This window comes from Rhinoraja longicauda, chromosome 3 (genome assembly GCF_053455715.1).
Source record: "Rhinoraja longicauda isolate Sanriku21f chromosome 3, sRhiLon1.1, whole genome shotgun sequence".
In the NCBI taxonomy this organism is placed as follows: Eukaryota; Metazoa; Chordata; class Chondrichthyes; order Rajiformes; family Arhynchobatidae; genus Rhinoraja; species Rhinoraja longicauda.
In genome coordinates, this window is record NC_135955.1 from 10,201,668 (window position 1) to 10,345,846 (window position 144,179).

The following is a 144,179-nucleotide window of genomic DNA, read 5'->3' on the forward strand; positions in this document are numbered from 1 at the left end:
TCTGGTAGCTGTGTTCCGATGGCACTCTGAGCTCTATGGACTACCCGCTGTAGAGCTTTCCTTTCTGCCTCCGTGCAGCTGAGGTACCACACAGGGATGCCATGTGTAAGGATGCTCTCTATGGTGCAGCGGTAGAAGGTCGTCAGCAGCTGTTGGGGTAGACCAGACTTTTTCAGTGTTCTTAAGTAGAACAGTCTTTGTTGTGCCTTCTTGACCAGCGCAGCAGTGTTATTGGACCATGTTAGGTCCTCCGAAATGTGAGTGCCCAGAAACTTGAAGCTGGACACTCTCTCCACACTGTCCCCGTTGATAGAGATCGGGGCATATTCCCCGTTATGTGACCTACGGAAGTTGATGATCAGCTCCTTGGTCTATAATAAAGATATATTGTTGAACGTAAAGGACCTGTCCCACTTTAGGCGATTTTAAGGCGACTGCTGGCGACTAGGCTGTCGCGGACAGTTCGCCGGGGTGTCGCGGGCATGATCGTGAGGAGTCTTCAAAGAATTGTAGTGGTTCTCGGCGCATCGCTGAGAAATTACCCGGTTTTTAATTTCTCGGCAACAGCTGGCTTGTCGCCAGGTATCGTTGCTTATTGCGGGCGCTGTCGCATGCTGTCCTCAGGTTTGCTAGGTTGTCGCAGATGTATTTAGAAGCACGTAATATTAAAATAAGTAAAGTCATTTGAAGATACCACAGTGAGGTAGATGGTAGCTCAGGACCGCTCTCTTGTTGTTGATAGGATGGTTCAATAAACATGGGATGAAATTGGACACAGAAATAATTATGAAATTTATGAAACATTTATGAAACCAGTTTTGTCTTTCATTATCTTAAATAATTTTGAAATATATTTATCATGTATGATAAATGTTATGCTTTCATTCACAAGTTAGGGGATTGAGTTCGGACTCAGGAAGTCATGTCGACGTTTTACAGGTTAGCTACGTTTGGAGTATTGTGTGAAGTTCTGGCCGCCATATTACAGGAAGGATGTAGAACCTTGGGAGAAGATATTTACTGGAATGCTGCCTGGATTAGAGGATATTAGTTATCAGGTTAAGTTGGCCAAACTTAGAAACAAAGAACTGGAGATGCTGGTTTTAAAAAAATGACACAAAGTGCCAGAGTAACTCAGCGGGTCAGGCTGCATCCCTGGAGAACATGGGTGATATTTCAGGTGGGAATTCTCTTCAGTCTGGACTTGAAGGATCTGGACTTGAAAATCTGGTCTTCGATCCAAGCTCTCCAGGGATGCTGCCTGACCCACTGAGTTGCTCCAGCACTTTGTATTTTTTTTGGAAGAACTTACACTGATTTCTCCACAGCCTTGGAGGTTGAGGGGTGACCTGATAAAGTATGTCAAATTATGAGAGGCAAAGATAGGCACCTGTCAAAGACTAGAGGGCATAGCTTTAATGTGAGAGCGGCAAAGTTTTAAGGAGATGTGGGAGGAAAGTTTTTACACCCAGAGTGGTGAGTGTCACTGCCAGGTGTGGTGGTGGGGGAAGACAGAAGAGAAGCATTTAAGAAGCTTTTAAATAGGCATATGGATTTGTAGGAATTGGGCAGGTGGGATTAGTGCAGATGGGGCATCTTGGTCAGCATGGGCAAGTGGGCCAAAGAGTGTGTTTCCATGCTGTAAGATTCTACGATGCTTCACTTTAGACTTCAGGCATTAGACTTTAGAGCTACAATGTGTAAACAGGCCCTTCAGCCCATCGAGTTTCCCACCAATCACCCAGTGCACGAGCACTATCCCACACACTAGGAAACATTTTCAGTTTTACCAAAGCCAATTAACCGACAAACCTGCACGTCTTTGGTGTGTGGGTGGAAACCGGAGCGCCCGGAGAAAGCCCACTGGGTCAGAGGAGAATCTACAAATTCCGTACAGACAGCACCCGTGGTCAGGATGGAACCCGGGTCTCTGGCGCTGCAAGGCAGCAACTCTACTGTGCTGCCCCTCCATTGTAGAATGTGTATGGAAGTCACCTCCGCAGTGAGGCTGGATAGTGGGTTGACCTGGCAGCAACTAAGGATGCATCTCCAACTCAGGAGCGTGTGTGTGCCGTCCAAGGCTGGTAGAGTGTCCCATTGCCTTCAGTTCTGATGTAAAAGGCCACAGGTTAGGCAGGTGAGTTGCTGCAGAGTTCAGTTTTCCAGCCGGTGCCAGGTGGTGGAAGCTGGGCGGCGGGATTGAAGATCTTGGATGGATCGAAAGTGCTTGGCCTCGATTAGTTTGTTGGCTCTCCGACGCGTTCGGATCAGCTCTCATCCAGGAGCGGAGGGGATAAAATATTCCTTGCAGATGGCCCTGTGCTCTCATCATACTGTGTACAATTTCATGAGATGCAGCCGAGGCCCGCTGGGATGCACTTGGCTGATGAATGGAAATTATATGTGCTGTATAAATTATACATGTGGCATAAAAATAATGAGGTGTCTACCCTGAATGGCTCCCAGACCAATAGGATGCACTTACAGCATGCAAGGCAAGGTCCTAATAGGCAATCATGCCACACACTGTCAGCAGCGATGCGGGCAACGGAGGGGAGATGCCCAGGCAAGGATCCGGGCCTGTGCAGTCAAGGTTAACACTGTCTAATTCTCCGATCGCTGATTCGATTTTGCTAAAAGCTTTGATGTAAGATGGAATTAATAAATTACAACCTGTTATACCTCAACCTTGTTTGCCTTTAGAGATACGGGATTGAACCAAGCCATTCGGCCCATCAGTTCCGCGACGACCAGCGATCGCTGTGCACCAATACTATCCTACAACAATTTACAAATTTTTAACGACGCCAATTAACCTACAAACCTGGAGTGTGGGAGTAAACCAGAGCACCTGGAGAAAACCCACGTGGTCACAGGGAGAACGTACAAACTCCGTACTGACAGCACCCATAGTCAGGATCGAACCCGGGTCTCTGGCGCTGTAAGGCAGCAACTGTACGCTATTGCCTTTCAGGTAGAAAACCCAACCGCCCATGCCATTCAGGTAGAAAACCCAACCACGGAACTCAGTTGGAAGAAGGGTTCCGTCCAAAAAAGTCACCTGCAACCTTCACACAAGGGGTGGTGAGTGCATGGAACAAGCTGCCAGAGGAGGTAGTTGAGGCTGGGACTATCCCAACATTTAAGAAAAGTTACACAGGTACATGGGTTTGGAGGGATATGGACCAAATGCAGACAGGTGGGACTAGTGCAGCTGGAACATGTTGGCTGGTGTGGGCAAGTTGGGTCGAAGTGCCTGTTTCCACGCTGCATCAATCTATGACTCTATGACTCGAAGTCTGAGAAAGGGCCTCGACCAGAAACATCCCCTGGTGACTGAAGAGGGTCCCGACCCAAAACCTTGTCTGACCCGCTGTTTTCCTCCATTATTGTAGTGCGTTGCTCATCCAAAACACTTGGCAGTTGAAACACAGCCTCCTTCTTGTTCAACTTTCTCAGTGCTCTCTCCACGGTCTTTTCATTTACTGGAAGGGAGGTTGAGTCAGTAGGAAGGGAGGCGGTACTGCTTCGAGTCACGGTAACCGATCCCTTGCACTCAGTTGGCCTTTTTTAAACACATGGCTGCTGTGACCCGCTAGCCAGCTCATCTGGCTGGGTGAACGACACCTACCGAACTATGCGCGTGACATGATGACTGGACCGTGGGATTCACGCGGTGGTGGTCTGTAGTTGACTCGTGGATCAGTCGCTCGGGAAATGACGGGGTAGTTCGATCACAAGTGTGTCAGGCGGGTGGACTGTCTGAAAGAAGGACAGGGGTTGGTGACAGGGCCCTTTCATGCTGCACGCTTCACACCATTCTCAAGATACCTCTTTGCGACCTTGGTGTTCACGGTTGCAGCAGGTCCATGGTCGACATCATTACTGCAATGATTAACAGTGCCAATTTATCATGTCACAAACCTCCAGGGTTGTCACTTGCTGCCATCATTGAAGTTTTTATGCAAAGAAGTACCATCCAGGACACAGTTCGTCTTTGAAATAATAATGTGCCGTCTTTGATGTCTACCTGAGAAAGCAGACAAGGACTCAACTTGATGCTTCACCCAGAAGTTGGCAGTCCACCAAGGCAGCGTCAATAATTTATGTGGCTGTCAACGCCTAGAATTCTAAGTTCATATCTCTGGCTCGGCACTTCCGAATGCTCCAAAGCTTCGTGACTCGAGAGAGAGAGAGGGAGAGACTATCGTGCTACCAACTTGGCCCAAAGCTGACAACTTTTACAGGCATTATGGTGCCTGGGATGAGAGCCTAAGTTAGGGGCGCCAACTATAGCACTCCCAAATACGGGACGAGGTCACCGCCCCGCACCCCATGTGACCTCACCCAGCCAGCGGCCACGTGCTCCCGCTCCACCAATGGCGGCCGCCTGGGCCGGGAGGCGGGTTGTGGCGCAACCTCCGATAGGCGTCGCCCGGGCCTCCGGGCCTACACTGTCCTCACCTACACGGTCCGGAAAGTAGACACAGATTTTAACCAGCAGCTGCGGTTTTTTCCTTCTACACTGTCCGGACCACAGATACTAGAGGAGCAAGATAGACCACTCGACCCTAAAAACCGTAATACGTCATGGTGCCATTTTAGTAGGCAGAAACTTGCAGAAACTTTTTTAAAGAAAAATAACAAAAATCTGTGAATTGATAGATGAGATATATTCTGCATTTCAATGGTATCGTCATACATACTGTTCCCCCAAAACACCGATTGCACTGCGAGAGGCAGAGCGAACGGTGGGTTTTGCTTACTCAAATGGCTCCTTTGCGTATTACACTTCAGTATAGGAGATTTGAACGGAGTGGTTCATCTTGTTCCTCTAGTATCTTTGGTCCGGACCTACACTGTCCGGGCCTACAACGTCTGGGCCTACAGCGCCCCCCGGGCCTAATACGGGACAAGGGCGGCCCTGTACGGGACAAGCCAATTTTGCCTAAAATACGGGATGTCCCGGCTAATACGGGACAGTTGGCAACCATAGCCTGGGTATTAGGCAAGGCTGTCACACAGCTGGAGGCCTCGTGGCTTTGACCCATGGGCTTCTCAGCCCAGCCTTCATCAAAACCATCTCAGGAAATTCAGCAACATTACCCCGGCCATGGTGGCTTTTTTGCAAAGTCCGGGTCACCTGAATTCACAGAGGAATGGGGTGAAAATGGGAGGAGGAGAGGAGAGGAAGATAACAGGATAACATCCGAAAATGGGTCGGTTTCCACACACGCAGCTGATAATCCTCTCATCTCTGCTGATCCCTAAACTCTTTCTGGACCGTAATTTGGTCTTGCTTGTTCAGCGGGAGCTTTGACCGCCCCGTGGCGGATGTTTATGTTAACTTTTATGTACTTGTGTGTCTTGTTGCCTTTTTTAGTATGGCTGTTTGGTAAATCGCTTATACCATACCTTAATTGGTTCATGTGACAATAAACTTACCTTGACCTTAAAACCAACATCTCACAACAACAAACTTAATTGGGATTGATGTCTCTTACATATCATGTTCTAGCAGTGCCTTTTTCATGGAACTGCAAATGGACAATATTGTTTAATACTAACGGCACAGAGCTAACTGAAAATTAAAATGCTCTTGTACAAGATGTCCAGAAACCAGTGGCGTGATGGGGTGTGACGATGGCTCAGCGGTTGAGTTGCTGCCTTGCAGCACCAGAGACCTGGGTTCGATCCTGACTACGGGTGCTGTGTGTTCCGTGTTTTTAAGTTCTCTCCCCGTGACTGCGTGGGTTTTCTCCGGGAGCTCCGGTTTCCTCCCACACTCCAAAGATGTGCAGGTTTGTAGGTTAATTGGCTTCGGTAAAAAAATCGTAAACTGTCCCTAGTGTGTGCAGGTCAGCGTGCTAGATAATCGCTGGTCGGCGCGGACCTGATGGGCGGAAGAGCCTGGTTCCACCCAAGGCTGGAACTCTCTCCTCAGCCCTGGAAGAGCGCCCAACAACATCCTTTATGGCGTTTCTCATCCGATCGGACTATGCCGTACACTGTCCCATGAGACAATCGTAAGCCCGTCCTGCACAACGTTTCTGCCCGACTAGCGCAGGTGTTCCGCCCAACTATTGCAGTGTTTTGCTCAGCAAACCCAGACATTCCCAGGCATTGTTTGGGAACATCGACTCGTTTTTGAAGGGTTTGGAATGCGGTGCTGCTAATTCAGCGGACGACTCCATTTTAGCTGACATCGTCTGTTTAACCCTTGCAGTGCACGCATTACCCAATATCATAGCATAACAATAAATATCCATAAAAGGACAGTAGAAAGCATGGGTATATGGGGAGTCCATAGGTGTGATATCCTAGTGTGTGGAAACTAAAATGAGTACTTGTGCCACCGTAAGTATAAATACCTGCCCGCTAAAATGTCGTAAACTACACTCATTAATTAAGCTGAATATATGACAGGTAGTTTTGATTTGGAGTGTGGTCACTGGAGATGAGTGAACCGTGTCGAGGGAAATACCAGGCACGAGTTTGTAAATGCAAGATAAATGCAAGTTTTCTCTGGGAGCTCCGGTTTCCTCCCACACTCCAACGATGTACAGGTTTGTAGGTTAATTGGCTTCGGTAAAAAAATCGTAAACTGTCCCTAGTGTGTGTAGGTGAGTGTGCTAGATAATCGCTGGTCGGCGCGGACCTGGTGGGCGGAAGAGCCTGGTTCTGCCCTTTACAGGGTAAAATCTAACTGTGACTTGCAAATTAATATTTGTATCAATCCACCATTTACCATGTAAATAGCAGTCCATTCTCACAAAATTATTGCACTTAAATAACTTTAATTATCCAGTCTAACTTTAAAAGGTGTAAATTCATCCTAGAAATTTTTCACGATATCTTTACTATATGTTATTTTTTCATTTTCTAAAGTTCACAACCTCTCTCCCCCGGGGGAGAAATTGACAAAAGATTCTCCAGGAAGACTGCATTACTTGGTGAAGTGATACATTGCTGTTTCATCTAGGAGGGGCAGTTATTATTGCACGAATTAGCACCCGTTAAAAATGTTGCGAAATTAATTTCTATTATCAATGTAAATCACGCAATATTACAACACAAGCTATAGCTTCCCAGTGGTGGGATGGGAGTAAAATTGAGACTCTTTCATCAGAACCATTAGATTCCTGTAGAAACAAAGAACTCCAGATGCTGGTTCATACCAAAGATAGACACAAAGTGCTGGAGTAACTCAGCGGGTCAGGCAGCATCTCTGGAGATAAAGGAAAGGCGACATTATGAGTCGGGACCCTTCTTTAAACTGAAATAAAAGGGTGGGGGGGGGGGGGGGGTGGAGGTGAGGGGGAAAGACCAGAACAAATCAAGGCCAGCAACAGTTGACCACAGGCTGGGTGATTCCCTGATTCCTGGTCACATCCCTTTATAACAAACTAATCAGGACAAATGTCATTAATAGAAGATAGACACAAAATTCTGGAGTAACTCAGTGGGACTGGCAGCATCTTTGGAGAGAAGGAATGGGTGACGTTTCGGATCAAGACCCTTCTTCAGACTCCAGGGCGCAGCGGTAGAGTTGCTGCCTTACAACGCTTGCAGCGCCAGAGGCCCGGGTTCGATCCCGACTGCGGGCGCTGTCTGTACGGAGTTTGTACGTTCTCCCCGTGACCTGCTTGGGTTTTCTCTGAGATCTTCAGTTTCCTCCCACACTCCAAAGACGTGCAGGTATGTAGGTTAATTGGCTTGGTAAATGTAAAAAATGTCCCTAGTGTGCGTAGGATAGTGTTAATTTGCAGGAAAATAACTGCAGATGCTGGTTTAAATCGAAGGTAGACACAAAGGGCTGGAGTAACTCAGCGGGTCAGGCAGCATCTCAGGAGAGAAGGAATGGGTGACGTTTCGGGTCGAGACCCTTCTTTATGGGGGATCGCTGGTCGGCATGGCCTATGTGGGCCTGTTTCCGCGCTGAATCTCTAAAACTAAAAAAACTAAAAGGGTCTCGAACCGCAACGTCATCCATTCCTTCTCTCCTGAGATGCTGCCTGACCTGCTGAGTTACTCCAGTATTTTTGTGAAATAAATACCTTCTCTCCAGAGATGCTGCCTGTCCTTCTGAGTTACTCCAGCGTTTTGTGTCTATCTTCAGTGTAAACCAGCATCTGCAGTCCCTTCCTGCACTCCCTGCCATCAACGTTCATCAGGTTTTTTCAGCAGCTTCTGTCTCCTTAGGTTAGCTGATTGCCCACGTTGCCATGGTTACGCTGACAATCTCTGCCTCTTCCCTCTCGCACAATAGCAGGAAGCACCACAGTCGCCCATGGGTTTGTGCTGCCGTGCAGACCCATTGAAAGCCAGTCACCGTCTTGCCACTTATTTATTTTCACTGCGGTTGAAGTTCCACTCACTTTACACCAATGTATAAAAAAACCTCAAGATCTGCAGGCATGAACTCAGGCACTCAAAGTGTGAACGGGATCAAAGCCGTTCTGTAGCTGGGATAATTTTTAAAATCTTTCTGATATTGGCAATGCTTCCTCTGAGCCCACAATATCAACTGGAGAGAGAGCATCAGAGTGAAGACGGCAACTGAAAAGAAAAGAAAATAAGATTATCATTAGCGTATGGGTCTGACGTCCTTGAAGGAAACTGTACTTTATTCAGTTTTGTGCCACGAGTGAGTAATTTTATTTACCTGGAAATGTCTGAGTCATAACGGTGAAGCTAATCCAGGCTCCCATCTACGACAAATTTGAGAACATGGATTAATTACCGTTGCATTATCATCATATCATATCATATCATATCATATATATACAGCCGGAAACAGGCCTTTTCGGCCCTCCAAGTCCGTGCCGCCCAGCGATCCCCACACATTAACACTATCCTACACCCACTAGGGACAATTTTTTTTTTTTTACATTTACCCAGCCAATTAACCTACATACCTGTACGTCTTTGGAGTGTGGGAGGAAACCGAAGATCTCGGAGAAAACCCACGCAGGTCACGGGGAGAACGTACAAACTCCTTACAGTGCAGCACCCGTAGTCAGGATCGAACCTGAGTCTCCGGCGCTGGCTGTAAAGCAGCAACTCTACCGCTGCGCTACCGCGACAGCATGGTTTGGGGACAGCTCCATCCAAGGCCGCAAGACATTGCAGGTAATTGTGGAAGCGGCCCAGATCGTCATGCAGACCAACCTCCCTTCCATTGACTCCATTTATACCTCACCACTACCTCGGCAACCTCGGTGTTGGCTGCAACCTTCCCCCCCATTGACGAACTGTACACTGCAAGGGCCAGGAAGCGAGCGGGCAAGATCATCTCTGACCCCTCTCACCCTGGCCACAAAATCCTTGAAGCGCTTCCATCTGGAAGGCGACTCCGGACTGTCAAAGCAGCCACAGCCAGACATAAAAACAGCTTTTTTTCCCCACGAGTATTAGTTCTACTCAATAACCAAAGTCTGTAGTCTCTTTTTTTGCTCTGGTTTATTTTCACCCACATGTTTAGACCGTAATGTTGTAGTATCCTTATTGTTTTGATGTGGTTATGCTTTATTCTTAATTGTTAACTGTATGTTTGTGTTGTCATTTGAGGGCGGAGCACCAAGGCACATTCCTTGTATATGCACATACTTGACCAATAAACTTATTCATTCATTCAAGGCCAACAGCATAATCAAGGATCAATCGCACCCTGGCCACTCCCTCTCCCATCAGGCAAGAGGTACAGAAGTGTGAAAACGCACACCTCCAGATTCAGGGACAGTTTATTCCCAGCTGTTATCAGGCAACTGGACCATCCAATATGAAAAAGAGGGCAGCCCTGACCTCCATCTACCTAATTGCAGACCCTGGGATTAACTTTAATTGGACTTTATCTTGCACAAAATGTCACTCCCTTTATCCCATATCTGTACACTGTGGACGGCTTGAATGTAATCATGTGTAGTCTTGTCATGGCTGGATAACATGCAACAAAAAAGCTTTTCAATGTGCCTCGCTCGGTACACGTGACAATAAACTAAATTAAACAAAACTAAATTCTTCTTCTTTTGCGTTCTGCTCATATCATATCATATCATATATATACAGCACGGAAACAGGCCTTTTCGGCCCACCAAGTCCGCACCGCCCAGCGATCCCCGCACATTAACACTATCCTACACCCACTAGGGACAATTTTTACATTTACCCAGCCAATTAACCTATATACCTCTACAAAGTCTACCAGAGTTAGTTAGTGATTTCTGGAAGGCTGGTGGAGTACAAGCCCTGATTTGCACAATTGATGCTGAGGTTGAATTGATTGAGAGCTTTAAGTTGTTGGGCATAGCTATTATCAATGAACTGTCATGGAGTAAACGTATTAATGTAACAGCCAAGAAGGCACACCAATGTCCCCACTTCCTCAGGAGACTTAGGTCATTTGGCACATCTCCAACGAATCTTGCAAATCTCTACAGATGCACCCCAGAGAAAGCAACATCCCGGGGTTGCAACATCCCTTGCTTTGGAAACCATTCTGCGCAAGACTGCAATAAATTGCGGAGAGTTGTGTAGATGTAGCCCACACCATCACACATACCATATTTCCCACCATACTTCTTCATACTTCTTCAGTCTGAAGAAGGGTCTCGACCCGAAATGGCGCCCATTCCTTCTCTCCTGAGATGCTGCCTGACCCACTAAGTTGCTCCAGCACTTTGTGAATAAATACCTTCGATTTGTACCAGCATCTGCAGTTATTTTCTTACACTTCTTATGCTTCCTACCATTGACTCTATCTACAGTTCACGCTGTCTCGAAAAAAACGGCCAGTGTTAACGAAAGCCCTTTCACCCTCTGGTCATTCCTGCTTCTCCACACAATTGTCTGGCGGTACAAATACCTTGGAGTGTGCCTGGACAGTGAACTGGACTGGTCCAAGAACGCTGAGGCCCTGTACAAGAAGGGACAGAGCCGGCTGTACTTTTTGTGAAGGCTCCGCTCCTTCAACATCTGCAGTAAAATGCTGCATATGTTCTACCAATCAGCGGTAGCCAGTGCCATCTTCTTCGCTGCCATGTGTTGGGGCAGCAGGGCAAAGGCCGCGGACGCCAACAGAATAACAAGCTCACCAGGCAGGCTGGCTCTGTCCTGGGGGCGAAGTTGGATTCATGGGAGGCGGTCTTGGAGGGGATGATGTTCCTCAAACTGCAGAGCATCTTGGACAATACAGCTCACCCCCTCCATGACATATTGGTCAACCTGAGGAGCACCTTCAGCAACAGACTGGTCCCACCAAGGCACAGGACAGAACTCCACAGGAGATCCTTCTCCCCTGTGGCGATCAGACTGTACAACTCTTCCCCTTCTGTCGTGGGGTAGACTGACTCCCCTCCCCTTCTTGCCCTCCATTATCAAGCTTCTCAATGGTCCGCCAATAAGCTAGAGTACAGTCTGTTTCACCTCTGCCCCATTGCGGACATTGGACGTTACCATTGGAAGTGGCGCGTAACAATGTTGACAACTACAGCATATCCTGAGCTCCATATCATCCCCTTGAACTTAATGTATTTATGTTTGCCTTGAGTGTGTTTATGTGCAATATCAATAGACAATAGACAATAGGTGCAGGAGGAGGCCATTCGGCCCTTCGAGCCAGCACCGCCATTCAATGTGATCATGGCTGATCATTCTCAATCAGTACCCCGTTCCTGCCTTCTCCCGATACCCCCTGACTCCGCTATCCTTAAGAGCTCTATCCAGCTCTCCCTTGAATGCATTCAGAGAATTGGCCTCCACTGCCTTCTGAGGCAGAGAATTCCACAGATTTACAACTCTCTGACTGAAAAAGTTTTTCCTCATCTCAGTTCTAAATGGCCTACCCCTTATTCTTAAACTGTGGCCCCTTGTTCTGGACTCCCCCAACATTGGGAACATGTTTCTTGCCTCTAACGTGTCCAACCCCTTAATAATCTTATACGTTTCGATAAGATCTCCACTCATCCTTCTAAATTCCAGTGTATCATCCATTTTGATTGGATAGCATGCAAAATAAAGCTTTCCAATGTTCCTCGGTAGATGTGCCAACAATAAACCTAAACCAAAAACATATAACAACATAAATGCAGCTAATTGCAGAGAATTTTAAATGTAGCCCACTCCACCACAAATACCATACTTCCCACCATTGACTCCATTGAAAGGAATCTGGAATTTTATTTTTGAAAAGCCAACATCAGTGGTAATAATAGTTGAGAAATTATTAGTCCTTAAAACTCAACCACTTGCGGAATATATGGTATATGGAACGAGCTGTCGGAGGAGGTAGTTGAGGCGGGTACTATTGTAAAGTTTAAGAGACATTTGGACATGTACATGGATAGAATAGATATAGAAGGTTATGGGCCAAGAGTGGGCATGTGGGACTAGTGTAGATAGGGCAAGTTGGTCGGCGTGGGCAAATTCTACACTGCATGACTCCAAAAATCTATTGCACTTCTGTTCCTATCAGATGAAAATTTGCCATCCTTACCATAGACTGGGCTACATGAGTTTCCTGATGGGTCAGGCAGCATCTCCGGAGAAAAAGGAAGGGTGACGTTTTGGGTCGGGACACTTGAGATGGGCTGATTTTTCTTCACCATCAATTTGGGTCAAAAATATTTATTTTTGCACAATCAATTTCTGTGATTTTTAAAAATTCTCTGATGGCACAGTGGTACAGCGGTAGAGTTGCTGCCTTACAGTGGCAGAGACCAAGGTTCGATCTTGACTACGGGTGCTGTCTGTATGGAGTTTGTACCTTCTGCCTCTACCGGGTTTTCTCCGGGTGCTCTGGTTTCCTCCCATATTCCAAAGATGTGCAGGTTTGTAGGTTAATTGACTTCTGTAAATTGCCCCTGTGTGTGTAGGATAGAACTAGAGTACAGGTGATGGCTGGTTGGCATGGAGTCGGGGGGCCAAAGGGCCTGTTTCCACACTGTATCTCTAAACTAAAAAAACTACACTGAACCATAGTAATAGGATAAAAGATTTCATGCAATAAAATGGTTGAAGAAATTATTACCTCGTATGTATAGTTGGGGCAGGAAACCAATTTGAAAAGCCATGTGAAGGGGTTGTAAGTTGGTCTGACAAAATGATTCTTGGCACCTCAAGAAAAATAAAACGGACTGATTATTGAATTTGGCATTGGAGAGCGTGCATTTAAAGTTTAAATGCGATTGATAACAAAGGCATCTTCATTTTGGTTATAACGTTATACTGCGAGGAGACAGGTCCATTTACAAGACATTTACACGCGACTGATTTACACGGTTTCTGATGTTTCAAAGTGAAGGGGAAAAGATTTAATAGGAATCCGAGGGGTAACCTTTTCCACACAGTGGGTGGTGGGTGTATGGAACAAGCTGACAGGGGTCACAGCTTAAGGATAAGGGGGAAGTCTTTTAGGACCGAGATGAGAAAACATTTCTTCACACAGAGAGTGGTGAGTCTGTGGAATTCTCTGCCACAGAAGGTAGTTGAGGCCAGTTCATTGGCTATATTTAAGAGGGAGTTAGATGTGGCCCTTTTTGCTAAAGGGATCAGGGGGTATGGAGAGAAGGCAGGTACAGGGTACTGAGCTGGATGATCAGCCATGATCATATTGAATGGCGGTGCAGGCTCGAAGGGCCGAATGGCCTACTCCTGCACCTATTTTCTATGTTTCTATGTAGTTGAGGCAGGGACTATCCCAACGTTTAAGAAACAGTTAGACAGGTACATGGATAGTGTGTGTAAGAAGGAACAGCAGATGCTGGTTTAAACCGAAGGTATACACAAAAAGCTGGAGTAACTCAGCAGGACAGGCAGAGTCCAGAAATTCAAAACTCACCCAGAGAGTTGCAAATTTGTGGAATTCTCTGCCACAGAAGGGCAGTGGAGGCCAATTCACTGGATGAATTTAAAAGCTCTAGGGGCTAGTAGAATCAAGGGATATGGGGAGAAGGCAGGCACGGGTTACTGATTGTGAATGATCAGCCATGATCACAATGAATGGCGGTGCTGGCTCGAAGGGCCAAATGGCCTCCTCCTGCACCTATTTTCTATGTTTCTATGTCCTTCAGCCCAACTTGCTCACATTGAATGCCATGTAATATCATTGCGATACACATTTACACAACAATGTTGTATTACTGACTGGAGAGCCTGTACTAGCGATTGATTTTGGCCTGAATAACAGGGAGATTGCCTGTCCTCTCTTGGCATCATGCCAACAAGACCTGTTATGGAATATGGGGAAAAAGCAGGAACGGGGTACTGATTCTGGATAATCAGCCATGATCAGATTGAATGGCATAGCTGACTCGAAGGGCCAAATGGCCTACTCCTGCTGTGTTTCTATGTTATATTTCCAGGAGAGGGCCGAGGGTTTAATGTCGGAACTGGAGATGCTGGTTTACAAATAGGCTCATACATATGAGGAGGGTTTTTATGATCGGCAAATGGTTGGACAAAGGGCAGAGATGAGAAGGTGTGAGACAAAAGGATTGAAGAGTTGCAAACTGTGAAGCTGGAGGAAGGAATGTAGGTGAAAGGGGAGGGGGAGAGGAGTAATAGGTCCGAGATCAGGGGAACAATGAGAAGTAGGGGGGGGGGGGGGGGAAGGAAGTCGGGTGGGGTACATGGGGGAAGGAGAGGAGGAAGGTTATGACGGTTGCTAAAATTGGAGAATTCAATATTCGTACCTCACATCAAAAAGACTTTCAGATCTCGCTTAGAGTTAACATGAACAGAGGGAGAAGTTGTTGTTGCGGGACATCACAGTGGCGCGGCTGGTAGAGCTGCTGCCTCACTGCGCTAGAGACCCGGGTTAAATCCTGACCACGTTTGCTTGTCACTGTGGAGTCTGCACGTTCTCCCTATCACCGCACGGATTAACACCGGATGCTCCAAGTTTCCTCACACATGCGGGTTTGTAGATTAACGGGCCCCGTTTGTAGATTAACGAGCAAATGGCTCCTAATGTGTAGGGAGTGGATGCAAAAGTGGGCTAGCATAGAACTAGAAAGGGCGGGGGTTGAGGTTGGGGTGGAGGGGGGGGGGGGAGGTGGGTCGGGGCCTACATGGGGGTTTGACGGTTAATTGCCCTCTATAAATTGTCCCAAATATGTAGGGAGTGGATGAGAAAGTGGGATAACATAGAACTAGTATGAATGGGCGATCGATGGTCGTTGTGGACTCGGCGGGCCAAAGGCCTTGTTTCCATGCTGCATCTTTCAATTAATCAATGCAACACTGTCGCTAATTAATTGCAAAGAGCCGAAATACAGTGCAATGGCAGATAACAAGTGGAATTAGATGGAAATTATACCTACCTGTTTTATGCACTTGGATTATAACAGCATTTGTGAAATAGTTTCCAGCTCCACAGACCTGAGAGAATGAACAGAACTCATTGTCAGCTGGAATTGCTCATCAGCTAATGAATAAATCTGCATACGGTGCATTAGTGGAATTAACTATCTCCAATATTTGCATAACATTTTAATTAACCTGGTGGATGAATTGGAAAATTTGTCTTGGTTAGGATGAAAGTATGATAAACGTTTTTGTTTAAATAAAGATATTTATTCTTTATTACTGCTGTTTTCGAACAACCAAAGTATTTTCGCCGAAACAATTTTTAGACATTTTCCAAGTTTATATTTTATGCATTTTACATCATGGCAAAAGCAGCTCTTAGTGAAATAAATTGATGATTTAAATATTGCCTTTGACATCGCCCACTCACCTTGATATATCCCTTCTGGAATGTGTGCCAAAAGAAGATGTGTAAATGCCCATTTGTCTCCTTAATTCATCTCACGTATCAATGCCACACAACTGCATATTTTGATAGCAGGTTTATGGATGTATACATAAAAATAATTAATCACTTATTACACAAGGGAGACTTTCACAGAAATTTACAGGACACTCCGCTCTCCTAAGCCATGGCTGAAACTGATTCAAACCTAATCCTTTTGACAGAAGTGGGGCAGAATTGTAACATAAATTCATCCCAGGTTAGCACTCCACTGAAGTCATCTGGTAAATTCATTCATAAAGAAACCAGCAGCATTTGCCTTCCAACGCCTCAGGAAAGAATCAATTGAAGTGGGGGTAGCATTTTGCACAAAAGCGCAAATCAAATTTGGTCTAATTCCACAAAATCTCTTTGATACCCACTATTGATCTGTTTTACAATGAGGAAAGAGGCAAGAGATTATACACCGAGGTTATCAAGTCTTCAAAATTATCATTATTCCAACTTTTGCTGACATTTTTTCATAATTTTACAAGTAAGGATTGTTATACTTTTTACGTACTCCAGCATTTTATCATATCATATCATATCATATATATACAGCGGGAAACAGGCCTGTTCGGCCCTCCAAGTCCGTGCCGCCCAGCGATCCCCGTACATTAACACTATCCTGCACCCACTAGGGACAATTTTTACATTTACCCAGCCAATTAACCTACATACCTGTACGTCTTTGGAGTGTGGGAGGAAACCGAAGATCTCGGAGAAAACCCACGCAGGTCACGGGGAGAACGTACAAACTCCTTAAAGTGCAGCACCCGTAGTCAGGATCAAACCTGAGTCTCCAGCGCTGCATTCGCTGTAAAGCAGCAACTCTACCGCTGCGCTACCGTGCCGATATCAAACAGCATTTACAGTTCTTTTTTTAATTATATTTTTATTTATCTCTTTATTTTACTCAGCATAAAGGAACTATAATTTGCTGATATTGATGCATAATGTCATTGGCCTATTGGAAAAGATCATGTCATTGCTCCATGAAATATGGACTTAAAAAGAAATTGGAAATAGAGTCATAGAGCCATAGAGTGATACAGTGTGGAAATAGGCCCTTCGGCCCAACTTGCTCACACCAGCCAACATGCCCCAGCTACACTAGTCCCACCTGCCCGCGTTTGGCCCATATCCCTCTAAACCTGTTCTATTCATGTACCTGTCTAAATGTTTCTTAAACATTGCGATAGTACCTGCCTCGAACCCGGGTCTCTGGTGATGTGAGGCAGCAACTCTACCGCTGTGCCACTGTTCTGCCCTAATGCCATTGCGATTTACTTAATACACACATTTACTTAATATTTTGCTCTATTTTGGTTTGCAATACATTCCAGCACCATTCTGCTGTTTTGCACTCATGCCTATGTTTCATATTGTATTTATCATTACAGTTCACTCCGTGAGCTTCATGGGAGCAAGGAATTGCATTGCACCCTGGAGTACAGGACCACTAACTAATCTGAGTCGGAATCTGAACTTCGAGAGTCTACTTCTTTCGTATATGTCAACTACACCGCTCCCCTCCCTCAAGGTGTCCCCCAAGGCTCAGTCCTTGGCCCCCTCCTCTTCATCCTCTACCTGTTCTCCCTTGGTCAATTAATCCGCCGTCATGGTCTCAACTTCCACTGCTTCGCCGATGATATCCAGCTCCTCATCTCCACCAAGTCAATCTCCCCCACCACACACTCTACGCTGACAAACTGCATCACTGAAATAAAATCTTGGCTTCAATCAAATTTCCTCAAACTCAATTGCAACAAATCTGAAATCATCATCATTGGTCCAAAAACGCTCACCAAATCCACCCAAAACTTCATCCTCAACATTGATGGTCTCCCAGTATCCACCTCACCTCACATCCGGAATCTTGGAATCATCTTTGATCAAGCCCTCTCCTTCGACAAACACATCAAACACATCACAAAGACAGCCGTCTTCCACCTCAAAAACATTGCCCGTCTCCGTCCATCCCTCTCCTCCACAGCTGCAGAAACCCTCATCCACGCCTTCATCACCTCCCGTCTGGACTATTGCAACAGCCTCCTCTATGGCGCACCCTCAAAAATCATCAGTAAACTTCAATACATTCAAAACTCCGCTGCCCGTCTACTCACCCACACCCCGATCCGTGACCATATCACCCCCGTCCTTTATAAACTCCACTGGCTCCCCATCCCCCAGAGAATCCAGTACAAAATCCTCCTCATAACCTACAAAGCCCTCCATAACCTGGCCCCATCCTACCTGACCGACCTCCTCCACAGGCACACTCCCACCTGCACCCTCCGCTCTGCTGCTGCCAATCTCCTATCCCCCCACATCCGGACCAAACTCAGATCCTGGGGGGACAGGGCTTTCTCCATCGCTGCTCCCACCCTATGGAACTCACTACCCCAAAACGTTAGAGACTCCTCCACACTCACCACATTCGAAACATCGCTGAAGTCTCACCTGTTCAGTACTGCCTTCAACCACTGAAGGTCACCTCACCTTCTGTCTCCTTTCTCTGTTCGTTTATTTATTTACTTATTTATCTATTTATTCATTTCCCTATGTTCTCTAAATCTCTGTAAAGCGTCTTTGAGTATATGAAAAGCGCTATATAAATAAAATACATTATTATTATTATTATTACAACAATCAAAAGTGGCAATTGGTGCTTCAGAGTGCCGTAGTTGACGCTTTGCTGCAAATTTCGCCAGTTCTATAGAACTACCCAGGGTGGACGACAAAGACCTAAAGCAGCTCCCGCCACTTCGAGAGTCTGCACTTGGTAAATCCCTCCACAACACTCGCTATCAGGTTACAGTTTAATGAGGTTCAAACAGCTGCGCTTGAAATCTGTGGAGATTCTTAAAGCATTAACTGCAGGGGATTAGCAGGGTTCAAGTAGTTTATTGAGTGGCTTGCACCTCATCTACTTTGCAGGCAGTCTCCCGACACTTGCGGGTAGCTAGTTACCACTCCATATATATAAGAAAATAACTGCAGATGCTGGTACAAATCGATTTATTCACAAAATGCTGGAGTAACTCAGCAGGTCAGGCAGCATCACGGGAGAGAAGGAATGGGTGACGTTTCGGGTCGAGACCCTTCTTCAGACTGATGTCAGGGGGGCGGGACAAAGGAAGGATATAGGTGGAGACAGGAAGATAGAGGGAGATCTGGGAAGGAGGAGGGGAAGGGAGGGACAGAGGAGCTATCTGAAGTTGGAGAAGTCGACGTTCATACCACCGGGCTGCAAACTGCCCAGGCGAAATATGAGGTGCTGCTCCTCCAATTTCCGGTGGGCCTCACTATGGCACTGGAGGAGGCCCATGACAGAAAGGTCAGACTGGGAATGGGAGGGGGAGTTAAAGTGCTTGGCCACCGGGAGATCAGTTTTGTTAATGCGGACCGAGCGCAGGTGTTCAGCGAAGCGATCGCCGAGACAGCGCTTGGTTTCGCCGATATAAATAAGTTGACATCTAGAGCAGCGGATGCAATAGATGAGGTTGGAGGAGGTGCAGGTGAACCTCTGTCTCACCTGGAAAGACTGTTTGGGTCCTTGGATGGAGTTGAGGGGGGAGGTAAAGGGACAGGTGTTGCATCTCCAGCTTGGTAAGCTCTTGTTGGGACCTATCAACCGGGCCACAAGCGTGGTGGGAGAAGCCCCACTGTGCAGGAAGGGACTGCAGATGCTGGCTTAAACCGAGAACAGGCACAAAAAAAGTCTGAAGAAGGGTCTCGACCCGAAACGTCACCCACTCCTTCTCTCCAGAGATGCTGCCTGACCCGCTGAGTTGCTCCAGCATTTTGTGTCAATCTTGGGAGTAGCCGAAGCCTGTGATTTATTTGTGCTTGGCCTTCATGTGGTCCACTCATAGATGACTGAGCTGCTTAAGACAATAGACAATAGGTGCAGGAGGAGGCCATTCGGCCCTTCGAGCCAGCACCGCCATTCAATGTGATCATGGCTGATCATTCTCAATCAGTACCCTGTTCCTACCTTCTCCCCATACCCCCTGACTCCGCTATCCTTAAGAGCTCCATCCAGCTCTCTCTTGAATGCATTCAGAGAATTGGCCTCCACTGCCTTCTGAGGCAGAGAATTCCACAGATTCACAACTCTCTGACTGAAAATGTTTTTCCTCGTCTCAGTTCTAAATGGCCTACCCTTTATTCTTAAACTGTGGCCCCTGGTTCTGGACTCCCTCAACATTGGGAACATGTTTCCTGCCTCTAACGTGTCCAACCCCTTAATAATCTTATACGTTTCGATAAGATCTCCTCTCATCCTTCTAAATTCCAGTATATACAAGCCTAGTCGCTCCAGTCTTTCAACATATGATAGTCCCACCATTCTGGAAACAGGTCTGAAGAAGGGTCTCGACCCGAAACATCGCCCATTCCTTCTCTCCCGAGATGCTGCCTGACCTGCTGAGTTACTCCAGCATTTTGTGAAATAATTACCTTCGAGCTGCTTAAGGTCCTTCTTTAAGGACATATTTTAAGCGGTATCACAGACTTCAAGCAAACTAGAAGTACAAATTGCCTTGTAAAACGGAAACCGAAACTGAAACCTGGTAACGAAACAAGGAACTGCAGATGCTGGTTTGCAAACAAAAAGTGCTGGAGTAACTCAGTGGATCAGGCAGCACCACTGGAGGACATGGGTAGGTTCTAAATTTCCTTGAAATTAACCTCCAAAATGGCGTTTTATTATTTTTTGGTGGAATGGTTCACATGAAATGACTTTCCCTTCTGGAGATTCTGAAACAGGTATCACCAAAGCAGTTGTCCGTGAACTCTTTGCAGCTGCCTGCTATTTCTGCAAAGGCCCTAGTCTTCCTGGGTCCTTTAAGGCATTACAAAATGAACACCTTGAAGTCTCTACAGCAACGGAGCAACCTCCTGATGGTTCCGCAGAGACCGTTCCCTCCGTAACTCTCTGGTCCACTCGTCCCTTCCTACCCAAACCACCCCATCCCCGGGCACTTTCCCCTGCAACCACACAAGATGCAACACCTGCCCCTTTACCTCCCCCCTCAACTCCATCCAAGGACCCAAACAGTCTTTCCAGGTGAGACAGAGGTTCACCTGCACCTCCTCCAACCTCATCTATTGCATCCGCTGCTCCAGATGTCAACTTATTTACATCGGCGAAACCAAGCGCAGGCTCGGCGATCGCTTCGCTCAACACCTGCGCTCGGTCCGCGTTGGCCAATCTGATCTCCCGGTGGCCGAGCACTTCAATTCCCCCTCCCATTCCCAGTCTGACCTTTCTGTCATGGGCCTCCTCCAGTGCCATAGTGAGGCCCACCGGAAATTGGAGGAACAGTACCTCATATTTCGCCTGAGCAGCTTGCAGCCCGGTGGTATGAACATCGACTTCTCCCACTTTAGATAGTTCCTCCGTCCCTCTCTTCCCCTCCCCTTCCCAGATCTCCCTCTATCTTCTTGTCTCCACCTATATCCTTCCTTTGTCCGCCCCCCCTGACATCAGTCTGAAGAAGGGTCTCGACCCGAAACGTCACCCATTCCTTCTCTCCCGAGATGCTGCCTGACCTGCCGAGTTACTCCAGCATTTTGTGAATAAATACCTTCGATTTGTACCAGCATCTGCAGTTATTGTCTTATATAAACCTCCTGATGGTGGACTGTCTGACCAATAAAGTTTTTGACGTGAGCTTCACTTATGGAGTGGGTTGTCCGGGCAGTTATGGAAGATACTTCACAAAAGTAAAAGACTCGACCCCCAATGTTCATATAGAGAGACTCAACATTGCGTGACAGGCTGAGCTTAATGCATCAGCTGTGGATTAGTTGGATACACCCCTTGCTCCCGAATCAAAATGTGACAGGTTTAAAAGTCCTCTTGCAGTGATAAGCACAAAACCATCGGTGACTGCCCATGCAGTACGAAGTGAGTTCTGCACTGTTGAGGAAGGTGGTGAAATTTGCCACGGGCTGTTCTTCAAAGCAGACCTTAAATATTCCATGACAATTTCTTGAGGAAGAGCTGGAGGTTATTGCCCATGCCCTAATCAGTATACATTCCACCAAATAAAACATAAGAATTAAGTCAATTGTCTGACCATTATCACAATAGACAATAGACAATAGGGGTGCAGGAGGAGGCCATTCGGCCCTTCGAGCCAGCACCGCCATTCAATGTGATCATGGCTGATCATTCTTAATCAGTACCCCGTTCCTGCCTTCTCCCCATACCCCCTGACTCCGCTATCCTTAAGAGCTCTATCTAGCTCTCTCTTGAATGCATTCAGAGAATTGGCCTCCACTGCCTTCTGAGGCAGAGAATTCCACAGATTCGCAAATCACCCTGAGATTCTGCCAGCAAATCAGTCATCATCCTTTCCCAGACTCCGACGGTGACTACACCACAAAAGTATCTGTAGAAACAAGGAACTGTAGGTGACGCTTTACAAAAGAAGACACAAAGCTCTGGAGTAACTCAGCAGGTCAGGCAACACCTCTGGAGACTTTCTTCAGACTCATGTCCCAGAGATGAGCACCAGGCCATCATCTCGCAGACTTGACAGCTTTTGGACACTTCCTCAAAACTACCACTTGACCATGACCCCACAGACGAACACCCAAACCATCATCTCCCACACTGAGTCTGAAGAACCTGAATCGTCACCTATCCATGTTCTCCAGAGATACAGCCTGATCCGCTGAGATACTTTCGCTGAAAGACACTTTGCGTCTCTTTTTCTGCAAAAGTACCTCATTGGCTGGAGACGTGGTTTGGGATGCCTGAGAGACACTTGGAAAGCATGCATGAAGTCTTCTTGTGAGTTCTGCACCCCCATCAGTTCCCCTCCCCTCAAAAAGAAAAAGAGAGAAAGAAAGAGAGAGAGAATGTGTGTGTGTGTGTGTGTGTGTGTGTGAGAGAGAGAGAGAGAGAGACAGGGAGGGAGAGAGGGGAAGAGAGGGGGGGAGAGGGAGAGGGAGAGGGAGAGGGAGAGGGAGAGGGAGAGGGAGAGGGAGAGGGAGAGGGAGAGGGAGAGGGAGAGGGAGAGGGAGAGGGAGAGGGAGAGGGAGAGGGAGAGGGAGAGGGAGAGGGAGAGGGAGAGGGAGAGGGAGAGGGAGAGGGAGAGGGAGAGGGAGAGGGAGAGGGAGAGGGAGAGGGAGAGGGAGAGGGAGAGGGAGAGGGAGAGGGAGAGGGAGAGGGAGAGGGAGAGGGAGAGGGAGAGGGAGAGGGAGAGGGAGAGGGAGAGGGAGAGGGAGAGGGAGAGGGAGAGGGAGAGGGAGAGGGAGAGGGAGAGGGAGAGGGAGAGGGAGAGGGAGAGGGAGAGGGAGAGGGAGAGGGAGAGGGAGAGGGAGAGGGAGGGGGAGAGGGAGAGGGAGAGGGAGAGGGGGAGGGAGAGGGAGAGGGAGAGGGAGGGGGAGAGGGAGAGGGAGAGGGGGAGAGAGGGAGAGAGGGAGAGAGGAAGAGAGGAAGAGAGGAAGAGAGGAAGAGAGGAAGAGAGGAAGAGAGGAAGAGAGGAAGAGAGGAAGAGAGGAAGAGAGGAAGAGAGGGAGGAAGAGAGGGAGGAAGAGAGAAAGAGAGAAAGAGAGAAAGAGAGAAAGAGAGAAAGAGAGAAAGAGAGAAAGAGAGAAAGAGAGAAAGAGAGAAAGAAAGAAGATCAGCCCATCGGATCCACAAAGACCATTGATCATCCCTTCACACTCGTTTTCTTCGCTCTAACTGTTACCCTTGTGTTTAGCTTAATTGTATTCATGTTCATTATTTTTAATTAGACAGGATAGCATGTAAACAAAAGCTTTTCACTGTATCTTGGTGCACGTGACAGTAATAAACCTGAACGTAAGTTTCTTTCTCATGCGTGACACAAGGAAGTGTCCAGTGTTGAGCATTAACGAACATTCTTGCAACAAACTTCCAGGCACGGAACTCCTGCCTTCGCTTGGGCCAGGACAGGAATCCCAAAGTTACTGCCAGTGACAGGAAGCATTGTCCGGAATGTGGCCAACATTCCCCTGCTACATCCAGGCGGCAAGGCAGGATAGCAATTGAGTCATAAATATATATTTATTCAGCAATACATCACTTATTAACAAACATGAAAAATGAGTACTGCAGGGGGACTTTTCTTGTCACACAGATCTGTGTTTACCTTGTGTAAATGTGTTTTTAAAAGAAATATATTTTCCCGAAATTGGTGTCTGAAATGTTTTCCCCGGAAGCAATGCACTAATTTAACAAAAAAGGGAACGGCAGTACCATCTGTCAAAGAATGATTGCCTTTGGGATTCGTCTAAATGCCTGGTTCATAAAAGCAGCAAATCATATTTGAAGAACTGCTGAAGTTAACCTTTCGCTTACCATCAGCAATTTCGATCTGGGTATTGAGCCCGAGTAAGAATGTCATTGTTCCGCCCGGGACATATGACAATAAAACACTCTTGACTATTGACTTGACTCTTGAACGTTAGAACAAAGAATAAGGAGCAGAAATGGGAGGCACGGTGGCACAGCGGGTAGAGCCGCTGCCTTACAGCGCCAGAGACCCGGGTTCCATCCTGACTGTGGGCGCTTGTGCTGTACGGAGTTTGTACGTTCTACCCGTGACCTGCGTGGGTTTTCTCTGAGATCTTCGGTTTCCCCCCCCCCCCCCCCCCACACTCCAAAAACATTCAGGTTTGCAGGTTAATTGGCTTGGTAAAAATGTAAAATTGTCCCTACATGTGTAGGGTGCGGTTAATGTGCGGAGATCACTGGTCGGCGCGGACTCAGTGGGCCGTAAAGGGCCTGTTTCCGCCCTGTATTTCTAAACGAAACTAAATTGTTCTGTCACTCACAACGTCGTACAGCAGGGAAAGAGGCCGTTCGTCCCAACTCATCCATGCCAACCAAAATGCCCCATCTGAGCTGGTCCCATCTGTTCTTTCGACCACACTCTCTGACATCTATGTACTAGAGCTCTCGTTTGTTATCTTGTTTGTGACTGAACTTCAGCCAAAACGGTACACGATAGCGCGACAATTTTAGGCCCACCTTACTCACCATTGTCACTTTAGTGATAATGCAAGTAGTTTTATTGAAATCGGTCTTATATTTTTTAAGTTATTCACATTTTAAAGTTTAAAAGGGGGGAGGGGAGGGGAGGAGGGAGGAGGGAGGGAAGGGTGGAGTGGGGGAGAAGGGAGAGGGGGGTTGAGGAGACAGGGAGGGGGGAAGGACAGGGTGGTGCACCAATGCAGGAGAGGTTTGGGCCCAACGGGTCCACTTGGTCTAGTCCAGTAATAAAAATAGTAAGTGCTACAAACAATCAAATATCAAACAATATATGTTGGGAAAGAAACAAACGTGAACTCTTGTGTCCAGTACTGGGAAAGAGAGATCAAGTTAGTTATGGCACTCACAGTCTTTACAGCATTTCCTCCTATGATTTTTGTTCTCCAGCAACTGCACTGTTTAGATTTTTCATTTACTGTCTTACGGTCAGTCCATTTCCTCCCTCAATTCCACATTCCCACACCATCCCCATCCCTTACTTCCCTAAGGAACCACAATACTCTGACCTACACATCCCAATCACTGGGATTCCACATCCCTCGGGAATAAAGAACTCTGAAAATTCACACCCCTTTGGCTGAAGAAATGTCTCATCTTGGTCTAAAATAACCAACCTCTTGGACTGAGATTGTATTTGCTAGTCCTAGACTTTCCAGCAAGATAAATATCTGACACTTACACTGGCAAGCCTTTAAGGTTATTTCTTACTTTTTGTTTTGTAGGGACACAGCATGGAAACAAGCTCTTTGGCCCATTCAGTCCACGCGACCACTGAACATCCATTCACACTAGTTCTATGTCATCCCACGTTTTCATCCACTCATTGCACACACTAGGGGCAATTTACAGAGGCCAATGAACCTACAATCCCACACGTCTTGGGGATGTGGGAGGAAACTGGAGGACACGCACGTGGACAAAGAGAGTGGCCTCGTGCTGTCCACTTGGACCTACCTGATCTCACGCTTGCTAAACACTTTAATTCTCCTTCCCAATCCCACACTGACCTCTATCCTAGGTCTCCTCTATTGTCAGAGTGAGGCTAAATGCAAATTGGAGGAACAGCAACTCATATTTTGCTTGGGCAGCTTACACCCCAATGGTATGAATCTTGATTTCTCAATAGACAATAGACAACAGACAATAGGTGCAGGAGGAGGCCATTCGGCCCTTCGAGCCAGCACCGCCATTCAATGTGATCATGGCTGATCATTCTCAATCAGTACCCCGTTCCTGCCTTCTCCCCATACCCCCTGACTCCGCTATCTTTAAGAGCTCTATCCAGCTCTCTCTTGAATGCATTCAGAGAATTGGCCTCCACTGCCTTCTGAGGCAGAGAATTCCACAGATTCACAACTCTCTGACTGAAAAAGTTTTTCCTCATCTCAGTTCTAAATGGCCTGCCCCTTATTCTTAAACTTCAGGTAACCCCACCATTCCCTCCCCCACCCAAGTCGCTCCAGCTTCTCGTTTTCACCCAACAAACAGTTAACATTGGCCTGTTTCCTTTATCATCATTACTTTTTTGCGTATCTTTCATCCATTGTCCTTAATCTCTCCACATCATTGTCTACATCTCTCATTTCCCTTTCCCCTGACTAGTCCGAAGAAGGGTCTCGACCTAAATAAATCACCCATTCCTTCTCTTCAGAGATGCTGCCTGTCCCGCTGAGTTACTCCAGCATTTTGTGTCTATCTTTGGTCACAGGGAGAATGTGGGAACTTGGGAAATTCTCTACGGAATGATTGGCCATTGGACCCGTTCTCTTCCAATGACCAATGACCAATGACCAATGACCAATGACCAATGACCAATGACCAATGACCAATGACCAATGACCAATGACCAATGACCAAGCCTCCAGATGAACTTCCTACACTTAGTTATAGATTCATGAAGTTATACAGGAGGTAGACGGAGCATTCCGCCCCACTCGTCCATGGCAACCAGAATGCTTAGCTATGCTGACCCTATTTCCCACATTAGGCCCACATCCCTCTAAACCATTCCCATCCATGTATCTGTCCAAATGTACTCTATAAGTATACCTACCTCCACCATCTTCTCAGGCAGCTTGTGCCATATTTCCACCAGCCACTGTGCAGAGAAAGTTGCCCCTCGAGTCCCCTTCAGTTCTTGCCTTAAACCCGTGCCCTCTAGTTTTAGACCCCCCTACCCTGGGGAAAAAAGAATCTGACTGTCTACTCTATCTATGCCCCTCCAGGTTTGATGCACCTCTGTGAGGTCACCCCTCAACCTTCTTTGCTCCAGGGAAGTCATTCCTAGCCTGTCTAATCTCTTCTTGTGAATTAAACCCTCTAGTCCAGGAAACATTCACGTGAATCTTTCCTCACCTACTCCAGATTAATCACATCCTGAGGCTACAAATGATTTGTATTAATATCTACCACCGGGTGGCGCCACCAGCACTGACTGCCTCACCAACAATCTGTCTGTCCTTTCTATTGTTTTATTATTATTTTAAGTATATATTAAAGTATGTCTTAGTGTTTCTTGGTTTGTTTTATATGGGGGGTGGGGGGAATTGGGGGAAACTTTTTATTTCAATCTCTTACCTTGACAGAGATGCGATTTTTGTATCGTATCTCTGTCCCCACTGCGGCCTAACATCAAGGAGTTGGCGGCCTTTCAGGGAGACCGGCCCGGCGCTTCATGCCGCGGGCGTGGCATGGACTTTAACATCGTGGAGCTGCGATCCTTTGCCGAGGATCGACTGTGGAGAGCTTCAACCACGGGGCCTGTGGACTTTAACACCGTGAAGCCCGCGGTCTCTGGTGAGAAGAGGCCGACTCGGGAGCTCCACGCCGCGGAGAGAGTTTCAACCGTCCCGACGCGAGGAGTTTCGATCATCCCGACGCGAGGGCCTCGGACAGTCGGCAGCGGCGACTGCGGATGGTTCAACAGCCCCGACTGCGGGTGAACAAAGAGGAAGCTGATCGAAGTTTATTACCTTCCATCACAGTGAGGAATGTGGAATCGGCTGTGGTGGATGTTTATGGTAAATTTTATTTTGTGTGGCTGTGTGTCTTGTTGCTTTTTACTTCGTATGGCTGTATGGTAACTCAAATTTTACTGTACCTTAATTGGTACATGTGACAATAAATTGAATCTTGAATCTTGAATCTTGACTCTAAACTTAGTATCTTCACGTGTTAAAGTGGTCCTTAATTCAACCATGCATCGTGGGAACTCAGCTGCCGTATAAATTGTTAATTCTGAAGAGTTGTGGAAGCGATTTGGACTAATCCTTTCCTGTGAAAAAAAAACTTGCGAGCTGAAATCCTTCCAGGTGCAAGACCGGGACTTCTCTTGGGATTCAGTGAGCTGAAGAAGTACATAGCTACTGAGAAATGAAATGGCCTGTCTTTTTGTATGTGATTGTGATTCAGTGGACCATAACCTGCCCTCAGTGCCTTGGGACCATAGACACTATAGAAACAAGATAGACCACTCGACCCTAAGTCATGACGCCATTTTAGTAGGCAGAAACTTGCAGAAACATTTAAAAAGAAAAATAACAAAAATCTGTGAATTGATAGATGAGATATATTCTGCATTTTAATGGTACCATCACACATACTGTTCCCCCAAAACACTGACTACACTGCGAGAGGCATAACGTTTTGCCTACTAAAATGGCCACTGCGAGAGGCATAACGAACGGCGGGTTTTGCCTACTAAAATGGCTCCTTTGCGTACGACACTTCAGTATAGGCGATTTCAACGGAGTGGTCCATCTTGTTCCTCTAGTATCTTTGCTTGCGACCCTAGCTCAGAGAATAGAGAATATAGGAATGTGCACCTAGTCGACGTCAAGCTACGGCAAGCTACCGATAACCCGCGACCCAGTCGTCGCGACTTAGGACGTCCACCTACGACCGCACCTACGACAACCTACGACCACACAGGCGACATCCTACGACAACCGAAGTCAACCTACGTCCATCCGCGACAAGCTACGAACGTGTCAGCGACAACTGAAGACAATTCACGTCGTTTTGGCCTCCGGTTTTGACGCCGGTACCTGTCGCCGGTTGACGGAGGTAGTCCCCAATGGAATTCACCGAAGTCAGCACCGGCGACAACCTACGTCACTTGGTGACAACCTACGACAGCGCCCACGTCAGGAGATGTCAAGCTACGCTCATTGACGTCAAACCAACAGTCGCTGAAAATGTTTAAACATTCCAACGTCGGCCAGAAAAACGTTACGACTCTTTGGAGACGACTCACGACCGTACAGGTGACACCCCGGCGACTGTGTGGCGACAGCCTGGTCACCTGTAGTCACCTAAACAATGGCCTAAGTGGCTATAATAAGACTCTTACTGAAGTCCTGAAGAAATGGATTTATCTGTGAAAACCAACCACAGAATAAAGATGGATTTGATTATGACAGTTCACATAGTCAAAGAGCTCACTGTGGCACATCTGGTCATGGTTTGTACATTAAGAACCTTAAAGTAGATGTGTGGGGCAACGTTCTTTGCACATTGGGTGCTAAATGCCTAGAACGCACTGCCAGGGGTAGTGGTTGAAGCAGATACATTAGTGGCATTTAATAGACGTTTGAATAGGCACATGGATATGCAGGGAACGGAGGGATATGGGTTATATAAGTGATGGCACATAAGTGATGGTCTTCGCATCATGATATTGTGGGCCGAAGGATCAGTCCTTCTGCTGTACTGTTCTATGCTCTGGTCTAATAATCAATGTATGGCCTCAGCAAAGGTGGTCAATTGTCCTACTGAACCTTTACCTTAAGACAAGAGGAACGAAGGAGAAAAAACAAAATGAAGGTGCATAGGGCAAGGAGGGGTCGTTTAGATTAGTTTAGTTTAGTTTAGAGATACAGCGCGGAAACAGGCCCCTCGGCCTACCGAAATCGCACCGACAAGCGATCCCCACACATTAACACTATCCTACACAAACTAGGGACAATTTACACTTATATCAAAGCTGATCAAACCTGTACCTCTTTGGACACCGAAGAAACCCACGCAGGTCACGGGGAGAAGGTACAAACTCCTTACAGACAGCACCCGTAGTTGGAATCGATCCCGTGTCTCCGGCGCTGTAAGGCAGCAAGTCTACCTCTGCACCACCATGCTGCTCCATGTCATGTTTTGGGATAAACAGCAGATGACGCACACCAATCCATGCAAAATTGATTTAACTTTAATTTATGTTTTTTAAATAAGTCTGCCATAGAATGTTAAACACCCGTACACTAGTGTCAAAACCAAAGATAGACACAAAATGCTGGAGTAACTCAGCAGGACAGGCAATATCTCTGGAGAGGGCGGCACGGTGGCAGCGGTAGAGTTGCTGCCTTACAGCGAATGCAGCGCCTGAGACTCAGGTTCGATCCTGACTACGGGCGCCGTCTGTACGGAGTTTGTACATTCTCCCCGTGGCCTGCGTGGGTTTTCTCCGAGATCTTCGGTTTCCTTCCACACTCCAAAGCCGTGCAGGTTTGTAGGTTAATTGACTGGGTAAAATGTAAAAATTGTCCCGAGTGTGTGTAGGATAGTGTTAATGTGCGGGGATCGCTGGGCGGCGCGGACCCGGTGGGCCGAAGGGCCTGTTTCCGCGCTGTATCTCTAAATCTAAAAAAAAAATCTCGGTGACGTTTCGGGTCGAGACCCTTCTTCAGATCCAAAACGTCACCCATTCCTTCTCTCCAGAGATGCTGCCTGTCCCGCTGAATTACTCCAGCATTTTGTGTCTACTTTCGGTGTAAACCTGCATCTGCAGTACCTTCCTACAACCTGTGCCGGAACAGCAGGTAGCTCTTTGAAGTAAGTAGGAGTTGATATGCATTCCTGCAAAATGCAGAGAGCCAAGTGCCACAACCAAATCGCATTCCAAATGAAGCTTGCACTTGCCTAAAACCCAGGTATGTTCGCTGCCATCAGATATAAACAATGGATCAGCCTATGGCTGAGTAAAAGCACAATAAAACTCTCTCATAAAATTCAACTCATACATTATTAAAACAAATGATGCCAGTGAGTTATATCAAGGCTTCATCCAATCTTCCTGGGTCAGATGCCTGTTATAAATTACACAACTCTCATTCCTGCCTTCTTTAATCATTCATCGTGCCACTGTTGTCCCGCTTCTTCCCAAGTCTGTGCTGTTCTCTACGACATTACACCTTTATGACAAGGACAAGGTGTAATCTGATCGCCGTGCGGAACTAACCTTAATTGTAATATTTTTGTGACCCGACATGAATAATTTCTTAGCAAAGCTTGCAGTCACATCGTCTAATAAAAATCCCAGAAAACAAAATAAAATGCCATTGCCATTAGAAGAGTACATTCTATCAAACTTCCAGTAGGTGAGTAAGAATGAGCCGAGGGAAACAAATACATTGTGTAAATGTTTGATATGTATCTTACTGCAAAAGTCTAGAAGTTGCGCTAACAATCTCAATACAAGTGGTTGGTCGAAGCAAGGTGAGAATTTCTTCATCCAAAGGGCCATGAATTTTTAGAATTCTTTATTCCTGAGGGGTGTGGAAGATCAACAAGTGGTCCGTGCAGGGCAGAGGACGATAGATTTTGGATCCTAAGGGAACTGAGGAACGAGGATGGCGAAGAATGTGGAATTGAAGGAGGAAATGGGTCGAATGAATGGCGATAAAGGAAAATCTAAACCAGTAGTTGCTGGAGCACTGAAATGAAACCAGAAACAGCAGTAAACTCCCAGATAGAATGTATCTATATAAAGCAAAACAGTTAATATTTCATGCGTAAGAAGGAAGTGCAGATGCTGGTTTAAACCGAAGACAGACACAAAATGGTTGAGTAACTCAGTGGGACAGACAGCATCACTGGGGAGATGGAATGGGTGACATTTCAGGTCGAGATCCTCCCTCAGACTCCTGTCATATTTCATGTCTGCAATAATTGACACAGTGGCGCAGCGGTAAAGTTGCAGCCTTACAGCGCCAGAGATCCAGGTTCGATCCTGACCACGGATGCTGTCTGTACGGAGTTTGTACGTTCTCCCTGTGACCATGTGTTTTTTTTTGGGGTGCTCCAGTTTCTTCCCACACTCCGAAGATGTGCAGGTTTGTAAGTTTTGTTGGGTTTGGTAAGTTGTAAAATTGTCCCCAGTGTGTGTCGGGCAGTGTACAGGGTGATCGCTGGTCGGCGCGGACTCGATGGACCGAAGGGCTGTTTTCGCAATGCATCGCTAAAGTCTAAAGTCCAAATTCTTTGCAAACGTAAGGCACTGCTTTTACATTTCATCAAATGAATGAGGTAAAATGTAGACAATATCAAGCATATCAAATAGATGTGTCATAAGATCGCTTTGTACATACCAGAAAACAGACCAGAGCTGGCATGACTTGTCTATTACCAAAGCCTAGAAGAAATAAATAAAACAATAAATGTTGGCATCCCGCTTCAGGCTGGCTGAAATCATGTCAATAAATCAGAAAGAACAGCAAATTGAAACACTATGCCTTTCTACTTCTGTAAATGTCGATTATTCCATTTAACTCTCTTCAAATACAGAGAGTTGAAAATATTGTATAATATTTCTAGATTCTCAAACAGAATACTAATGTGATCAATCGTGAAACACTGCATGAAGGAGAAAGAGTTTAAACCAGAAAGAATGAATGAATAAAATGAGAATTTTCCAATTTGCACAAGAAATCTGATTTTATTTCTAACTGAACTGGCCCACAGTAGAAGATTCAGTTTTATTTAGTTTAGTTTGGTGATACAGCTTGGAAACAGGCTCTTCGGCCCACAGAGTCCACGCCAGCCAGCGATCCCCACACACTAACACTATCCTACACACTTAGGGACAGTTTTATTATTTTTTTAATTAAACTACAAACATGTAGGTCTTTGGAGTGTGGAAGGAAACTGGAGCACTTGGAGAAAACTCACGCAGTCACGGGAAGAACGTACAATCTCTGTACAGGCAGCAACTGTAATAAGGATCAAACCCAGGGCTCTGGCCCTCTATTTCTTTCATTTGTTTCACCGGAGTTAAGTGAGTTTTGATATATAAGAAAATAACTGCAGATGCTGGTACAAATCGAAGGTATTTATTCACAAAATGCTGGAGTAACTCAGCAGGTCAGGCAGCATCTCGGGAGAGAAGGAATGGGTGACGTTTCGGGTCGAGACCCTTCTTCAGAAGTGAGTTTTGAATTGAGTTTAGTTTATTGTCCCGTGCACCGAGGTACAGTGAAAGCTTTTGTTGCGTGCCAACCAGTCAGTGGAAAGACTGTACATGATTAGACATCTGCTGTTTGTTCAAGGGATTATTTGTTCACTCTTTTAAAATGTTTACCCTTGCTTCTAGATCCCATTTTTATCTTTCCCTAGACTTTACCAACTGGTAACAAATCGGTAACTGGCCAGAACTGGAATGATTTTTTTCTGTTACCAAAGTGATCTGCCAACAACGAGCCTTGTAAAAGGCTGTACAATCCAAAATATGCAAGAGCAAGTCTCAGCAATTGCACACATCATTAAGTGTCTTAGCACAGCAAATTATGGCTCATTACCTTAATCCTCAAAGGTTACCATTGAAAGCCCAAATTACTACAGAGTTGCTCGTGACAATTGAAAGGGAAATCTGAGTGATACACTGTGGGAGCAAATCTTGGTCTAATTACGACTTTAATGACGGATTCCATTTTAAAATTCAAAAACTGAGATGGAATTCCCAAAACAATTGGCTAAATTAAAAATCTAAATCATTCCCAGTCCTGCATTAGCTTTTGTTAATCTTATATACGTATATCTGAATGTTAAAACTGGCGTGAATCCAAAATTAAGATTTCTGCTTGATACCCAGAGCTCCCCTCACCATTTGCTCAGTGCTTTTTTTGTCAATTTCTCTGATAACTTGTCTTTCCATTAATGATTTGTTTGGTTATATTTACAGAGAAACTGTCTACGTAGGCCTGCTAAGCTGATTGCATTCTGTCCTCTTTTGCAATATATGCAAACCCATCAAAAATCACAGGTGGCGCAGCGGTAGAGTTGCTGCCTTACAGCGCTTGCAGCGCCGGAGACCCGGGTTCGATCCTGACCACGGGTGCTGTCTGTATGGAGTTTGTTTCAGTACTTAAGAATGAACTAAAATATGATACTCATGTACTAATGGGTGCATAAGCCTTGAAGGATAATCCCGAAGTAATCGTGTTACGTTGAGTACTGAACCAGCTGGAACTGGTTTGCTGTCTGAGAGCAGACGCACTGAAAAATATTTTCTTTGTCCCACTCTCCAAATTCCTGTTTAATAAAGTGGTGGCTTAGCAGTAGAGCTACTGCCTTACAGTGCCACAGGCCCGGATCCCAACTACAGCTACGGAGTTTGTCCGTTCTCCCCGTGACCGCGTGGGTTTTTTCCGAGATCTTCGGTTTCCTTCCACACTCCAAAGATGTGCAGATTTGAAGGTTAATTGGCTTGGCGTAAATGTTAAATTGTCCCTAGTGGGTGTAGGATAGCGTTAATGTGCTGGGATCGTTGGTTGATGCGGACTCGGTGGGCCAAAGGGCCTGTTTCCGCGCTGTATCTCTAAACTAAACTAAACTAAACACAGATAGGAGTAAGTCATTTGGCCAATTATAGTTCTGTTGACACTTTAAAAGATGCATACATTTTCCAAAGTAATAGGTAGTGTAAGAAAATAACTGCAGATGCTGATACAAATCGAAGGTATTTATTCACAAAATGCTGGAGTAACTCAGCAGGTCAGGCAGCATCTCAGGAGAGAAGGAATGGGTGACGTTTCGGGTCGAGACTCTTCTTCAGTCTGAAGCAGGGTCTCGACCCGAAACGTCACCCATTCCTTCTCTCCTGAGATGCTGCCTGACCTGCTAAGATACTCCAGCATTTTGTGAATAAATTCCAAAGTAATAGAGTAATTGAGCTCACAGGCCCTTTGGCCCACCTTATCCTGCCAAACCCAAACCCAAGTTTACACCCCAACGGTTTTAACATTGACTTCTTCCACTTCAGGTAGTCCCTGCTTTCCCTCTCTATCCCCATCCCCTTCCCAGTTCTCCTACCAGTCTTCCTGTCTCCGTCCACATCCTATCTTTGTCCCGCCCCCTCCCCTGACATCTGTTTGCAGAAGGGTCTCGACCCGAAACATCACCCATTCCTTCTCTCCTGAGATGCTGCCTGACCCGCTGAGTTACTCCAGCATTTTGTGTCTACCCAAGTTGGCACGTTGGGATAGTCCCATTTGCCTGCATTTGGCACATCACCCGCTGAACACATCCGATCCCTATATCTGTCCAAATATCTTTTGAAAGTCATAATTGTATCTGCTTCTATGGCTTCTTCGAGGGCAGCTCGTTCCATGTAAGTGTTATTTGTTTCATTGAAACTTATCTGGAACGACCTGCTAGAAGAAGTTGTTTCATTTGAAATCTGCTGATGGTTGAAGGAGCTACACACCCTCCGAATGAAAAATTGCCCCGTGAAGGGCAATCTTTGCAAAAGCAAATGTTCTGCATTCCTCCCCCCTCCCCCCACTGGATAATTCAATTCATCAATTATTTATTAATAATGCCAACTCTCATTATTTTTCCCAAACCATCTCTGCTTTACGGGTTTTGCTGGCATAGCTTCAACAGTCTTTCACGTAACTTACTGTGAGAAAAGCTGGTTTTGCATTCTCTCCAAGATCAATAGACAATAGACAATAGGTGCAGGAGGAGGCCATTCGGCCCTTCGAGCCAGCACCACCATTCAATGTGACCATGGCTGATCATTCTCAATCAGTACCCCGTTCCTGCCTTCTCCCCATACCCCCTGACTCCGCTATCCTTATGAGCTCTATCTAGCTCTCTCTTGAATGCATTCAGAGAATTGGCCTCCACTGCCCTCTGAGGCAGAGAATTCCACAGATGCCCTCTGAGGCAGAGAATTCCACAGATTTCCACAGAATCCCATTGATTCAAGGGATGAGTGGGTTAGCATATGATGAGCATTTGACAACACTGGGCCTGTACTCGCTGGAGTTTTGAAGGTTGAGGGGGGACCTCATTGAAACATACAGAATAATGAAAGGCATGGATAGAGTGGATGTGGAAAGGATGTTTCCACTGGTGGGAGAGTCTAGGACCTGAGGTCTTAGTCTCAGAATCAATGGGCGCTCTTTTAGAAAGGTGGTGAGAAGGAACTTCTTTAGTCAGAGGGTAGTTAATCTGTGGAATGCATTGCCACAGAGGGCTGTGGAGACCAAGTCAGTAAGGCAGAGATAGACAAATTCCTGATTAGAAAGGGTGTCAAGGGTTAAGGGGAGAAGGCAGGAAAATGGGATTACGAGGCAGAGATCAGCCATGATTGAGCGGCAGAGTAGACTAGATGGGCCGAATGGCCTAATTCTACTCCTATAGCTTGTAAATCCATACTTCCTGGTGGGTGACCTGCACTGTTCAGTCTTATTAAATGCATCTCAAACCTGTACTGCAAAGAAATGTCCAATATCGATCTCGTGCTTCGACAACTGGGGCTATTTTATTTGACATAAATTTCCCCGAAATGCCACTTGGCAGATAATTTCTTCTGTCATCGGATTAAGTTTGGGAGGAATGAATGATAAGGCGCCGAAACAAATGACTGAAACTTGGCATTGCTTTGTCACAATACGTTACGATACGATTAGAACTTTATTTATCCCAGGAGGGAAATTGATCTGCCAACAGTCTTAAAAACACAAAACCACAAAATACCAAGTACACTGGATCTCTGGTGATGTTAAAGTCACGAAATCTTTGCAGCGTTTGGGGGGAAAATATGAAACTATCACGGGAAACTATGTTGGACAACGTCAGGCTTTGCTACCACAGCGGTCACTGATCCAAACATCTCCTGACTTGAACACTTGAAGATTTTAAGCCAACACACAACACAAAGTGCTGGAGGTACTCAGTGGGCCAGCAAACATCTGTGGAGGGAAAAGGACAGACAATGTTTTGGATCGGGACTGTTTATCAGACTATCCTTTTTCCAGAAGAAGCTATTTCATTTGATATCTGCTTGCTGTTTAAGGTGCTACACAACCTCTGAATGAAAAATTGCCCATGAAGAGCTTCTGCTCACCATGTCCATGCCAAGCATTATGCCTATCTATATTAACCTCACTTGCCTACTTTAATTCCATATCCCTCCATGCCTTGTTCTATCACATACCTACAGTCTGAACAAGGGTCTCGACCCGTAACATCACCCATTCCTTCTATCCAGGGATGCTGCCTGTCCTGCTGAGTTACTGCTGCAATTTGTGTCTATCTTCAGTGTAAACCAGCATCTGCAGTTCCTTTCTACATATATTTCCTGATTAGTACAGGTGTCAGGGGTTATGGGAGAAGGCAGGAGAATGGGGTTGGGAGGGAGAGATAGATCAGCCATGATTGAATGGCGGACTAGACTTGATGAGCCGAATGACCTAATTCTACTCCTATTGCTTATGACCTTATGACCTTGTGATCTCTGCAAATGCATCTTTAATGGTGTTACTGTTCCTACTTCCGCCACCACCTCTGTTAGTTCATTGCAGATACCAGCTATTATTTGCGTGCAAAATTTACCACTTTAACCCCCTTTAAATCTCTTCTCTCTCACTTTAAACATTGACTATTTACCTGACTTTCGCCTCTCATGCCTCTTATCAAATCTCCGCTCAGTTGGCCTTTTTCTTCCGTGAAAACAGAATCAGCCTATCCAATTTCCCTTTATAAATCAAGCCCTCTAATCCAGCAAGCTTCTCGTGAATATTTTCTGTACCCTAATGTGTTTGCATCCTTCTTATAGTGTGGCGCCTGAACTGCAGACAATCATGCAACTGCAGCCTGACCAATGTTTCTCAAAACTGCAACATCACATCCTGTCTCTTATATTCAATGGAGACACAAGGAACTTCAGATGGTGGAATCTTGAGTAAAATGCAAAACGTTGAAGTAACTCAATGGATCAGGCAGGTTCTGGGGAGGGAATGTTTAGTTTTAGTTTAAAGATACAGCACGGAAACAGGCTCTTCGGACCACCGAGTCCGCACGGACCAGCGATCTCCGCGCATTAACACGACCCTACACACACTAGGGACAATTTACATTTATACCAAGCCAATTAACCTACAAACCTGTACGTCTTTGGAGTGTGGGAGGAAACCGAAGATCTCTAAGAAAACCCATGCGGTTACGGGGAGAACGTACAAACTCCGTACAGACAGCCCCCTTAGTCGGGATTGAACCTGGGACTCTGGTGCTGCAAGCGCTGTTGGGCAGCGACTCTACTGCTGCGCCACCATGTTGCCCCTAGGAACTTTAAAGGGTTTCTACTTGAAACTTTGCATATCCATATGGGTCAGGCAGCTTCTGTGGAGGGAATGGAGAGATGACTTTTCAGGTCGGCGCCCTTATTCAGTTTGAGGAAGGGTCCCAACTCGAAACGACACCTATCCGTATCCTCCACGGACGCTGCCTGGATATGCAAAATTTCAAATGGGAATCCTTCTTGAAACTGAAGAAAGGGTCACGACCCAAACTACCATCTGTCCATTGCCTTGCTAAATGCTGCCCGATCCACTGAGATCGGAATGGAATGTGAATAGATCAGCTTCTTTTTATTTGCGAGCTTTTATTTATTTGCTTTTTATGTCGCGAGAATTGCAGAGGGTGCAGAGGAGGTTCGTCGGAATACTGCCTAGATTAGACTGTGGTTTACCAGAATGCTGCCTGGATTAAATTGTTAGGGTGCAGAGAGGTTTACAAAAATGAGGTTTCAGCTACAGGGAGAGATAGGATAGACTTGGATTGTTTTCTCTGGAATGTCAGAGGTTGAGGGGAGACTTGAAAGAGGCACGTACAATAATGAGAGGCACAGATAGGGTAGACAGTCAGAATAATTTTCCCAGGGTCCAACACTAGAGCACATACCTAACGTATAAGGTGGAGTAACTCAGCGGGACAGGCAGCTTCTCTCCAGAGATGCTGCCCGACCCACTGAGTTTCTCCAGCTCTTTGTGTCTATCTTCGGTGTAAACCAGCATCTGCTGTTCCGTCCGACATGCTTTGTGTTTTATTCTTATATTCAATATCTGTAATATGAAGGCCCAATATAAATACAAGTCTTCCTTTTTTTTTTATTTTGTAAAGATGAGGCTGCGTAAAAGTTAATGTGAACCTTTCTGTGTGTGGACGGAGCTTCACAGAGTATGTATTTTGCGTCTTTGGGGGTTTGGGGAAGCAGAAGGAATGGCTGTATTCCAAACTGGGGATATGTTGTTGTGTGGGCAACACTTGCGCTGTGGGACAGTGGCAAGATCTATTCACATTCCATTCCGATCTCAGGAGAGGCATGTGCCAGCAGTTAGCTTTGAGAACACATTTGAGATTCGTCTCAATTTAGCTGCGTGCACAGGCAATATGTTTCCCATCTGTGGCTGTGTTGTGACTTTAAATAATATTTACTGTCGGCTCAAGATTAATCCTTGATTTAAGCTAATGCAAGGAACTCGGTAGAACCTGACAAAGACTTCTTGTGAGAGAGAATCACTTAATCTCCGGGACCTGCCATGGACAATCTTTCAGTCGACTTCTCAGAGGCACAACTATATCCACAGGTAATTTGTGGTTACCACAGGTAATTTACTGGATTCTTACACATTCCATAATGCCTTTCACAGAACTTCCCGTGAGCGACATAATGGGGCCGATTTTATTTCTTCGGAGAGCGGAGAAGAGAAACGTTTATCACGACAAATATTTCATAAGTAGTTTTATGTACAGGGGGGGGTTTTAAATTGTCTCCAATGATGGGTGGATTTTACTGTGCCAATTAGGTTACGCACAGTTGGGCCATTTCAAATCCGATCTGTGGCTTGCTTGTTTGTGGGCGAAACATAATGCATGTGTCTTCCCTCGAAGAAATCTGCAAATTGCCAAACAGGCACTGACCTGGCCTTTGTAGTGTTGAGATGAACACCGAGGTGAAAGAGACCTTTTGTTGCCATGAGTATTTCCCTCAGGCGTTATTTTTAATTCATTTTGAGTGACAACAGAAAAGTTGCTTTATTATTTCGCAGCCACGCGGCAGTAGTTGCCCTTGGGAAGGTGATGACGGCTAACGCTTTGGAAGGGTCTCGACCCGTCACGTCACCCATTCATTCTCTCCAGAGATGCTGCCCGTCCTGCTGAGTTACTCCAGCTTTTATTGTCTACCTTCATAGAAACATAGAAAACAGGTGCAGGAGTAGGCCATTCGGCCCTTCGAGCCTGCACCGCCACTCAATATGATCATGGCTGATCATCCAACTCAGTATCCCGTACCTGCCTTCTCTCCATACCCCCTGATCCCTTTAGCCACAAGGGCCACATCTAACTCCCTCTTAAATATAGCCAATGAACTGGCCTCAACTACCTTCTGTGGCAGAGAATTCCACAGATTCACCACTCTCTGTGTGAAAAGAACGGTTCTCATCTCGGTCCTAAAAGACTTCCCCCTTATCCTTAAACTGTGACCCCTTGTTCTGGACTTCCCCAACATCGGGAACAATCTTCCTGCATCTAGTCTGTCCAACCCCTTAAGAATTTTGTAAATTTCTATAAGATCCCCCCTCAATCTTCTAAATTCCAGCGAGTACAAGCCGAGTACAATGGAGCATTGTTTCTAAATTTGTGTGAAGGTACTCCCATCATGTCGGGAAGTCTAAGGTTTTGGTGTAGCAATGGGGAAGGAATGTTCAGAGACCCACACCACCCTGGCCACACACACTCATTTCACCCCTGCCATCGGGAAGAAGGTACAGGATCCTGAAAACTGTAACGTCCAGGATCAGGAAAACTCTTTCGAGATCAAGAAAATAATTCTTGATCAGCACAGGTGTCACAGGTTATAGGGAGAAGGCAGTAGAATGGGGTTAGGAGGGAGAGATAGATTAGCCATGATTGAATGGCGGAGTAGACTTGGTGGGCCGAATGGCCTAATTCTACTCCTATTTTTTATGACCTTATGACTTTATGAAAAGTTTTGGCCCCACAGCCATTAAACTATTAAACATTACACCATCAAATAATCTCTGAACAACATGGACTATTATTATTAGCATTGCACTATTATTTAGATTTAGGTTTTAGATTTAGAGATACAGCGCAGAAACAGGCCCTTCGGCCCACCGGGTCCGCGCCTCCCAGCGTTCTCCCCGCACACTAACACTATCCTACACCCACTAGGGACAATTTTTACATTTGCCCAGCCAATTAACCTACATACCTGTACGTCTTTGGAGTGTGGGAGGAAACCGAAGATCTCGGAGAAAACCCACGCAGGTCACGCGGAGAACGTACAAACTCCGTACAGACGGCGCCCATAGTCAGGATCGAACCTGAGTCTCTGGCGCTGCATTCGCTGTAAGGCAGCAACTCTACCGCTGCGCCACCGTGCCGCCTCTATTATTGTTTGTTTGGTTTTTATCTGTACGTATATGTGTGTAGATATCTCTCTACACAGACCTCTTTTTCTCATTGATGAGATTGTTTACAGTGTACTATGTTTACATATTCTGTTGTGCTGCTGCGAGTAAGAATTTCATTGTTCTATCTGGGACACACGACAATGAAACACTCTTGACTCTTGAAATTTTGGATAGTGATTCTCTTCAGATTCAAACTGATGAGATTAGTATACCTTGGCATCATGTTCGGCCCAGACATTGTTGGCCACATGGCCGGTTCCTGTGCTGTATTGTTTTAAGTTCTATGTATGTCCTTCCAGTTGGAAACCAAGTATCTGGTGACCCACAAAGTCTATGGAGTGGAAGAAATGGCCACCAGAAGGGTACCTATGCCAAGGGGCTGTCACTGAAGGGAACCAATGTCAGGAGATAGACACAAAATGCTGGAGTAACTCAGCGGGACAGGCAGCGTCTCCGGAGAGAAGGAATGGGGGACGTTTCGAGTCGAGATCCTTCGTCAGGAGCCATGTGTGATGTCCTCCTGACACGGCAATAATCCCAAGATGGTGCAGTTTAGTTTAGTTTAGTTTAGAGTTACAGTGTGATAACAGGCCGCCCTTCGGCCCACTGATTGCACGCTGACCAATGATCACCTGTTCACATTAGTTCTGTGTTATCCCAGTTTTGCATCCTACACGCTAGCGGCAATTTACAGAAGCCAATTAACCTACAGATCTGCACACCTTGGGAATGCGGGAGGAAACCGGAACACCACGATAAAACCCAAGCGGTCACAGGGAGAAGGTACAAATCCCGTACAGACAGCACCTGTAGTCAGGACCAAACCCGGGTCTCTGTTGCTCTCCTCACCGTGCTGCCCAGTTAAAGGTCCCGTGTGAGAGATGTACAACAACACTACACTGGAGCAAAAGGTTGGGTGGCGTTTCTTCAGCCTGGAGAAGGGTCTCGACCCAAAACGTCACCCATCCTTTTTCTCCAGAGATGCTGCCTGTCCCGCTGAGTTACTCCACCTGCGGCGTCTATTTTTCCGTTTTATCATATCATATCATATATATACAGCCGGAAACAGGCCTTTTCGGCCCTCCAAGTCCGTGCCGCCCAGTGATCCCCGTACATTAACACTATCCTACACCCACTAGGGACAATTTTTACATTTACCCAGCCAATTAACCTACATACCTGTACGTCTTTGGAGTGTGGGAGGAAACCGAAGATCTCGGAGAAAACCCACGTAGGTCACGGGGAGAACGTACAAACTCCTTACAGTGCAGCACCCGTAGTCAGGATCGAACTTGAGTCTCCGGCGCTGCATTCGCTGTAAAACAGCAACTCTACCGCTGCGCTACCGTGCCGTTTTACTTTCTCCATGGCAACCACAATCTGCTTATGGTGACTATAGCCCCACACAATACTCCATGTGTGGCCCAATCAGTGTTTCGGTAAGTTGTCATGTCAAGAGTCAAGAGAGTCAAGAGTGTTTCATTGTCGTGTGTCCCAGATAGAACAATGAAATTCTTACTTGCTGCAGCACAACAGAATATGCAAACATAGTACACTGTAAATAATAATAATAATAATAACAATAATAATAATAATAATAATAATAATAATAATAATAACAATAATAATAATCATAATAATGACAATAATAATAATAATAATAATAATAATAATAATAATAATAATAATAATAATAATAATAATAATAATAATAATAATAATAATAATAATAATAATAATAATAATAATAATAGTAACAATAATAATAGTAATAACAATAATAATTAATAGTAATAAAAATAATAGTAGTAATAATAATAATAATAATAATAATAATAATAATAATAATAATAATAATAATAATAATAATAATAATAGTAATAACAATAATAACAATAATAATAATAATAATAATAATAATAATAATAATAATAATAATAATAATAGTAATAATATATATATTTAAATTAATAATAATAATAATCATCATCATCATAATCATAATCATAGTAATAGTAATAGTAATAGTAATAGTAATAGTAATAGTAATAGTAATAGTAATAGTAATAGTAATAGTAATAGTAATAGTAATAGTAATAATAATAATAGTCTATTGTAGTTCAGAGCTTATTTGAGGTTGCAGTGTTTAATAGCCTGATGGCTGTCGGGAAAAAGCTGTTCCTGACCCTGGACGTTACAGTTTTCAGGCTCCTGTACCTTCTTCCCGATGTGATGTCCCAACTCTAATATTTTACGTACTTACCTGTAACAACAAGTGGGCCTTTATGTCTTCCTCACCAGCTAAGTTACCAATTTCCGGGAACTATGGACATGAACCCTTGAGTCTCTCTGTTCATCAACTCAGTGCACTACCATTTACTGTATGCATCCTGCACTTCCCGCTGCCTCTGCAAGGGCACCAGCATAATCAAGGACTGGTCTTATCCTGGTCACTCCCTGTTCTCCCCTCTCCCATCTGGCAAGAGGTACAGAAGTTTGAAAACGCACCGCCCCAGATTCAGGGACAGTTTCTTCCCAGATGTTATCAGGCAGCTGAACCGTCGTCTCACTAACTAGAGAGCGGTCTTGACCTCCCATCTACATCATTGCAGACCTTCGAACTATCTTTAATCCAACTTTACTGGACTGTATCTTGCACAAAACATTATACCCTTTATCCTGTATCTGCACACTGTGGACGGCTTTATTGTAATAAGTCATCAGGTCATAAGTGATAGGAGTAGAATTATGCCATTCGGCCCATCAATGTAATCATGTATAGTGATTTCACTGACTGCATAGCATGCAACAAAAAAATGTTTCATTGTACCACAGTACACGTGATGATAATAATAAACTAAACATAACTAAACCTTGGACCTTGAAGGAGGAGGGTGTCCCGGGAAGGACAGGTATACAGCTGACCGATTAACTCCAGCATCTGGACGACACTTTTGGCAAAGTTTGCCTAGATTTTCGACTTTAGAGATACGGTGTGGAAACAGGCACCAAATTTGAGGAAGGATGTTCTTGCTATTGAGGGCGTGCAGCATAGGTTTACTAGGTTGATTCCCGGAATGGCGGGACTGTCGTATGTTGAAAGACTGGAGCGACTAGGCTTGTATACACTGGAATTTAGAAGGACGAGAGGGGATCTTATCGAAACGTATAGGATTATTAAGGGGTTGGACACGTTAGAGGCAGGAAACATGTTCCCAATGTTGGGGGAGTCCAGAACAAGGGGTCACAGTTTAAGAATAAGGGGTAGATGAGATGAGGAAATAACTGAGATGAGGAAAAACCTTTTCAGTCAGAGAGTTGTGAATCTGTGGAATTCTCTGCCTCAGAAGGCAGTGGAGGCCAATTCTCTGAATGCATTCAAGAGAGAGCTAGATAGAGCTCTTAAGGATAGCGGAGTCAGGGGGTATGGGGAGAAGGCGGGAACGGGGTACTGATTAAGAATGATCAGCCATGATCACATTGAATGGCGGTGCTGGCTCGAAGGGCCGAATGGCCTCCTCCTGCACCTATTGTCTATTGTCTATTGAAACTCAACTTACTGCCATCAAGCATAATAATCTTGAAAGCATCATGGGCAAACAAAGGGGAAATAATCTCATTGTCTTCCGAGTGAATAAACTGCCCAACAGTCCACGAAGAAACATAAAAATTGTTAGACAGTTTGTGGTAGCTGAATTCTGAATTGTGAAATAGACAATGTACTTACTGGGAGGTGTATACAAAGGGTGGTTGATGTAATAGGCCATCCATGCAGTAAACCCCCAATAGAAGACACAGCCCTGGAAATAGCACAACAATAATATTGAACGCCCTTCGTGACTTTAAAATGTCTTCAATACAATTAACCTTTGAGTAAATATTATTTCAGATAACTCAAAGCATCAGAATCGACTTCTACAATTTCTAACTCCAGAAGTGGCCATTTTCATCAATTGCTCAAACGTCAGTTTGTATTCATCAATATAAAGGAAATGGATGATCAATATACTCTGAGAGGAAATTAGATTTATGGCTTCTCTCTTTCCAGTTGTGCCCTTTTCGTACAAACTCTAGGCAGAGACTTGCCATTGTTACTTGCCTCAAAATACATCATAGGAGAAATAGATTTGAACCTCAACTAATTAAACTTTACAGTCAAGAGGAAGTGTGATACGTCAGTGCCTGCAAAGTGTGCGGCAAGATAATGAAGCTAGTTCATATACTCATTCATCACCTCCCTCTTTGCATTTGTGCAGTTAATGCTAAGTCTTGCTGCACCACATTGTGGAATGTTCAATCTTCTCTACAGTTCAGCAAGGCGTGGAAAACTCTGCCTTAGAAAAAGCTCAAGTTTATGAAGAAGCATCTCGACCCAAAACGTCACCCATTCCTTCTCTCCAGAGATGCTGCCTGTCCCGCTGAGTTACTCCGGCTTTTTGTTTCTATCTCAAGTTTCTGAACCCTCTTTTATCAGAAAAGCCTCTAACGTCAAATACCCCTTGCTGTTCCTCACTCTCTATCCCTCCCCCTGCGTAGATCACCGACCAATCTGACTGTCCCCCTGATTAAATTTTATCTCTGTATGCTTCGTTGTCACCTACGCCTAACTAACAATGGCCTATTCTACATTTTCCTTGAGCCTCGTCCACTTTGATCTCTTATTTTCACACCTTACTCATTTAGGACTTAGACAGGGTAAAACCTTTCCACCCAGAGGGTGGGGAACCTTTCGGATTCTGCGCCCAGGATGGGTGTGGTGCCTCAATCCCCAGAGTACATTCAAAACAGAGAGTGACTACTGGATATGAATCTGGGTAGATAGATACAAAATGCTGGAGTAACTCAGCGGGACAAGCAGCATCTCTGGAGAGAAGGGATGGGTGGCATCTCGGGTCGAGACCCTTCTTCAGACTGAAGTAACCTGTCATGCAGTCAAATTTCTAGGCTTAATTGGTAGAGCTCCATAGGTTCTTGCTGAGTGTGGTCTGCCATTACTGTGAAAAAATATTGTGGATTAAGTTAAAGGTATCACAAAATGCTGCAGTAACTCAGCGGGTCAGGCAGCATCTCTGGAGAGAAGGAATGGGCGACGTTTCAGGTCGAGACCCTTCTTCAGACTGATGTCAGGGGAGGCAGGACAAAGAAAGGATATAGTTGGAGACAGGAAGACAGTGGGAGAACTAGGAAGGGGGAGGGGAAAGAGAGGGACAGAGGAGCTATCTAAAGTTAGAGAGGTCAATGTTCATACCTCTGGGGTGTAAGCTGAACAAGCGAAATATGAGGTGTTGTTCCTCCAATTTGCAGTGGGCCTCACTATGACATTGGAGGAGGCCCATGACAGAAAGGTCAGACTGGGAGTGGGAGGGGGAGTTGAAGCGTTGAGCCACCGGGAGATCAGGTTGGTTAAGGCGGACTGAGCGAAGATGTTGAGTGAAACGATCGCCGAGCCTGCGTTTGGTCTCGCCGATGTAGAGAAGTTGACATCTGGAACAGCGGATACATTAGATGAGGTTGGAGGAGGTGCAGGTGAACCTGTGGTTGTCAGTCTGAAGAAGGGTTTCGACCCAAAACGTCGCCCATTCCTTCTCTCCTGAGATGCTGCCTGACCTGCTGAGTTACTCCAGCATTTTGTGAATAAATACCTGTGGTTTTGGATATGTGAACTTGTGGATTAAGTTATCTCTCTTCCTCATACATTGCTTTAGCTTCACTGAGTTAACATAACAGGTAATTCAATCAGCAACTGAAAAAAATTATTCAGACTGAAGAAGGGTCTTGACCTGAAATGTCACCCATCCCTTCTCTCCAGAGATGCTGCCGGTCCCGCTGAGTTACTCCAACACTTTGTGTTTATCTTCGGTGTGAACCAGCATCTGCAGTTCCTTCCTACACATATGAACCAGGCAATGTGGGGGACACTGCAAGAAACTGCGGGCGATCTCCACAGAGGCAAGGATGTGGCACTGGCTGTGGCAAAGCGACAGCAGAATGTCGTCTGACACACGAGCGAACTGCAAGAAAATGGAGCTAATGTTGAAGAACCATTACAATCTTGATAAATGACAGGGCAGACACAAAGGGCTGCGTGACATGATCCTGTTTCTGATTCTCGTGCTCCCCTGACGTTTCTGAGGTTGTGGGGTGATTCGTCTGACCCAGAAATCACACCAAAGTGCACGGTATCGTAAAGACTGCAAATTACTGCAAAGCCAGGGAAAACGACTGGGAAACCACATTGACGTTGATGATTGGGGCACATAATGCTGGATAAAAAATAAACCTCTAATGCAGTCAAATATCTAGACTCAATGGCTTCCTATTGAGTATGGGTCTGCTTTTACGGTGAAATAATATTGTGGATTAAGTTATCTCTCTTCAGTATACATTGCTTTATCTTCACTGAACTAACATAACAGGTAATTTAATTTAAGATATTGCGCAAAAAAAGAATTCTGTGCAATATGGATGCACTTCACACATTTTCCAATTACGAAATAAACCAAATGTTTATGTTTAAAAGGGTTATAAAACGGGTTTCTTTTATTTATCAAAAATGAAACTAACAAAATGCTAATGTGGCTCTGCGCAGCAATCTGACTCTCATTTTTTTTTAAGATAAAAGATAAGTTGGGTAAATCCTAAGGGAAATAAAAGGCAGATTACATGTTGGTCCCAGCTCTGTTTCAACCCATCTATCTGCTCTGTACTTTGCTCAGCATCAGTGCTGCGATCCTGCGACACTAGAATGGCTCTCTGTAAAACAAAATGTCGAAGCCTCAATAAAGATTTATTGAAACAACCTGCTGATGCTGTTGGATTTTTGACGCGCTGAAGATGATGCGAGGTTAACGAAGGAACCTCGAGGGCGTGCAATGTAGATTCACTAGGTTAATTCCCGGAATGGCGGGACTGTCATATGTTGAAAGAGTGGAGCGACTAGGCTTGTACACACTGGAATTTAGAAGGATGAGAGGAGATCTTATCGAAACGTATAAGATTATTAAGGGGTTGGACACGTTAGAGGCAGGAAACATGTTCCCAATGTTGGGGGAGTCCAGAACAAGGGGACACAGTTTAAGAATAAGGGGTAGGCCATTTAGAACGGAGATGAGGAAAAACTTTTTCAGTCAGAGAGTTGTGAATCTGTGGAATTCTCTGCCTCAGAAGGCAGTGGAGGCCAATTCTCTGAATGCATTCAAGAGAGAGCTAGATAGAGCTCTTAAGGATAGCGGAGTCAGGGGGTATGGGGAGAAGGCAGGAACGGGGTACTGATTGAGAATGATCAGCCATGATCACATTGAATGGCGGTGCTGGCTCGAAGGGCCGAATGGCCTCCTCCTGCACCTATTGTCTATTGTCTATTGTCTAATACTGGGGGCAAAAATAAACTAATTGCTGATGAGAAACTATCTGGAAAGTTGCAGTAGGCCTGCTGTTGAGATCATGACCTTTTAGACTTTAGACTTTAGAGATACAGTGTGGAAACAGATCCTTCGGCCCACCGAGTCTGCTCCGACCAGCGTTCCCAATGCACTAGCACTACACTACATACACTAGAGGCAATTTACAATTTACAGAAGCCAATTAACCTACGAACCTGCACGTCTATTGTCTATTGAAATAACGTTGGGAAGGCACAATAAAACCGCAGGTGGTGGCGGTGAAGGTCGGAGAGGAAGGATGCGCAGAAAAGCAAAAGACCTTGCAAATGGAATCCATTTCGCAGCTGAGTATCGCGTAGTGCCAATGCCTACCTTCAGCAGCTTCTCCAGAGCAGTATTCTCGTTGGAGAAGCAGTGCAGGAAGAGTGTTTCGAGGATCTGCTTGATGTAGTGAAGGGAATGGCAGAGGCAAGCCAAGCTTGATGACGAGGCAGAGGGAAACAAAAGGCAAATATCATTTGAAAAGAACTAATGCGAGTTGCGAATTTAATGTTCATAATCCAGGAGCAAAATCCCTTTCCTTCTTATTGAATCATCATGCCCATCTGTTCAACCCAGTTAAAAAACATATATTTTTCTTGACAGACTGAAATCTGGATGGTACTTTTGACTCCAGAAATTGTCTTGAGACGAAGGGCTAACAAATTCTGCAGAACCATAAACCTGCACCAGAGTCAGAAGCATCAGGCATAAGGCACGCAGATGGCAGTGTAATTCCCCAATGAAGAAAGCAAGATGTTTATGCGTTTCAAATAGCTTTCAAACTCTGAAAAATTGTCTAATTGCCCAGTTACAAACACACATTTTTTAAACAAATTCACAGTCCAATTGCAAACCCATCTTTTAAAGACAGATCACAGAACACAAGGCACAGTGGTAGAGTTGCTGCCTTACAGCGCCAGAGACCCGGGTTCCATCTCGACTACGGGTGCTGTCTGTACAGAATCTCTGTACAGAAAGTTTCTACGTTCTCCCCATGACCGTGTATCGTCATTCCACTGACTGGGTAACACACAGCAAAAATCTTTTCACCGTACCTTGGTACACGCAACAATAAACTCAACTAAACTAATCGGGGGTCTGACGAAGGGTCTCAAACCCGAAGCGTTGACTCTAATTATTTTCCCCCAGATGCAGCCGGACCAGCCGAGTGTTTCCTATGTTTTCTGTTGTTGTTTTCCTACAGCACAAGCATTATTTTGTGGAGCAGGAAAGAGTTTCTACACCTTTGAAAGTGGCCTGGTTTCATCCGACCGGAGAGAATAAATTGGACTTTTGCGAAGATTTAGCGGGAGATGACTTCGGGAGTAAAAATATGGTGTTCGCAATGATCCCAAAGCAAACAGGGCAAAGTCAGGAATTGTGTTTCAGGCACCGCGGCCAAGAGGTAAATAAAACAATGTTATACAATTAAACCAGGAGATTCAAGATACATGAGAGAAAAATCACCAACGCATGTTGGAGTGTTCAGCCTTTGGGAAAGCATTCATTACAACCACCTTTCTTACACAGAGGAACAAATTGCTTAAGCTGCAGGCATACATTCATTTTGAGGGAATGATGAATAATTATTGAGCCGCAGTTATAATTCAGTAGGGATTTGGAACAAAGTGCACCAGATTATTGAGTATCCAGGAAAGATGGGGATCCTGGTCAGAGGGGAAAAGTATTCAGCGACTTAGGATGTAATCCTTTCAATTATAACAGTGCAAATAACAAGAGGCAGAGGCAGGCAGTGGAGAATCTGTAGGTAAAGTTAATTAAGGGTGCAGTCAAGAGATGGTTGCAGCAAAGGATTGGTAAAACATTGAGATGTGCAGTTGGGGCTGCGTGTTTGTGAAGCCAAAATAGTTTCACTGAAGAGAATCAACAAAAGTAACTGATAAATTTGATCATGTCAACAAGCTCACGTTAAAAAGGTGGTGTATGAAAATAACTGCAGATGCTGGTACGAATCGAAGGTATCACAAAATGCTGGCGTAACTCAGCGTGTCAGGCAGCATCTCTGGAGAGAAGGAATGGGTGACGTTTCAGTCTGAAGAAGGGTCACGACCCGAATCATCACCTATTCCTTCTCTCGGTGTCGCAGTGGTAGAGTTGCTGCTTCACAGCGAATGCAGCGCCGGAGACCCGGGTTTGATCCCGACTACGGGCGCCGTCTGTACGGAGTTTGTACGTTCTCCCCTTGATCTGCGTGGGTTTTCTGTGAGATCTTCGGTTTCCTCCCGCACTCCAAAGACGTACAGGTTTGTAGGTTAATTGGCTTGGTAAATGTAAAAATTGTCCCTAGTGGGTGTAGGATAGTGTTAAATATGCGGGGATCGCTGGTCGGCGCGGACCCGGTGGGCCGAAAGGGCCTGTTTCCGCGCTGTATCTCCAAACTAAACATTTGAAATCAATGCAAAACAAACAGAGAAAAGGTGACTGGCTTGGAGATCGTCAACCCTGTGATAACTGATAAATGTGATAATGTCGATGGAAATTGGGAAGTGTGGAATCATTATTTTGCATCAGTATTCTTATTACAGGATAATAACATGTCTAATATCCCACGGAATCAGCTATGAATGTTTTATGTGGATGGGATCCAGGGGATTAATGTAACAAATGCAAGGAATCAAATGTTGGCGCTAACGACTTACATATCATCCCTCCTCCCAAATTGCCTCCACCCCAGGGTTCCACAGGTTGTGGGTGAGGGCATTCGCAGGTACCCCACGATTTTGCAAAGTTCTCCCGATTTGGGAGCTGTTCATTTCAAGTGTAAAATTGCACATGCCAAAATGTTATTTGAGAAAGGTGAGAGAGGGGAACAAGGGAATAGCAGGCCAGATGGTCCGACATCTGTTGTTGAGAAATGAGTGCAGCCTTGTAATTAAAGGTAATGTTTCTGAGCACCGTGAACACTCACACTTGATTACGGAGAGCCAGTGTGGATGCGTAAAAGGTAGGTCACGTCTGACCGTACTAACTGAAGTCTTCAAGGAGGTGACAGAGGTAGTGGACAGCGGAATGAATAAAGATGCCACATAACAATGTACAGGCGCTCCCCGACATAAGTAACGGCTACATCCCGCGGATCCTTGCGTAAGTCAGATGTTACGTAAATCGGAAATGGAAGTGCCACTGCTCACACTTACATTTACTATTCGACGTGGAGACCAGGCGGGAGCTCTGACATGGAGACCAGGTGGGAGCTCCAATGTGGAGACCACGGGGGAGCTCTGATGTGTCGATCAGGTAGGAGCTCCGAGGTGGAGACCAGGTGGGAGCTCTGACATGGAGACCAGGTGGGAGCTCCAACGTGGAGACAACGGGGGAGCTCTGACGTGTCGATCACGTGGGAGCTCCGAGGTGGAGACCAGGTGGGAGCTCTGACGTGGAGACCAGGTGGGAGCTCTGACATGGAGACCAGGTGGGAGCTCCGACGTGGAGACAACGGGGGAGCTCTGACGTGTAGATCAGGTGGGAGCTCCAGCATGGAGACCAGGTGGGAGCTCCGACGTGGAGACCACGGGGGAGCTCCGTCGTGGAGACCACGGTGGGAGGTCTATCACGGAGCACAGGTGGTAGCTCCAACACAGAGAGTGAGCATACATAAGTGTGAGTTTACGTAAAATCCTTTTACATAAAGTCCTCCACTGTCAGAATGAGGCCCAATGCAAATTGAAGGAACAGCACTTCATATTTTGCTTGGGCAGCTTACAAACCCTTGCTTTTCCTTTCTCTCTATAACCTCCCCCATCCAAACTCCCTGAATAGTTTGACTTTCAGCCTGATTAAATTTTACTGATTGTCACCTTCCCCTTCGCAAACAATGATCCATCAAATTGACAACAGGCAGTCTTGGAAGTCTATCCTGCCTAGTCAAACCGCATGTCAAAAACCTCGGCATGATATTTGACACTGCATTAAAATTTGATAAGCAAGTCAACGCTGTGGTAAAAGCCAGCTTCTTCCAACTTCGAACCATAGCTAAAATCAAACCTTTCCTCCAATTCGACGACACAGAAAAAATCATTCACGCTTTCATTTCCTCCCGCCTAGACTACTGCAACTCCCTATACACTGGGATCAGCCAATCTTCCCTGTCCCGCCTGCAACTGGTCCAAAACGCCGCAGCGAGACTCCTGACGGGTACCCGTAAAAGGGACCACATCACCCCGATTCTGGCCTCTCTCCACTGGCTCCCTGTACGGTACAGAATCAACTTCAAGCTCCTCCTATTCACATATAAAGCCCTAAATGGACATCCCCCCCCCCCCACATCAAAAATCTTCTAACCCCCCTCTCTAACTCCAGGTCCCTCAGGTCGGCCGACTTGGGGCTACTCACTATCCCGCGGTCTAGGCTTAAGCTCAGGGGTGACCGCGCTTTTGCGGTTGCAGCTCCTAGACTGTGGAACAGCATCCCTCTCCCCATCAGAACTGCCCCCTCCATCGACTCCTTTAAGTCCAGGCTCAAAACCTATTTCTACTCCCTAGCGTTTGAGGCTCATTGAGGAGGCGCTGTGAACTGTTTGCGTGCTACTGTATGTTTCATTTTTTTTTCCCCATTGGAACCTAATCAGATGTACAGCACTTTGGTCAACGTGGGTTGTTTTTAAATGTGCTATACAAATAAAATTGACTTGACTTGACTTGACATTCTACATTTTCCTTATCGTGGTCCCCTTTGATCTGTTGTTTTCACACCCAACCGTTCCACATCTCGATGTCTCCCTCTCCCTTGACTCTCAGTCTGAAAAAGGGTCTCTATCCAGAGATGCTGCCAGGCCTGCTCTATCTTCCACTCCTTCCCTCCAGAGAAGCTGCCTGTCCCGCAGAGTACTCTAGCATTTTGTGTCTATCTTTGGTGGAAACCAGCATCTACAGTTCCTTCCTACACAAACCTAGAAACCTGCACGTCTTTGGAGTTATGGGAGGAAAGCCGAGCACCCAGAGAAAACCCACGCATTGACAGAGAGAACATGCAAACTCTGTACAGACAGCACCAGTAGTCAGGATCAAACCCAGGTCTCCAGTGCTAAAAGGCCGCAACTCTACCACTGCGCCACCGTGCCGCCACTCAAATATTAGAAAGAGCATTGGTGCTGCTAGTAGCCAGAACCAACTTTATTGACTTATATAAAATAAATTAAAGAATTGACAGTAGACCTGCGAAAAATTGTGACTAAGCCCAAAGTTTTTTTGGGGGGGAACCAGGAGTTTCCATTTTTTATGATTATTTATTGATCCTATTACTTTTATAAGGAATCAATTGATGTGTTGAACAAAAGGTTGTAAGTCAAGGTTTAGTACAACTTGGAGACGCTGCCAGAACCGCTGAGTTACTCCAGCATTTTGTAATTATCTTCTATTTTTATCTCTTTGTATGGTGTAAACCAGCATCTGCAGTTCCTTCCCACACATTAATTCTTTATTAGCATTGAATTAGTTAAGCGACCATTAAACTCAGAGTGAAACAAAGAATAAAGTAAAAAGTACTTACTGCACCACGGGTGGGCGGCGCCAGTGGCTTATGTCCTCATAATCGTAAAGATTTGGTAAGCGAAAATAAAACAACAGGTAGATTAAGAGAGGCCCAGTGTATTCTGTCAGAAATACCTAAAAGAGAGAAGGAATATTTTCCAGCTTTACTGATGTGGTCTTAGAAAAAGATTGGCTTGAACAAATAACTTCATCAAAGATCCTATTTCCAGACAAGAAAAGACAAAGACACCTTTACTGGAGCCATAGAACCATAAAATCATAGAGTGATACAGTGTGGAAACAGGCCCTTCGACCCAACTTGCCCACACCGGCCGACATTTCCCAGCTACACTAGTCCCACCTGCCCTCATTTGGTCCATATCCCTCCAAACCTGACCTATCCATGTACCTGTCTAACTGTTACTTAAATGTTGGAATAGTACCAGCCTCAACTACCTCCTCTGGCATACATCCACCACCCTTTGTGTGAAAAGGTAACCCCTCAGATTCCTATCAAATCTTTTTGCCTTCACTTTAAACCTTATGTCCTCTGGTTCTCGATTCACCTACTCTGGGCAAGAGACTCTGTGCATCTACCCGATCTATTCCTCTCATGATCTTATACACCTCTGTAAGATCACCCCTCATCCTCCTGTGCTTCAAGGAAAAGAATCCCTGCCTGCTCAACCTCTCTCTATAGCTCAGACCCTCTAGTCCTGGCAACATCCTCGTAAATCTTCTCTGCACCCTTTCCTGCTTGACAACAGCTTTCCTATAACATGGTGCCCAGAACTGAACACAATAATCTAAGTGAGGCCTCACCAACGTCTTATACAACTGCAACATGACCGCCCAACTTCTATACACAAGTTAACCAGATTTGTTTCTTGGAAGGAGGTATTGCCCTTTGAGGAGAAAATAAGCACAAGAGGTTTCTAATCTTTTTTTGAGTTTTCAAGATCTCAATGAAAATTACAAAACTTTTGTACGCTTGATGGGGTCTCAATGGGTGATGTTTCCCTTCACTGTGGTGTCTACATGGTCTCAGTGTGGGCCATTGACGACTGAGTGGAGAAGAAATCTGTTCACCCAGAGAGTGAATCTTTGAAATACAATATACATTAATGACTTGGATGAAGGGATTAAAAGTACTATTAGCAAATTTGCAGATGATACAAAGCTGGGTGGTAGTGTGAGCTGTGAGGAAGATGCTATGAAACCTGTAGTTCTCTTAAGGATAGCGGAGTCAGGGGGTACGGGGAGAAGGCAGGAACGGGGTGCTGATTGAGAATGATCAGCCATGATCACATTGAATGGCGGTGTTGGCTCGAAGGGCCGAATGGCCTCTTCCTGCACCTATTATCTATTGTCTATTGTCTAAATGTACAACCCAATAAGAGGTTGAATAAAGATAGACACAAAAAGCTGGAGTAGCTCAACTCACCTAATAGAGAGAGAGAGAGGGAATGCTCGTGCTACCTGAAGTTAGAGAAATCAATAGTCATACCACTGGGCTGCAAGCTGTTCAAGCGAAATATGAGATGCCGTTCGTTCAATTTGCGTTTAGCCTCACTCTGATGGAACCATCAGGCTGAAGGGTCGGTTTCCTTGCTGCATCTCTAAATTAAAGTGAAATTTTAAAAAACTAAGCCCTGTGGTATGTTCTTAACTCTCTTTGTGATGGAGGATTTGATTGAGATCACTTCTCCTTTAAAGAGAATATTGGCAGACAATCACTGGAAAATGGCAGTTGTTTTAATCAATGAGCGGCTAATTGGCTATCGGTTTTAAAATGTTAAGGAAATGGTGAAGTTGTCAAAGCAAACACCTCACATATTTCTCCCTGTAACTCTTTAAGCAGGTGACAACGTGCAACATATTCAATTATTGTTGATAAATGAGCAAAATATATACCCAAGGCAAAAAACAAACTGTTAAAGGAATCGCAGTGGGTCAGGCAGCATCTGTGCAGGAAATGGACAGATGTTATTTCGGGATAGGAGCCTTCTTCAGAATGTGTAAGAAGGAACTGCAGATGCTGGTTTAAACCAAAGATAGACACATAAAGCTGGAGTAACTCAGCGGGACAGGCAGCATCTCTGAGGAGAAGGAATGGGTGACGTTTCGGGTCAAGACCCTTCTTCAGACTGAAGAAGGGTCTTGACCCGAAACGTCACCCATTCCTTCTCTCCAGAGATGCTGCCTGTCCCACTGAGATACTCCAGCTTTTTGTGTCTGCCTTTTTCAGAATGAACCAAATCCAAAACCCTCTGCCCATTCCTTCCACAGATGCTGCCTGTCCCATTGAGTTCCTCCAGCACTTTTTTTTGCCCAAGATTTGAGCATCTGCAGTCTGTTGTGTTGAGTTTAGTTCAGTTTATTATTGTCACATGTACCGAGGTACAGTGAAAAGCATTTGTTTGCGTCCTATCCACTCAAATAAAAGACAATACTTGAATACAACCCAGCTATCCACAGTGCAAGATAAAGGATAAAGGGTACAACATTTAATGCAAGAAAAACATGTTTTTAGTTTTTAGTGTCAGAAATACAGCGTGGAAACAGGCCCTTCGTCCCACCAAGGCCGCCCCAACCATTAATCACCCGTACACGAGTTACATTCCTCACAGTAGGGGCACCTTACAGAGGCAAGTTTACTTACAAACCTGCAGGTTTCCGGCGTGTGGGAGGAAATAGGAGCACCCGGAGAAAACCCATGAGGTCACAGGGAGAACGTCCAAACTCCGTACAGACAGCACCCCTAGTCAGGATGGAACCCGGCTCTCTGGTGCTGTAAGGCAGCAACTCTACCGCTGCGCCACCGTGCCACCCAGAATGTGCCCCCATATCCAAGGCATTGGTCTTCAGGTCAAACGTTAGGTGGAGTTGGTGGTGAGGTTAGTGAGGCAAATATCAGATAGAAACTGGGTAAGTGTGGAGCTCCTACTCCTCAGCTGGTAATGACAGCAGGGTTAGCACATGACTGAACATGCAATCATTTCACCCCCTGTCAAGTTGTTTACTGCGGTTCTCTTTGACTGAACAACTGCACCAGGAGGACATGGTCAGATGTGATTGTCAGTTGAAATACATGAGCCAACAATATTTGTTCCCGTTACAGAAACTGAAGTTTAGTTCAGTTAAGTTTAGAGATACTGCGCGGAAACAGGCCCTTCGGCCCACCGAGTCCGCACTGACCAGTGATCCCCGCACATTATCACTATCCTACACTCATACTGGGGACAATTTACATTTATACGAAGCCGATTAACCTTCAAACCTGCACGTCTTTGGCATGTGGGAGGAAACCGAAGACCTTGGATAAAACCCATGCAGGTCTTGGTGAGAACGTACAAACTCTGTACAGACAGCACCCGTGGTCGGGATCGAACCCGGGTTTCTGCCTCTGAAAGCACTGTAACGCAGCAACTTTACAGCTGCGCCACCATACCGAAGTATTAAATAGTTATGGATATTAATTTAGATTTATATATTTATATATATACTTATTGATTTGCTTCTTAGCTGCCAATGATTCTGAATCTACCATAGAGCTGGTAACTACCTGATTCCCAAATTATTTCCAAGTTTACAAAATTAACCAGATGTCAGAATCCCAAATGGTTGGAATGTTTTGTGTTAAGAAGACCAAGAGACATTACCTAAAGATTGAAGATTGAAGATAGACACAAAAACTCAGTGACAAAATTCAGACACAAAAATCAGTAACTCTGTCGGAAGAAGTGTCTCGACCCAAAACATCTCCAAATTCTATTTCTCCAGGGATGCTGCCTGTTCCGCTGGGTTACTCAACCATTTTGTGCCTATCTTCGGTGTAAACCAGCATCTGCAGTTCCTTCCAACGCCTGAAGAATGACGATAGACACAATATGCACAATGGGTCAGGCAGTATCTCTGGAGAAAATGGAAAGGTGACTTTTTGACTTCTTCACAAAGTATTTTTCTGAAGAGCAGACGGTTAGTGGCAGGACCATTCACCGCACTGATGTTAGTCAATTTTATGCAGACTCAAGGAACTGCAGATGCTGGTTTACAAAAATAGACACAAAGTGCTGGAGTAACCCAACCCATCTTGCAATCAGCCTCCCTCCCCCTCACCTCTGAATCCACCTATCACTTGCCAGGCTTTGCCCCATCTCCACCTCTCTTCCAGCTTTCTCCCCCCTATTTCAATCAGTCTGAAGGTGGGTTCTGACCCAACTGTCACCTACCCATGTTCTCCAGAGATGCTGCCTGACCCGTTGAATGCTCCAGCACTTTGTGTCTTTTTTGTGGTCAATTTAAACTGAATTCATTGCATAAATACAGTGAGATAGAGAGGCAATGAACATATTACATAGAAACATAGAAACATCGAAAATAGGTGCAGGTGTAGGCCATTCGGCCCTTCGAGCCTGCACCGCCATTCAATATGATCATGGCTGATCATCCAACTCAGTATCCTGTACCTGCCTTCTCTCCATACCCCCTGATCCCTTTAGCCACAAGGGCCACATCTAACTCCCTCTTAAATATAGCCAATGAACTGGCCTCAACTACCTTCTGTGGCAGAGAATTGCACAGATTCACCACTCTCTGTGTGAAAAAAAACTTTCTCATCTCGGTCCTAAAAGACTCCCCCCTTATCCTTAAACTGTGACCCCTTGTTCTGGACTTCCCCGACATTGGGAACAATCTTCCTGCATCTAGCCTGTCCAACCCCTTAAGAATTTTGTAAGTTTCTATAAGATCCCCCCTCAATCTTCTAAATTCCAGCGAGTACAAGCCGAGTCTATCCAATCTTTCTTCATATGAAAGTCCTGCCATCCCAGGAATCAATCTGGTGAACCTTCTCTGTACTCCCTCTATGGCAAGAATGTCTTTCCTCAGATTAGGAGACCAAAACTGTACACAATACTCCAGGTGTGGTCTCACCAATGCCCTGTACAACTGCAGCAGAACCTCCCTGCTCCTATACTCAAATCCTTTTGCTATGAATGCCAACACACCATTCGCTTTCTTCACTGCCTACATTGCATGCAGCAGTACTGCTAGGATACAGACTCAAACAACATGCCAACAAAAAAAAACACACAAATTATAAATGTCAGTGAAAATGAACTACATGCAAAAACAAAATGTCGGTACAAAATACAATTAGAAAATAAGACCATGGTAGTGCAGAGGGATCTTGTGGTCCAAGTCTGTAGCTCTCTGAAACACAAATAGATCAAATGCTAAAGAGGGCTTATGGTATGACTGAAAAAGACACAAAGTACTGGAGTAACTCAGTGGGTCAGGCAGCATCTCCGGCGTACATGGATAGGTGACGTTTCAGGCCGAGCGAGACCTTTCTTCAGACTGAAGAAATGTCCTGACCCGAAATGTCACCTCTCCTTGTTCTCCAGAGATGCTGCCTGACCTGCTGAGTTTCTCCAGCACTTTGTGTCTTTTTTTTGTAAACTAGCATTTGCAGTTCCTTGTTCCACCACTTAGTATGCCTGCCTTTATTACTCAGGGCATTGAGTATAAGAGTCATGAAGTCATGTTGCAGCTTTATAAATCTTTGGTTAGGCTGCATCTGCAATATTGTATGCAGTTCAGGTTGCCCCAATGCCAGAAGGATGTGATGGATTTGGAGAGGGTGTAAAGGAGTTTCTCTAGTTGTTACTTAGGTGTTGCCTGTGTTAGAGAGTATGCACTATAAGGAGAGTTTGGACATACTTGGATTTTTTTTCAGTGGAGATTCAGAGGTTGAGAAGACACATTACAGACGTTTATAATATAACTAGACCAAGTGGACCCGTTGGGCCCAAAGCTCTCCTGCATTGGTGCAGCACCCTCTCCCCCCCCCCCTCCCCTCTCCCTCCCCCTCTCTTCCCCACTCCCCCCTCTCCCCCGTCCCCCCTGTCTGAAGAAGGGTCTTGACCCGAAACGTCACCCATTCCCTCTCTCCTAGATGCTGCCTGACCTGTTGAGTTACTCCAGCACTTTGTGATGCATGAAATTGAGGGATATGGATCACAAGGGATGAGTTTAAATGATCATCATGTTCAGCACAGACACGTTGGGCCGAAGGGTCTGTTCTTGTGCTGTACTCCAGTGCAGTGCAGCTCAGTGTAGGAAGGAACTGCAGGTGTTGGTTTGAACCGACGATAGACACAAAAAGCTGGAGTAACTCAGCGGGTCAGGCAGCATCTGTGGATAAAAGGAACAGGTGACGTTTCAGGTCGAGAACTTTCTTCTGCCTGACCCGAAACGTCACCTCTCCTTGTCCTCCAGAGATGCTGTATAACCATAACCATATAACCATATAACAACTACAGCACGGAAACAGGCCCGTTCGGCCCTACCAGTCCACGCTGACCACTCTCCCTGACCTAGTCTCATCTACCTGCACTCAGACCATAACCCTCTAATCCCCTCTTATCCATATACCTATCCAATTTACTCTTAAATAATAAAATCGAGCCTGCCTCCACCACTTCCACCGGAAGCCCATTCCATACAGCCACCACCCTCTGAGTAAAGAAGTTACCCCTCAAGTTACCCCTAAACTTTTGTCCCTCAATTCTGAAGCTATGCTGTACTGCAGATTGTCACAAAAAGCTGCAGTAACTCTGGAGAAAAGGGATAGGTGACGTTTTGGTCGAGACCCCTCTTCAGACTGAGAGTCAGGGAGACTCAGTTTGGAGAAGGGTCTCGACCTGAAACCGTCACCGATTCCTTTTCTCCAGAAATGCTGCCTGTGCCGCTGAGTTACTCCAGCTTTCTGTATCGATCTTCGGTTTAAACCATCATCTGTAGTTCCTCCCTACACTGTGCTGTACTACCCTGTGTTCTGCATTTGCTGAATCAGTTCGAGGATTCCTTCTCAGTGAATTCACCTCAAGGTCTCCTAGATGCCGCAACATGGTTTTTGCAGCATCCATTTCCTCTCTGGATAAAACCCACAGACACTCTTACCTGTTCGTTTCCCCTCTGAGTATTAACCAAGATCTAACCTGCTTAGTTTTCGGAGAATCTGTGGGAATCAGTCATTTGAACGATACCAACTAGAGTGTTCAGTATGCCAAAACAATGACGTTTGCATCGGAATCCCTCCGTTAATTTGCACCAGGCAAAGTTTGGTTCCCTGTAATCGTCACGTGTCATGTGTAAAGCAGAATCCAAGGTGAGATGCTGGGAGGCAGGAATTACTTCCACAGAAGTGATTGATGATACCTCTGTGGCCCTAACGGAGATGACAAGGACAGGCTGACACTGACACACATCCGCGAGCCTGAAGCGTAACCAGAGGACCTCTGGCCTCCCACAACACAGCGACTTTTACCCGTCCATCCACTGGACGTCCGATGACACCTAAATGCGGAACTTTGGGCGACAATGCGGAAAGCACTCCTTCTATTCTTGTAACGTTCCCCTGCCGATTGCCGGAAATCTACAATCTAGGGTTGGCGGATTAACTGGCGATGCGTTGAATAATGAGCTGAAATGAATTGCAACACAGATTGTTCGACAGAGCACAGAGAGTGGCACACTTATGCCTGCAGAAGAGATGATGCACTGAGACAAATCCCACAAGGGCAATACAAAACCCTATACACCAAAGCCTAGTGGGCCTGTTCTGGCAGAATTGATCAAAATATTGCTTGGGTGTCTGCATAACTTTTCTCTGTAGACAAGGACAGTGTAGAGGTACAGACGGGTATGGATATTGTTACGACAGTGATAGATTCTTGAGTATTACTAGTATCAGGACGGCACGGTGGCGCAGCGGTAGAGTTGCTGCCTTACAGCAAATGCAGCGCCGGAGACTCAGGTTCGATCCTGACTACGGGCGCCGTCTGTACGGAGTTTGTACGTTCTCCCCGTGACCTGCGTGGGTTTTCTCCGAGATCTTCGGTTTCCTCCCACACTCCAAAGACGTACAGGTATGTAGGTTAATTGGCTGGGCAAATGTAAAAATTGTCCCTAGTGTGTGTAGGATAGTGTTAGTGTGCGGGGATCGCTGGGCGGTGCGGACCCGGTGGGCCGAAGGGCCTGTTTCTGCGCTGTATCTCTAAATCTAAGAAAAATCTCAATCAGGGGTTATGGGGAGAAGGCAGGAAAATGGGGGTTCGGAGTGGGAGATAGATCAGCCATGATTGAATGGCGGAGCAGATTTGATGGGGCCGAATGGCCAAATTCTGCTCCTATCACTTATGACTTAGTGACCTTATAATCTTATAGAAAATCTTATCGGAAATGGGAGGTCATGTTGCAGTTCCATAAGAGGTTGGTGAAACCACTTTTAGAATTTTTGTGTTCAGTTTTGGACACCATGCTATGGGAAAGATGTTTCCTAGCTGGAGAGGATGCAGAGAAGGTATACGAGGATGGTGCCAGGACTCAAAGGGCCCGAGCTATAGGGAGAGATTGAGCAGGCTAGGACTCTATTCCTTGGTGCACAGGAGGATGGGGGGGAGGGGGGGGGGTGATCTTATATAGACACAAAATGCTGGAGTAACTCAGTGGGCCAGGCAGCATCTCTGGAGAGAAGGAATGGGTGATGTTTTGGGTCGAGACCGTTCTTCGGTCCGAAGAAGGGTCTCGTCCCGAAACGTCACCCATTCCTTCTCTCCAGAGGTGCTGCCTGACCCGCTGAGTTACTCCAGCATTTTGTGTATACCTTTGATTTAAACCAGCATCTGCAGTTTTTTTCCTACACATGGGTGATCTGAAAGATGTGTACAAAATCGTGAGAGAAATAGATCGGGTAAACGCACAGAGTCTCTTGCCCAGAGTAGGTAAATCAAGAACCAGAGAACATAGGTTTAAGGGGAGGGGGGGGGGGGGGAGATTGAACAGGAACTTGAGGAGTAACTCTGCTACACAAATGGTGGTGGTTATATGGAACAAACTGCCGCAGAGGGTAATCGAGGCAAGTACAACCGCTCCACTGCTGCGCCACCATTCTGCCATTTTATTCTGCCGATTTATTCCGTCGGGATCGAACCTGGATCTCAGGCACTGCGATGTTGAGCTAAATCTAGTCCTTGTCCAATTAAGATCAACATAGAGTCAAACTGCCTCAACTGAAAAGCCAACATTGCTCTCGATTCTGCCGTTTCTTCAATCTGACGAGTTGGCAGCGTGGCCAGAAGGCTTCCCTGTGGGCTGGAAACGTGGCTGGAGGCCTCTATCGAGGCGCCGTGGTCTCGATGCCTCCCGGATCGCCTTGTAGAAGCCCGGGTGGGGCCTCGCGGGTCGGACGAAGCGGCCGACGGAGCTCCCGCGCGGCTGGGTCCCGGGTCGCCACCACGGAGGCGTGAAGTGGGGCGTCGAGGCGGTGGGTGCAGTGAAGCCTCGTGATGATGGGGCTCGATGGGGCTCCGGCGGCGGTGAAGCCTCGCCGCGGCGGGGATGCCTCGCGGGTCAACGTTCGATGAGAGCATGGAGGATCACCGTGAGGGGGGGGAGGGGAAGAACAATGGAGGCCCCAGCGTGGGGGGCCCGTCGTGAGGGGGTGGCGAGAAAACAATGGACACTGGGGAGGGGGGAACATCGGACAATGGGGACCCAGCGTGGAGGAACTGTTTGGGAGGGGGACAAAAGGGGGCGTACTGAGTAACTTTGTCAGCGCTGTAGATGGCTGCTATTTGTGTACATTGGGTATGCAAGCAAAGAATCTGACTGTGCCTAGTCACATTTGACAATAACGTATTCCTATTCCTATTCACGTTTAAGAAACATTTAGGCAGGTACATGGATAGGATATGTTTAGAAGGGCATAGGCCGAGTGCAGGCAGTGGGGTCAAGTGTAGATGGGACATGTTGGTCGGTTGGCCATATGGATCTGTTTCCACGCTGCGTGGCTCTATGACTCTAAAGGGCCTGTCCCACTTTAGGTGATTTTAAGGCGACTGCCGGTGACTAGGCTGTCGCCAACAGTTCGCCGGGGTGTCGCGGGCATGACTGTGAGGAGTCTTCCAAGAATCGTAGCGGATCTCAGCGCATGGCAGAGAAATAACCCGGAGTGAAATTTCTCGGCGACAGCTGGCTTGTCGCCAGGTATCGTTGCTTATTGCGGGCGCTGTCGCATGCTGTCCCCAGGTTTGCTAGGTTCTCTTAGATGCATTTAGAAGCACGTAATATTAAAATAAGTAAAGTCATTTCAAAATACCATAAAATGCTTGTGTTCAACCAACTTATTTACGTTCAGGACATTTGACAGGTAGATTGGAGGCGACAGTTTGACGGTCAGGTAAGCGTGGGAATTTTGCGATGTTTATGGCCATCAGCCATTACATTTAAAGTGGGCTCCCAACCCAGATATGCAACCCGGAAACCAGATATGCATCTCCCGTGCATTTTCAAAGAATGCCCACACACTTTTCACAAAAATCCACTTAACCACTTTTAATATTAATTTTTTTAATACAGCTATTAGTAAACTGGAAGTAAAGCCAGTTTATGCCTTGTTACAGTGAAGCTTGGTTTTTAAGTAACCCATACAAGATGTTATAGTTCAAAACTCTCAAGTACTTACCGACTTGTCAGTGATTTCAGCGAAAATTAGGACACCGGAGAAGCATTGACAGAGTGGGAATTTTGCGATGTTTCCGAATACGCTGTAATCCCGACCTGACTCGGCATTGTCGTGGTCATTGTCGTCGGGTAAAGGAAAAGTTTGGCGATCTGCTACGACTTTGACAGTCGCCGGCAGTCGCCTTAAAATCGCCTAAAGTGGGACAGGCCCTTGAGACAACAAAGGGCTGACGCCTATTGGCATAAAAACCTTCAGCGTAGTTTTGGGGGTCATCAGCTTTACAATTTGTGTTTCCATAATCTGCCTAACTATCTCTTCAAGGGAAATTTGGAATCATTCTTCAGTGAATCAGAAATGAAATCATGCAATCTGAGAAAGAGGAGGGCATTAGATTCATAATAACTTTGCCGGTCAAATAACAACTCTCCCGATCTGACCCCACTTCCATGTATTTGATCTGTATGTGTATGGAGGAACTTAAGAAGGGTGAAGAAGGGTCTCGACCCGAAACGTCACCCATTCCTTCTCTCCTGAGATGCTGCCTGACCTGCTGAGTTACTCCAGCATTTTGTGAATAAATACCTTCGATTTGTACCAGCATCTGCAGTTATTTTCTTACACTGTATGAAGGAACTGCAGATGCTGGTTTAAACTGAAGATTGACCGAAGACCAAGTTATCATAACTTGAAGAAGGGTCTCGATTCGAAACATCACCCATTACTTCTCTCCAGAGATGCTGCCTGTCCTGGTGAGTTACTCCAGCATTTTGTGTCTATATTTGATCTGTAGCCCTGCTGGTTACTCCTGCAAGCACAGACACACACACACACACACTTTTAAACTATGATGAGGATTTCTGTCTCCACCACCCTTTGGGACAGTGAGTTCCAGAACCCAGACATCCTCTGGGTGAAAATTGTTTAGTTTTTAGTTTAGAGACACAGTGCGGAAACAGGCCCTTCAACCCACCGAGTCCACACTGAACAGCGATCCCAACACACGAACATAATCCTACACACATTAGGGACAATTTACAATTCTACTGGAAACCAATTAACCTACAAACCTGGGCATATTTGGAGTGTGGGAGGAAACCGAAGCTCTAGGAGAAAACCCACACAGCCACAGGGAGAATGTACAAACTCCGTAAAGACAGCACCCGTAGTCAGGATTGAACCCGAGTCTTTGGCGCTGCAAGGCAGCAACTCTACTTCTGTGCCGTATTTACCTTTAGCTTATTCCTTATTTTACTTACTTTACTTTATTCCCCTTTATTCTCCTTTGCCGATCCTTCTAACAATTATTATAAAGCCATGCCCCTGGTTTTTGACCTCTTAGCTGAATCCAATAAGTCCACAGTTTCATAAGTCATAGGAGCAGAATTAGGCCGTTGGGCCCATCACCCTTTGGGACAGTAAAAGGGACCACATCACCCCAATTCTGGCCTCTCTCCACTGGCTCCCTGTACGGTACAGAATCAACTTCAAGCTCCTCCTATTCACGTATAAAGCCCTAAATGGACATCCCCCCCCCCCCACATCAAAAATCTTCTAACCCCCCTCTCTAACTCCAGGTCCCTCAGGTCGGCCGACTTGGGGCTACTCACTATCCCGCGGTCTAGGCTTAAGCTCAGGGGTGACCGCGCTTTTGCGGTTGCAGCTCCTAGACTGTGGAACAGCATCCCTCTCCCCATCAGAACTGCCCCCTCCATCGACTCCTTTAAGTCCAGGCTCAAAACCTATTTCTACTCCCTAGCGTTTGAGGCTCATTGAGGAGGCGCTGTGAACTGTTTGCGTGCTACTGTATGTTTCTTAGTACATAATCAGATGTACAGCACTTTGGTCAACGTGGGTTGTTTTTAAATGTGCTATACAAATAAAATTGACTTGACTTGACTTGACTTGACTCTGCCATTCAATCATGGCTGGCCATTTTTTCCCCTCTCAACCCCCATTTTTCTTCCTTCTCCCTGTAAGCTTTGACACTCCTACCAATCAAGGACCTGACAATCTCTGCTTTACAAATACCCAATGTCTTGGCCTTCACAGTCATCTGACTGGCTGAGGAAATTTCTCCTCATCTCCATTCTAAAGAAACATCCTTTTATTCTGAGGCTGTGCCCTGTGGTTCGAGACTTCCCTGTTACTGGAAACAACCTTCGCACGTCCACTCTGTCTAGGCCTCAGGCAACCCTATACAGCAATGCCTGGTGGCAGAATTGATCAAAATATCGCATGGGTGTCCGCATATCCTTTCCTTGCAAACTGATCTTCTAGTTGCTCGAAGGGCCTCGTCGCATTTCACGTCTTAATTAAATCTTACCTTGGCCTCAGCTTTACCAAAGAAAACACCGTAGCTTTTATTTTCCATCCCTAGTCGTGGTTACAATATTCCAATCCAGGCAGCATCATTGTTTATTTCCCCTGATCCCTCTCCAGAGCAATCAAATCTTTGCTGCAATGTTGTAATAAGATCAGTAATAGACAGGCAATCCTGTCCTGATCTGAGTGACAGTGCATTTTTCCAGATGTGCATTCCTCCTATTAGAACTGTGTTTTTTCTTGTGCTGGCTTCTCACTTCATCTGGGACCATTACATGTATCTAGCCGTAGACGGTCTCCTGACCCAACATGCACGGCACGGGTGACGCAGGGGTAGAGTTGCTGCCTTGCAGCGCCAGAGACCCGGGTTCGATCCTGACTATGGGTGCTGTCCGTACGGAGTTTGTACGTTCTCCCCGTGACCTGCGTGGGTTTTCTCCGGGATCTCCGGTTTCCTCCCACATTCCAAAACATTACAGGTTTGTAGGTTAATTGGCTTGGTAAAATTGTAAATTGTCCCTAGTGCGTGTAGGATAGTGTTAGTGCGCGGGGATCACGGGTCGGCGTTGACTCGATGGGCCGAAGGGCCTGTTTCGGTGTGGTATCTCTAAACTAAACCAAACTAAACTAAACTAAACTAAACTAAACTAAACTAAACTAAACTAAACTAAACTAAACTAAACTAAACTAAACTAAACTAAACTAAACTAAACTAAACTAAACTAAACTAAACTAAACTAAACATGGGATTATTCTGCACACATCAGACTAAATGGGTGAGCTGCGCATTCACTAGCTTCTGCATGAAATGCACACACCGGGAACAAGAGTTGTTGATTCCCATGGAAAATATTTGCAATAAGTAATTCCAAAATATCACTTAAATCTCTACATAATTAGGAATGATGCCTCAATTTAAAAAAATGCAACATGCAGGAACCCAGATCAAAAAATAAGTGACATTCTTCACCCCTTGTGGTAAATGAAGACATTCTTTCCATAAGTTCTCAGCTGGTAACATTGAATGCCCAGTGTATTTAAGACTTACCGTGGTCCAGTTTATCTGTGTCCCCAGATCTCTGAAGTATAATGTGATAATGGATGAGGTTGCAAGGTTCTTAAGGGCTTGGGTTTCCCTCAGTACAGGACCACCTGTGAACAAACAAGACCAGGGACAACATTATGCCTCAGTGATCCCATCGTGGCCACTACAACCAGAGGATCAGCATGACACGGTATCAAAATATATTTTGAACTGGAGGTAGGTGAGAGTAGAGGGAAGGGAACTGTTGAGCCTTCCCGAAGTGCCATGGGCTTAACTCAATAAAACATCAGCGAAAGGAGGTGCCCACTAGATACCCCAATTATATACTCGCATCTACACGATCAGGTTTTATGTGCTTAACGTGTACAGCGTAGGTAGCATATTATTGAACACTAGACGACCTATGGGGCCGATGGCTCCCCATTGTGGGATCGGGGGCGGGCGAGGGGGGAGAGGAAAGGGGAGAGGGAGCCAATTACCCCGGCTCCGGGCGGCCATCGCGGCTGCCAGCAGCAGGAGAGCGGCCGCAAGGCGCTGCGCCATGTTCGTCCTGCCGGCGGCCATCTTCTTTGACCTTCTCACTACCGCCGCGCTGCACCATGGGAGGAAGGTCAGGCGAGGGACTGCTGCGCAGGTGCGCCGGCGCCGAGCCCGGCAACCCTCCCCCAACTGCGCACGCGCGGATACCCGTTGGGTTCCCGTTGTGACGCAAGACGAACACGGGAGTATTAGATGAAAATGGTGATGTTTGTTTTAGGCGAGTCATTTACAGTGCATGGATCCATGATAAGGGAATAACGTTTAGTGCGGGGGGGTTCAAATTTATCAATATTGACTGTAGTTTAGACTTTAGACTTTAGAGATACAGTGTGGAAACAGGCCCTTCGGCCCACCAGGTCTGCACCGACTGGCTATCAACTGGTACATGAGCACTTTCCTACACACGAGGGACAATTAACTATTCACCAAAGCCAATCAACCTGCAAACCTGTACGTCTTTGGAGTGGGTGGGTATAAACTGAAGGACCACACGATCCCAGGGAGAATGAACAAACCCCGTGCAGGCAGCACCGGTCATCAGGATCGAACCTGGGTCTCTGGCGCTACGAAGCAGCAACTCTGCCGCTGCACCATCGTGCCGCCCTCAAATGGGATTGGCCTGAGTGCGAGGGGCTTCGATGGAGTGGAGTTTGTTAGATGCATTCAAGAGTGCTTGTCGAGACCGAGTGTAGATAAATCTACCGCTGACAAAGCACCACTCATCCTTACTTGGGGAAATTAAATAGGGCAGATAGTGGAAGAGCACCTGGAGAAGACCAACACAGTCACAGGGAGAATGTACAAACTCCATACAGACGGGGCCTGTAGTCAGGATTGAACCCGGTAAGGCAGGAACTCTACCGCTGCACCACTGTGCTGCCCCCCACAAATGGTATCTGACCTATTTATTTCCAGCATATTCTGTTCATTTTATATCTATATACTAAAACTCTCGTTTGTTATCTTGTTTGTGACTGAACTTCAGCCAAAACGGTACACGATAGTGCGCCAATTTTAGGCCCACCTTACTCACCATTGTCACTTTAGTGATAATGCAAGTAGTTTTATTGAAATCGGTGTTATATTTTTTAAGTTAATCACATTTTTAAGTTTAAAAGGAGGGGAGGGGGAGGGAGGGGGAAGGGGGGAGAAGGGAGAGGGGATGGGGGGGGGTTGAGGAGAGAGGGGAGGGGAGGAGATGGTGCTGCACCAATGCAGGAGAGGTTTGGGCCCAACGGGTCCACTTGGTCTAGTATCAAATAAAACCTGAATGCCTATCACTGCCTATCACTTTGCTGTACAATTATTGTGGATTGATGGAAATGGCAATTTCGATGACTTGCTAATCAATGCTATTTTTACCAGGCGAACTCATAGAGTCATAGAGTCAGACAAATTGGAAACAGGTCCTTCGGCCCAATTTGCCCGAAACGACCTACATGTGCCATCCACTCTACTCCCGCCTTCCTGCGTTTTGTCCATATCCCTCGAAACCTGTCCTAACCATCTATCCGTCTAATTGTTTCTTAAACGCTGCAAGACTACCAACCTCAACTACCTCCTCTGGCAGCTCGTTCCCTACACCCACCTACCTTTGTGTGAAAAAGTTACCCCTCAGATTCCTATCAAATCTTTTCCACTTCATATTAAACCTATGTCAGCTGGCACTCGATTCCCCAACTCTAGGCAAGGGACTCTGTGCATCTACCCGATCTATTCCTTTCATGAATCAATATACCTCTATATGATCAACCCGCTTTCTCCTGCGCTCTAAGAAATAGAGTCCTGGCAACATCCTTGTAAATCTTCTCTGTACCCTTTCAAAATTGACAACTATTATTTTGGGAGTGATTGTTTACACTTGGAAGTGGCAGATTTAAGATTAGGAATCTCTCATTGCATCCGTAATTCTTAAGTTAATAAGTGAAAGCAGCAGAATTAGGCGATTCGGCCCATTGTCTATTCTGCCATTCAATCATGGCAGATTTATCTTCCCTTAACCCCATTCTCCTGCCTTCTCTCCATAACGCCTGACACCCGTACCCATCAAGAATCTATCTATCTCTGCCTTAAAAATATCCATTGACTTGACCTCCACAGTCTTCTGTGGCAATCAATTCCACAGATTTACCAGCTTCTGACTAAAGAAATTCCTCCTCATCTCCTTCCTAAAAGAACATTCTTATATTCTGAGGCTGTGACCCCTGGTCCTAGACTCTCCCACCAGTGGAAACATCCTCCCCACATCCACTCCATCCAGGCCTTTCACTATTTGGTAAGTTTCAGTGAGGTCCCCCCCCTCATCCTTCTAAACTCCAGCGAGAACAGGCCCAGTGCCTTCAAACGCTCATCTCATGTTAACCCAAATGACGTGGAGATGGGTGATGGCGCCAAGCCTGATTCACACTAAGCTCAATTTCCAAATCTGTTTGCAGGAACTGATTTGTGGACCGTTCTATTCACCAGTGCAACCGCACTAGAAACTGTGCGCTGATGCAACTATAAATACCCACCACCCGTTAATGCCAGGAAATAAACTGTGCTACAACATATTACCGATCCACTCCTTACTTGACACATTCATGAGGCTCTGGGCCATATTTATTGCTTCATACTAAAGTTGTTATCTCTTAAGGCAAAGAAATCTGTTACAGTTTGGATTTTTTGGAAGTTGATTATCGTTTAAGAGCTCCTATAAAAAATACATTTTATAGATTTAATTGCACTTACAAGAACATATAACACACTGAACAATTCAGATTTTCTTTTTTTTCAAGCTCCTTACTATGCATTTAAATGTGTCTATATTTTATCATACTAAACTTTTTAATCTCGTTAATGCATTGTAACTTTGCCTCACTGAAAGCTATTACAATTTAGCATTAAATAACAATATTAAACTCTTTGGTCACATTAAAGATTAGGGCATTTGAATTCTCCAGATGGGCTTTTGAAATGATGGATCTACCATTAATATTGTAGATGGATTATTACAGTTCTCATAATTACTGCTCAGATTCATGTTCATAAGTGATAGGTGCAGAATTAGGCCATTCGGCCCATCGGTTCTACTCCGCCATTCAATCATGGCTGACCTATCTCTCCCTCCTAACCCCATTCTCCTGCCTTCTCCCCATAACCTCTGACACCCATATTAATCAAGAATCTATCTATCTCTGCCTTAAAAATATCCAATAACTTGGGCTTCAAAGCCGTCACGCACTCTCTGACTAAAATAAATCCTCCTCATCTCCTTTCTAAAGGAACATCCTTTCATTTTAAGGCTGTGGGCTTTGGTCCAAGACTCTCCCACTAATGGGAACATCCTCTCTGCATCCACTCTATCGAGGCCCTTCATTATTCGATAAGTTTCAATGAGGTCCCCCTCATCCTTCTAAACTCCAGCGAGTAGAGGCACAGGGCTGTCAAACGCTCATCGTACATTAACCCATTCATCCCTGGGATCATTCTTGTAAACCTCCTCTGGACCCTCTCCAATGCCAGCATATCCTTACTCAGATACGAGGTCCAAAACTGCTCACAATACTCCAAATGCAATACTCCTGACCAGTGCCTTATAAAAGTTGTGTAGGAAAATAACTGCAGATGCTGGTACAAATTGAAGGTATCACAAAATGCTGGAGTTACTCCAGCATTTTATGAGTGCCTTATAAAAATTAAATATTACATCTAACAAGGATGAGGAACCTCAAACTGAATTCATTAAGAGAAGGCACTTTCTTTCTCACTGTTGCGCAATACTTAATACATTCTGTTTATATACTATTACATACAGGTGATGGCACTGTCGGGTTGCCAACTTCCTCACTCCCAAATATGGGACAAGGTGACGTCACCACCCCGCGTCCCATGTGACCTCACCCAGCCAGCGGCCACGTGCTCCCGCTCCATGTATGGCGGCTGCCCAGGCCAGGAGGCGGGTTGCTACGCAACCTGCATTTGGCGGTGCCCGGGCCTACACTGTCAGGGATTGCAGCAGCCCCCAGGCTACAGTGTCCGGGCCGACAGCGTCGGGGCCTACAGTGTCCGGGCCTACAGCGCCGTCCGGGCCTTATACGGGACAAGGGCGGTCCCGTACGAGACAATAGACAATAAACAATAGGTGCAGGAGGAGGCCATTCGGTCCTTCGAGCCAGCACCGCCATTCAATGTGATCATGGCTGATCATTCTCAATCAGTACCTCGTTCCTGCCTTCTCCCCATACCCCCTGACTCCGCTATCCTTAAGAGCTCTATCTAGCTCTCTCTTGAATGCATTCAGAGAATTGGCCTCCACTGCCTTCTGAGGCATAGAATTCCACAGATTCACAACTCTCTTACTGAAAAAGCTTTTCCTCATCTCAGTTCTAAATGGCCTACCCCTTATTCTTAAACTGTGGCCCCTTGTTCTGGACTCCCCCAACATTGGGAACATGTTTCCTGCCTCTAACGTGTCCAACCCCTTAATAATCTTATACGTTTCGATAAGATCTTCTCTCATCCTTCTAAATTCCAGTGTATACAAGCCTAGTCGCTCCAGATTTCCAAATTTCAGGGCATATGGCAATAAAACACTCTTGACTCTGGACAATCTCTCTCCCTATCTTCTCTCTATTTTATCCAGGCACCTTCAAGTAATCGGCATTGCATCCATGTTAAGCAAGACTCAATGGTCAGAGCAGGAGTCAATGAAACACAGGCTCTTATGTCAGTTCCACTGTGTCAGCAATATCCCTCACAGTTCAACCTGTAAACGCATCCTCCAAACTGTTGCACTGACAACGTTGGAAACCTCAGTGACAGAACGGGAAACAAGCAACACTTAACCACATTAACCTCGCGTGATTTAGAGTCATGGAGTCAGACAGCACGGAAACAGGCCCTTCATCCCAACTTGTCCATGTTGACTGTGATGTCCCATCTAAGCAAGTCCCATGTGTCTGCCTTTGGCCCACATCACTCTAAACATTTTCTACATCTCTGGAGTTCGGGTTAGGACCCGAAGAAGGGTCAGCGTCGGAAGAAGGGTCCCGACCCAAAAAGTCACCCATCCTTTTCCATCAGAGATTTTAGCTGACCCATTGAGTTGCTCCAGCACTTTGTGTCTATCTTGTTTTGGTAAGGTTTGTTTTCAATCAAAGTCCTGCTCTTTCCTTTCAATTACTCTGACCAGATCACTCAACTTCATCCTTGCTCCTTTACATTTTTACCTTCCACTTGCATTCTCCAGAAGGGGTAATGAGGCAGTTTTCCAAATTGATCTCTTGGCTTGATGTCAGGTAACAAGTCTGAAATTAAATGAATCACCTCCTTCATGCCTCCAACACTGAGTGGGACATTATTGGGCGACTCTTAATGAGTTAATCAACTCATTAATCCCCTGAGTTGAACGGATGGAATTGCGTGAACAATATCAGGATAGGCACAAAATGCTGGAGTGACTCAGGGGGACAGGCAGTTTCTCTGGATAAAAGGAATGGGTGATGCTTCGGGTCAAGACCCTTCTTCAGACTATGTAGAAGTGTCTATGGTGTAAACCAGCATCTGCAGTTCCTTCCTGAACAATAACAGGAGCAGTTGTTTGCTAGAAGCTTTGTTATGAGATAATAACACTGCCGACTCCCAATTGGCACAATTGATATAAATGGACAATCCTTATGAATATTGTTCTCGATCTTCAGGTAGCCCCACCATTCCCCCTCTCTCTCTATCCCTCCCCCACCCAAGTCGCACTAGCTTCTTGTTTTCACCCAGCAAACAGCTATCGATGGCCCGTTTCCTTTATCATCGTTACTTTTTTGCGTATCTTTCATTCACTGTTCTTTATCTCTCTACATCATCGTCTATGTCTCTCGTTCCCCTTATCCCGAACCAGTCTGAAGAAGGGTTTCAACCAGAAACATCGTCCCGTCCTTCTCTCCAGTGATGCTGACTGTCCCGCTGAGTTACTCCAGCTTTTTTGTGCCTGTCTTCGGACAATCCTTCTCTTTACCCCGTCTCTGAACAAGTGATACCGATTCCCAAATTCAGTTACATAGGGAAAGGATCGAGTAAGAACAAAGAGGATTTGAAAGCATTCCAAAAGTTTAATGGGTGTGTAATAGCCCAATCCCAAAATCGTAGAGTTAAATAATCAGATGTCGGTAGCTTTGCAGGCAAGCAGTGAGATTACACAACAGAACCCAGATGCTCCAGTTTCCTCCCACACTCCAAAGACCTACAGGTTTGTAGGTTAATTGGTTTCCGTTAATTGTAAATGCGTCCCTAGTATAACATATAACATATAACAACTACAGCATGGAAACAGGCCTGTCCGGCCCTACCAGTCCACGCCGACCATTCTCCCTGACCTAGTCTCATCTACCTGCACTCAGACCATAACCCTCCAATCCCCTCTTATCCATATACCTATCCAATTTACTCTTAAATAATAAAATCGAGCCAGCCTCCACCACTTCCACCGGAAGCCCATTCCATACAGCCACAACCCTCTGAGTAAAGAAGTTTCCCCTCATGTTACCCCTAAACCTTTGTCCCTCAATTCTGAAACTATGTCCCCTTGTTGGAATCTTCCCCACTCTCAAAGGGAAAAGCCTACCCACGTCAACTCTGTCCGTCCCTCTCAAAATTTTAAAAACCTCTATCAAGTCCCCCCTCAACCTTCTACGCTCCAAAGAATAAAGACCCAACCTGTTCAACCTCTCTCTGTAGCCTAAGCGCTGAAACCCAGGCAACATTCTAGTAAATCTCCTCTGTACCCTCTCCATTTTGTCGACATCCTTCCTATAATTTGGCGACCAGAACTGCACACCATACTCCAGATTCGGCCTCACCAATGCCCTATACAATTTTAACATTACATCCCAACTTCTATATTCGATGCTCTGATTTATAAAGGCAAGCATACCAAACGCCTTCTTCACCACCCTATCCACATGAGATTCCACCTTCAGGGAACAATGCACAGTTATTCCCAGATCCCTCTGTTCCACTGCATTCCTCAATTCCCTACCATTTACCCTGTACGTCCTATTTTGATTTGTCCTACCAAAATGCAGCACCTCACACTTATCAGCATTAAACTCCATCTGCCATCTTTCAGCCCACCCTTCCAAAAGGCCCAAATCTCTCTGTAGACTTTGAAAATCTACCTCACTATCAACTACTCCACCTATCTTAGTATCATCTGCATATTTACTAATCCAATTTGCCACACCATCATCCAGATCATTAATGTAAATGACAAACAACAGTGGACCCAACACAGATCCTTGGGGCACTCCACTAGACACTGGCCTCCAACCTGACATACAATTGTCAACCGTTACCCTCTGGTATCTCCCATTCAGCCATTGTTGAATCCATCTTGCAACCTCACTATTAATACCCAACGATTTAACCTTCTTAATCAACCTTCCATGTGGAACCTTGTCAAATGCCTTACTAAAGTCCATATAGACAACATCCACAGCCTTGCCCTTATCAATTTCCCTGGTAACCTCTTCAAAAAATTCAAGAAGATTAGTCAAACATGACCTTCCAGGCACAAATCCATGTTGACTGTTTCTAATCAGGCCTTGATTATCCAAATAATTATATATATTGTCCCTAAGTATCTTTTCCATTAATTTTCCCACCACAGACGTCAAACTAATAGGTCTATAATTGTTGGATAGTGCTAGTGTACGAGGTGAACGCTGGTTCGAGTGGGCCCTTTTCCACGCTGTATATCTAAAGTCTGAAGTCTAAAGAATTCAGGGTGTGTCTTTTTTTCTTTCCTGGGTTATTAATTTTTTTTCAAATATTGCTTGGTTTAATAAATAAAAATCGCATCTTTGAGCCCTGTGCTTTATTAAAAAAAATGTGCAGAGTTTGTGTATTTGTATCTGTTGGCATGGCAGATGGTTTGTTTGTACTAGGTGATTCATCACGTCGGTTACTGTTTGGAAAGTTCCAGATGTTTGATTCCTCTTCTTTAAATCACTGTGCAAAATTCAGAAAATAATGCAACTTAAAAAGAACCTCTTTGAATGAGTGAAGCTGAAAGCCAGTCGAGGGATACATTGACCAAGCAATCTCTTTATAGGCAAGAGGAATTAAAACTCAGTGACATCAATCTTAGTGTGCAAAAAAATTTACTTGGTTGCATCTTTATTTAAATACAATATTTCTGCTGGAGCAGAAAAATCTGTGAGTTTTATTGATTTCGTTTTGGAAAGCTTTCCTGCCATCCTTATTCTATCCAACTAATGTGTGACTCCGAAATGGCAACTCTATTAGATCAATCTACTGCTGAGAAAGAAATCATGTAAGTAAGCAGGGTGGCGCAGCGACAGAGCCACTGCCTTACAACGCCAGAGATCTGGGTTCGATCCTGACTACGGGTGTTGGCATTGTACGGAGTTTGTACGTTCTCCCCGTGACCTGCGTGGGTTTTCTCCGAAATCTTCGGTTTTCTCCCACACTCCAAAGACGTACAGGTTTGGAGGTTAATTGGTTTGTTGTAAATGTAAAATTGTCCCTAGGGTGTGTGGGATAGCATTAAGTGTAGGAAAGAACTCCAGATGCTGGTTTAAATCGAAGGTAGTCACAAAATGCTGGAGTAACTCAGCGGGACAGGCAGCATCTCCGGAGAGAAGGAATGGGTGACGTTTCGGGTCGAGACCCTTCTCCAAACTAGAAAGCGATCCTGAACTACCATCTACCCCATTAGAGACCCCTGGACTGTCTATAATCAGACTCCACTGGTCTTGTTATTTTGCACTAAACGTTATTCCCGCTGTCCTGTACTTGTACGCAGTGGATGGCTTGATTGTAATTAGGTACACATTTTCCGCTGACTGGCTAGCGTGCACCAAAAAAAGCTTTTTGCTGTACCACGGTACACGGGACAATAAACGAAACGAAACTAAAGTAACTAAACATCTGGTAGAAGCACAGATTGCTCTCTCCTGTCCTCTGTCCATCACAGACTGACTGACTTGACAATGCTTTGAAGGGAATTCTACAGGTAGAGTCCATTGGTAAGAATGATTCACTAATCCATTCTCACAGACAAGTTGTCATAAGATCATCATAAGTGAAAGGAGTAGAATTAGGCCATTCGGCCCATCAAGTCTACTCCGCCATTCAATCATGGCTGATCTGTCTCTCCCTCCTAACCCCATTCTCCTTCCTTCCCGCACTAATCAAGAATCTATCTATCTCTGCCTTAAAAAAATCCTCTGATTTTGCCTCCACAGCCTTCTGTGGCAAAGAATTCCACAGATTCACCACCCTCTGACAAAAGAAATTCCTCCTCATCTCCTTCCTAAAAAAACGTCCTTTAATTCTGTGGCCTCTAGTCTCAGACTCTCCCACTATTGGAAACATCCTCTCCACATCTGCCCTATCCAAGTCCTTGATGGTACCAGACTGCGTGGCCATTAAACCCATTATTCACACTGAGGGTGGTCTCCCTGCAGTGGTTGTATAACAGACCACTGTGCTTAATGAGATCTAACAACTTGAATGTATTCATCTAGGACATACTATGTATGGACTCTCAGCAGCAACAGAATTAGTTTTGACTTTAGACTTTTTAGAGATACAGATGGGAAACAGGGCCTTTGACCCACTGACTCCGCGCTGACCACCGACCACTAGTGCTCATAGCTCTATCCTACACACACTAGGGACAATTTTACAGTTTTTACTGAAACCAAGTAGCCTACAAACCCGTACGTCTCTGGAGTGCGGGAGGCAGCCAGAGCACCCGGAGAAAACTCACGCAGTTTCAGGTTGAATGTAAAAAAACTCTGTACAGAGGGCACCCGTAGTCAGGATCAAACCCGGGTCCCTGGCGTTATTAGGAAGCAGCTGTACTGCCGTGCCACTGTGCAGCCCCTTAGTTGATACACCCTAGTATTCCCTGCTCTTCCATTACCATAGATAGACACAGCGGGACAGGCAGCATCTCTGGAGAGAAGGAATGGGTGACGTCCCTTCCTTCTCTGTTGTTTCATAGCATGTGTTAAATGTATGTTTTAGTGTTCTTTAGCTTGTTATATGAGCTGGGTGGGGGGGGGTTCAGGGAAACTTTTTTAAATCTCTTACCTCGATAGTGATGCAATTTTTTTCTGTATCGTATCTCTGTCCACACTGCGGCCCAACATCGTGGAGCTGGCGGTCTCTGCTGGAGACCGACTTCGGCAGCTCCAGCCATGGGAGCCTGCGGGACTTAACCTTGTGGAGCTGGCGATCCCATCGGGGATCGACCTCGGAGCTCCAAACGCGTGATCCCACGGACTTTAACATCGTGGAGCTTGCGGTCCCTGGTTAGAGACCGACTTCGGGAGCTCCAAGCCACGGGAGCTTCGACCGCCCCAACGCGGGGGCTTCGATCGCCCCGATCCAGGGGCTTCGATCGCCCCGACGGATGGTTCAATGACAGTGAGGAATGTGGGGTATCCGCTGTGGTGGATGTTTATGTTAACTTTTATGTAGTTGTGTGTCTTGGTGCTTTTTTTTTTAGTGTGGCTGTATGGTAATTCGAATATCACTGTACCTTAATTGGTACACGTGACAATAAAAAACCTTTGAAACCTTTGATAGGACAGGTTTGGGAGAATATGGACCAAACGCGGGCAGGTGGGACTAGTGTAGCTGGGACATGTGGGACAGGTGGGACTAGTGTAGTTGGGACATGTTGGCTGGTGTGGGCAGGTTGGGTCGAAGGGCCTATTTCCACGCTGTTTTACTCCGTGACTCTCTGACAATTAAACAAATCATTCAATGACCATCCCTTCAGCTCAGGATGTTTGCTGATGAATGCGGTGTTCTGACCCTCTCCTTATACCTTGGGTAAAGGAAGCTTTTTGTGCCCACATGCTGCAGAAAATGTACCTGAACTCACTCAAGACCTCTCTGAGGCAAGTGTGCTTGCTTTCCCAAGCAATATGGTGAAAATTATCATCACACGTTAAATCCTTCTACTCATCACTGCCCTTTTATATTCACAGCTTCTATCAGCAAGCACAATTCGCACAGCTGTCTAACAGATTTATATTTTTAATTCTACCTGTACAGCTTTCAGTGCCAGCTTAGCTGCTATTACACACCCTCTTTAATGGAATTTCACTGAGGCTACTCTCTCTCTCTCTCTCTCTGTCCAGCCTCAATATGTTCTTAGATTTAAAGTTCTCTTTTGGTGCTGGGGAGGGGGGAGAGAGGGGGTAGAGAGGGGAGAGAGAGGGGGGAGAGAGGGGGGAGAGAGGGGGAGAGAGGGGGAGAGAGGGGGAGAGAGGGGGAGAGAGGGGGAGAGAGGGGGAGAGAGGGGGGAGATTAGGTGGGGTAGGGTCGGAGAGAGAGGGGATGCAAGGGCTACTTGCATTAGAGTTAGAAAAGTTAGAGAAATCAATCATCCCGCTGGGTTGTAGGCAGGCCAAGCAAAATATAAGGTGCTGTCCCCCCAACTTACACAGAAAGCTTGGGTGTCTGGAGAAGTTATGGTACCCTACTAAACATAAACACACACAAACAAAGCTGAAAGGATAATTTATAATAAGGAATAGTTTTTGGGAGGGAAAGTCTTTCTCTACCCAACTTCATTGAATTCTTTGAAGACCTAGCAGGGAGAACAGAAAAGGATTCATCTATTTCATCCAGACTTCCAAAAGGCTTCTCTTGATTCCATATACAAGGTGAACTGAATGGTCAGAACATGGTACATAAAACAGGGAGGAATAGATTGGGTAGATGCACCCATAGTGGGTGAATCCAGGTTTAAGGTGAAGGGGAATAAATGTAATAGGAATCTGAGGGGGTAACTTTTTCACACAAAGGGTGGTGGGTGTATGGAACAAGCTGCCAGAGAAGGCAGTTGAGGCTGGGACTATCACAACATTTAAGAAACAGTTAGACAGGTACATGGATAGGACAGGTTTGGAGGGATATGGACCAAAAGTGGGCTGGTGGGACTAGTGTAGCTGGGACATTTTGGCTGGTGTTGGCAAGTTGAGCCAAAGGGCCTGTTTCCACACCGAATCACTCTATGACTCTTTGTAGAATCACCTAAGAAGCAGCAGAATAGGTATAGAGAGGAACTGCAGATGCCAGTTTAAACTGAAGACAGACACAAAAGGCTGGAGTAACTCAGCGGGTCAGGCAGCATCTCTGTAGAAAAGGAATAGGTGATGTTTCGGGTCGAGACCCTTCTTCAGACTGAGATTCAGGGGAAAGGGGAATGAGAGATATAAACGGTAATTAGGAGAAATAAATGGAAGGTATGCAAAAAGCAACGATGATCAAGGAACTGTGGGGCACACAAATAGGTCCCTTGTTGGTAGATTGCTGAGCATACGCAGAAAAATATATTCCATGCCTCATATTACATGGGATGAACGGTTAGAATTGAGAACCTCAGCATTTTGCAGAAAAGAATATTAGTGTGGTAACAGAATAGGCACACAACTGAGATTCAGGGGAAAGAAGAACAAGAGATATAGATGGTACTTAGGCGAAATGAATGGAAGATACGGCACGGTAGCGCAGCGGTAGAGTTGCTGCTTTACAGCGAATGCAGCGCCGGAGACTCAGGTTCGATCCTGACTACGGGTGCTGCACTGTAAGGAGTTTGTACGTTCTCCCCGTGACCTGCGTGGGTTTTCTCCGAGATCTTCGGTTTCCTCCCACACTCCAAAGACGTACAGGTATGTAGGTTAATTGGCTGGGTAAATGTAAAAATTGTCCCTAGTGGGTGTAGGATAGTGTTAATGTACGGGGATCGCTGGGCGGCACGGACTTGGTGGGCCGAAAAGGCCTGTTTCCGGCTGTATATATATGATGATGATGATGATGATGATATGCAAAAAGCAATTATAATCAAGGAAACGTGGGGCACAAAACAACTGGGTAGCCATAAGAAATGGATATTCCAGGTATTAGTCAGAGGAATCTGTGGAATGCTTTGCCACAAAAGGCTGTGGAGGCCAAGTCAGTGGATATTTTTAACAGATTATTGAATTACTGAATCTATTGATTTTTTTATTTTTTTTTAACATATTATGCATAGGTATCGTGGATATAGTCTGTTTTGCTGCTGCGAGTAAGAATTTAATTGTTCTGTTCTCAGTACTTGTGGCAATTAAACACTCTGGACTCTTGAGTCTTGAGAAGAGGGTAGGAGCGACATTTGGAGCAGAAAAATAAGGAGTGGCATATTATTTAGAACACAGGAATGGAGATTGGTAATTAGAACTATCAAACTAATAGCGATCTGTGGTCATAAGATCATAAGATCATGTGATAGATAGGTGCAGAATGAGGCCATTTGGCCCATCAAGTCTACTCCGCCATTCAATCATGGCTGATCTATCTCTCCCTCCTAACCCCATTCTCCTGCCTTCTCCCCATAATCCCTGACACCCGTACTAATCAGGAATCTATTTATCTCTGCCTTAAAAATATCCACTGACTTGGCCTACACAGCCCTCTGTGGCAAAGAATTCCACAGATTCACCACCCTCTGACTAATACCTGGAATATCCATTTCCTATGGCGACCCAGTTGTTTTGTGCCCCACGTTTCCTTGATTATAATTGCTTTTTGCATATCTTCCATTCATTTAGCTTAAGTACCGTCTATATCTCTTGTTCCTCTTTCCCCTCAATCTCAGTCTGAAGAAGGGTCTTAATGCAAATTGACGCCCAGTAGCTGTTGGTGAGACCGCATCTAGAATATTGTGTTCAGTTCTGGGCGCCATGTTATAGGAAAGATATTGTCAAGATTGAGAGGGTTCAGAAAAGATTTACGAGGATGTTGCCAGGTCTAGAGGGTGTGAGCTAGAGGGAGAGGTTAAGTAGGCTGGGTCTCTATTCCATGGAGCTCAGGAGGATGAGGGGTGATCGTTTAGAGGTATACAAAATCATGAGAGGAATAGATTGGGTAGATGCACAGAGTATTTTACCCAGAGTAGGGGAATCGAGGACCAGAGGACATAGGTTCAAGGTGAAGGGGAAAAGATTTAATAGGAATCCGAGGGGTAACTTTTTCACACAGAGGGTGGTGGGTGTATGGAACAAGCTGCCAGAGGAGGTAGTTGAGGCTGGGACTATCCCATCGTTTAAGAAACAGTTGGACAGGGCAGGTTTGGAAGGTTATGGACCAAGCGCAGGCAAGTGAGACTAGGGTAGCTGGGACATTGTTGACCGGTGTGGGCGAGCTGGGCTGAAGGGCCTGTTTCCACACTGTATCACTCTATGACTCTATGACTCTTTGAATTAATTTAATTTATATTCCCAAATTGCACAGTGAGATTTGACCTTGAGCATTGGATTCTTACTGCAGACCGATCCACTTAATGAAAACACAATGTCACTGCAACTGATAAATATCACAGTCATTGATTTTTCAAGAATTCTAACTTTTTAGACAATACCTCCACTGTAAAACCAATAAAAATGTTAAGCTTAGATGCATGAAGTATAACAGAATTCAATAATATATTTAAGCAGGTTTTTTGCTGAACAACAACTCTTGCCCAGAAACTTATTTCACAGATGGATTTCAATAACCTGAGCATGTGATTTGCAAAGCTGTTGTCCAATAATTCATACCCCAAAAGTTGCAAAGAACACACTATAAAGTAGCAACAGCACATTATATTGTCTTTGAAATTCATTCCTCTGAGGTCTTCAGACTTTAGACATATTGTGCAGAAACTGGCCTTTCGGCCCGCCTAGTTCGTGCCGACCAGCGATCATTCCGAACATTAACACTATCCTACACACTAGGGACAATTTACAATATTAACAAAGCCAAACGCAGGAACAATGACAAGATTTAAAAGACATTTAGACATTCCTTGTACACAGTCACTGAAAGAAAGCATGCAGGTACAGCAGGCTGTGAAGAAAGCTAACGGCATGATGGCCTTTATAACGAGAAGATTTGAGTATAGGAGCAAAGAGGTCCTTCTACAGTTGTTTAGGGCCCTGGTGAGACCACATCTGAAGTATTGTGTGCGGTTTTGGTCTCCTAATTTGAGGAAGGATGTCCTTGCTATTGAGGCAATACTGTATAGGTTCACAAGGTTAATCCCTGGGATGGAGGGACTGTCGTAGGAGGAAAGATTGTAAAGACTGGGCTTGTATTCACTGGAGTTTAGAAGGATGAGAGGAGATCCTATATAGACGTATAAAATTATAAAAGGACTAGACAAGCTAGATGCAGGAAAAATTTTCCCAATGTTGGGGGAGTCCAGAACCAGGGGACACAGTCAAAGAATAAAGGGGAGGCCAATTAAAACTGAGGGGAGAAGAAACTTTTTTTTATTTTTGAGATTTCTGAGATTTTTGAGATTTTTTCACCCAGAGTTGTGAATTTGTGGAATTCTCTGCCATAGAAGGCAGTGGAGGCCAATTCACTGGATGAATTTAAAAGAGAGTTAGACAGAGCTCTAGGGGCTAGTGGAATCAAGGGATATGGGGAGAAGGCAGGCACAGGTTACTGATTGTGGATGATCAGCCATAATCACAATGAATGGCGGTGCTGGCTCGGATGGCCAAATGGCCTCCTCCTGCACCTATTTTCTATGTTTATATGTACTTAGACATGTACATGGATAGATTTCAATTTTTAGATTTAGATTTAGAGATACAGCGCAGAAACAGGCCCTTCGGCCCACCGGGTCCGCGTCGCCCAGCGATCCCCGCACATTAATACTACCCACTAGGAACAATTTTTACATTTCCCCAGCCAATTAACCTACATACCTGTACGTCTTTGGAGTGTGGGAGGAAACCGAAGATCTCGGAGAAGATCCACGCAGGTCACGGGGAGAACGTACAAACTCCGTACAGACAGCACCCGTAGTCAGGATCGAACCTGAGTCTCCCGCGCTGCATTCACTGTAAGGCAGCAACTCTACCGCTGCGCCACCGTGCCGCCCATCAGTTATCACCGACAGGGTCGTAGCTTGTTGTAGGTTGTCGCGGGTGGACGTAGGTTTACTTCGGTTGTCGTAGGTTGTCGTCTGTGTGGTCGTAGGTTGTCGTAGGTGCGGTCGTAGGTGGACGTCCTAAGTCGCGATGATTGGGTCGCCGGTTGTCGGTAGCTTGCTGTAGCTTGACGTCGACTAGGTGGGAGGTAGTTGTAGCTTGTCTTAGACATTGTCGTGGGGGGGTCCAGTCGCCGTTTTCTCATCGACCTGCTACGACTATGACAGTCGCCTAAAAAAACACCTACGTGGGCCAGGCTCTTTACAGTTCCAGCAACTAGATTCGATCCCAACCTCTGACACCATCTGTGTGGAGTTTGCACGTTCTCCCTGTGACTGCATGGGTTCTCCACAGGTGCTCCAGTTTCTGCTCACATCCCAGAGATGTGCAGTTGGTAGGTTAATGGTTGTAACCTACTTTTAAGGGCCTGTCCCACTTAGGCGATCTTTTAGGCGACTGCCGGCGACTGTCAAAGTCGTAGCAGATTGCCGAACTTTTCTTTTACACGACGACAATGACCACGACAATGCCGAGTCAGGTTGATATTACACCGTCTTCGGAAACATCGCAAAATTCCCACGCTGTCAATGCTTCTCCGGCGCCCTAATTTTCGCTGAAATCACTGACAAGTCAGTAAGTACTTGAGAGTTTTGAACTATAACACCTTGTATGGGTTACTTAAAAACCAAGCTTCACTTGTAAGCTTCACTTATCGAAATGTATAAGATTATTAAGGGGTTTTCTCCGAGAACTTTGGTTTCCTCCCACACTCCAAAGACGTACAGGTTTGAGAGTTTAATTGGCTTGGTTATAAATGTTAAATTGGCCCTTGTGTGTGTAGGATGGTGTTAATGTGTGGGGACCGTCGGTCAGTGCGGACTCGTTGGGCCGAAGGGCCTGTTTCCGCACTGTATCTCTGAACTAAACTAGACGAAACAAAACTAAATCCCAAACCACTTGTTAGAACTTACTGGATTCAAGTTGCAAGCCGACTCGTGAAGGGTACCATTGGGGACCTGTAGCAAAGATGAATAAAGTAACAATTAATATTTGCATGTGGAGTTAACTTTAAACCTGCCAAAGTCATGTGTCGTCAATGTTTTGAGCAAAATATTAATTACATTTCAATTCTTTAAAAAATATATATTACTGACAATAAATTGTTTGATTGTCTTATGTTTAGTTAACTTTAGTTTAAAGATACAGCATGGAAACAGGCCCTTCGGCCCACCGAGTCAGTGCCAACCAACGATCCCTGTACACCAGCACTATCCTACACCTTTTATTCTTGAACCTGTCCAAACAGTTTTAATGTACAGAAGGTTCAAATTTGGCATAAAAGAAATAATTATTATTTACATTGTTGGCAATATTACCATCATTTTAAGTATATTTTTAAAAATTGTTAAACATGCTAATTTTGATTTAGTTTAGTTTAGTTTAGAGATACAGCGCGGAAACAGGCACTTCGGCCCACCGAGTCCGTACCGACCAGCGATCCCCGTGCACTAACACTGTCCTACACACTCCAGGCAGGGCCGTCTTAACGCATGGGCCTGATGGGCACTTGCCCGGGGGCCCACAACCATAGGGGCCCCATGCTGATCTGTGTATGTTAAGTGACTTGCAATATATAAATACTACTTTAAAAATGTAGGTTCAATAAGTGCTTTTTTCGCAACATTTTCGGTCACTAAGTGCTTCTCACAGCGATCTGTAAGCGCTTTTCGCAACAATGTAGCACCCTAAGTCCATCGCTAAGTGCTTTTCGGTAAGTGCTTTTCGCCGGCACGACCGGGGGAGGCTGGTAGGGAAAGGGGGGTGGGGGAGAGTAACGGTAGGGGCCCCAGTACACTGCTTTGCCCGGGGGCCCATAATGCTGTAAAAACGGCCCTGACTCCAGGGTTAATTCCGTACCAATCAACCGAGTGCTCTTCTAGCTCTGCGTGTGTGGGTAGAGGTGGGGGGGAGCGGGGGGGAGCGGGGGGGAGAGGGGTGGAAGGTGTGACAAAAAAAAACAATCTCCATCTTGACAGAAAGAATAAAATATTTGCCCAAACCAAACGGCAACCGCTATTCTTTTTAGTTTAGTTTAGTTTTGAGATACAGCGCGGAAACAGGTCCTTCGGCCCACCGATTCCGCACCGACCAACGATCCCCACATATGAACACTATCCTACACACACTGGGGATAATTTACACTTATACCCAAGCCAATTAACCCACAAACCTGTATGTCTTTGGAGTGTGGGAGGAAATTAGCTAGATAGAGCTCTTAAGGATAGCGGAGTCAGGGGGTATGGGGAAAAGGCAGGAACGGGGTACTGATTGAGAATGATCAGCCATGATCACATTGAATGGTGGTACAAATATTTTCCATGGTAAAGATGAGGGAGTGGGGGCGGCTCGAAGGGCCGAATGGCCTACTCCTGCACCTATTGTCTATTGTCTATTGTCTATTGAAACCGAAGATCCCGGAGAAAACCCACGCAGTCACGAGGAGAACTCTGTACAGACAGCACCCATTGTCGGGATCGAATGCTCCGATGCTTTAAGCGCTGTAAGGCAGCAACTCTGCTGCTGCGCCACCGTGCCACCCACTATTATATATTACTCTGCTGTATGAAGTAATAGGGAAATGCTCGCTTCCTCTGCTTTCAAAGGCTGGTTATATTGCCTGAACGACTTGTGCCATCAGGGACAACCATCATCAGTAGCATGGAGTCAGTAGATGATTCCTTCCGAAACGTGTCTTCTTCACTTAATTACTTTGTGTTAACATCTCTATAATTTCCTGTGGTGGCAAGTTTCATGTTCTCACCAGTTTCTGGGTGAAGTTGCTTCTTCCAAACCCTTGGGGACTAACGATCCTGAATTGACGGCTTCTCACTTTCTTGGAAAGTGGAAATGCGTTCTTTGAACCCACTCTCACCTCTTATTGCAATCTCCCCACCGGCTCATTGCAATGACTGCCGCGCGTACTTGCTTATTATGAAATCAGATGTCAGCCTCACAGTTTATCACCGTGCAGCTGCTAGATTTTTAATCAAACCGTCCATGGAAATGTATGAAATTATGCATAATATCTCCAAGAACATCCAGATATGCAAAAGGAAGTACAAACGTTGTATGTGTTACTTACAAGTTTTGTAAAACTTGTGCTTCACATCAGCAATGGTAAACGAAGGAAGTATCTGAAAAATATATAAAGTAAGATGATCACTTCAGTGTTTCATCAGAAGTTTTTATCGCCGACTTCAGTCAGTAAACCAGATCTAAGTTTGTGTTTCAGTTTAGTTTATTGTCACGTGTACCGAGCGAGGTACAGTGAAACGCTTTCGGTGCGTGCTAACCGGTCGGCGGAAGGACAATACATGATTACAATCAAGCCATACACAATATAACAGATTGATCCCTGGGATGGCAGGACTTTCATATGAAGAAAGACTGGATAGACTAGGCTTTTACGCGCTGGAATTTAGAAGACTGAGGGGGGATCTTATAGAAACATATAAAATTCTTAAGGGGTTGGAGAGGCTAGATGCGGGAAGATTGTTCCCGATGTTGGGGAAGTCCAGAACCAGGGGTCACAGCTTAAGGATGAGGGGGAAGTCTTTTAGGACCGAGATGAGCAAACATTTTTTCACACAGAGAGTGGTGAGTCTGTGGAATTCTCTGCCACAGAAGGCAGTTGAGGCCAGTTCATTGGCTATATTTAAGATGGAGTTAGATGTGGCCCTTGTGGCTAAAGGGATCAGGGGGTATGGAGAGAAGGCAGGTACAGGATACTGAGCTGGATGATCAGCCATGATCATATTGAATGGCGGTGCTGGCTCGAAGGGCCGAATGGCCTGTTCCTGCACCTATTTTCTATGTTTCTATGTTTCTAACACAATGCTTTCAGGCCCATTACATTCTACTTTTAGAACACGGTCCAGGTGGTGAAGTCTGGAACTGGACGACTGGGCAGCGTCAGTGGAGATGAGGTTGTCGCTTTCCATTGGAGGAACAAGGAACTGCAGGTGCTAGTTTACACAAAATAACACAAATGCTGGAATAACTCAGCGGGTCAGGCAGAATCTCTGGTTAAAATGTGCAGGAATGAACTGCAGATGCTGGTTGGCACTGAACTTGGACACAAAACGCTGGAGTAACTCAGCGGGTCAGGCAGCATCCCTGGAGAAAAGGGACAGGTGGCGTTTCAGGTCAGGACCCTTTACTCAGACTGGGGAGCAGTCTGAGGAAGGGTTTGAACCTGAAGTGTCACCCATTCCTTTTCTCCAGAGATGCTGCCTGACCCGCTGAGTTACTCCAGCATTTTGTGAATAAACTGAAGTGTCACCCATTCCTTTTCTCCAGAGATGCTGCCTGACCCGCTGAGTTACTGGAGCTGTTTGTGTCTAGCATTTCAGGAGAACGTGGATAGGAGACGTTTCGGGTTGGGACCCTCTTTCAGGGGCCTGAAGAGCCCCCCCCCCTGAAATGTCACCTATCGACCTTCTCCAGAGATGTTGCTTGACTTTCCATTGGATGTAGGCTCATGTTCCCTTTGACCCTTAGGTCCACGTTGGGAAAACTAGGCTCTGATTCTTACATAGAAGCTGATTATTCCCATTGTTTAGAATACTTGTATAAAAAGGTTCAGGATCATCTCGGATAGTTGCAACAAAAAAAAACTCCATAGTCATAGAGCTGTATAGCAGGGAAACGGGCCCTTCAGCCCAATTTGTCCATGTTGACCAAATAGCTTAACTGAGCTCATCCCATTCATCTGAAGTTGGACCTGATCCATATACTTTCAAAGACTTTCATATCCTGTTCAAATGCCTTTTAAAGACCATAATTATACCTGTCTCTGCCACGTCCTTTGGCAACTCCTTCTATGTATGCACCATCCTCAGTGTGAAAAAGAAATAGTCCCTCGTGTCTCGGGTCACTGCTTTCAACTAACTAGTAGTCTTGAGTCAATATCTGAAACTAAATGTTGGTTTTCCCACTGTAGATGCTGCCTGACCCGCTGTTTTCCTCCAGCAGTTTTTTTTTACACTCCAGATTCCAGCATCTGCAGTCTCTTGTGTCTCTGACAATCGTTCATTTTTAATTACCTCTCAGTCAGAATATCATTCCTTATCCCACGATAAATATGTTGCTTAAATGCAAATTGCTGATTTTGTTTGAACTTATTTCCGGCTGAAAAGACTCATTGCTCTCAAGTTTAAGGCTGAAGTTTGGAAGAAGCAGTCCAGTGAGAGAAGCTGGCGACTGAGATGAAGATTGAATGGTGGATAGAGCCATGAATTGGCTTTCCCGTGAAAGAAAGACCAAACAATGCCCTCCAGTAAAACACTCCCTTCTCTCTCTTTAAACAAACAAAAATTGCAAACTGCAAACTGAAGCAAAATACTTCATTAATCAATTTTCAATAGGTCTTGTTCACTGATTGTTAGTTCTCTCTTGACATTGAAAGTGAATGACACATATCAGTTTAGAAACTGTCGGAGAGGAGAATCCTAATTTCTTTATGAATCTTCCTGAATTATTCAAAGCTAATCAATGTCTATTTAACAAGCTGCTCAAGGGTTTGACAGACTATATTTCATAAAACAAAAACAAAGACTGTCCTTTTCATGAGCTTTGATATTTGAACAGCAAAGAACAGTGGAAATTAAACCTCGTGACTGATTAGCACACCATGGAATTTAAGCTTCATTACCCAACTTTAAACACCCAATATTAGGGAAAATTTAATAGTTTGTAACAAAATAAAAAACTGTGCCTTGTACATATTTTTAAAAAAAATAGGACTGTCAATTGTCAACCAAACCATATAACTCTTGATTTTTTTTTGTTTTTTGTCTTTTTCTTTTCCTCCCCTTATACTGTGCATAATTGTAAAATTCATTCTCATTAGTATTTTTGTGAAGCTCAATAAAATAATTTTTAAAATATTTTTTTAAATAAAATAAAAATTTAGGACTATCTCTGAGATGTGTTTTTGTATTTCTGATTGTGAAGTTTGTGAAGTAAACTTCTCAGTTTCTCAGACTCTGACATAGAAAACATAGAAAATAGGTGCAGGAGTAGGCCATTCGGCCCTTCGAGCCTGCACCGCCATTCAATATGATCATGGCTGATCATCCAACTCAGTATCCCGTACCTGCCTTCTCTCCATGCCCCCTGATCCCTTTAGCCACAAGGGCCACATCTCACTCCCTCTTAAATATAGCCAATGAACTGGCCTCAACTACCTTCTGTGGCAGAGAATTCCACAGACTCACCACTCTCTGTGTGAAAAAAAACGTTCTCATCTCGGTCCTAAAAGACTTCCCCCTTATCCTTAAACTGTGACCCCTTGTTCTGGACTTCCCCAACATCGTGGAACAATCTTCCTGCATCTAGCCTGTCCAACCCCTTAAGAATTTTGTAAGCTTCTATAAGATCCCCCCTCAATCTTCTAAATTCCAGCGACAAATGCAACTGTGGAGAGGTACAGACAATGGCCCACCTACTGACTCGCGGAGGAGAGGCATGCATGGCGGACGATCTCCGCAGAGGCACGGACGTAGCGCTGGGCTGTGGCAAGGCGGCGGCAGAACATCCATCGTCTGCCACACGAGTAAAAAAAACAAACTACAGTATAGCTTCAGTTCAAAGAATAAATGCATCAATGCACACCAAGCTCTATGAAGTATAAATCATCAATTGTCCAGCCTCAGTTCAGCCAAAGCCATCAAAATCAATCATGTTTATGAGATGTTCTTGTTCTGAATGCACCATTAATTAATAATGCACTGACTAATGATACTCATGATCAGCTATGAATAGATGGGTTTTTCTTTCTCAATCTGCACTGATGCCATATGTATCATTTTAGTCATTACAAAACTCTCAAGGTAATTACGTGAGCATGAGAAATTAATTGTCACTTTGCATTACCAATGTTATCTATTCCTCAATTTATAAACACGGACGTGTTTCTCTGTGTTATTAATTTCCCACGGTAAGTTTTACATGTCAAATATTTAATGAAAGGGAATAAGAGTAATTTGCATTTCCAATATTCACTCTCAATCATGATTCCAAACGGAAAGGCAGGCCATGTCTATCTGCAAAGAGACCTGGGCAATGTTCAGAAAAGGCTGAGGACAGGTTCTGCCAGGTGGAGGAGAGGGGTAGTTGGAGAGAACTGATTTGGTCCTTGTTCGAGGCAGAACCAGGCCACGGTGGCGCAGTGGTAGAGTTGCTGCCTTACAGCGTTTGCAGCGCCGGAGACCCAGGTTCGATCCCGAACAAGGGTGCTGTCTGTAGGGAGTTTGTACGTTCTCCCTGTGATCTCGTGGGTTTTCTCCGAGATCTTCGGTTTCCCTCTGCACTCCAAAGACGTGCAGGTTTGTAGGTTAATTGGCTTGGCGCATGTGTATAATTGTCCCTAGTGTGTGTGGAACAGTGATAATGTGCGGGGATGGCTGGTCGGTGCGGACTCGGTGGGCCGAATGTCCTGTTCCCGCGCTGCATCTCCACACTAAGCTAAACTAAAGCAGATGGACCTGGATCCTTCCTGATAGGGAATGGAGGTGTGGAGCGTCTGGAAGTCCATGGTAAGGATGAGGCGATGGAAGCCCAGGAATTGGAGGTTGTAGTGGTGAAGAGTATCTGAGGTGTCTCGGATGTAGGTGGGACAGGACTGTTCAAATGGGGTGAAGATAGAATCAAGGTATTTGGAGATGGGTTTGATGGAATCAGAGTCTGCTGGGGAAGTCCTGCCTGTGAATTTTGGGAAGGAGATAGAAGCAGGTGGTGTAGGGTTGGGGAACTATAAGGTGTGGAGGGGAAATTGGCAGAGGCAATAAAATCGTTGATGGTTTGGGAGCGTAGTCAATAAATGTTGATCTTACCAGCAAATCTCATGTTCAGGAAAATGAGTGAAAGTCAATAAAACATCCCTTTTAATGTATTCAGCCAATTATCAGTAACTGGAATGTGGAGTAGAAAATTCCCAAAGGAGTGCTAACATCTTTTTCAGAGAAGAACAAAGAATCTATTCAAACTTGGCAAGATGCACCTTCAACGCCTTGCACAAATGTTTCATCCATGTGCATTCCAGCATAGACACAAAGTGCTGGAGTAACGACAGGTCAGGCAGCATCTCTGGAGAAAAGGAATAGGTGACGTTTCGGGTCGGAACCCTCTCCGGCCCTTCTTCAGGCATTCCAATATGAAACGTCACCTATTCCTTTTCTCCAGAGATGCTGCCTGACCCGCTGAGTTACTCCAGCATTTGGATCTATCTGCGTAATAAACCACCCATCTGCAGTTCCTTCCTACACACGCCGGCATTACATGATTTTGGAATTGTATCACGATGGCGCAGCAGTAGAGTTGCTGCTCTAGTAGTGATCCGGGTTCGATCCTGGCTATGGTTGCTTGTCTGTAAGGAGTTTGTACGTTCTCCCCCTGACCTGCGTGGGTTTTCTCCGAGGACTTCGGTTTCCTCCCACACTCTAAAGACATCCAGGTTTGTAAGTTAATTGGCTTGGTATAAATGTAAAAATTGTCCCTAGTGTAGGATAGTATTAACGTGCGGGGATCGTTGGTCGGTGCAGACTCAGTGGGCCGAAGGGCCTGTTACCGCGTAGTATCTCTAAACTAAACTACACTAAAAATGCAGCAGGATTATTGATGCTACCCCTGACATGTCTGACCCTATCATGGCTCTTATAATCTGTACCTTCAATAGCAAGAAATCACACAAAGTCTCCTTTACCAAGGACCCAAGTTCTTCTTATACCCAAGACGAAAACAAATCCTGATCTCAGTTCCACCATACTAATTCTCAAAGTGCCGCTTCATGGATGTGCTAAGCTTTGTGGCACTGCACCTTAATCAGCGAACCTTTGGTGCCTTTAAATCACACTCATCCTTTTAATTGGATTTGATTACTATTCTTCAAGTCCTTGATCTACATACCCTGGGGGGGGAAGGTTTTACCATCATTTTTGTATTCCCACTACCACTGGAGTTTCAATCGTTTAGGTTCCTCCGTCTTACGTCAGTCATGTTATTGCCAAGTCATCGTAGAAACTGCACCATATCAGGCCCATCACTCCACTAAGTCTGTGCCAGCCCTCAGCCAACCTTTGAATTCATGCATTGTTTCCACATTCTCATCAACTTCTCCAAATTCAACCACCCACTTACACACTTGGGACAACCTGGAGCAGGTATAACTCAGCGGGTCAGACAGCATCTCTGGAGAAAAGGAAGAGGTGACGTTTCGGGTCGAGACCCTTCTCCAGAGATGCTGTCCGACCCGTTGAGTTACTCCAGCTTTTTGCGTCTATCTTCAATTTAAGCTCGCATCCTACTGCTCCTCCCGACACAACCCACCAATCAGCACGTCTTTGGGATCAGAGGTCATGGAGAATTATAGAGTCATTCAGTGTGGAAACGGGCCCTTCTGCTCAACTTGCCCATGCCAACCAACATGCCCCCATCTACACTAGTCCCACCTGCCTGTGTTTGACCCATATTCCTCTAAACCTGTCCAATCCATGTACCTGTCCAAATGTTTCTTAAACAATGTGATAGTACCTGCTTCACCTACTTCCTCTGATAGCTCTTTCCTTACACCCACCATCCTTGGTGTAAAACGTTTGCCCCTCAGGTTCCTCCCCCCTCACTTTAAACCTATATCCTCTGGTTCTTGACTCCCCTACTCTGGATAAAAGATTGTGCATTTACCCTATTTATTCCTCTCATGATCTTGTACAACTCGATAAGATCACACCTGCTCCTTCTACACTCCAGGGAATAAATTCCTGGCCAGCTCATCCTCTCCCTATAACTCGGGCCCTCGAGTCCTGGCAACATCCTCATAGTATATATGTATATGTATATGATCTCTATATATGTGTATTTGCGAGTATATATATATATATATATATATATTGTGATATCATGAGAGGTAGAGTCAGAGAGGGGAGATACATTTCCTCCCGGTGGATGCAACAAGGACTACAAACCATCATGGCTGCCAGCAAAAGACTACAAAACCCATAGTCACCGGGGCTGCCTGCCCTGCTGACACTGATTGCTGCTGATACTGATTGCTGCTGACACTGATTGCTGCTGACACTGATTGCTGCTGATTGCTGCTGACACTGATTGCTGCCCAGCTGAACCAGATGAGCTGATTGCCTCAGTGAGAGAGCTAAAAGGGAAGGTAACACACTGGAGTTATACCTGCTCCAGGTTGTCCCAAGTGTGTAAAAGGTAACTCAGCAGGTCAGGCAGAATCTTCAGTCTGAAGAAGGGTCTCGACCCGAAACGTCACCCATTCCTTCTCTCCTGAGATGCTGCCTGACCTGCTGAGTTACTCCAGCATTTTGTGAATAAATACCTTTGATTTGTACCAGCATCTGCAGTTATTTTCCTGCACTATATATATATATATATATACACACACTGAACTTTTGTTTTGTCCTTTATTATATTATTTACAGTGTACTGTGTCTACATATTCTGTTGTGCTGCTGCAAGTAAGAATTTCATTGTTCCATCTGGGACAAACAGTATGACAATATAACACTCTTGTCTCATGACTCTTGACTGAATCTTTTCTGCACGCTTTCTAGCTTAAGGTATGGGAGAAAGCCCACAAGGTCACAACGAGAAAGCACAATCTCTACGCAGAGAGTGCCCAAGGTCAGGATCAAACCCACATCCCTGTCCCTGTTCAAAATGCCACCAGGTTGCTGCCACTGAATGTTAACTTGAATGATAAATATTATATGTGTAGGAAGGAACTGCTGATGCTGGTTTAAACTGAAGATAGACACAAAAAGCTGGAGTAACTCAGCGGGACAGGCAGCATCTCTGGAGAAAAGGAATCGGTGACGTTTCGGGTCGAGACCCTTATAGTTCTAGATCAGCATTACTGTGATTTATACTATTCAAGTTAACGTTGTTTACACTATTCTCTGCATTTAGACATCACTTTAATAGGATGCCTTCAACCAGTGCATTTTTTTTAGACAACACATTGCAGCACACATTTTATTCCTTGCATTGGTGTCTACGGCAGATTGCGATCCTACAGGATAGTTAAGATGTTTAAGGACCTGACCACTTAATTTAATGTTATCTATATACTAAAACTTTCGTTTGTTTCTCTGTTTGTGATCGAACTACAGCCAAAACTGTACATGATAGGGCAACAATTTTAGGCCCACCTTACTCACCATCATCGCTTTAATGGTAATGCAAGTAGTTTTATTGAAATCGGTGATATATTTTTAAAGTTATTCACATTTTAAAGTTTAAATCTATCTCCTAGGGAGGGAGGGAGGAGGGAGGGGGGTGGAGGGGGGGATGAGGGAGGATGGAGGATAAGGGGGTTGAGGAGGGAGTGGGTGGCAGGGGAAGGGGAGGGGGTAGGAGGGAGGGGGTGAAGGGAGGGAAGATAAGGGGGTTGAGGGGGAGGGGAGGGGGAGGGGGTGGAGGGTGGGGAGGAGGGAGGGGGTGCAGGGGAATGGAGGGGAAGGGGAGGGGGTAGGAGGGAGGGGGTGAAGGGAGGGAGGATAAGGGAATTGAGGGGGAGGGGAGGGGGAGGGGGTGGAGGGTGGGGAGGAGGGAGGGGGTGGAGGGCAATGGGGGGGAAGGGGGGGGAGAGGGCGCTGCACCAATGCAGGAGAGGTTTGGGCCCAATGGGTCCTCTTGGCCTAGTTTTTACTTAAACTTTAGGAAATCCTTTTGTCATGTTAAATCTTCAAGAAATGTGAAAATCTAGGTTTTAAACTTTTTGAAGATACAAAACTCCAATAAACTGACTCCAATAAACAAGGATGGTAATAACATTTATGCATTTTGTAAGATGCTATAAATCGTACCTTTTTAATCTGATTTTAATATACTAGCGCCAATTTTTTAATGCATCTATTTAATTAGATAATTCCTTGATCTACAGTAAAGCCAATCCAGGGATTAATTCACAAAATGCAGGAGTAACTCAGCAGGTCAGGCAGCATCTCGGGAGAGAAGGAATGGGTGGCGTTTCGGGTCGAGACCCTTCTTCAGACTGATGTCAGGGGGGTGGGACAAAGGAAGGATATAGGTGGAGACAGGAAGATAGAGGGAAATCTGGGAAGGAGGAGGGGAAGAGAGGGACAGAGGAACTATCTAAAGTTGGAGAAGTCGATGTTCATACCTTTGGGCTGCAAGCTGCCCAGGCAAAATATGAGGTGCTGTTCCTCAAATTTCCAGTGGGTCTCACTATGGCACTGGAGGAGGCCCATGACAGAAAGGTCAGACTGGGAATGGGAGGGGGAGTTGAAGTGCTCAGCCACCGGGAGATCAGTTTGGCCAATGCGGACCGAGCGCAGGTGTTCAGCGAAGCGGTCGCCGAGCCTGCGCTTGGTTTCGCCGATGTAAATAAGTTGACATCTAGAGCAGCGGATGCAATAGATGAGGTTGGAGGAGGTGGATTAATTTGTAGGCTGAAAATTGTCTTAGCACCAACAGGATCAATAAATTGGACCTATCATCATTATTAGTGACCCAGCTGATCACTGTCATAATTAAATACCTTATTTTTGGATGCCATATGGAATACCACCATCTGTTTGACATCCATTTTCCTATGTGTGTTAGGGCAAGACAAAGCGAAAACAGCTTGATTTTTAGCTGTTTTTCTGCAAGCCTTGATGAGTAAGGGCGTCAAAGATTACGGGGAGAAGGCAAGAGAATAGGGTAGGGAGGGCAAAATAGATCATCAAGTGGTGGGATGTGCAGGAAGGAACTGCAGATGCTGTTTTACACTGAAGAGAGACACTAAATGCTGGAGTAACTCAGCGGGACAGGCAACATGTCCCGCTGAGATACTCCAGCATTTTGTGTCTATCATCAAATGGTGCAGATTTGATGGTCTGATTCTTCTCCCATGTCTGTCCTATGGTTTTATGGAATAACTAATAATAGCAATATTATTGACCTACACTTGTTTTTGAAAGCAAAGCCTACTTTTAGTTTTTCCATTGAAAGTAAGAGTGTATCTCTTCTGCAATTAAAGTCTGTGGGGATGGGAAATCTCTGCCTTTGATTACTGTTATGATGACAATGGGTTGAGTTGATTGCTTTATTCCTATGATTGTGTTTGCATTCATACGTATATACTAATATTCTTCAATTTAGGATTTATGAATTTTCACTAAAATGCCCATGACTTTTGGGGGTACATAGTTCAGTTCTGTTTATTGTCACGTGTACCGAGGTACAGTGAAAAGTTTTTGTTGCGTGTTATCCAGTCAGCAAATAGACAATGCATGATTACAATTGAGCCATTTATAGTGTCTAGAAAGCCAGCAAAGTCCAAACAAGGGTAATCTTAGGGTCATCAGTGAGGTAGATCGTAGTTCAGGACTGCTCTCTGGTTGTGGTAGGATGACTCAGTTGCCCGATAACAGCTGGGAAGAAACTGTCCCATGAATCTGTAGGAATCTGCCCCTCAAGTAAGTGTTGGTAAGTATGTGAGAGAGACAGATTAATCAGCAAATAATTGGAGGAATGGGTTTTTGAAGAGAGACACAGAGTGCTGGAGTAACTCAGCGGGTCAGGTAGCATCTCTGGAGAACATGGACAGGTGTCGTTTCACAGAGTGCTGGAGTAACTCAGTGGGTCAGGCAGCATCTCTGGAGAACATGGATAGATGGCTTTTTAAGCCACGACCCTTCTTCAGTAGGAATGTGTTTGCTGGGCTTGCCAACATACTCTCGATGGGCTGCATGGTCTCTGTCTACTTTGCCAGAAATATGAAACCAAAATTTCACCACAAGGAATAAATGTCCCACTCTCCATCCCACCCCTCCCAATAGGAATGAACTGAACCTAAACCTCTACAACCTGTTTTGTCAAGCCTTTTCATTAACAAAAAAGGTCAAATCCATTCCATAAATCAAGAAATTACTGTTTTGTATATTACCAATTAAATCAATAATTAGTTTCGTTCAGACCCATTCTGAGCAGGGGTTGGTAATTAGTTTTTGCTGCACAGACTTAAAGTCTTCTGCCAAATCAATTACAAACAATCAGAAGACACTTTGATAATGTTTTGTGCCTTTTTCACACCCTAGAGTTGCAGAAATAGAACTCTTCCGCCTCAGGGTTTGAATAATTGCCATAGTCATTTGTTTTATCGGTATCTTGGTAAGTACCCCCCAGCAACATTGATTACTGTCGAGTTATCAATACTTTTCAAAATGTAAGTATCCTCAGTCTTCAACCTAAGGAATGGTTGTATTACTTTCAAAAGCATCAGGTTTATTTCTAGTTTTAATCCATAAGGTCATGAGTCCAGTTAATTGTGAAGCAATCAGATCCTGGGCCATTATCCAAAGGAAGGCTAATGGTCCAGAGAAGAGTTCTTTACAACATTATCCAGGACATTTCTCATCTCAATAGACAATAGACAATAGGTGCCTTCGAGCCAGCACCATCATTCAATGTGATCATGGCTGATCATTCTCAATCAGTACCCCGTTCCTGCCTTCTCCCCATACCCCCTGACTCTGCTATCCTTAAGAGCTCTATCAAGTTCTCTCTTTAATGCATTCAGAGAATTGGCCTCCACTGCCTTCTGAGGCAGAGAATTCCACAGATTTACAACTCTCTGACTAAAATTTGTTTTCCTCATCTCCATTCTAAATGGCCTACCACTTATTCTTAAACTGTGGCCCCTTGTTCTGAACAACATTGTCCCCCAACATTGGGAACATATTTCCTGCCTCTAACGTGTCCAACCCTTTAATAATCTTATACGTTTCGATAAGATCTCCTCTCATCCTTCTAAATTCCACTGTATACAAGCCTAGTCGCTCCAGTCTTTCAACATGTGACAGTCCCGCCATTCTTGGAATTAACCTAGTAAACCTACGCTGCACGCCCTCAATAGCAAGAATATCCTTCCTCAAATTTGGAGACCAAAACTGCACACAGTACTCCAGGTGCGGTCTCACTAGGGCCCTGCACAACTGCAGAATGACCTCTTTGCTCCTATAACTCCTCTTGTTATGAAGGCCAACATTCCATTGGCTTTCTTCAATGCCTGCTGTACCTGCATGCTTCCTTTCAGTGACTGATGCACTAGGACACCCAGATCTCGTTGACTTCAATGGGATTGAGCGAGCCTGCATTATTCCACCATTTTTAATCACAACACCATTTAATTTGGATGATTTGCAAAAAAAAACTCTAGATTGCCACACAATTACTCTCGTCACTTTTGCCATGTTATTATTGGAATCATTTTTTGTAGAATAACGTTTCAGTGCTCTAAAAATGTTCTTATTCATAGGATTTCTATTTCTCCTGCTTTCGCTGATGTTATTTCACGCGGCGGCGCAGTGGCGCAGCGGAAGAGTTGCTGCCTTACGGAGCTCGTAAGGCGATCCCGAACTCGGGTGCTGTCTGGCGGGAGTTTGCAATTTCTCCCTGTGACCCGGTGGGTTTCCCCCCAGGTGCTCTGCTTTCCTCCACCATCCCAGGTTTGTAGGTGAATTGGCCTCTGTAAAGTGCCCCTAGTGTGCAGTGGGACAACTAGAGTGAATGATTGATCAACAGTTGCCAAAGGGCCTTTTCCCAGGTTGCATTTTTACGCTAAACTAAACGATCCATCAAATCCCTGCCTCTCTTGGAGATAATTCCACAGCCTGGGAAATTGTTTCTTTATGCAGTGCGATAGTCTTTAATCTAACTTGGAACTGTAAATTCAATTTCACTAATTAAATCATGGTTTTCTCTTAAGTTGTAACTTTTCAAGCTTAACTTAATTGTTATCTAAGAAAATAACTGCAGATGCTGGTACAAATCGATTTATTCACAAAATGCTGGAGTAACTCAGCAGGTCAGGCAGCATCTCGGGAGAGAAGGAATGGGTGACGTTTCAGGTCGAGACCCTTCTTCAGTCTGAAGAAGGGTCTCGACCCGAAACGTCACCCATTCCTTCTCTCCCGAGATGCTGCCTGACCTGCTGAGTTACTCCAGCATTTTGTGAATAAATTAACTTAATTGTTAATGACAGTTCTAATATAGACTTGCAATATCTTCAATCACATCACGGAGCCACTCCTCTCCAATAATACTTTCTTTGTTACTTCTTACATTGCATTTATTATACGAGAACAATGCACAAGAACATCTCCACACCCGCGGTCAAACCTGTTGTTCCCAATTCTCCCATTGAACTGATAATTAGAATCATAGAGTCATGGAATAACACAGTGTGGAAACAAGCCCTTTAGCCCAACTTGCCCATTCTGACCAACATGCCTCACTTACACTAGTCCCACCTGCCCGTGTTTGGCCCATATCCTTCTGTCCTATCCTTGTATCTGTCCAAATCTTTTTTAAACATTGGGATAGTACCTTTCCTCAACTACCTCCTCTGGCAGCTCGTTCCATATACCGACCACCCTCGAAGTGGAAAATGTTGCCCCTCAGATTCCCATTAAATCTTTCCCCCCTCATCTTAAACCTATGTCCACTGGTGCTTGATTCTCCTACTTTGGGTTAAAGACTTTGTGCAAGCATTGTGTTGAGTTTAATTTAGTTTTGTTTAGAGATATATTGGTGAAACAGATCCATTGGCTCGCCGTGCCGGCCAGCAATCACCCATTTTCTAACTCTATCCTATAATCCAGGGACAATTTACAGAAGCCAATTAACCTACAAACCTGTATGCCTTTGGAATGTGGGAGGAATCCGAAGCAGCCGGCGAAAACCCATGTAGCCATAGGGAGAACTTACAAACTCTGCACAGACAGAGCAGCAAGGTGGAGCACATAAGGACGGCGCGTTGGCGCAGCGGTGGAGTTATTGCCTTACAGCACTTGCAGTGCCGGACACCCGGGTTCAATCCCGACTACTGGCACTGTCTGTACGGATTTTGTACGTTGTCCCCGTGACCTGTATGGGTTTTCTCCGAGATTTTCGGTTTCCTCCCGCATTCAAAAGACGTACTGGTTGGTAGGTTCATTGGCTTGGTATAAATGTAAATTGTCCCCAGTGTGTGTTAATCTGCGGGGATTGCTGGTTGGCGCGGACCCGGTGGGCCGAAGGGCCTGTTTCCACACTATCTTGAAACTAAACTAAAACTAAACCGCACCCGTAGTCAGGATCGAACCCGGGTCTCTGGCGCTGTGAGGCAGCAACTCTACCGCTGCGCCACCGTGCCACCTTCATTGATTGATTGACTGATCTTAACATTTAATATTTATTCACAAAATGCTGGAGTAACTCAGCAGGTCAGGTAGCATCTCAGGAGGTTCACAAAATGCTGCTCACTGCTCTTTAACATTTAACATTTAATATTGTTAACTTACCTTCCCCACCCCACCGCCCCCCTTTTAATCCTAACAGTAAATTTGTACCTTCTATTCTCCGGGTAGAATATTCCCCTTTAAACGCTAGCCTATTGATACTTCTAGCTCTTTTACCATTCCAATTCTCTGAATAATTATAGTTCCGTTGTCCAATTTTTATACTGTAAGAGCTTCCACAGCTTAAGTATATAGATTTATCTTCGGAAGATAGATTGCTGCAGTAACTCAGCAGGATAGGCAGCATCTCTGGAGAGAAGGAATGGGTGACGTTTCGGGTCGAGACCCTTCTTCAGACTCAATTCGATTTAAACCAGCATCTGCAGTTCTTTCCTACATATCTTTGGAAGATGCCTGATTATCTCAGTCTAATTACTAACACTTATAGCGTGATAACAAGTGGCCATATGGAAATGATGATTTTATTACATTTACTACACGTAACTGTAGTGATGTTAATTTGGTGTTTAATTTTTCAGTGTTTTTTAATGGCTTTCAAACTAATAATACTCATAGCACAAATTACAATACAATATTTTAAAAGCTATTTTTCACCTTTTATTCTTGAATTTGTCCAATCAGTTTTAATGTACAGTAGGTTGCAAATTTGGCATCAAAGAATGAATTATTATTTATTTTGTTGGCAACATTACCATCATTTTAAGATTTCTTACAAAATTGTTAAACGTGATAATTTTTATTTAAGGTAGACACAAAATGCTGGAGTAACTCAGCGGGACAGGCAGCATCTCTGGAGAGAAGGAATGGGTGACGTTTCGGGTTGAGACCCTTCTTCAGACTGATGTCAGGGGAGTGGGTGGGACAGAGATAGAATGTCGTCAGAGACAGTAAGGATCTTGGGAGAACTGGGAAGGGGAGGGGATGGAGAGAGAGGGAAGCAAGGGCTATTTGAAGTTAGAGAAGACAATGTTCATACCACTGGGATGTAAGCTACACAAGCAAAATATGAGGTGATGTTCTTCCAATTTGCGCTGGGCCTCACACTTATCCAAATTAACCTCACACTTATCCAAATTAAACTGCATCTGCCATGCATCCGCCCACTCACACAACCTGTCCAAGTCAGCCTGCAACCTCATAGCATCTTCCTCACAGTTCACACTGCCAGCTTTGTGTCATCATATATCTACAGCCGGAAACAGGCCTTTTCGGCCCTCCAAGTCCGTGTCGCCCAGTGATCCCCGTACATTAACACTATCCTACACCCACTAGGGACAATTTTTACATTTACCCAGCCAATTAACCTACATACCTGTACGTCTTTGGAGTGTGGGAGGAAACCGAAGATCTCGGAGAAAACCCACGCAGGTCACGGGGAGAACGTACAAACTCCTTACAGTGCAGCACCCGTAGTCAGGATCGAACCTGTGTCTCCGGCGCTGCATTCGCTGTAAAGCAGCAACTCTACCGCTGCGCTACCGTGCCGTCATCTGCAAATTTGCTAATGTTACTTTTAATCCCTTCATCCAAGTCATTAATGTATATTGTAAATAACTGCGGTCCCAGCACCGAGCCTTGCGGTACCCCACTAGTCACTGCCTGCCATTCTGAAAGGGACCCATTTATCCCCACTCTTTGCTTTCTTTCTGCCAACCAATTTTCTATCCATGTCAGTACCCTACCCCCAATACCATGTGCTCTAATTTTGCCCACTAATCTCCTATGTGGGACCTTGTCGAAGGCTTTCTGAAAGTCGAGGTACACCACATCCACTGGCTCGCCCCTGTCCATTTTCCTAGTTACATCCTCAAAAAATTCCAGAAGATTAGTCAAGCATGATTTCCCCTTCGTAAATCCATGCTGACTCAGAACAATCCTGTTACTGTATCCAAATGCTCCGCAATTTCATCTTTTATAATTGACTCCAGCATCTTCCCCACCACTGATATCAGACTAACTGGTCTATAATTTCCATTTCCTGTTTTCTCTCTCCTTTCTTAAAAAGTGGGATAACATAAGCTACCCTCCAATCCACAGGAACTGATCCTGAATCTATAGAACATTGGAAAATGATCACCAATGCGTCCATGATTTCTAGAGCCACCTCCTTAAGTACCCTGGGATGCAGACCAAAAGTCCTGGGGATTTATCAGCCTTCAGTCCCATCAGTCTACCCAACACCATTTCCTGCCTAATGTGGATTTCCTTCAGTTCCTCCGTCACCCTAGGATCTCTGGCCACTAGAACATCTGGGAGATTGTTTGTATGTTCCTTAGAGAAGACAGATCCAAAGTGCCGGTTCAACTCGTCTGCCATTTCCTTGTTTCCCATAATAAATTCCCCTGCTTCTGTCGTCAAGGGACCCACATTTGCCTTAACTATTTTTTTCCGCTTCATATACCTAAAGAAGCTTTTACTATCCTCCTTTATATTATTGGCTAGCTTACCTTCGTACCTCATCTTTTCTCCCCGTATTGCCTTTTTAGTTAACTTCTGTTGCTCTTTAAAAGAGTCCCAATCCTCTGGCTTCCCGCTCATCTTTGCTATGTTATACTTCCCTTTTATTTTTATGCTGTCCTTGACTTCCCTTGTCAGCCACGGGTGCCTCTTACTCCCCTTAGAATCTTTCCTCCTCTTTGGGATGAATTGATCCTGCAACTTCTGCATTATTCCCTGGAATAGCTGCCATTGCTGTTCCACCATCTTCCCTGCTAGGGCCTCCTTCCAGTCAAATCTGGCCAGCTCCTGCCTCATGCTTCTGTAATCCCCTTTGCTACACTGTAATACTGACACCTCCGATTTTCCCTTCTCCCTCTCAATTTGTAGAGTAAAACCTATCATATTATGATCACTGCCTCCTAATGGCTCTTTTACCATGTTCCCTTATCAGATCAGGTTCATTACACAACACTAAATCCAGAATTGCTTTCTCCCTGGTAGGCTCCAGTACAAGCTGTTCTAAGAATCCATCTCGGAGACACTCCACAAACTCCCTTTCCTGGGGTCCAGTACCAACCTGATTTTCCCAGTCTACCTGCATGTTGAAATCTTCCATAACCACCGTAGCATTACATTTGCGACATGCCAATTTTAGCTCTTGATTCAACTTGCACCCTATGTCGAGGCTACTGTTTGGGGGCCTATAGATAACTCCCATTAGGGTCTTTTTACTCTTACAATTCCTCATTTCTATCCATACTGATTCAACATCTCCTGATTCTATGTCACCCCTTGCAAGGGAGTGAATATCATTCCTTACCAATAGAGCGACCCCACCCCCTCTGCCCACCTGTCTGTCTTTTCTTTTCTACTTTGCTTTCGGGTTGTGTATTTTATAATATGTTAACGGGTCTGATATAATGCAATCATTAACAGATAAGACTTACAGTAAATAAAGACATTTTAAAAACGTGGATTTAATGATTCACTTGATCCTTTATGAAGAATGGTGTGAAGTAAGGAATGCAGGAGTCCCTATTCATATTTTCTACCGGCATTAATAAAGCAAACAAGTTAAATTTGTTGTATCGGGAGACTGCACTTTGTGTGATGCAAACTAATGCATGGTTTTAGATTTGGTTGTCAGAACTCAGAAGGTCATAACTGAGTAGGCAAGATGTTCAGGCGGTTTAAGAACCAAAGACGATTTATATAAAGACAAATTTACTTAAATTGGAGGCAATCTGGAACAAGTGTAATGTTTATAACCTTTTAAAATCACCTTATTTCATTAATAAGATATAAAATGCCACCCACACTACGATGAGAATGGGTCATGAGTGGTGCCACAGTGCCATCTTCTGGTGCACAGTAACATGTCGCCAACAGGGATCAGATGCTGATAATCTTAGAACACATCTGGGGGAGACAGAGAGGGGGAGAGAGAGGGGGAGAGGAGGGGGGGGGAGAGAGAGAGGAGGAGAGAGAGGGGGCGAGAGAGGGGGGGGAGAGAGAGGGAGAGAGAGGGGGGGAGAGAGAGGGAGAGAGGGGGGAGAGAGAGAGGAGGGGGGAGAGAGGGGGAGAGTGAGAGGAGGAGAGAGAGGGGGCGAGAGAGGGGGGGGAGAGAGAGGGAGAGAGAGGGAGAGAGGGGGGAGAGAGGGGAGAGAGAGGGGGAGAGATAGAGGGGGAGAGATAGAGGGGGAGAGATAGAGGGGGAGAGATAGAGGGGGAGAGATAGAGGGGGAGAGAGGGGGAGAGAGGAGGGGGAGAGAGAGGGGGAGAGATAGAGGGGGAGAGATAGAGGGGGAGAGAGGGGGGAGAGAGGGGGGAGAGAGAGGGGGAGAGAGGGGGGGAGAGAGGGGGGGAGAGAGAGGGGGAGAGAAGGGGGGAGAGATGGAGGGAGAGAGGGGGGGGAGAGAGAGGGGGAGAGAGAGGGGGAGAGAGAGGGGGAGAGAGAGGGGGAGAGAGAGGGGGAGAGAGAGGGGGAGAGAGAGGGGGAGAGAGAGGGGGAGAGAGAGGGGGAGAGAGAGGGGGAGAGAGAGGGGGAGAGAGGGGGGAGAGAGGGGGTGAGAGAGGGAGAGAGAGGGGGGGAGAGAGAGGGGGAGAGAGGGGGGGAGAGAGGGGGGGAGAGAGGGGGGGAGAGAGGGGGGAGAGAAGGGGGAGAGAAGGGGGGAGAGAAGGGGGAGAGAAGGGGGGAGAGAGGGGGGAGAGTGGGGGGGAGAGAGGGGGGAGAGAGGGGGGAGAGAGGGGGGAGAGAGAGAGAGGGGGAGAGAGGGGGTGACTTTCAGCAATTCGTTGATATTCCGTGCAGAGAATTCACTTGGACTAACTAACTGTTCAGTCTTTTATTTCCTTGGATTCATTTTGTATGGGATCTGTGTATTCCTGGAAAAGCCAGCATTTACTGGCATGGACTTTCCAGACTGAGGTTTAGAGATACTGTGCAGAAGCAGGCACTTCTACCCATCGAGTCCGCGCTCTATATACTGTGATATCATGAGAGGTAGAGTCAGAGAGGGGAGATACATTTCCTCCCGGTGGATGCAACAAGGACTACAAACCATCATGGCTGCCAGCAAAAGACTACAAAACCCATAGTCAGCAGGGCTGCCTGCCCTGCTGAAACTGATTGCTGCTGACACTGATTGCTGCTGATATTGATTGCTGCTGACACTGATTGCTGCTGACAATGATTGCTGCTGACACTGATTGCTGCCCAGCTGAACCAGATGAGCTGATTGCCTCAGTGAGAGAGCTAAAAGGGAAGGGAAGCAAGAGGGGGAGAGAGAGGGAAGCGAGAGGGGGAAGCGAGAGGGGGAAGCGAGAGGGGGAAGCGAGAGGGGGAAGCGAGAGGGAATCGAGAGGGAAGCGAGAGGGGGAGAGAGGGGGATATTTTGTAAGAAGGCACCAAGCTACAGTTTTGATTTTACTACCTGTTTTGGTTTTGTGTACCTGTCTGCAAACAATTAAGTTTACCTGTTTTTGGAAAAGACTAAATATATGGAATTTAAGTTTGAAAACAAGAACGTTTGTGTCTTCATTTCCGGCACCCACGCCTCCCAACCTTCAAGAGAAAAGCTCCCGACCTCTCAAGACATCACAATACATAGACACAAAAAGCTGGAGTAACTCAGTGGGACAGGCAGCATCTCTGGAGAGAAGGAATGGGTGATATTTCGGGTTGAGACACAGTGTGAAGGTGGGCCTAGGCATGAGGTGTCCCTCTTTCCTTCTCTCCAGAGATGCAGCCTGGCCCGCTGAGTTACTCTAGCTTTTTGTGTCTATGTGTATATATCGCGCGGACTCGAAGGGGGATAAACCGGCATCTGCAGTTCCTTCCTACACATATATGATCCATATAAATATATATATGCGTGTCTTTGTGAGTGACACACACACTAAACTTTATTTTTCTCTCTTGTTTATGACATTGTTTACAGTGCACTACGTTTACATATTCTGTTGTGCTGCTGCAAGTAAGAATAGTGATATATAGATTCTTGATTAGTATGGGTGTCAGAGGTTATGGGGAGAAGGCAGGAGAATGGGGTTTGGAGGGAGAGATAGATAGATCAGCCATGATTGAATGGCAGAGTGGACTTGATGGGTTGAATGGGTTAATTCTGCTCCTGTCTTTTACGATTTCATGACCATATTGGTGGGTAAATTCTGAGCTAGGGTTAATATTGAGCGTGGGTGGAAGTCTGCTCCGATAATGATAGGAGTCGTGGGTATTAGTTGAAAGGAATGAAAATTGATTCTGTCCTTTCATGAAACAAACACAATTCCAGCCTTTACATCCCTTGCAAATGCAGCGTTGAATAATTCCAGCTTTGACTCACAGCTAACAATGAAACGTCAAAAACAACCTTGGAAACTAAAAATCATTGACTGATGTAAAGACTTACAAAGTAGACATTGCTGTTTTTGCGTAGGTCTTTCAAACTCCCACCAACATTTTGATCTTCATGTTACACAGCACCTTAGAGGGAGTACAGAGAAGGTTCACCAGATTGATCCCTGGGATGGCGGGACTTGCATATGAGGAAAGACTAGATAGACTGGGCTTGTACTCGCTGGAATTTAGAAGACTGAGGGGGGATCTTATAGAAACATATAAAATTCTTAAGGGGTTGGAGAGGCTAGATGCGGGAAGATTGTTCCCGATGTTGGGGGAGTCCAGAACCAGGGGTCACAGCTTAAGGATAAGGGGGAAGTCTTTTAGGACCGAGATGAGAAAACATTTCTTCACACAAAGAGTGGTGAGTCTGTGGAATTCTCTGCCACAGAAGGTAGTTGAGGCCAGTTCATTGGCTATATTTAAGAGGGAGTTAGATGTGGCCCTTTTTGCTAAAGGGATCAGGGGGTATGGAGAGAAGGCAGGTACGGGCTACTGAGCTGAATGATCAGCCATGATCATATTGAATGGCGGTGCAGGCTCGAAGGGCCGAATGGCCTACTCCTGCACCTATTTTCTATGTTTCTATGTTTCTATGTTTGTCATTCAAATGGACATACGTTTTGGCCCTCCCCAGTTCTTATTCCATTCATTGTCGTCTATCTAATAAGAACATAAAACAGTACAGGAACGGGGCTTTCGTGCTGAACATGCCAAGTTAAACTGACCTCATCTGCCTGTACATGATCCATATCCCTCTATTCCCTGCACCTCCACGTGCCTATCTACAAAGCCTCCACCACTACCCCTGGCAATGCGTTCCAGGCCCCCACCACTCTCTATGTTAAAAACACTTGCCCTGCACATCCGCCATTTAATCTTTCCTCCCACTCACCTTTCCAGGTGTGTGCAGGAAGGAACTGCAGATGCTGGTTTAAATCAAAGGTAGACACAAAATGCTGGAGTAACTCAGCGGGACTCTGAGGCAGCATCTCTGGAGAGAAGCTGCCTGTCCCGCTGAGTTACTCCACCTTATACAGTGGGTATGTCCTCTAGTGTTGGACCCTGGGAAAATGACTCTGACTGTCTACCCTATCTGTGCCTCTCATTATTGTACGTGCCTCTTTCAAGTCTCCCCTCAACCTCTGACGCGGTAAATGGCGGGACGGTGGCGCAGCGGTAGAGTTGCTGCCTCACAGCGAATGCAGCGCCGGAGGCTCAAGTTCGATCCTGACTACGGGCGCCGTCTGTACGGAGTTTGTACGTTCTCCCCGCGACCTGCGTGGGTTTTTTCCGAGATCTTCGGTTTCCTCCCACACTCCAAAGACATGCAGGTATGTAGGTTAATTGGCTGGGCAAATGTAAAAATTCCCCCTAGGGTGTGTAGGACAGTGTTAGTGTGCGGGGATCGCTGGGCGGCATAGGAATCGGTGGGCCGAAGGGCCTGTTTAGAGATGTGTTGTATCTCTAAATCTAAAAATAATCTAAACAAATCTGACATTCCAGAGAAAACAATCTAAGTCTATCCTATCTCTCCCTGTAGCTGAAACCTTCTCATCCCGCCAGCATTTTGGTCAACCTGTCTGCACCCTAACAATCTAATCCAGGCAGCATTCCGGTAAACCACAGTCTAATCTAGGCAGTATTCCAACCAACCCCCTCTGCACCCTCTGCAATTCTCGCGACATAAAAAGCAAATAAATAAAAGCGTGCAAATAGAAAGAAGCTTGCAGCGTTTCTCTGCGTTCATGTCTAATTGTGGCCTTCATTTTCAAATGAATGCATTGGGACTCTCAAACCCTGCCTCGGCAGTCTTCACCAGCCGAAATGGTGTAATGTAACCCACAGAGGGCATTAAGCTCATTGAATCCATCCCTGCTCCCCCCCGGAAACCTGAGCCACAAGTCCAATTCCTCTCCGCCCCCACCTCCCCCAACCTCTTCTCAGTCTTCCGTGCATACCGTCACGCAACCTTTACGCCCTGTCTCCTGGTTCGGTCGAGGGCATGCAGATTGTATTAATAGAACAGCCAGTGATGTGACACAATTAATATCTCCGTTCGGGAGACTGACTGCTTCTCTGTTCCATTCGTGCTAAATTTAGAACACTACGCAGCTGCATTCTTTAATGCCTCGCCCTGTTCCCTAACACAACTACATTTTCCACTTGCATTAAGGATTGATACGTGAACGGTGGCCATATTCGCCAGGAAAATGGAGTCGCAGAAATCTTTCCGTAAAGTCAGCCGCGAATCGCCGGCTGGTTTATGACGCCGTGGATTTCCCCTTTGAAATCATTTGCTTTTAACATAGAAAATAGGTGCAGGAGTAGGCCATTCGGCCCTTCGAGCCTGCACCGCCATTCAATATGATCATGGCTGATCATCCAGCTCAGTATCCCGTACCTGCCTTCTCTCCATTACCCCCTGATCCCTTTAGCCACAAGGGCCACATCTAACTCCCTCTTAAATATAGCCAATGAAATGGCCTCAACTACCTTCTGTGGCAGAGAATTCCACAGACTCACCACTCTCTGTGTGAAGAAATGTTCACACAGTGGGTGGTGAGTCTGTGGAATTCTCTGCCACAGAAGGTAGTTGAGGCCTCCGTTGCTGAGCGCAGGTGTGACTTGTCTGTACCCTGCCAGAGGGACCAAATCATCAAAGCCTTATCAGCATCGTACTCCAGCTCTGCTGCATTCTTTTCTTATCTCAGTCCTCATGGATTTGTGAGGGGTTAAGTAGGCAGGGAACGAGAAGCTCAGAAGCTCAGAATAGAAAGTGGCTGGCGACACGTCGCTTTGAATCACGGCTGTCGCTTAGGCAGCAAAGAGGCGGAATGAGGGTGGACACGAGGAACTGCAGATGCTGGTTTACGGAGAGAGAAAAAGAAAGGCACAGAGTGCTGGAGTAACTCAGTGGGACAGGCAGCAACTCGGGAGAACACGGATAGGTGATGTTTCGGGTCGGGACCCTCCTTCAGGCTCTGGAGAAAGGTCCTGTCCCCGAGACGTCACCTACACATGTTCTCCAGAGATTCTGCCTGACCGACTGAGTTTATAGTTTAAGAAGTATAAGAAGATAACTGCAGATGCTGGTACAAATCGAAGGTATTTATTCACAAAATGCTGGAGTAACTCAGCAGGTCAGGCAGCATCTCGGGAGAGAAGGAATGGGTGACGTTTCAGGTCGAGACCCTTCTTCAGTCTGAAGAAGGGTCTCGACCTGAAACGTCACCCATTCCTTCTCTCCCGAGATGCTGCCTGACCTGCTGAGTTACTCCAGCATTTTGCGAATATATACATATATATATATATGCATATATATACTCGCAAATACACATATATAGAGAGTTTATAGTTTAGTTTAGTTTAAAGATACAGTGCGGAAACAGGCCCTTCGGCCCACCAGGTCCGCGCCTACCATCGATCCCTGCATATTAACACTATCCTACACACACTAGGGACAATTTATAATTTTACCATTAGCCCATTAACCTCCAAACCTATATGTCTTTAGGATGGGGAGGAATCTGTTCATGTTATCCCACATTATCCAGTTCCACTTTATCCCACTTTCTCCCCCACTCCTTACAAACTAGGGACAATTTATAATTTTATCAAAGCCCATTAACCTACAAACCTGTTTGTCTTTGGGACGTGGGAGGAATCTGTTCACACTAGTTCCACTTAATCCCACTTTCTAATCCACTCCCTGCACACTGGGGACAATCGTGTGTCTTTTAGACCTGCAGCTCCGTTGTGGCGATCCAGGCCAACGTGTCATCGTCCAGGTCGATCAGACCTCGTTCACCATTCGGTGGGCGGTATTTGGGGCAACTGGTGACTATGTGCTGGCGGCTGTAAGGCCACAACTCCACCGCTGTGCCACCGTGCGGCCCTTTGCGCCACTGTGCCACCCTTACTCCAGCACTTTGTGTCTTTCTTGGTTGGAATAAATGGATTATTTTCAGGCTGGAGGAACGTAATGAGTGGACTACAATAGACAATAGACAATAGACAATAGACAATAGACAATAGGTGCAGGAGGAGGCCATTCGGCCCTTCGAGCCAGCACCGCCATTCAATGTGATCATGGCTGATCATTCTCAATCAGTACCCCGTTCCTGCCTTCTCCTCATACCCCCTGACTCCGCTATCCTTAAGAGCTCTATCCAGCTCTCTCTTGAATGCATTCAGAGAATTGGCCTCCACTGCCTTCTGAGGCAGAGAATTCCACAGATTCACAACTCTCTGACTGAAAAAGTTTTTCCTCATCTCAGTTCTAAATGGCGTACCCCTTATTCTTAAACTGTGGCCCCTTGGGAACATGTTTCCTGCCTCTAACGTGTCCAACCCCTTAATAATCTTATACATTTTGAGAAGATCTCCTCTCATCCTTCCAAATTCCAGTGTATACAAGCCTAGTCGCTCCAGTCTTTCAACATATGATAGTCCCGCCATTCCGGGAATTAACCTAGTAAACCTACGCTGCACGCCCTCAATAGCAAGAATATCCTTCCTCAAATTTGGAGACCAAAACTGCACACAGTACTCCAGGTGCGGTCTCACTAGGGCCCTGTACAACTGCAGAAGGACCTCTTTGCTCCTATACTCAACTCCTCTTGTTATGAAGGCCAACATTCCATTGGCTTTCTTCACTGCCTGCCTACAGTGGTGACTGACTCTTCCCGCTGATATTCACTATTTATATTAAAGTTTCTACATTTTCCAATGATATAAAAAATAGGTGGTAGAACATGTTTGCGATGAGGACATTGTGTTTCTGAAATGGGGATAGAGATAGTAGCAGCACAGTGGCGCAGCGGTAGAGTTGCTGCCCTACAGCGCCAGAGACCTGGGTTTGATCCCGACTGTGGGTGCTGTCTGTGCAGAATTTGTACGTTCTCCCCGTGACCGCATGGGTTTTTATTTATTTATTTAATTTATTTAGGGATACAGCACAGAAACAGGCCCCTTCGGCCCACCGGGTCCGCGCCGCCCAGCGATCCCCGCACACTAACACTATCCTGCACCCACTAGGGACAATTTTTACATTTGCCCAGCCAATTAACCTACATACCTGTACGCCTTTGGAGTGTGGGAGGAAACCGAAGATCTCGGAGAAAACCCACGCACACTCCAAAGACGTACCGGTTTGTAGGTTAATTGGATTTGGTGAAAAATTGTACATTGTCCCTAAAGTGTAGATACTGCCAGTGTACGTAGAGGTGCGTAGAAATCTCTTCTCAGGGAAGGTAGTGAATCTCCGGACATGCTGGGGATGGTGGGGGCAGATCATTTGACGTATGTAATGTGGAGTTAATTAAAAAATGGGGGTTGATGGAAACTGGCACAGAAGAGGAGATGAAACCAACATAGACTATAATCATGGAATCATAGAGTCATAGAGTCATACAGCACTGAAACAGAACCTTCGCCCCAACTTGTCCATGCCCAATCTACACTGGTCCCACTTTGGCCTATGTCCCTCTAAACCTTTCAGATCCATGTATCTCTAGTTTAGTTTAGAGATTTTTATTTTTATTTTTAGATTTAGAGATACAGCGCGGAAACAGGCCCTTCGGCCCACCGAGTCCGCGCCGCCCAGCGATCCCCGCGCCGCCCAGCGATCCCCGCACATTAACACTATCCTACACACACTAGACTGATTTTTTAAAATATTTACCCAGTCAATTAACCTACATACCTGTACGTATTTGGAGTGTGGGAGGAAACCAAAGATCTCGGAGAAAACCCACGCAGGTCACGGGGACAAACTCCGTACAGACGGCGCCCGTAGTCAGGATCAAACCTGAGTCTCCGGCGCTGCATTCGCTGTAAGGCAGCAACTCTACCGCTGCACCACAGATACTGCGAGGAAACAGGCCCTTCAGCCCACCGGGTCCGTGTCGACCAGCGATACCTCGACACCAGCACTATCCTGCACACTGGGGACAATTTACAATTTGTACCAAAGCCAAATTAACCTACAAACCCGCACGTCTTTGGAATGTGGGAGGAAACCGGAGCACCTGGAGAAAACGCACGTGATCACGGGGAGAACGTACAAACTCCGTACTGACAGCTCCCGTAGTCAGGATTGAACCGAGATCTCTGGTGCTGTAAGGCAGCTACACTACTGCTGTGCCACCGTCAGGGTGGAACCGAGATTCTGCACCACTCAGCAATACCATACCTGAGGTGGAGCTGCTGCCTCACAGTGTTGGAGACCCAGGTTCGATTCCGACCTCAGCTGCTGTCAGTGCGGACGGTGCACCTTCTCCAGGTGGATTTCCTCCGGGTGCTCCGGTTTCTTCCCAGGTCCCATAGACATGTGGGTTTGTAGGTTAATTGGCCTCCGCAAATTGCCCCCAGTGTGTTGGGAGTGGATGAAAAAGTGGGATAACGTAGAACTTGTATGAGTAGATCATCAACGGTCAATGTGGACTCAGTGGGCCGAAGGGCCTGTTTCTATGGTGTAACTGAATTCACCTTAAAAAAGGACTTGATTGAAGACAGTCCAACTTTGTGCCAACTATCCCATTGAACTCTAAATATGTACAAACAATCAATTTTGGCATGAAAATAAACTCGTCACTTGCACTTGATAATGGATGTTGCTTGTAGAGTTTTCAAAGTTTAAAATAACATTGAATAATTTGATGAGGGTTTGGACGCGAAACGTCGCCTATCCGTTCCCTCCACAGATACAGCCTGATCCAGAGTTACTTTGTGATTTTCTTGAGAATCCAGCATCTGCAGTTATGTCTCTCTTGGAGTCGTAGAGTGGTACAGTGTGGAAGCAGGCCCTTCGGCCCAACCTGTCCACACCGGCCAACTTGTCCCAGCTACACCAGTCCCACCTGCCTGCGTTTGGTCCATATCCCTCCAAACCTGTCCTATCCAATGGCAGATGCAGTTTAATGTGGATAAGTGTGAGGTTATCCACTTTGGAGGTAAGAATAGGAAGGCAGATTATTATCTGAGTGGTGTCAAGTTAGGAACAGGGGACGTACAACGAGATCTGGGTGTCCTAGTGCATCAGTCACTGAAAGGAAGCATGCAGGTACAGCAGGCAGTGAAGAAAGCCAATGGAATGTTGGCCTTCATAACAAGAGGAGTTGAGTATAGGAGCAAAGAGGTCCTTCTGCAGTTGTACAGGGCCCTAGTGAGACCTCACCTGGAGTACTGTGTGCAGTTTTGGTCTCCAAATTTGAGGAAGGATATTCTTGCTATTGAAGGCGTTGATTAAGATTATTAAGGGGTTGGACACGTTAGAGGCATGAAACATGTTCCCAATGTTGGGGGAGTCCAGAACCAGGAGCCACAGTTTAAGAATAAGGGGTAGGCCATTTAGAACGGAGATGAGGAAAAACGTTTTCAGTCAGAGAGTTGTAAATCTGTGGAATTCTCTGCCTCAGAAGGCAGTGGAGGACAATTCTCTGAATGCATTCAAGAGAGAGCTAGATAGAGCTCTTGAGGTTAGCGGAGTCAGGGGGTATGGGGAGAAGGCAGGAACAGGGTACTGATTGAGAATGATCAGCCATGATCACATTGAATGGCGGTGCTGGCTCGAAGGGCCGAATGGCCTCCTCCTGCACCTATTGTCTATTGTCTATTAAACCCGGGTTTCTGGCACTGCAAGGCAGCAATTCTACCGCTGCGCCACCATGCCGACCTGCAGAATGTCTTGAACATGTCCTGTTTTCCTCTCCTTGTGATCTGCTCATTAGTTCTCTCAGGGATTATAAAAGTCGCTTGCATTTAACAGTGCCCTTTCCAATTTTACCCTGTTCCAAAACACCGCACAACTAATTAAACGCTTTTGAAGAGCAGTCACAGTTACAATGTAAAGAAGACATAATAGGCACTTAAAATGTTTTTATGTTGTATTTCTTGTGACACTCCAGCCTAAAACCAGGCTGTAACATCATGGAAATCTGAGCTAGGTTTCAGGGGACATTCCACAATTAGTCTTTCTTTTGCAATCCTACCACAGAGCGGATATTTCCTTTGTAATCATATGTCCAACTCCCACTTAATATTCCATTCTCAACCTTCCCCACCACCTCCCTGAGTTCAATCTCTCCCAAACTGTGTTCCTTTGCCATTGGGAACAGATCCTTTTTATCTCTTTCCTGTTCAATCTTCCCGTTTCAGACTACAACAGAATTGTTGTCCTTCCTGTTTAAAGGACAACAATTAAATCTTTAGATGGGGCATTTTGGCATGGGCATGTTGGGCCGAAGGGCTTGTTTCCTTGCTCTATGACTCTAGGATATTTAAGTCTGTTTTTTCCCTCTGAAGGGTCTTCAACCTGAATCTTCAACCCTTTTTTTCCTTTCCATAGATGCTGCCTGACCTTTTTAGATTAGATAAGAGATACAGCGTGGCAACAGGCCCTTCAGCCCACTGATTACAAAACCCAGCCTTTATCAGTTCATCCACAACTGCCTCACATCCCTCTTATTAACTTTAAGAATAAGGGGTAGGCCATTTAGGACTGAGATGAGGAAAAACGTTTTCACCCAGAGAGTTGTGAACCTGTGGAATTCTCTGCCACAGAAGGCAGTGGAGGCCAATTCACTGGATGTTTTCAAGAGAGAGTTAGATTTAGCTGGACAGGCTCACAGAATCAAGACATATGGGGAGAAAGCAGGAACGGGGTACTGATTCTGGATGGTCAGCCATGATCATATTGAATCGCGGTGCTGGCTCGAAGGGCCAAAATACTCTTGCACCTATGTTTCTATGTTTATAGTGCCATATCCAGAAATGCTCCCAACATATTAGCTGATAAATTATTGATCACTTATGGAGACTTGGCATCATTACTTTCATATTCAATGGATCTACTTAACAGAAAATACATTGTGTGCAACTTTAACAGCTGTATCAACCGTTCCAACACTTTCAAAAATCTCTGTATATGTCTTTTTAGTTTTACGACACAATTATCTAACTTACTTTCTTTACTTTCCTTCCAAAAACATCTCCTTTCATACTTGCTAATATTAATGTTAAGCTGCCATCTCTCCATCAGTTTCACCAATTTGTTGATGGTCACTTGGATAATGCAGATATTCTCCAGAATGTTTATCACTTTCGGGTCGAGACCCTTCTTCGACCCAAAACGTCACCCATTCCTTCTCTCCAGAGATGCTGCCTGTCCCGCTGAGTTACTCCAGCATTTTGTGTCTATCTTCGATTTAAACCAGCATCTGCAGTTCCTTCCAACATACTCGGTTCATTAAAGTGCTGGAGGAACACAACAGGTCAAGCAGCATCTTTTAGTTTAGTTTAGTATTAGAGATACATCACGAGAGCAGGCCCTTCAGCCCACCCATTCCGCATCAACCAGCGATCACCCCAAACACTAGCCCTATCCTCTACACTAGGGACAATTTACATAAGCTAATTAACCTACAAACCTGCGCGTCTTTGGAATGTGGAAGCAAACCGGAACACCCGGAGAAAACCCACAAAATGGAGAACGTACAATCTCCATGAACCATCCGTAGTCAGGATCGAACCTGGGTCTCTTGTGCTGTAAGGCAGCAACTCGACTGCTATGCCACTGTGAAATGGACTGACAACGTTTTGAGTTGGGATCCTTCCTTAAACTTGTATTTCCAGTTCATGGACACATAGATGAACAGTCCTGGGGTTGTAAGCTGAAATAAGAACTATTCAAAGAAACATAGAAAATAGGTGCAGGAGTAGGCCATTCGGCCCTTTGAGCCAGCACCGCCATCCAATATGATTATGGCTGATCATCTGAAATCAGTACCCCATTCCGTTTTTTTCCCCATATCTCTTGATTCCCTTAGCCGCAAGAGCTAAAGAGCAAGGGCGGCACGGTGGCGCAGCGGTAGAGTTGCTACCTTACAGCGAATGCAGCGCCGGAGACTCAGGTTCGATCCTGACTACGGGCGCCGTCTGTACGGAGTTTGTACATTCTCCCCATGACCTGCGTGGGTTTTGTCCGAGATCTTCGGTTTCCTCCCACACTCCAAAGACGTACAGGTTAATTGGCTGGGCAAATGTAAAGATTGTCCCTAGTGGGTGTAGGATAGTGTTAGTGTGCGGGGATCGCTGGGCGGCGCGGACCCGGTGGGCCGAAGGGCCTGTTTCTGCGCTGTAGCTCTAAATCTAAAAAAAACCCCTCTCTTGCAAACCCTTCAATCCCGGTCCACCTCCATCTCTTATGATTTTTATATCTTGTTCCACAGTGCCACTGTCCTTTCGATCTATTACCTTTTGAAAGCCTGTACCACAACATCAATCGATTCATAAAGTTATACAGCACGGAAACAGGCCCTTCAGTCCAACTTGTCCATGCTGACTAAGATGCCTTTCTTTGTCCATCCCCTTTGCATCAATTTGACCCATACCTTTCCCAACCTTTTCTGCGCTAATGTCTTTTAAATGTTGTTACTGTACCCGCCTTGAAAGAACCCGCAATAGAACAAAAGCACATTGGGAAGCCCAGTGACTGGCAAACTGAAGACAATTTAAAAAAAAACCTTTGTACAAATTTCTGAGTCAGATATAGGTATGCATTCTTTGTAATTACTATTCTGTTTTTTGCATGTACACCTTTTAATGAACTTTTTAAATTAACCTTGGGAACTTATTTAGTGAACTTTTTAAAATTAACCTTGGGAAAAGTTCAATAAAAATAGCAAAATGACATTGCTTATTAGTGCATCAGATGCTTGCCAACTGATCTGCAGTTAGCTCTGTTGGTCTTTCAGTGCCATGTAGCTCTTTGTTTAGTTTAGTTTAAAGATACAGTGCAGAAACAGGCCCTTTAGTCCACCAAGTCCATGCTGACCAGTGACCGACCTCTACACTAGTTCTATCCTACACACCAGGGAGATTTTGCAGCAGCCAATTATCCCACAAACCTGTACGACTTTGGGATGTGGGAGGAAACTGGAGCATTCGGAGAAAACCCACGCGGTCACGGGGAGAATGTACAAACTCCGTACAGACAGCACCTAAGGTCAGGATCGAACCCGGGTTCTCGCGCTGTGAGAATCAATATGATTATGGCTGATCATCTAAAATCAGTACCCCATTCCGTTTTTTTTCCCCCATATCCCTTGAATCCCTTAGCCCCAAGAGCTAAATCTAACTCTCTCTTGAAAACCCTTCAATCCCAGACCTCCTCCATCTCTTATGAGCCTTAACATCAACAGATTCATAAGGTAATACGGCACGGAAAAAGGCCCTTCAGCCCAACTTGCCCATGCAACTCCGTGCTTCCCCAACGAGCTCTTCTATGCCAACTGTATCAATCATTTACCTATACTAATCCTCGCCACACAGTCCTGCATCTCAGACTCATTCAGCAGTAGTGTCGACTATTTACCAATGCTAATCCCTGCCACACAGTCCTGTGCCTCAGACTCATTGACCGACTGTTTGGAGCAATGAGGGGTCGCCCCGTCCCATGACAGAAGCCAAGCAGTTACCTTTTCCAGGAAGCAAATTTGCTTCCTTGTCCGAGCATCGAGAATTTCCACTTCCAGATAAGAAATCCGTGAATGCTTTTGAAGGGCGGGCTGTCCGAGTTGGCCACAGGTTAACACAAACGGAGGCAGGGAGAGCAATGACTTGAGGCCGCTTTGCTTGCCGGGCGGCGTGACCTCTTCTGGTGCAGCTCTGCTTTTGTGAAGCGCGTGCATTCTCTACCTGGTCTAGTCGCCCGAAGGAGAGAGAGAGAGAGAGGGGGGAGCAGAGAGAGAGAGTGGGAGAGAGTGAGAGAGGGAGGGAGAGAGAAAGAGAGAGGGAGAGAGAGAGAGGGAGAGGGAGAGAGAGAGAGGGAGAGGGAGAGAGAGAGGGAGAGAGAGAGAAAGAGCAGATTGTCAATAAGAGAGCAATCCCCTAACATTTAAATAGACACAGAAGTACAATTCGCCAAAAGATCAGGTGACATTCCATTTCAAGTATATAATCTTATCCGACATGACTGAAAACAATGGTTCTGTAATCCCCTTCTATATTTAACTTGTCATTGGATGAGTGTGTTGAGCGTGTTCCTTTTAATGGCAGAATAGCTCACAGGGAGATGGACTACTAACCTGCCCTTATCACCAGGCCTTCAAAGTGACTGCTGGCGCTGGCGTTACTGAGATACACAAGGCAGAGAGCATTCAGAGCCCAGATTAAGCAAATGCCACCCGATATCAGTGCAATGCAAAGGGTTGGGAGCAGAAGCTGGCAAAGTTAAATCTTCCAAAGTTGGCGCATTTGTATCCTTAAATTGTTACGCTAAAGAAGAAATAAGCAAATGAGACAACGCTGGAGAAAGAAGGGAGGGCGTAACTTTAGAGGGGAGATGAGAAGGGATTTGGTGCATCAGAGGGTGGTGAATCTGTGGAATTCATTGCCATAGATGGTGGTGGAGGCCAAGTCAGTGGGTATTTTCAAGGCAGAGATCGACAGATTCTTGGGTGGGAAGGAACTGCAGATGCAGGTCAAACACCAAAGTTAAACACAAAACACGGGCGTAACTCACGCCAAGCAGCATCTCTGGAGAGAGGGAATGGGTAACGTCTCAGGTCGAGACCTTTCTTCAGACTAAGAGTCGGGGGAGAGGGAGTCTAGAGATAAGGAAGGGAAAGGTGTGAAAGCAACAGAATCACAGAGGGGGAGCAGTGAGAGAGGGGGATGGAGAACTCTCGCAGAGAGAGGAGAAGAACTTCTTCAAAGTAGGCATACCTTGAGGAGATTTCGCAGTGTGTGGGAAGGAACTGCAGATGCTGTTATACACCGAAGATTCTTGACTAGTAGGGGTGTCAGGGGTTATGGGGAGAAGGAAGGAGAATGGAGATGAGAGGGGAAGATAGATCAGCCATGACCGCATGGCAGAATAGACTCGATGAGCCGAATGGCCTAATTCTGCCCTATGACTGATGAACTTATGAACTGAAGAATGGTAATTGTAGTTAATAGTTGGCAAGCAAAATCAAATTCCTACCTCAAATAACCCGCTTAAAATATTTACTGTAAAAATAAATGTGAAATATGCGTATCCATAGCTGAATGTGCTATTTATTGATTAGCTGAGCTGCACAGAAACATTCAGTATGGTCCTGTGATTAAACCATCTAAGGCATGGTAAGAAAAGAGTCCGAAGAAGGGTCTCGACGAGAAACGTCACCCATTCCTTCTCTCCAGAGATGCTGCAGGTCCCGGTGAGTTACTCCAGCTTTTTGTGTCTAACTTCGTAAGAAAAGAACCATTGCTGCTAATTCCGGAGCTCACGACAGCTGGTGTGAGCTCCCCTTCCTCGTCTCTGTACCGAGAGCTTTCGGTGCAGGTTGAAGCTTGGTTGTGAATAGGGTTGCCAACTGTCCCGTATTAGCCGGGACATGTCGTATATTGGGCTAAATTGGTTTGTACCGACAAGGACCTCCCTTGTCCCATATTAGGCCCGGGGGGCACTGTAGGCTCGGACACTGTGGGTCTAGACAGCGCGGGTCCGGACAGTGTAGGCCTGGGGGCCGCTGTAGGCCCAGACACCGCCTAACGGAGGTTACATAGCAACCCGCCTCCTGGCCTGGGAGGCCGCTATTGGTGGAGCGGGAGCACGTGACCGCTGGCTCGATGAGGTCACATGGGGAGCGGGGCGGTGACGTCACGTTGTCTCTTATTTGGGAGTGAGAAAGTTGGCAACCCGTCTGCTCTACTGCCTGCCAGGATTCACAGACAAGCTGCAGCCATGAGCAACGGTGCTTGAAGATGCCCAGCACAAGTAAGTCAGTATCCAAGCCACACCTTCAGGCGATAAGGAACTTGGCAGAACGTTTAAAACTGCATGGTTGAGCAACGGTAGAGTTGCTACCATGATACACAATACCGTGGGGTGGCACATTGGCACCACAGCAGTGTTGCTGCCTCACAGTGACAGAGATCCGGGTTCGATCCTGACTACGGGTGCTGTCTGTACGGAGTTTGTACGTTCTCCCCGTGACCCGCCAGGGTTTTCTCCGAGATCTTCGGTTTCCTCCCACACTCCAAAGACGTACAGGACTCAAAGTGCTGAAGTAACTCAGCAGGTCAGGCAGCATCTCTGGAGAACAAGGTTAGGAGATGTTTCGGGACGAGACCCTTCTTCAGACTGTCCATGTTCTCCACAGAGATGCTGCCTGATCTGCTGAGTTACTCCAGCACTTTGTGTTCTGGTGCATAAACCAGCATTTGCAGTTTTTTGTTTCTACTTGATGATTCGATTCTGATAGTCTATGCCCTCACCTAGGAAGGCAAGCATATCATATGCATTCTTCACCAGCTTATCACCAGCAACCATCTGTTGCCATAACCATATATCACGTTGTAACTTATTTCATTGCTGTTTGTGACACTTTACCAAGTAAAAATTATCTAGCGTTTTTTATATATTGCAACAGGGACTAGACTTGAATATAATTTTATTGTACAGTCTCGGGATAAGATTGGTGAAGATAGAGTTTTCTGTGCTTCAGATGGATCTCATACTCACACTGCACAGTAAGTTTCAGAATGAAGTTAAATCAGCACTAAAGCTCATCGTTTAGTTTAGAGATACAGCGCAAAATCAGGCCCTTCGGCCCACCGAATCCGCACCGACCAGCGATCCCCGCACACTAACACTAGGGACAATTTTTACACATGGCTGTGTTCTGCAGCTGCGGCTCACCGGCAGTCTCTCCGTTTTTTTTTGTGTTTTTTTGTCATTGTTGATGTTAAATGTACGTTTTGTTTTATTTTTAATTCTGTGTATGTAGGGGGGTGGTGGGGGGGTTGGGGGAAACCTTTTTTAAAATCTCCTCCTCAACGGAGATGCGACCGTTACCGTGTCGTATCTCCGTTCGCGCAACGGCCTAACATCGTGGAGTCGGCGGCCTCCAGCTGGGATCGACCTCGAAGACTCCGGTCGCAGGGCCTGGACTTACCATCTCGGAGGCTTCGGCCGTGGGCCCTGCAGACCGCAACATCGGGAGTTCGCAGGTCCCTGGCTGGCGACCGGCTTTTGGGAGCTCCAGCCGTAGCAGCTTCGACCGCCCCGAAGCACGAGGCACGATCAACCCGCCCGCAGGCCCTTCATCACCCTGCGTGGCCTGGCCGCGGCACTTTACATCGCCCAGTGGGGGCTCAGGACTCTCATCACCCTGCGTGGCTCGGCCGCGGCATTTTCCATCGCCCAGTGGGGGCTCAGGACTTTCTTCGGCCTGCTCGGCTCGACCCTGGGACTTTCCATCGCCCGGTGGGGGCTTCAAGGGGTTGGGAGCCTCGATCGCCTCGTGGCGCCACGGGAGAAGAACGAGGAGGAGATAAGACTTTGCCTTCCATCACAGTGAGGGTATGCCTAGAGCAATCACTGTGATGGCTGTTTTGTGTAAAAAATTGTATCTGTGTGTCTTGTGTTCTTTAATGTCTACTGCCGGACCCTGACGTGAGAGGACGCTGGCGTTGTGTATTCGCCGCTTTTCCGTCAGGATAGTTTGTCTGTTTGTCTGTTTGTTTCTATGTTAATTGTATTTGTAAAGCGCTTTGTGCATGTGTTAAGGCGCTATATAAAATAAATATATTATTATTATTATTATACACCAAGCCAAGTAACCTACAAACCTGTACGTCTTTGGAGTGCGGGAGGAAAGCGAAGATCTCTGAGAAAACCCACGCGGTCACGGGGAGAACGTACAAACTCCGTACAGACATTCCCGTAGTCGGGATCGAACCCGGGTCTCCGGCGCTGCAAGCGCTGTAAGGCAGCAACTCTACCGCTGCGCCACCGTGGCCGCATAATTCTGCATTCTCCAGTTATTAGTGATGGTGGACAATCCCCAAACCTCCTTAGCCATCATTTTCCAAACCCACCACCTCCACCAGCTAAAAGGACAAGGTTCAGCAGAAACATGGGAGCACCACCTCCTACAAGTTGTGGAGTTTGCACGTTCTCCCGGTGACCACGTAGGGTTTCTCCGGGTGCTCCGGTTTCCTCCCACGCCCCCAAAGACGCGCAGGTTTGCAGGTTAATTGACCTCTGTAAAATGCTCTTAATGTGTAGGGATTGGACGAGAAAGGGGGATAACACTGATAACACTGGCCCAAATTTCTGCTGGTACGCTGCCCAACATGCTGAGTTGCTCCAGCATGTTGTGTCTATCTTTGGGATAACAAGGAACAATTACACTGGCGATCGGTGGTTGGCGTGGGCTCGGCGGGCCAAAGGACCTCTTTCCGTGCTGTATCTCCAATACTAAAACTCTAAAGACATCGGTCTATTCAAACGATTAACGTCTTGATGGAAGGCATTCTACAGTGCCATCAAGCTGAACCTCTGCTCAAACAATTTCCCGACCCGCGTTCAGTTACGGTTTGGCCGAACACGGTCACAGGGCTCATCACAGTCTTGGTCCAAACCCAGAGAGGGGAGAGAAATCCCGAAGGAGCAGTGAAAGAACTCACTCTGAGGCATCAAAGCAGCGTTTGACCGAGAGCAATAAAATCTTGACCGTCGCACGAAAGGACAATTTTTCTTTTAAATTAACCCAAACAAAAAAAAAACAAACCAAAGCAAATCAAATAGGGCAGAGAAAAAGCTGCATGAAAAGCAATGAAAATCCAGCAACTAAATCAGGATTTATTCCATGAAAATAATGTATTTCAGTAAAAGCAAAAACCCATTGCAGCCCTTCGGGCTGAAGCGTTGATTTTGACAACTAGTTATATGAGTGGCATTAATTTCCAATCCTGCCTGTCAGAACAATCTTCTCCTCCTATGACTGACAGTGAGCTTATAACCTCACTGAACTCAAAATACTCTTTGCAGCATATTGAAAGCAAGCGTCGGAATGAAAAAATGTAATTTAGCAACACATACAAATAAATAAATGGGCTCACATTTCCATTTAAAAGCCGGTGAGCGTGTTTTGATATGAATTCATTAAAGACTACTTCATCCAGAGTGACTTCCAAACATGCTTGGAAGCCAGCCCATGCCAGCTGAACCACACAAGCAACATCAATCCATTTACTTTGCTTGCATTCTGGGCACCATGTTATAGGGAAGACTAGACCAAGTTGACCCGTTGGGCCCAAACCTCTCCTGCATCGGTGCAGCAACCTCTCCACCTCTTTTCCCCTTCCCCCTCTCTTCCCCCCATTTCCCCCCCCCCTCCCTTCTCCTGTCACACTTGCCATGCCTCCAGACACTTGACACTCTTTCCACACTCCTCCCCTGAGCTATTTGGAGTTAGAAGGGTCTCAACCCGAAACGTCACCCATTCCTTCTCTCCAGAGATGCTGCCTGACCCACTGAGTTACTCCAGCATTTTGTGATACACCCGTATTTAATCTGCTCCCCTAATCTATCACTTGGAATAAACACCTGAGATTATCACCAATTGGGTGCCGACTAATCAGTTCTGCATTCTGTCAGTTCAACAGCAGTTCTGAGTTCTGCCGGTTCCAGGTCTATATCTTTGAGTTCCATTCCCGTTTGGATTTTGGGTTTTCTTCATTACTTCTCGGTGAGCCGAGTCCTTTCCATTTCTGAGCCTTTCGACAGAATGAAGTAACAAAGCGATCCTTATTTATAGCAAAAATCAAGGAAAACAGAACTTTAAGACTTTAAAGGTCGGCACGGTGGCGCAGCGGTAGAGTTGCTGCCTTACAGCACCAGAGACATGGGTTCTATCCAGACTACGGGCGATATATGTTCGGAGTTTGTACGCTCTCCCTGTGTCCAGGTGGGTTTTGTTCGGGTGCTCCGGTTTCCTCCCACACTCCAAAGCTTTGAAAAGCTGGCAGACCCGCTCAAAACCTTTTTTGGCTCTTACTGACTTAACCAACTGGAAGTTTAGACCCAGGAGCAAAGGCACGAATTGCATTTGTCTGACTTCTCCTCTCGTGACCACAGCCCTCTGCTAATGAATTCCTCATTGAGGCTCCAACATTAAAAAAAAACATTTTAGACTTGAGGGGTACAAGATGGCAACTAAAACGTGTCAACTGTCATGCACTTACTCTGTGTGGTTTACTATATTACTTATACTTGGTTTGATTGTGCCTAATGTATAGTAGGATTGACACATAGAAACATAGAAAATAGTTGCAGGAGTAGGCCCTTCGAGCCAGCACCGCCATTCAATATGATCATGCCTGATCACCCAGACAGTACTCTTTTCCTGCTTTCTCCCCATATCCCTTGATTCCGTTAGCCCCAAGAGCTCTATCTAACTCTCTCTTGAATATATCCAGTGAATCGGCCTCCACTGCTTTCTGTGGCAGAGAATTCCACAGATTCACAACTCTCTGGGTGAAAAAGTCTTTCCTCATCTCAGTCCTAAATGGCCTACCCCTTACTCTTAAATTGTGACCCCTGGTTCTGGACTCCCCCAACATGGGGAACATTTTTCCTGCATCTAGCCTGTCCAATCCCTTAAGAATTTTGTATGTTTCTATAAGATTCCCTCTCATCCTTCTAAATTCCAGTGAATGTAAGCTCATTCGATCCATTCTTTCATCCTATGTCAATCCCGCCATCCCGGGAATTAACCTGGTGAACCCACGCTGCACTCCCTCAATAGCAAGAATGTCCTTCCTCAAATTATGAGATCCAAACTGCACACAATACTCCAGGTGTGGTCTCACCAGGACCCTGTACAACTGCAGTAGGACCACCTTGCTCCTATGCTCAAATCCTCACACTATGAAGGCCAACATGCATTGGCTTTCTTCACTACCTGCTGTACCTGCACGTTTATTTTCAGTGACTGATGTACAAGCACACCCAGGTCTCGTTGTGCCTTTTCCTAATCTGACACCATTCATATAATAATCTTCCTTGTTCTTGCCACCGAAGTTGATGACCTCACATCTATCCATACCGAACTGTACACAACAAAAAAGATTTTCAAATGTACACTTGACAATAAAGTACCATTGAGTGTACCAGGGAAGTGAGAATAATGGCTGGAATTCTGCTCCTTAGTCTGACGGGTTCAGCTGGCTTAAGTCCAAGTCTTTGTTTTCAATGAGAAGACGTAACTGGGCAGAAGGAGATCTTCCAGGTTTAACACTAATGATTCCAGTGTGTTCATTTACTTTCATTTATTTTCGAGTATTTTGAAGTGTCTCTTTTTTTTTAAATTCCCTGGCTCCTGAATAACACTACAGGATCTTTCCCATGTCAGAGGTGGTCTAAAGGGACTTGGTGTGACATCTCATCCCATTTTAGCTTGAGTTATTTTTAAGGTTTCTGAAATATTCATTCTTTTGAGAGCTTGTGTACCTGGGTTGTGACTTAATCAGCTGCCAGATTATTACCAGGAAGATTGAGCTTGCCTGCTGTTGTTTAGTTTAGTTTAGAGATACAGTGCGTAAACAAGCCATTCGGCCCATCGCATCCGTGCTGACCACCGATCCCCACACACTAACACTATCCTACACAAACTAGGGACAATTTACAATTTTACCGAAGCCAATTAACCTACAAACTTGTACAACTTTGGCGCGTGGGAGGAAACCGGAGCACCCGGAGAAAACTCACGTGGTCACAGGGAGAACGTACAAACTCCGTACAGACAGCACCTGCCATCAGGATCGAATCCAGGTCTCTGGTGCCAAAGGGCAGCAATTCCACTGCTGCACCACCATGCCACCCCAAAAGGAGGTAAAGTGAAATAGACAATAGACAATAGGTGCAGGAGGAGGCCATTCGGCACTTCGAGCCAGCACCGCCATTCAATGTGATCATGGCTGATCATTCTCAATCACTACCCCGTTCCTGCCTTCTCCCCATACCCCCTGACTCCGCTATTCTTAAGAGCTCTATCTAGCTCTCTCTTGAATGCATTCAGAGAATTGGCCTCCACTGCCTTTTGAGGCAGAGAATTCCACAGATTTACAACTCTCTGACTGAAAAAGTTTTTCCTCGTCTCCGTTCTAAATGGCCTACCCCTTATTCTTAAACTGTGGCCCCTGGTTCTGGACTCCCCCAACATTGGGAACATGTTTCCTGCCTCTGACGTGTCCAACCCCTTAATAATCTTATATGTTTCGATAAGATCCCCTCTCATCCTTCTAAATTCCAGTGTGTAAGGAATAAGGAAAAGGATTTGCCTTATATGGAACATTCAATTATCTCACCACAGAAGCTAATAGATATCACATCAATCTAATCAAGAATTTCAATAAATATCGTCAGCTGTAAGAAGTAAGACAAAACAGCCCTCAACGAGAGGACAATTTCCATATATGCAAATATATTGGATTTGTGCAGATGTAGTTGAACCCTTCCATGAATTCATTTTTGTGCTCGAGTCTCTCATAAGAAAGAGAAATTCTCCGTGCATGTTGTATGAATGCGGGAAGACATTGTCACTCACAGGGAGAACGTACAAACTTCGTGCAGACAGCACTCGTGGTCAGGATTGAGCACGTGTCTCTGGTGCTGTAAGGCAGCGACTCTACCGCCGTGCCACCGTGCCGCATCAAAAGGAGGTAAAGTAAAACAGAGACCATACAATAGTCAATAGTCAATTTATTTGTCACATACACATAAATGTACAGTGACATGAAAAAATTACCCGCAGTTCAACAATAAGACCAATAAAAATAAGTCGGGGCTCCCAACATTGAAGCCCCCGCCGGACGGTGAAAGGTCCGTGGCAGGCCGACCCAAGCCCCGCGATTCGGGGCGGACGAAGACGCTGCCGCTGCCGGAGCTCCCGATGTCGGCCCCCACCCAGGGACCTGCGGGCTTCCGACGTCCAGGCGTCCCGCGCCGAAGTCTCCGGAGACGAGTCGCAGCCGCTCCCGCAGCCTCCGAAGGCAGCCAGCGCCGCAAGTGGTGAGTCCGGGCCGCGGGCTCTGCGAACCAGAGCCCAGGTGGTCCCAGCCGGAGGCCGCCAGCTCCAGGTGCATGGCCGGTGGTAGGCCGCAGCGGGAACGGAGACACGACCCAGAAACAAAGGTCGGCTCTCTGTTCGGGAGAGAGACTTTTACAGTTCCCACCCCCCCACCCCCACATAACACACAACCACAAACACTATTTAAACTACAATTAAGACAAAAACAACAACAAACACAAAAGACAAACGGACTGCAGGCAAGCCACAGCTGTGAGGGCAGGGCTGGCTCCCTCGTAGTTATTGACAAGCCCATCCACACAGTGAGAAGCAGGAACAGTGCAGTGTAATGGCAGTAAATACTTGACCACCTCTCCTCTTGCGGCGGGGAGAGGCTAGTTGTCCTGCCGTGTGGACCGTGTCACGCATCATGGTGCACGTAGCCATCTCCAGCCACCATGAATTCTGACCTGAAGATAGACACAAAACGCCGGAGTAACTCAGTGGGTCAGGCAGCATCTCTGGAGAACGAATAGGTGATTTTAGATTTTAGAGATACAGCACGGAAACAGGCCCTTCTGCCCACCGAGTCCGCGCCGCCCAGCGATCCCCGCACAATAACACTATCCTACACACACTAGGGACAATTTTTACATTTACCCAGTCAATTAACCTACATGCCTGTACGTCTTTGGAGTGTGGGAGGAAACCGAAGATCTCGGAGAAAAACCCTCGCAGGTCACGGGGAGAACGTACAAACTCCGTACAGACGGCGCCCGTAGTCAGGATCGAACCTGAGTCTCCGGCGCTGCATTCGCTGTAAGGCAGCAACTCTACTGCTGCGCCACCGTGCCACCCTATGTTTCGGGTCACGACCCTTCTTCAACCTGAAGAAGGGTCTTGACCCGAAACGTCACCTATTCCTTAGGCACCACCCATGAGAACTGGAGCACAGACTGGACTTTGAAAACGGCCGCCTCTTGCATGCAGTCTCAGTGGACTATTTCTGTCCACTTTGTACACTTTGCTAGTCGGGGATTGTGCTTAGGTATGGCAATACTTGACTGAGCTGTATGTAAGCAAGTAATTTCACAGTGCACTTGCACGTGTGATGGTAGAGCACCCTTGAAACTTAGTCGGCACGGGCAAAGGGCCGAAGGGCCTGTTGGGAGGAATCGACAACGCGTTGGAGGAATCGACAACGCAAGTTTTTAACCACCAAACTCCTCTGTGCAGATGCTGTACTGCTCACTACAGACAGTTCAGGAGAATGTCGGAAGAACTCCAAAGATTCCCTCCATCATCCTGAAAACACAACATAGATGCTGCACTTAATTCTTTCCATTAGAAACAAGTTATCCTCCCACCACACTCCATTGGTATTCTGAAATGATATCATGTTTAAATTTAGAAAATATTAGGAGTGATATTGTTGAACCCTCGATTACATTTGATAGGACTTGGGGAAGCTTTATTCAATATTTTCACACAATATAAGTTGTTCCCTCTCCAGCCGTTATAATAATTTTTTACCTTTATTTGGTGGAACAGATTTAACGACAAACAGGGGTCTAAACTGTTGACATTTTTATTTATTTTTTGCAGCCCAGATTCTGTTTTTTTTTGTTTTGTTTTTTCTTCTTCTTTCTGTTTGTTTGCTTATTTTAGTTTAGTGCGGGTAATTTAAAAAAAAGATTTCTTCTTTTCTTTTTATCTTTTTAAAAATATATATATATGTTCTCTTTTAACCTTTTATCTAAAATTACATAGAGACTGGGAGGTCTATACCCTATATGTATTTTGAAACTGGATTTACATTAAGGCTACATTTGTTGTTAAAGTAATCCTGATCCCTATGTATCAATATCACTGTTATGTTTATTATTTTTTGAAATTTAATAAAAAGATTTGAAAAGAAAGAACGAAACAAGTCGGAGATTGCTGGGAAGATTTATCACGGCAGCGTGCATCCATTGTGAAAGAAGACGAGCTAAATGTTTCAGGTCAATGAACTTTCATCAAAAGTTCGTCGTTATCAGCACTATTTCAGGCTTCCAGCTCTGGCAGTTTGGAATTAGCGCTGGCCGTGTGCCCTTTGTGTTGCTAAGCGCATGTTCAGCAGTGCAAAGTTAAGAGAGGACACTATCTGCAGCCTGGCATTCAAAAATGTCAGCAGGGAAATCTAATCACAAACATGTTAGAGCCATAGAGTGATATAGGGTGGAAACAGGCCCTTCGTCCCAACTTGCCCACGCCGGCCAATGTGTCCCAGCTACACTAGTCCCACCTGCCTGCACTTGGTCCATATCCCTGCAAACCTGTCCTATCCATGTACCTGTCTAACTGTTTCTTATACATTGGGATAGTCCCAGCCTCAACTGCCTCTTCTCAAGTCAAGTCAAGTCAAGTCAATTTTATTTGTATAGCACATTTAAAAACAACCCACGTTGACCAAAGTGCTGCACATCTGATTAGGTACTAAGGAAAAAAATGAAAAGAAACATACAGTAGCGCACAAACATAACAGCACATACAAAACAGTTCACAGCGCCTCCTCAATGAGCCTCAAACGCTAGGGAGTAGAAATAGGTTTTGAGCCTGGACTTAAAGGAGTCGATGGAGGGGGCAATTCTGATGGGGAGAGGGATGCTGTTCCACAGTCTAGGAGCTGCAACCGCAAAAGCGCGGTCACCCCTGAGCTTAAGCCTAGACCGCGGGATAGTGAGTAGCCCCAAGTCGGCCGACCTGAGGGACCTGGAGTTAGAGAGGTGGGTTGACCTCTGGCGGCTTGTTCCATACAACCCACCACCCTTTGTGTGAAAAAGTTACCCCTCAGATTCCTATTAAATCTATTGTCCTTCATCTTAAACCTATGTCCTCTGGTTCTCGATTCCCCTACTCTGGGCAAGAGACTCTGTGCATCTACCCGATCTATTCCTCTCAAGAATTAATACACCTCTATAAGATCCCCCCTCATCCTCCTGTGCCCAGCTGACCCAACCTCTGCCTATAACTCAAACCATCCTGGCCACATCAATAGACAATAGACAATAGGTGCAGGAGGAGGCCATTCGGCCCTTCGAGCCAGCACCGCCATTCAATGTGATCATGGCTGATCATTCTCAATCAGTACCCCGTTCCTGCCTTCTCCCCATACCCCCTGACTCCGCTATCCTTAAGAGCTCTATCTAGCTCTCTCTTGAATGGCTGTACAGTAATTCGAGTTTCACTGTACCTTAATTGGTACACGTGACAATAAGCAGACCTTTGAACCTTTGTGTAAGAGACTCTGTGCGTTCAATGTATCTATTCCCCACATGATGAACTTCTTAATCTATGTGCTCACGGTAACAACAGTATTACGCTGGCATCGAAAGCAGATCCCATTGTGTCTTTGACCTTGAGGGGTGCTGTTAATGCCAACGTGTTTGGTGCCGCAGAGCTTAATTATTCCTCCCTATAAACAGACTGCAAAGAAACAACAACTTTAATCAACACATTTAGTGAAGAGAAACATCTCCAGGTGCTACACATGAAGGTGATTAATCAAAGTCTGGCACTGGGACACAGCAGAGGGAGGGAGGTTTGGAGATAGATTGGTAGATTCATACAGCACAGCAACAAGCCCTTCGGCCCAACGTGCCCACACTGACCAAGATGCCCCATCTACACTAGTCCCACCTCGGGTTGCCGGCTGTCCCGTATTAGTCGGGACATCCCGTATTTTGGGCTAAATTTGTTTGTCCGCCCTTGTCCCGCATTAGGCCTGGGGGGGGGGGCACTGTAGGCCTGGACACTGTAGGCCCGGGGGCCGCTGTAGGCCCGGAGAGTGTAGGCTAACGGACTGTGTTCGGGGAGCGGGGCCGAGTGTGTTCGCCTAACGGAGGTTGCATAGGAACTTGCCTCCCGGCCCGGGAGGCCGCCATTGGTGGAGCGGAAGCACGTGGCCGCTGGCTGGGTGAGGTCACGTGGGGCGCAGGGCGGTGACATCACCTTGTCCCGTATTTGGGAGTTAGCAAGTTGGCAACCCTAGTCCCATTTGCCCATGTTTGGCCCATATCCTTCTTCACCTTTCCTGCCCATGAACCTGTCCAAATGCCTTTTAAATGCTACTATAGTATCTTCCTCTGGCAGCTCGTTTCAAATACCCACCACCCTCTGTGGGTGAAAGATTTGATCCTCAGATTCCAATTAAATCTTTCCCTCCTTACCTTAAACCTAAGTCCTCTGGTTCTTGAATTCCATACTCTGGGTAGTAGGACAGATAACTTGAAGTATTTTAAGATGCATCTTCAAGAGTACAGGCTTAACGTTCACTTAAGAAGACTATTCTGGAGCTATGGGGTAGTCAGCTGAAAACAAACGAGGGGCAGGTTTAAGTTGAAGTGGAAAAGATTTAATAGGAATCTGAAGTAACTTTTTCACACAAAGGGTGATGGGTGTATGGAACAAGCTGCCAGAGGAGGTAGTTGAGGCAGGGACTATCACAACGTTTAAGAAACAATTAGACAGGTACATGGATAGGACAGATTTGGAGGGAGTATAAGAAAATAACTGCAGATGCTGGTACAAATCGATTTATTCACAAAATTTATTCACAAAAGTCTGAAGAAGGGTCTCGACCCGAAACGTCACCCATTCCTTCTCTCCCGAGATGCTGCCTGACCTGCTGAGTTACTCCAGCATTTTGTGAATAAACAGATTTGGAGGGATTTGGAGCAAATGCGGGCAGGTCAGACAAGTGCAACTTAAGATTAGTTTTCTTTAGTTTAGCGATTAAGCGCGGAAACTAGCCCTTCGGCCCAACGAGTCCTCACATACCTGCGATCCCCACTCATTCACACGATCCCACACACACTAGGGACAATTTACATGAATACCAAGCCAATTAAACTACAGACCTCTACGTCTTTGGATTGTGGGAGGAATCCGAAGATCACAGTGAAAACCCACGCGGTCATGGGGAGAATGTGCAAACTCCATACAGACAGCACCTGTAGTTGGGATCGAACCCGGGTCTCTAGCACTGTAAGAGCTGTAAGGCAGCAACTCTACCGCTGCGCCACCGTGCCGCCATGTAGCAGGGACATGTTTGGCCAGTATGGGCAAGTTGGGACGAAGGGCCTGTTTCCACGCTCTGTGACTCTATGACTCTATGACAAATGGGAAGTCGTCCAGGAAACCAACAGTGGGGATGACAGAGATTGTGGTGGTCTGGAGAAGTTTAAAGACATGGGATGGAGCAGGGGTTTGAAAACAATAATGAGAATCTGAAGAAGGGTCTTGGTCTGAAACATCACCCACCCTTTTTCTCCAGAGATACTGCCTGACCAGCTGAGTCACTCCAGCACTTTATGTCCATCTTCAGTATAAACCAGAATCTGTAGAAAAATGTTCCCCATGTTGGGGGAGTCCAGAACCAGGGGTCACAGTTTAAGAATAAGGGGTGGGCCATTTAGGACTGAGATGTGGAAATTCTTTTTCACCCAGAGAGATGTGAATCTGTGGAATTCTCTGCCACAGAAGGCAGTGGAGGCCAATTCAATGGAAGCTTTCAAGAGAGAGTTAGATATAGCTCTTAGGGTGAACAGAATCCAGGGTTACAGGGAGAAAGCAGGAACGGGGTACTGATTTTGGATGATCAGCCATGATAATTTTGAATGCAGGTGCTGGCTCGAAGGACCGAATGGCCTACTCCTGCACCTATTTTCTATGTTTCTGCAGTTCCTTCCTATGTGTGAGAATCTTAAGATGCCAGATTAGAGCTAATGATTCGTATACAGTTTAACTGTGTTTGAAGTCTATTTATTTTATCCGGTGATGCTTTCTAGTGTTTCCACCAATGAACAAAACATCCTATTGATCCTGTTGACATCTGCACTTGTAAATTAGTGACAGTAAAGGAATCAATGCAACCACGTTCTGGTGCACGATGCAGTTAATTAGCCTCAAACAATGCATTCAATGAGTTGCAAAATGACTTTCTGATTCCAGGTCCCATTTGGAAAGAATCTTTAAGGATTACATTTCCATTGTAAATATGTATTCCATTTGCTTAAAGGTATTAGTTCAGAAAGTTCTCACCTAATACGCAGCTAACAATCAAAGTTAATAGAGCAGAGCAAGATAGACCACTCGACCCTAATAACCGTAGTATGTCATTGTGCCATTTTAGGAGGCAGAAACTTGCAGAAACATTTTAAAAGAAAAATAACTAAAATCTGTGAATTGATAGATGAGATATATTCTGCATTTTTATGGTATCATCACACATACTGTTCCCCCACAACACTGATTACACTGCGAGAGGCATAGTGAACGTCGGGATTTGCTTACTAAAATGGCGGACGTTACGCTCCATTGCGTACTACACTTTAGTATAGGTGATTTTGACGGAGTGATTCATCTTGCTCCTCTAGTATCTTTGCTAACAATGGCTTGTTTCCTTTATCATCGTCACTTTTTTGCATATCCCTCATTCATTTGTTCTATACAAATGTATACCTTTCTACATCACCATCTATGTATCTCGTTTCCCTTTCCCCTGACTCTCAGTCTGTTGAAGGATCTCGACCTGAAATGTCACCTATTCCTTTTCTCCAGAGATGCGGTCTGACCCGTCGAGTTACTCCAGCTTTTTGTGTCTATCTTCGGCTTAAACTGCATTCTGCGTTTCCTTCCTGCACAGTTCAGAAATTATAATAAAGATCATAAGATCATGTGATAGGAGCAGAATAAGGCCAATCAGCCCATCGAGTCTACTCCGCCATTCAATCGTGGCTGATCTGTCTCTCCCATTCTCCTGCCTTCTCCCCATAACCTCTGACACCCATACTAATCAAGAATCTACCAATCACTGACATAAATGTATCCACTGACCTGGCCTCCACAGCTTTCTGTGGCAAAGAATTCCACAGATTCATCACCCTCTGACTAAAGAAATTCCTCCTCCTCTCCTTCCAAAAGGAACGCCCTTTAATTGTAAGGCTATCTAAGACCTCTAGTCCCAGACTCTCCCACTCCACTAGTGGAAACATCCTCTCCACATCCACTCTAGCCAAGCCTTTCACTATTCTGTACGTTTCAATAAGGTTCCCCCTCATTCTTCTGAACTCTAGCGAGTACAGGCCCAATGCAGTCAAACACTCATCATAGGTTGACCTACTCATTCCTGGGATCATTCTTCTCAATCTCTTCTGTACCGTCTCCAGGGCCAGAACATACTTCCTCAGATATGTGGCCAAAATTGCTCACAATATTCCAAATGCGGCCCGACCAGCGCCTTACGATACAATACGATACGATATGATATGATACGATACGATAGAACTTTATTTAAACAAGGAGGGGAATTGATCTGCCAACAGTCATAAAACACAAGATACATGAATCATGAAATTAAAGTGATGAGTGGAAAGGATTGGGGATGTGCAAAGATTTGGAGGGGGAGGAGGGGGGTGGTTAGGGGAGTCAGTCTACCCCACGACAGAAGGGGGAGGAGTTGTACAGTTTGATAGCCACAGGGAAGAAGGATCTCCTGTGGCGTTCTGTACTGCATCTCGGTGGGACCAGTCTGTTGCTGAAGGTGCTCCTCAGGTTGACCAGCGTGTCATGGAGGGGGTGAGATGTATTGTCCAGGATGCTCCGCAGTTTGAGGAGCATCCTCCCCTCCAAGACCGCCTCCCATTAATCCAACTCCGCCCCCAGCCTTCCTGATGAGTTTTGTTGATCCTAAGATTATTATCGAGCCTAAGTAAAGTGCAAAGGGATGCTTTAATCGTCTTCCGTCATTTTATCTGTGATAAATCAAACATCTTATTTCCTTGTCACCGTGCCACTGAGCACAGGTGATAGCAAGGGAAGATTAATGAGGCACAGGTGTTGATATCTTGCTGTTCTGTAAGTGTGTTTACTATCTGCAAAGGCTTCTGCGATCCAATGTCAAGCAGTTTATTCCTGCAACACACTCACTGCATCTCGAAGATCCAGGCTAGCCATTTAGAAACTTGCGCCTGGTTGCAATGCTAATTGTATTCGACATTGCCAGTGGCCACAAGCCTTAAATTAATCATAACATTTAGTTTGAATCCAAGATGAAGAATTGTTCCTAGCAAGTGCACCACAGGTTGTCAAGTAGCATGAAACAGCAGTTGGGCCTAAATTAAGCCGCTCTAATAGATCAACAGTTGATATGAATTAAAGAGGTGAGACCCATTCGTTGCCTATGGCAATATTTGGATCACAGAGCTAATTAAGGGAATGGTAATGGAGACATGGGGAACTACAGATGCTGGAATCTTGCATAGAACACAAAGCGCTGGAGTAATTCAGCGGGACTGGCAGCATCTCCAGAGGACATGGGCAGGTGTTTAGTTTAGTTTAGAGATACAGCGTGGAAAGTGATACAGCGTTTGGCTCGCCGAGTCCACGCCGACCAGTGATCACCTGTGCACGTTCCATCCAACACACTAGGGACAATTTACTGGAGCCAATTAAGCTACAAACATGCAGGTCTTTGGAGTGTGGGAGGAAACCGGAGCACCCGGAAAAAACCCATGTGGTCACAGGGAGAATGAATACAGACGTCACCCCAAGTCAGGATCGAACTCGGGACTACTAGGTTAATTCCCGGAATGGCGGGACTGTCATGTATTGAAAGACTGGAGCGACTAGGTTTGTAAACACTGGAATTTAGAAGGATGAGAGGGGATCTTATCGAAACGTATAAGATTATTAAGGGGTTGGACATGTTAGAGGCAGGAAACATGTTCCCAATGTTGGGGGAGTCCAGAACCAGGGGCCACAGTTTAAGAATAAGGGGTAGGCCATTTAGAACAGAGATGAGGAAAAACTTTTTTAGTCAGAGAGTTGTGAATCTGTGGAATTCTCTGCCTCAGAAGGCAGTGGAGGCCAATTCTCTGAATACATTCAAGAGAGAGCTAGATAGAGCTCTTAAGGATAGCGGAGTCAGGGGGTATGGGGAGAAAGCAGGAACGGGGTACTGATTGAGAATGATCAGCCATGATCACATTGAATGGCGGTGCTGGCTCAAAGGGCCGAATGGCCTACTCCTGCACCTATTGTCTATTGTCTATTGTCTATTGACTCTGGTGCCGTAAGGAGGCATCTCGACTACTGTGCTACTGTGCTGAGACCCTTGTTTTGGGTCTGGACCTTTCTTCAGACTGCACATGGATAGAGACTGAACAAGTGTCCCGCCATGAAATGACACAAACTCATGTCCTCCAGAGATACTACCTGAGCCATTGATTTATTCCAGCACTGGAATAAGTGTTCCAAGAGAACGTTAGTAGTAGTTCAGTCCACACAATATTTTCTATAGTGAAATTAAATTATTTTAAGGTGTATGCAATAAGGTTGTAAGAACAATCTTGAATACGTTGAGATAACTTCATTGGAGTATTTTTGCTAAATGTTTTGGATAAAAAGTTTTGAGTGGTGTCCGATCACAAATAAAATTACTGGAGCAATAAGAATTAAGAAAGAAAAGTTCAACTATAGCTACAAAATAGACCTAGATCTAAACTCTAAAGATACAACGTGGAAACAGGCCCTTTGGCCCACGGAGTCCACACAGATCAACGATCACCCCGTACACTAGCACTACCCTACACAGTGGGGAACAGTTTATGATTTTGGGCAGCACGGTGGCACAGTGGTAGAGTTGCTGCCTTACAGCACCAGAGACCCGGGTTCAATCCTGACAACAGATGCTGTCTGTATGGAGTATGTACATTCTGCCCGTCACCTGCCCGGATCAACATATTGATAGCAAACACCCAATATATTGACAGCATGGAGACTTGGTTAACACGTCTGCTGTTGGAGGTAATCGTTGCCTGGTATTGTTTTCATGAATTTTACTTCCAAGTTAAGAGTCCACCCCTCCTGTACATCAGTGAGACCAAGCGTAGACTTGGCGACCGTTTCGCTGAACACTTGCGCGCGGTCCGCCTAGGCCTACTGGATGTCCTGGTTGCCAACCATTTTAACTCCACTTCCCGTTCCCACACTGACCTTTCTGTCCTGGGCCTCCTCCATTGTCAGAGTGAGGCCACATGCAAACTGGAGGAACAGCAACCTCATATTCTGCTTGTGTAGCTTACACCCCCAGCGCTGTGAAGGAAGGTCTCAACCTCAAACGTCACCCATTCCTTCCTTCCAGAGATGCTGCCTGACCTGCTGAGTTACTCCAGCATTTTAGACAATAGACAATAGGTGCAGGAGGAGGCCATTCAGCCCTTCGAGCCAGCACCACCATTCAATGTGATCAAGGCTGATCACTCTCAATCAGTACCCCGTTCCTGCCTTCTCCCCATACCCCCTCACTCCGCTATCCTTAAGTGGCTCTATCCAGCTCTCTCTTGAAAGCATCCAACGAACTGGCCTGCACTGCCTTCTGAGGCAGAGAATTCCACACCTTCACCACTCTCTGACTGAAAAAGTTCTTCCTCATCTCCGTTCTAAATGGCCTACCCCTTATTCTTAAACTGTGGCCCCTTGTTCTGGACTCCCCCAACATTGGGAACATGTTTCCTGCCTCTACTGTGTCCAATCCCCTAATTATCTTATATGCTTCAATAAGATCCCCCCTCATCCTTCTAAATTCCAGTGTATACAAGCCTAATTGCTCCAGCCTTTCAACATACGACAGTCCCGCCATTCCGGGAATTAACCTAGTGAACCTACGCTGCACGCCCTCAATAGGAAGAATATCCTTCCTCAAATTTGGAGACCAAAACTGCACACAGTACTCCAGGTGCAGTCTCACCAGGGCCCGGTACAACTGTGTCTATCTTCGGTATGAACATTGAATTCTCCAATTTTTAGGTAGCCTCTAACTAACCCTCCCCCCCACCGGCCCACATACCCCCTTTCTCCCCCACATCCCCCTTCCCACTCCCCTCCCCTTTGCTCCACCTGGACTGCCACCTGTTTCTCCACCCTCCCCGCCCCGCTTCCCTCATCCTACTTTCCCCCCTCGAGCTTCACAATTTGCAACTCCGCAATCCTGTCTCACGCCTTCTGTTTTTATCTCTGGCATTTGTTCCAACCATTTACCTATGAAATCCCATCGCCTCCCTCCTCACCTATGTAGATCGATTACCTGGCAAGTTTTAACCTGCCTCTCCTCTCTTCCACCTTTCTTCTACCTCACGTCCAATCAGTCTAAAGAAGGTTCTCGAGCCGATATATATGTCACCAATCCTTGTTCCCCAGCACTTTGTGTCCTTTCAAGAGTCCAAGCCCACTTGTTCTCCAGATCTTGCAAGGAATGGGCTTCATTGGTGAGACCACACCTGGAGTATTGAATACAGTTTTGGTCTCCTAATCTGAGGAAAGACATTCTTGCCATAGAGGGAGTACAGAGAAGGTTCACCAGATTGATTCCTGGGATGGCAGGACTTTCATATGAAGAAAGACTGGATAGACTCGGCTTGTACTCGCTGGAATTTAGAAGATTGAGGGGGGATCTTATAGAAACTTACAAAATTCTTAAGGGGTTGGACAGGCTAGATGCAGGAAGATTGTTCCCGATGTTGGGGAAGTCCAGAACAAGGGGTCACAGTTTAAGGATAAGGGGGAAGTCTTTTAGGACCGAGATGAGAAAGTTTTATTTCACACAGAGAGTGGTGAATCTGTGGAATTCTCTGCCACAGAAGGTAGTTGAGGCCAGTTCATTGGCTATATTTAAGAGGGAGTTAGATGTGGCCCTTGTGGCTAAAGGGATCAGGGGGTATGGAGAGAAGGCAGGTAAGGGATACTGAGTTGGATGATCAGCCATGATCATATTGAATGGCGGTGCTGGCTCGAAGGGCCGAATGGCCTACTCCTGCACCTATTTTCTATGTTTCTATGTTTCTAATCTGAAGGGCAGCACGGTGGTGCAGTGGTCGAGTTGCTACCTTGCAGCGCTTACAGCGCCAGAGACCCGGGTTCGATCCTAGCTACAGGTGCTGTGTGTACGGAGTTTGTACGTTCTCCCCGTGACCTGCGTTGATTTTCTCCCTGATCTTCATTTTCCTTCCACACTGCAAAGACGTACAGGTTTGTTGGTTAATTGCCTTGGTATGAATGTCAAAATTGTCCCCAGTGTGTAGGATGGTATTAATGTGCGTGAATCGCTGGTCGGCGCGGACCCGGTGGGCCTGTTTCCGCACTGTATCTCTTAACTAAACTAAAGCTTGCAATGGAACCAAACACTATACATAATTCAGTGAGTCGCGTTTTATTTCACTCTCCATATTTCCGTAAGCAAAAAGAATGGATAATTTTGTTGAAGCAGAGAACAGATTTCGTTCTTTCAAAATTACTGCATCTGATTAGCAAGATACTAACGGAAGTCTGCATATACAAAGTAACATGTTTAACTTTTTTTTAATTGACATTAAGTATTATCTTGGGAAAGTAATAAAATATTAGCTGTGGGAAAAGGCATAATCACACTAACAATTTTTGTATGCCTTGATGTTTTATGTAAGAAAATAACTGCAGATGCTGGTACAAATCGAAGGTATTTATTCACAAAATGCTGGAGTAACTCAGCAGGTCAGGCAGCATCTCGGGAGAGAAGGAATGGGTGACGTTTCGGGTCGAGACCCTTCTTCAGACTGATGTCAGGGGGGTGGGACAAAGGAAGGATATAGGTGGAGACAGGAAGACAGTGGGAGATCTGGGAAGGAGGACAATATAGACAATAGACAATAGGTGCAGGAGTAGGCCATTCAGCCATTCGAGCCAGCACCGCCATTCAATGCGATCATGGCTGATCACTCTCAATCAGTACCCCGTTCCTGCCTTCTCCCCATACCCCCTCACTCCGCTATCCTTAAGAGCTCTATCCAGCTCTCTCCTGAAAGCATCCAACGAACTGGCCTCCACTGCCTTCTGAGGCAGAGAATTCCACACCTTCACCACTCTCTGACTGAAAAAGTTCTTCCTCATCTCCGTTCTAAATGGCCTACCCCTTATTCTTAAACTGTGGCCCCTTGTTCTGGACTCCCCCAACATTGGAAACATGTTTCCTGCCTCTAATGTGTCCAATCCCCTAATTATCTTATATGTTTCAATAAGATCCCCCCTCATCCTTCTAAATTCCAGTGTATACAAGCCCAATCGCTCCAGCCTTTCAACATACGACAGTCCCGCCATTCCGGGAATTAACCTAGGGAGGGGAAGAGATGGACAGAGGAACTATCTAAAGTTGGAGAAGTCAATGTTCATACCACTGGGCTGCAAGCTGCCCAGGCAAAATATGAGGTGCTGTTCCTCCAATTTCCGGTGGGCCTCACTATGACACTGGAGGAGGCCCACGATGTTTTTATGTACATTAGAGAGAGAGGGGCTGGGATTCAGATGTTATGTTGGACAGGGTTAGAAAATGTGCAGTGCTCAATTAGTTTTGTTTAGAGATTCGTTTTGAGATATAACACGGAAACAAGCCCATTGGCCCACCGAGTCCACGCCGACCATAAATCTCACGTTCACACTGGTTCTATGTTATCCCACTTTCTCATCCACTCCCGACACGCTGGGAACAATTTACAGAGGCCAATTAACCCACAAACCCGCTTGACTTTGGGATGTGGGAGGAAACAGAGGCGCCCAGAGGAAACCCACACGGCCACCGGGAGAACGTGCAAACTCTGCACTGACAGCACCCGAGGTCAAGATTAAACTCGGGTCTCAGGTCTCTGTGTGGCAGCAGCTGTACCAGCTGACCCAGAATGCGGCCCAATTAACCTGTGTCAGTTTGGTTCTTCAGAGGTTCATAAGTCATAGAAGTAGGCCATTCGGCCCATTGAGTCTACTCCGCCATTCAATCGTGGCTGATCCATCTTCCCCTCTGAAACCACATTCTCCCGCCTTGTCCTCGTAACATTTGACACCCTTACCAATCAAGTATCCATCAATAACCACCTTAGAAAGTCTGAAGGAGGGTCTCGACCCGAAACGTCACCCATTCCTTCTCTCCTGAGATGCTGCCTGACCAGCTGAGTTACTCCAGCATTTTGTGAAGAAATACCTTAGAAATACCCACTGACTTGGCCTTCACAGCCGTCTGTGTCAATGAATTTCACGGACAATAGACAATAGACAATAGACAATAGGTCTCACCACCCTCTGACCAAAGTGGGTGATGAATCTATTCTGGTGCGTGGGGTACACAGCCTTTGTGTAGCTTCATGACTCCATTGTTCAGGCAGGTGTTTAGCTGCTTGTTGCTTTACTGGCTACTTGGGTTATAACAGATTAAAAGCATAAAGGTCTTAGAATGACCTGAGGTTATGAGATGTAATATTATCTTGTAACTTTATATACCTGGTCCAGGTGAACGTAAGTAGTGCTGACCAAGACATGCCCGCACCTCTTCACTGGTAATGCTTCTGAACCTCAATGACAAAGGCCACACAAAGGCACAGTTTGTAGAGCTGCTTCATAGAAACATAGAAAATAGGTGCAGGAGTAGGCCATTCGGCCCTTCGAGCCTGCACCGCCATTCAATATGATCATGGCTGATCATCCTGCTCAGTAACCTGTACCTGCCTTCTCTCCATACCCACTGATCCCTTTAGCCACAAGGGCCACATCTAACTCCCTCTTAAATATAGCCAATGAACTGGCCTCCACTACCTTCTGTGGCAGAGAATTCCACAGACTCACCACTCTCTGTGTGAAGAAATGTTTTCTCATATCATATCATATCATATCATATCATATCATATATATACAGCCGGAAACAGGCCTTTTCGGCCCTCCAAGTCCGTGCCGCCCAGTGATCCCCGTACATTAACACTATCCTACACCCACTAGGGACAATTTTTACATTTACATTTACCCAGCCAATTAACCTACATACCTGTACGTCTTTGGAGTGTGGGAGGAAACCGATGATCTCGGAGAAAACCCACGCAGGTCACGGGGAGAACGTACAAACTCCTTACAGTGCAGCACCCGTAGTCAGGATCGAACCTGAGTCTCCGGCGCTGC

At 45.7% G+C, this 144,179-nt stretch overlaps 1 protein-coding gene across 1 annotated transcript; it reads right to left on the minus strand.

Annotated features, from left to right (window-relative positions):
• Positions 1-8,431: 8,431 nt before the first annotated feature.
• Positions 8,432-120,014, minus strand: LOC144592318 (trans-2,3-enoyl-CoA reductase-like). Its single transcript, XM_078396847.1, has 12 exons — positions 119,802-120,014; positions 87,797-87,848; positions 85,626-85,670; positions 68,141-68,244; positions 54,259-54,374; positions 49,081-49,186; positions 45,054-45,126; positions 32,192-32,235; positions 15,321-15,378; positions 13,028-13,113; positions 8,666-8,711; positions 8,432-8,559 (listed from the first exon to the last, which is right to left on the minus strand). The coding sequence occupies exons 1-12, from the start codon at positions 120,012-120,014 to the stop codon at positions 8,432-8,434; spliced, it is 1,071 nt and encodes a 356-aa protein (XP_078252973.1).
• Positions 120,015-144,179: the final 24,165 nt, after the last annotated feature.

Bases quoted from the DNA above. Each gene is read 5' to 3' on its own strand.
- LOC144592318 (XM_078396847.1), bottom strand. From the start codon at position 120,014: ATGCACGCGCTTCACAAAAGCAGAGCTGCACCAGAAGAGGTCACGCCG. The intron at 32,236-45,053 runs GTAAGTACATTG...TATTTCTTCTAG, and splicing joins CCCTTTGTATACACCTCCCA to GCTTTGGTAATAGACAAGTC. The intron at 13,114-15,320 runs GTAGGTATAATT...ATTTTTCTTGAG, and splicing joins AATCCAAGTGCATAAAACAG to GTGCCAAGAATCATTTTGTC.